The sequence below is a fragment of the Moschus berezovskii genome, chromosome 22 (assembly GCF_049115385.1).
Source record: "Moschus berezovskii isolate FMDL1 chromosome 22, NW_MosBer_1.0, whole genome shotgun sequence".
NCBI classification, from domain to species: domain Eukaryota; kingdom Metazoa; phylum Chordata; class Mammalia; order Artiodactyla; family Moschidae; genus Moschus; species Moschus berezovskii.
In genome coordinates this window covers 16,381,055-16,488,610 of record NC_142481.1, presented here as the reverse complement: position 1 = coordinate 16,488,610, position 107,556 = coordinate 16,381,055, and the positions used below count along the sequence as shown (strand labels likewise).

Below are 107,556 nucleotides of genomic sequence, written 5' to 3'. Positions count from 1 at the left end.
CCTCGATCAGTTCTTTACAGTTCTAACCATGGACCATGTAAGTTGCTATTTCTCTCCTTTGTGAACATTTCATTTATCTGAATCTTCTAAGAAAACAGCTTTAAGAGCCTACCCCCCACATCCTCATGAAAATCCCCATTTTCACTTTCTAGTGAGAGTTGGAGTCAAATAGCACACTGTATCTTCTATGTGCCTATCTCTTTTCCAAATAATGTTCAGTATTCCTATGTGTAGATTTTTTGTTCAGAGCAGTTATAGGGTAGAAATGGAATCCCCAGAGGGAGGCATTTACCATCATTTTACATACTCTTGAGAAAAAAAGCAAATGGATCCATTTAATGACATATGAGCAAACTCTACTTCTGAACAGACCTGATTTTCCAGGTAGATTGGATTTGATGTTGACAAATGGCAACTCACTCCAGTACTCTTGCCTGGAAAATCCCATGGGAGGAGCCTGGTAGGCTGCAGTCCATGGAGTCTCAAATCGTCAGACACAACTGAGTGACTTCACTTCTTCAGTCTCAGACATAAACAGTAGATTATTATTGATTTCAGAATTGGAGAAGACCTTATCTAACCTATGTCTAAATATAATTAAGGCAGATATATTTTCACCAAACACACTACTCTGCAGTCACTAAAAAGCACTTAATAAATAATTTCTCATTAGAAGTTATAATTCTTATATAATGTGAAATGGTGATTAACAGTGATGAACTTGGGGTTGTAAGAAATTTTAAAATAGTGTTCATACCTATTTTCTAAGCTAGATATTTTTCCTGTACCAAGGAACAAGGATGTAGAAATTCATTATCATTGGTAATTCATGCCACAGGCATGTGTGACATACAATGTTCATTGACAATGTTGTGTTAATTTCTGCTATACAGCAAAGTGATTCAGTTATACAAATATATATTCTTTTTCATATTCTTTTCATTATGGTTTATTACAGGATAGTGAATAGTTCCCTGTGCTATACAGTAGGCTCTTGTTGTTTATCCATTCTATATATAATAGTTTAATTCAATTCTTTTTTATCTTTTAGTCAAAAATGTTTCCTTCAATTTTACATGTAATATGTGGTTTCTTGTTTTAGGAATTGGTGACATTCAGAGATGTGGTCATCAGCTTCTCTCAGGAGGAGTGGGAATATCTGGATTCTGCTCAGAGGGACTTATATTGGGATGTGATGACGGAAGATTACAGCAACTTGGTCTCACTGGGTAAATTTGGCTGTTCACATAATTTAGAATATGTTCTATAGACCATCAGTTGACATTCAGTTAACTCAATGCTATTTTTTAAGACACTAGATGAATTTCTTCTCCAAGTTTCCAAATGCATGGATTGAACATGGTTTTGGAGATGACACCTCCTTTTAGAACCTTCATCATTCTTCATATAATTTGTATGAATTCCCTTCTTAGTTTCTTCATATAATTTCTGCCTTCCTTGATACCCAGAGAGCTAAATCTGATTATGGGATACATAGAGTATATCCTTTAAGGTATCTATTGTATTTTGTTTGAGCCCAGAATTGCTTTAAATTCTTTATATTATTTCCTTACCTACCTCTAGGAGAACAGCTAAAATACTGTCTTGATTTGATATGATTATCAAAAGAATATGTGTAATTTATGTTGTTAGATTGGCAAACAGAATTCATATTCATTGCCTGATAAAAGTATTGTCTTACACCTGCTATGAGGTTAAAAAACTCTGCATTTAACATTAAGTCAGAATTCCAGCAAGGACCTCTTAATGTTTTAGAAAGCTACTTGTTTTCCTCTCAACTCATGTAGCTCTTATCTTGTACCAGGCCCTGTTTTAAGCCCTTTTAATATACTGAGTTACCTAATTCTGCAACCCTATGACATAAATACTACTTGCATCATTTTCCTTTGAAGAGATTGCTAAGACAAATATTTAGGCTACCTCTCCAAGGTTACATGGCTAATTAGTGTCAGAAGCAGGTTTTATTATGTTACATTTGTTTCTTATAAGCAGGGTGTTCCATTTCTAAATGAGTTGTGACTACCTTATTGATGGAAAGGAAGTTGCTCTGGAGGGTTGTATGGGATGTGACAAGTAAACAGGGCCAGGAGAGTAAAGACTTGATAAAACAAGGAAAGTCATCACCAGAATAAAAAGCCTAGCCTGACCAAGAGGAGGCAAGTCCCTGTGATGTTTTGGGGAAACTCCATTCGACTGACCTCTTCTTTATGTGTCATTATGGATTTGTTGATTTTCATTAGTTTAGAATACTTTAGCCAATCACAGCCTTTGATTGTTGATACCTAGCTTTATAAATACTGAGGAATTCCTTATGGATTTTGTGTACCATTGACTTGATTCTTTATTCCTTGAATATATTATTGCTGTCTGAAGTTTTCCCAGGCTCACTCTATATCTTCCCTATCCCAGACCATACACCTGAATTGGTTAAAAGTGAGTTTTTCTGGTCTTCCACGTTTTATGTGTTTTGCTTCTTCTTTAAAAATTAATACTAGCTATAAATTTTATTTAGTTGATTACTTAACATATTTTAGTACACAAAGTATTTTTCCCCCCCTTTCGATTCTTACATTGTCAAAATGGTGGTCTCTTTCAGATAATTTTTGTGTCTTTTGTCATGACTCATTAATATTATAACATTCTTGCTTCTGTCACAACTGTCAAGGGCATATCTTCTACCTTCCCTGCTCCAGGTTATGGCTCAGATCTTTATTTTAGGAGCCCTGGCTCATTATCTGGCTTACTGCCACAACTTAGGCAATAGGCATGCTTATGGCTTTTTGTTTCATGGGAGGTTAGTCTTTGACAATTTTATCTCTTTCTAGCAAATTGTTCTTTTTTCCCCAACTTTTATGGCATCTAGGGTTTCCACTATTTATTTACCTACAAAGTAATTTATGTCAACATTTTCAAATTGACTTAGCAGAGGAATCTTATATCATTTTAAAAAATATCCTCTGTGATGGTTCTTTCCCTTGTTTGTCATTTACATTTTATATTTGTTAATTATATTCTTTATATGTTTCTAACTCATCACATTCTGATTCTATATTTATTCAGTTCTCCCCTCACCTTTTCTTTAGGTCACTTTGTTCTCTTCTATCTTCTTGAATGGGATGTATACATTGGTTATTTTCATTCTTTCATTTTTATTAATAGAAACATTTAAATCCTTTCTTTGTGACTAATGTTGTTTTATGGATTTTCAATATGTAATATTTTCAGTGCCACTATTCTCAGAAATTTCAATACATTTCCACAACAACCGAACAGTTGTTTGATAGAAACCTTCTTCATTTCTAAAAGGAAGTACTTTTAATTTACTGATACTGGCATTCATTTATGATTTTATTGTTGCAGTCAAATAAGATTTTTGCATTATTTCACCTTAATTATACATAACATAATTCAGTCACAGGAAATTATTTTTGTTCTTTATCACACAATGTGTATCAGTCACTTTGGATTTTCCTCAGGTTGTTCCCTCATTGATTGCCAATCTCCAGCTAGGTCCAACAGATTGTTACAAAGTTCCTTACACTATTTCCCACCTCCACCTCCCTTTTTTCCCACCTCCTACCTCTACTTTTAAATATCATTTCAGCCACAGCTTTACTCAGAACTGCATAAGCCTTAAAATATGGTATATACCTATTATAATATCTAAAGCACTGATATTTTGGGGAAAATATAGCAATGGTTCAGTTCAGTTCAGTTCAGTCGCTCAGTCGCGTCCGACTCTCCGTGACCCCATGAATCACAGCACGCCAGGCCTCCCTGTCCATCACCAAATCCTGGAGTTCACTCAAACTCATGTCCACAGAGTCGGTGATGGTTAGCTTTGAGTATAAGAAAATGGAGTATTTGGAAAGAGCATGAAGGAAAACATGTAAATATAAACTAGGATTTCAGTAGGACAGATGAATAATAGTGACAGTACTACTGAAGAGAAGTAAATAAAACATCATCTTTATTGACATATGGGATAAAGAAACTCATGAGTATGCATAGGAGGAAATTAATAGCAGTGATGGAGACAATATGTGTAAGTAGAGAGGCAATTAGAAAACAATCATTTATAAACACTATTATATATACATTTATCTTACTATATTAGAAATTTCATATGTATATAAATTTGTGTATATAAAATCACTGTAGTGTATTATGATATTTTTAAAAGCATGGAGGCATGCTATAATTATTGAACTATTCTTATAGTTACTTTGATAGTTGTATTCTCCAGTGATATATTTGTAATATTTGTTTTTATTCTTAGATTCCTTTCAATCAGTGATTTACTTTTCTTGTAACTGTCAACTACTATGACCTTGAGCCTTGATATTCAATGGCACATAAAATAATGATTTTGACTTTTTGAAGTTTAAGGAATAAGGAAATAAACAGTATGACAACAGAGAAAATTTCGGAATACAAAATTGAGAAAAAAATGGGTATGAGGGCAAGGAACTAGATATTGGAATAGAGATGGATATATGAACTTACTTAGAGTCATCTAGTAGTACCTCATTTCTGAGGGTACTAACTTTTAGACCTGGACAATGAAAAGGAGATGGTATATAAGGAGTCAGTTTCTGAGAAATGAAACATCTTGTGGGTATCTCTAAATGACAGGAAATGTGGTTTGATGTAGGAGTTGAAAAAAGATTAGGTAAAAGGGGATAATGGATTAAAGTACTGTCTTACAAGCAGAACCTTGTTATCCACGTTATCCTTGTTATCCCTTGTATTGGGATTGTATTATAAAAGAAAAATCTCAGAAAACTGTTAGAATGTATACATTATCAAATTTTCATCTGTATTCACAGTATCTCTACAAGATAGCCAATAACTAAATTCCACACTTGTAAATGTTGATTCAGTTTATCTGTGATTATGGATTAGTTCATGCACATCAGTGTTTGACAAGCTTACTAGGTGAAATCCAACACCAAAATTTCAGACCCACCGCCAATCCATATCTCTTATCACAAACTTCACATCCTTATGTTATGCTCCGATCCCTCTCTGAGCTCTCTTTATCTTTCTTCAAACTTTATAACAATATTTTAATCATTCATTTATGCTGTGAATTATTTTCAGTTTTTCTACTATGCATTTTATAACTTTTATTTTTGTGACACATGAAAAAAGAAATTTTTTGTTCCCCTTTCTTTCAGACTTGGAATCCAAGTACGACACAAAGACTTTATCTGTAGAGAAGGACATTCATGAAAAAAATAATTCTCAGTGGGAAGTAATAGAAAACAGTAAATTAGTTGGCCTTCAGAACTCCATTTTTAGAAATGATTGGCAAAGCAAAAGGAAGACTGAAGTACAAAGACCTGAAGTGGGATGTTTCAGTCAAATAAAAATCATCTCTGAAAAGGTGCCCAGTTACAAAAATCACAGATTTCTTACATTACATCAGAGATATCATGATAACAAGAAGTCCTTTGAATATAAGCAGTGTGGGAAGGTCCTTAGTTGTGAATTAAGTGTTGATGAATATGAGAAAATACATAGTGGTAAAAAAACCTCTGAATATAGTAAATATTGGGAAACCTTTGGAGTAGATGACCCCCATACCCTACAACTGAATACTCATACTGGTGTGAAACCTTGTAAATGTATGGAATGTGGGAATGTATTTAGTTTTTATGAAGACCTTATTGTACACCGTGGTGATCAGAAGTGCTATAAGTGTAAGGAATATGGAAGGACTTTTAGAAGAAATGAAGAAATCACTTCATTTCAAAGAATTCATGATTGTGAAAAACCCTATGAATGCACTTTCTGTGGGAAATCTTTTAGAGTGCATGCACAACTTACTAGACATCAGAAAATCCATACTGATGAGAAACCTCACAAATGTATGGAATGTGGCAAGGATTTTCGATTTCATTCACAGCTAACCGAACATCAGAGAATTCATACTGGTGAAAAACCTTATGCATGTAAACAATGTGGGAAGACTTTTGGAGTCTGCAGAGAACTTGCTCGACATCAAAGAATTCATACTGGTAAGAAACCCTATGAATGCAAGGCATGTGGAAAGGTCTTTAGAAACTGTTCATCCCTGACCAGACATCAGAGAATTCATACTGGCGAGAAACCATATAAATGTAAGGAATGTGGGAAAGCTTTTGGAGTAGGTAGTGAACTTACTCGACATCAGAGAATTCACAGTGGTCAGAAACCTTATGAATGTAAAGAGTGTGGAAAGTTCTTTAGACTTACTTCAGCTCTTATTCAACATCAAAGAATTCATAGTGGTGAGAAACCATATGAATGTAAGGTATGTGAGAAGGCTTTTAGACACAGTTCAGCCCTTACTGAACATCAGAGAATTCATACTGGAGAGAAACCTTATGAATGTAAAGCATGTGGGAAACACTTTAGACATAGTTCATCCTTTACAAAACATCAGAGAACTCACAATGATAAGAAACCCTATGAATGTAAGGAATGTGGTAATGCTTTTAGTATGGGCAGGCACCTTACTTGATACTGAACAAGTTATACTAGGGAGGAGTTTTTTGAATGAAAGACGTGTATAAAGCCTATTTGTTTCTGAGTTTCACTGAAAAAAACCTGTGTATTTATTGACAAGATTCACTCTCTTTTAAATCTGTTTTCAGAATTTATGGCCATTCTAGAAGCAGAGTTGTTCATTCACAAGTGATAAATACTTTCAGCTTTGTTCAATATTGCCAAATATTTCTCATAGTTATATCAATCAACATTCTGAATATCCATTCACATAGGATGGTCCCTGTTAATCCATTTTTTACATGTGTGAGAAATGTATTCCCCTAATCATCAATTATTTGAGTTATTTTCATATGAGTTTATCCATGGATGTTTTGCTTACAGTTACTTTTGGTGTTTGTGTTTTTGTTTTTTTGGTTATTTATTGTTTTTGGCTTACTGTTCTGTAATATTGTTCAGATATATCTTTTGCATTCTAATTTTTTGCTTATTATATATGGTATACTTATCTTCTCCAAAGAGCCAGAACTCTCAGATACTATGTGGTTTTAAAGTATTCTGGTCCTGCAAGGTGTTTGTGTAGATTTGTTTTCTGTTGATTTTGTTTTAATGGTAAATGTTTAAACTTTCCATTATCATCAAATGTTTGAGTTCTTTTTGAGTTTCTATGTTCTTTTGACACAACAGATTTCCCTAAATACCTCCTGCAACACAATTCCTTTAAGGAAACTTTTCACCTCTAGGCAGTACCAGTCAGGATCCAAATGACATGGCATTTTAAATATTTCATAAAATATTCTAAGCCAATCTTAGCAGTCTCTTAGTAGCTTAAATGGAGGGGAAACTTTACAGCTATATTGCAAGGATTATAAACTGATCACTAAACTTAAATAAAGAGGGTTTATAAACACTACTATTGCATGGCTTTGATTGGGTTTTATAACTATAATTTTCCCTGTTATTTCCACTCAGTGTTGCCTTACTGTGGTTGGCAGCTGGACTATCAGTAGACCTTTGATTTTAGCAGTCTCAGCTGACTCAGAAAAAAAAAAAGACAGAAAAGAAAATAAGTCAGCTAATAAGTTTGCAAATCATCTCTTTCTTAGGAAAGTTGACCTGGTTGTTAATCAGTGATCAAAAGCCACACTGGTTATTAGATTTTTTTATAAGAATATCTACCTGTTATATTTACATATATTTACATCACTATCATTCATTAGTTTCTAATTTTTGAGATTGGTGTCCTGCCTAGTTTTGCATGATCAGCAGTAGTAAGTAAGCTGTTTTCTAATTGGGTATTATTGAGCTATGCTTCCCTTACATATTCCTTATTAGTATTTTATTTAAGCTAGCAGTTAATAAAAGCATATAACTGATAGGTAGTTCATGTCCTCCAGAGTAAAAGAATGAGTCTCTGTTACTACCCTTATTAGGATACTTACTATTTCATATCTTTGAAATAGTTCAATTATAATTATTAATATTGTTATTAATACCTACTTACTGAGCTATCATGTCACCACACTGGTGAGTTACTGGTGAGTTACTCTTCTATCCTACTCTACCTGGTTATTCTAAGTTACCATCAGTGCTGATTAATTTCCCTCTTCTTGGGTAGTACTCCAGAACTACTTGCCCCACAATTCTTCACGTGGTTTAATATTTTTTGCTTGCTTGAACAAATTAAAACAGTGAGCTATCTAAACGTTATATACAGACTTAAAATTAATGACAAGTAAAATAAACATGTGTCTTGACAGTTATTTTTTGAAATGCTAATGAATAAATTAAAAAATTAATACAACATTCTTATTGTCTCCCTTATTTCTAATTATAGCTACATTTTGGTCATATATCATTAATATTTTTCTTTGAACTTTGTTATAAGCTCGTGTCACTTCACAGTCTGCTAATCTGATAAACCAGAATATAATTATTGTTGTAAACTGTTGTTTTTGATTCTTGTTCATGGTGCTCAAATTGACAAAACTTTACTTGTTTCCATTTTCTTTTTTTTTTAATTTCCTCTTTATCCTTTCCACATGTTCCCTACACTACTTGGAAGCTTTTTTTTCCCCCAAATACAAGGAGATGTTCCTGACCTATCCTGTTTATTGCTGCCATGAATCATGAAATTAGCTACCACAAAGAAGGAATTCTGGTTCAATTTAATGATGAAGAATTCAACTTTATAAAGAGAATGAGGAATATAGAAAATCACCATAATTTTATGATTATAAAAAAAATCCATTGATGGATGGTAAATATGAAGGTGAAAGTATAAGGGAAAAATGGGATATTAGAATTATCTCATAATATCCCTCCCAAGTATTTAATTACAAAGATGAAACATTGCATACAGCCCCTTTACCCAAATAATCACCAGCAGTGACACTGGCATCAAGGTGATTCACTAACAAGGGCAAATACCTGGGTAGTTTTCTCACCAAAACATGCATGTGCTATGTGCTAAGTCGCTTCAGTCATGTCTGACTCTTTGTGACCCTATTGACCATAGCCCACCAGGCTCCTTTGTTCATGGGATTCTCCAGGCAAGAATACTAGAGTGGGTTGCCATGCTTTCCTCCAAGGGATCTTCCCAATCCAGGGATTGAACCGTGTCTCTTACGTTTCCTGCACTGGCAGGCAGGTTCTTTACCACTAGTGCCACCTGGGAAGACCAAAACATGCATAACTATGTCCTAATAATGAGGGAACTGCAGGCAGATCCAAAATGCAGAACCTTTTTGTAAAATAATTTGCCCAGTTCTCCAAAAGTTCATAACCTTTCCAGGTTATAAAAGGCAAGGGAACAAAATACAACATAGTATTGTGAGTTCAATTTTTGGGAAATTAGTGGAGAAAACTTGATGGAAGTCAATCAAGGCCTGTCATTTGTTTGCTAGTATTGTGCCCAATGTTAATATCCTGGTTTCCATCATTATATTATGGTAATGTAAAATGTTAGTATTAGGCAAATTGGGAGAGTGGTATACAGAAGCTCTGTTTTCTTGCAATTTTTAAGCACAGAATTTTTTTTCTTTTAACATTGTTTGTAGCCAAAAATGGGAATATTATAGGCTGGATTTACCTTCTGGCCTAAAATAACAAAACACTAGATAAAATATGAGATATACATGATTTCAGACATTGGACACCAGACAACAGAATGGTCATGCCTAACAAAGTATAAACAAACAAATGTGGTCCATACATTTTGACCCAGTGTACTGCTTAGAGAGCATTTCCACATCTCAGCACTAGGAGAGGTAATATAAAGAAGCTTTGTAACCCCCTTAAGTAGAAAAGATGGAGCTGAGAGTCCAGGAAGGCAGTGATGGTTCAAGTTTCCAGGGCAGAGTATTTAGTCAAGTTCTAATCACTGCAAGGGATCAAGAAGACCACCCATGACCAGCAAAAGAAATGCTTAAGAGCAAAGGCAATCCTTGGAGCTCACAAAGGGTCAGGAATTATTTGTGTCCCCAAGAACAAGAATGGTAAACTTCATAATTCACAGGGCACTGGTTAGATTACTCAAAAAGCTATTGCCTCAGTAAAGGCAAGTTAGCACTAGACTAAGGATTTCCTGGTCCCACCCAGCACAGCTTAAAGCAAATCTTGAACGAACTGTTCTCAAGTATCATAAGTATACTCCAGAACAAAACTTGAGTATATTTATAGAAATGATATTGAAGGTAAATTTCATACTGCCTGGTAGTAAATAAGTTTTATAAGTAGGCACACATGACTATAAGTAGAAAAATCAATAGAAACACATCCAGACGTGACAAACATAGATTTTATATTCGATTTACAAGATTTTGTATTTGTTAATAGATACTAGCAGTACAAAACTATATCCTGCATGTCCAAAAAGGAACAAGAGAGGTTGATCTTGGTAAGTACTAATATGGAAAATATTTAAGACTCAAACAAATCTAGAGGTTAAAAACAACAGTGTCTGAGAATACAGTTAATAGGATTAAACATTCCAAAAGCAAGCATTAGTAAACTTGAAGACATAGCAATAAAAACTATATAATTGAAACAGAAAAACAGAATGAGACGAGAGTTGTGGGTCAACCTCATCTTGCCTAATTATGTGTAGTAGAGATCCCTGAAAGACAGGAAGAATGGGCAGGGGACAAAAAATAATTGAAGAAATAATTGCTGAAAACTTTCCAAATTTGATAAAAACTGTAAACCCACAGATCTAAGTTCAACCCATTCCAAGCACAAGAAACAAGGCAGAGGAGGTGGAGGTGGGGTCAGGGAGGCAAGTATTCCCAAGGACTCATAACTACATTGATTAAAATCCATGATAAAGAGAGAATCTTAGAAGCAGGAAAAAAAAAATCTCATATGTGCAAAGAGCAAAGATGAGAAAGAAACTGCAAGTTGGAAAAATGAAGGTCAACTGGATTGACCTTGGGATTTGAGGAAATACCCAGCCCAGTGGTGAGTTCCCTGATGGAGAATTGGGTGTTTTGTTGTTTTGTCTTCCCATATATTCCAACCTGAGCACCTGAGAAGCTTGAAATTAGAAATACCACCAAGTGCAAATAACCACCAAAACACCTTAAACAATATCAAAAAAATAAAATGTCCAAAGTATACTTGCTTTTCCTATCCAAAGGGCTGAAAAGGTTGCTGACCTGCAGAACAAAACCCTATTGACAATGCCAACTCTACATTGGCTAAACAGTTTAAAAATGCCAATCTTTCACACTATTATGCATGACACCTAGCAGCACCATCCTCCCTTTTTGCCAGTAAGTATCTGCAGAGGCACATGTAGATGCTATGTGTGTGAACAGAGACCTGACAGCCATCCCTGCCCATTAATAATGGGCATCTATAAAGACTGTATATGTGAGTGGAACACTGACTGCCATCCTAGCCCAAGGATCGTGAAGCACACCTCATTTCCTGGCTGGCAGGTCCACTGAGAGGGTGTAAGTATGACTGGGGCATTGACTGTTGTGACACGGCACTTACTAGGTGGTATTCCTCCCCTTATTATCTGGTAGGCATTTACAGAGGCAATATGTAAACTATCACTCCAAATGCAGCAGTAACATGCACCCCAATGTTCATAGCAGCACTATAGTGTTTATAACAACTAAGATACCGAAGCAACCTAAGTAAGTGTCCAGATGAATGGATAAAGAATGGAAAAAGGAGATGTGGGGTATACACACACACACACACATATATATAACTAATACTGTAAATCAACTATATATCAATAAGACATACACACACATATATAACTAATATTGTAAATCAACTATAAATCAATAAGACATTCACACACACAGACATACATATACACAATGGAACACTACTCAGCCATAGAAAAGAATGAAATTTTGCCATTTGGACCAACATGGATGGACCTAGAGGGGATTACACTTAGTGAAATAAATCAGACAGAGAAAGATAAGTACTGTAGGATATCACTTATTAAATAAAACAAATGAATAAATATAACAAACTCACAGATACAAAGGAGTAGTGGTTACCAATGAGAAGAGGGAAGGGGGAGGAACAAGGCAAGGGTAGGGGATAAAGAGATACAAATTACTATGTATAAAATAAATAAATTGCAAGGATATATTGTGCAGCACAGGCAATATAACGAATATTTTATAATAACTTTAAATGGAATATATAAAAATTTTGAATCTCTATATAATATACCTATAACTAATATAATATTGTAAATCACTATAGATCAATAAAACAGTATTTTTAAAAAATGAAATACCTAGGAATAAAGTTAACCAAGGAGGTTAAAGACCTGTACACTGAAAACTATGACTTTGACAAAACAAACTGAAGGAGACACAAATAAATGGAAAAATATTCTGTGCTTATGGGTTGTAAGAATTAATATTTTTCAATATCCGTATTACAAAGCCTTAGGAATCAAAACAGTAAGGTATTGGCATAAAAACTGACATGTAAATCAGTGGAACAGAATAGACAAACCAGAAACAAATCTATACATTGTTATAATTAATGAGAAAGAAGCCAAGAATATACAATGGGAAAAGGATATTCACTTCCCTAAGTGGTGCTGGGAAAACTGGACACAAGGATATTCTCTTCCATAAAAAGTGTTGAGAAAATTGGACACCACGTGTAAATGAATGAAATTGAGCCACTGTCTTACACTGTACACAAAATCAACTCAAATGGATCAAGGAATTGAACATAAGACCTGAAATCACAAAATTCCTTAATGAAAAGGGGGATAAGCTTTCAAACTTCAGTCTTAGCAATCGTTTTTTGGATCTGACAACAAAAGCAAAAATAAACAAGTGGGACTACATCAAACTAAAAAGTTTCTGTACAGCAAAGGAAACAACAAAATGAAAAGGCAACCTATGGAACAGCAGATTACATATCATATGGGGGTTAAATGGAAAATATATAAAGTTCATACAACTCAATAGCAAAATAATAATCCAAATTAAAAATGTGTAGATGATCTTAATGGACATTTTCCAAAGAATTCTAACAAATGACCCACACGTACATGAAAAGATGTTCAACCTCACTAATCATCAGGGAAATACAACTCAAAACCAGAATGAGATACTATCTTACATCTGTTAAAATAGCTATTATCAAAACAACAAGAAATAACAAGTGTTGGTGAAGGTGTAGAGAAAAGGGAACCCTTGTGCACTGTTGGTAGGGATGTAAACTAGCACAGCCACTAAGGAAAACAGAAGTTTCTCAAAAGTTTAAAAATGCAATTATCATAGAATTGAGTAATTTCACTTCTGGGTATTTCTTGAAGGAAACAAAATCACTATTTCAAAATGATATCTAGGACTCTAGAGCACATGAGCCCTAACTACTAGATGAAGCCTGCACTCTGCAATAAGAGAAGCCACATGCATTGCAATGAGAAGCTCATGCACTGTAACTAGAGAGTAGCCCCCACTTGCCACAACAAGAGAAAGCCCATACAGCAGGTAAGACCCAGTGCAGTCAAAAATAAAATTTTAAAATAAATCATTTTAAAAATAAAAAAAAAAGAACTCAAACTACTTGATGGGCAGCAAAAATGAAGGAACTGACTCTTGGAATATTTCCCACTTAAAATGGGCCCCTGCATTATACTGATCTATATAGCAGACTGCTGAATCAAACTCACTTTAAAACAGTGCTCAGAGAGAAAATGACACTCACACCAGGACAAGAAGACACCATCAGAAATAAAAAGCTATCCCAAGATTCAGACCTGACTTATATGGTTACTTATAGTGTTCTCTTGATATACTGGACTTTTGCATATGAATCAAATGTTTTCTATCACAGGCAAAATCCTATGCATAATTTAAAAATTAATCCAACTGTTGGGCTTATGGTCAATCACCTATGTCGAGTACTTCTGAGTTACCTTGGTGGAATTCTCCTCTCCAAGGCAATGACTTGACAGCCCTTAGGAAATTTATTGTAGAATAAAGAAGTTATAGTTCTGTTTGGGCCACTATTGATATTACTAGATGGGACCCCCTCAGTTGGCCAGTCAATCATACTTGCTCTGACCCTAGCCATAAATATGAATTTTCTAAGTTACTCAAGCTCAGGGCAATGAGCTAAATTTCAGTGAAAGAATATAAATTCCCAATTATTAGGAGGGTCCCTCCTTCTGTTACATGATGGTTTTACATAGCTAACAGGCTATGGTCATTTAAATTTAACAGAACAATGTGTTTGTTGGGAACAATTAAATCATACTGAAGATAATCAGTTTAATAACACTAGGAAATTAGGTTGAGTGCCTTATGAACAATGCTTATATATCATTACCTTTAAAGACAGCAATTGGTAAGGAACAGACTGGGTCAGAGGACTAAGAATATACTGAGCTATGATGAATGGAAGTTCTTGGTTTAAATTCTTAGTTATGACCTTATGTTACTGGTTGTTCTACTTATACTCTGCCTATTTTACAAAATTATTGTTTTTTGCATTACCAAATGTGTGACTGAGGCTCCAATAAAGATAATGATGACTATGCAACTTGAACAATTAACCAAATATAGTTTTACATATATATGTGATCAAAATAATTGTAGTAGTGTAACTCTAGATATGGGAATAAGCAGCAAGAGGGAATCAATTCCTAGACGATAACTGACTAGTATGACAGATGATGGTACAGTGAGTTTTATGACTATAACTAACATTGCTTAGTCCAGTAATTCCACACTGGGGAAAGATTGAAGGCGGGAGGAAAAGGGGGTGACAGAGGTTGAGATGGTTGGATGGCATCACCAACTCTGCGGACATGAGTTTGAGTAAGCTCCAGGAGTTGGTGAAGGACAGGGAAGCCTGGCGTGCTGCAGTCCATGGGGTCGCAAATAGTCAGACATGACTAAGCGACTGAACAATGAAGTTCTCACCTGATCTAGGAATGAGTCTTCCTAGCATTGTGGGACAAATTGGTCACAAACGTCTCCCAAACGTTAGTTGAATTTATTACCAAAAAGGGAGAATTGTAAATCACCATCCAGTTCTACAAGAATCAAGTCATTAGCCTCTATAGTTGCTGACCACTATAAAACATCCTAAGATCATGAAATCCTTATTGTCAAATTCAGACTTAAATTGAAGAAAGTAGAGAAAACCACTAGACCATTCGTGTATGACCTAACTCAAATCCCTTACGATTATACAGTGGAAGTGAGAAACAGATTTAAGGGACCAGATCTGATAGACAGAGTGCCTGATGAACTATGGACAGAGGTTCGTGACATTGTACAGGAGACAGGGATCAAGACCATCCCCAAGAAAAAGAAATGCAAAAAAGCAAAACGGCTGTCTGGGGAGCCCTTACAAATAGCTGTGAAAAGAAGAGAACTGAAAAGCAAAGGAGAAAAGGAAAGATATACCCATTTGAATGCAGAGTTCCAAAGAATAGCAAGGAGAGATAAGAAAACCTTCCTCAGTGATCAGTGCAATGAAATAAAGGAAAACAATAGAATGGGAAAGACTAGAGATTTCTTCAAGAAAATTAGAGATACCAAGGGAACATTTAATGTAAAGATGGGCTCAATAAAGGACAGAAATGGTATGGACCTAACAGAAGCAGAAGATATTAAGAAGAGGTGGCAAGAATACACAGAAGAACTGTACAAATAAGATCTTCATGACCCAGATAATCACAATGGTGTAATCACTCACCTAGAGCCAGACATCTTGGAATGAAAAGTCAAGTGGGCCTTAGGAAGCATCACTACGAACAAAGCTAGGAGAGGTGATAGAATTCCAGTGGAGCTATTTCAAATCCTGAAAGATGATGCTGTGAAAGTGCTGCACTCAATATGCCAGCAAATTTGGAAAACTCAGCAGTGGCCACAGGACAGGAAAAGGTTAGTTTTCATTCCAATCCCAAAGAAAGGCAATGCCAAAGAATGCTCAAACTATCGCACAATTGTACTCATCTCACATGCTAGCAAAGTAATGCTCAAAATTCTCCAAGCCAGACTTCAGCAATACGTAAACTGAGAACTTCCAGAGGTTCAAGTTTGTTTTAGAAAAGGCAGGGGAACCAGAGATCAAATTGCCAATATCTGCTGGATCATCAAAAAAGCAAGAGTTCCAGAAAAACATCTATTTCTGTTTTACTGACTATGCGGATCACAATAAACTGTGGAAAATTTGGAAGAGATGGGAATACCATACCACCTGACCTGCCTCTTGAGAAATCTGTATGCAGATCAGGAAGCAACAGTTAGTACTGGACATGGAACAACAGACTGGTTCCAAATAGGAAAAGGAGTATGTCAAGGCTGTATATTGTCACCCTGCTTATTTAACTCATATGCAGAGTACATCATGAGAAACGCTGGGCTGGAAGAAGCACAAGCTGGAATCAAGCTTGCTGGGAGAAATATCAAAAACCTCAGATATGCACATGACACCACCCTTATGGCAGAAAGTGAAGAACTAAAGAGCCTCTTGATGAAAGTGAAAGAGGAGAGTGAAAAAGTTGGCTTAAAGCTCAACATTCAGAAAACAAAGATCATGGCATCCGGTCCCATCATTTCATGGCAATTAGATGGGGAACCAGTGGAAACAGTGGCAGACTTTATTTTTGGGGGCTCCAAAATCACGGCAGATGGTGACTGCAGCCATGAAATTAAAAGATGCTTATTCCTTGGAAGGAAAGTTACGACCAACCTAGACAGCATATTAAAACGCAGAGATGTTACATTGCCAATGAAGGTCCATCTAGTCAAGGCTATGGTTTTTCCCGTGGTCATGTATGGATGTGAGAGTTGAACTATAAAGAAAGCTGAGCACTGAAGAACTGATGCTTTTGAACTGTGGTGTTGGAGAAGACTCTTGAGAGTCCCTTGGACTGCAAGGAGAGCCAACCAGTCCATTCTAAAGGAGATCAGTCCTGAGTGTTCATTGGAAGGGTTGATGTTGAAGCTGAAACTCCAATACTTTGGCCACCTGATGCGAAGAGCTGACTCATTGGAAAAGACCCTGATGCTGGGAAAGATTGAAAGCAGGAGGAGAAGAGGACAACAGAGGATGAGATGGTTGGATGGCATCACTGACTCAATGGACATGAGTTTGGGTAAACTCCGGGAGTTGGTGATGGACCAGGAAGCCTGGTGTGCTGTGGTCCATGGGGTCACAAAGAGTCAGTCACAACTGAGCGACTGAACTGAACTGAACGGAACAGAAATTCAGGATCAGTCATTTTGTGTTCTGTGAAAATGAGCCTTTATTTAGAACTCTTTCAGGAGAATTTTTTAATAAACTTGGATTTTTGCAATTTCTCATACTTAGGAAAGCACTAAAATCATTAACCAAGATATCTATTCCTAGTGACTGACAATAACCGTCTACCAAGATGTATCTTTAATCGCATGCACACTCAGAGTAATTTCTCAGAGCTGTCTGAGAGGCTATCTCCCAGACTATAGTGCTGAGTAAGTACTCAAATAAAACTGAAACTCATGGCTGTCACATTGTGTGTTTTTCAGTCAACATTACCATGAAGAGAATTGAAATGCTACTATATATTTCATACACCTATAGGTAAATTTTGTTTTGTTTACCAAATAACTTTCATACAATATACACTATTTAAAGTCCTCTACTCTTGTTTAGTATAATACTTTAACTCTTACCCTTCCTTTCCTAGTGGATGCATGGTTATATGATGGCTGCTCCATGAACAGTACTATATCCAATTTCCAGGCAGGAAGGAGAAAAGGAAGAAGGCTAAAAGAATACATGTCCACTGAGCCTTCCCCACGTTCCCCCCTTTAAAGAACTGTCTAGGAAATCCAATCTAACAGCTTTTGTTTACATCTGAAACATGTAAGGTGGGTTTTTTTTTTTCCTATTTGTTGTTTGGCACAGTGCCCCCTCAAACAAAATCAGCATTTTTATACCAATAAAGGAAACAATGACTATTGCATTAATCACACATGACAAAACAACACTGTATAATATTAAAAATATTCTCAAATAACTTTCAATTATGTGGAAAGTTACAACATCACTTAAATCAAAATATTTAAAATGCATGTATATACACGTGTATATGTATCTGCATGATTGCATATGCGTACATATGTAAAAAATACTCAGCATACATATTAATTTTAAAAATTAGTAAGTGCAAAGAAAAATAGTAGGCTTTAGTTTACTTCATGGGTCTCTGTAAGAAGTCTGCCAGAAAGAAAAAAAAAAAAACTCATGAAAAAATAAAGCATTTTAGAAATAAAGGGAAAATACCAAGCCATCTTATATATAACTTATAGATGTCATAACCACTATTTTCTCCTCCTTGGAGATCTCTCTTGTTGAAGGATATATTAGCTAGGCAGCAGTAGGGAAAGGATGGGGTTAAACCAAAGTATGATTGCTTTACAGAAATTGTTAAATTACAGAAAGTTCCAAACACTAGATGTTTCAAAAAGGTTACAGTGCTCACAAACAACCAAGACACTTTGCTTGCAGTTTTTTGCAACTTAGAGCAGCTTTTGTCTTTTTACCATGCCTGCCCTTTCAGTTCTATCCATGCGCTCCAGGTTTAAAACTTCCCCATCCAGCTTTGCACAGACAGTGCTTTGAGAGCTGGCTCCCAGTCTTCTTACTATCACAGCTAATAAATGCTTCTGCTTTAATCAAAAGTACTTGATGTGGGACTTCCCTGGTGGCTCAATGGTAGAAGAATCCGCCTGCCAATACGACAGGGGTTCACTCCCTGATCTGGGAAGATTCTCACATACCTCCAAGTAACTAAGCCTGTGGCCAACAACTACCGAGCCTGCGCTCTAGAGCCCCGGAACTAACCACTGAGTCTTCCGGTCGTAACTGCTGAAGCCAGCGGGCCCTAGAGCCCGGTGCTCTGCAACAAAAGGAGCCACCGCAGTGAGAAAACTTCCCTGCAACTAGAGAAAAGCTCAAGCAACAAGGAAGATGCAGCACAGCCAATAAATAAATATATTATTTTTTTAAGTATTTGGTGTGTTCACTGGCTATGAACCACAAGGGACAGATTCATTAAGCCTGGTTAATAGCCACAGGTGAGTCAAGGGGATAACAAACCTTTCCTGAGGTCCAGATGACAAGGCTATCTAGCTCACCTGCCCCTCCCTGACCAGGGCTTCTCAGGGGAGATCCCAGGCTTCCACCTCAACTACAATGCCATACAGAAGAGTCAGGGTCTTAACTGTCAAACGGCAGAGCTATCCTGTGTCTTATAAATATGACTATATGTGACACACGGTCACCGATACAGTCTCTCCAGATTTACCAATCAGAAGACACAAAGGTGTAACAGTCTCAGTCACAGACTCCCCCTCCCTTCTGCACACAGTGCCGCACAGCCACAATCCCCACCAGGGCGCAGTCACAGAAGCACAAGAACAAAGCTCCCTATGCATGCACACAAACAGGAATATATACGGTCACACAGACACAATCCACACACCCACCACTGGGGCACAGAGTCACAGGATAACCCACACTAGCACACAGTATTACACACGATCGCACATTAACAATCATACCTCGCAGACTCACCCGCATAAAGCTACACACACGGTACCACACACTGTCATAACACACCCATCAGAAGGACATACTGTCATACATAATAACCGACACTTCCCTCTCCAACCTCGCCCGTTCAGCCTGAACAGACAATACTCAGTCTCCATCCCCGCCCAGACCTTTGGCTGTTTCACCTCCAATCTCCCTTGCAAGGTGTCAGTCGTCAGGAACAGCACAGAGACTAACACCCGGCTCCCGTACGGCTCCGCGCAGAGCCGCCGGCCTGAGAACGCGGCGACTCTGGGAAAGGTAGTTCAGCACAGCCTTCGCGAGGGACAAGATGGCCTCGGGCTGGAGCCTAGCCAGAGATCCCCACAATCACTCCCTCCCTCACCGCTTCTCCACACCCCCGCACCCCCCAGCCTCAGACCGTGCTCTGGAATTTTCTGGCGCTGCCTTGCACCGCGGTTCCTAGTTAGAGTCACCCCCAACTAGGGGTGAGCTTGAACTGAGCTTATTACCACTGCCTTCTCCCAGAGGTAGCTGGCACAGGTAGAGTATTACCTAAGTCATGAGTCTCGGGCTCCTCCCCCAATCAGGGAGACAGTCCCACAAGCTCGGGTGGAGTTGACAAAGCGCGAATGCTGACTCGAACCACCGAAACTTCTGGGAAATGTAGTCCACAATCAGAAAAGTGGACGCCCGACCAATATCGACCGATTCCGCCCGGTATTGAGCCCGGGCTCGGTGGAGCCCAGGAGACCTCTGGGAATGCTAACCAGCCGGCAGTGCGCAGGCGCAGGCTGTCTGGCTCGCCATCGTCGTCTTTGTTTGCTGGTGAGTTTGGTTTTGGTTCTGCGAAGCGTAGATCTGGGTTGCTAGACCTAGGTTTCTGGGCTTGGAGTCCGGTCGGGTAGGTTGTAGGGGAGATTTCGCGGAGCCTACGACCGGGCTGGGGAAGCTGAAGGAGAGGAATCGCCTCCTGTGACGTACAGCAGTGTTCAAAGCTTCTGTGGATGGGGGCAGGGGTACAGAAGGAAACTGGGGCGGGTTCGTCGGTGGGTGACCTAGGGTGTGAGGGAAAGTGAAAGGGTTGCAGAGTTGCAGCCTGTGTGGTTCCAACTTCGTGAGAGTGAGTGGCGTTAGGAACTTACTGGGATAGTACCATTTAAACCTCACTTTTCTAGTTTCTAAAATAATGATAAAAGTGCATTTCTCTGCAACATCCTTTTCTGTGAAAGATGAGAACGGGAAAAGGCTAAGCAGTTGAGCGATGTTATTTTTGTATAAAAGCAGACCCACTGTGGAGTAGAAAACAAAATCAGCATTTTTTTTTTTTAATAAGAGGAAATATTTCCGGGAAACTTGTTATTGGATGTCTAGACTCCCCAGAGGTATTGACTTTTCTTAATTCTTTGGAGGACTTCCGGTGAGGCTGCTTTGAGAAGTCCTGGGCTAAGGAACAGCTTTAAGAGGTAGTTTCCACTGGTGCTGATAGCGCAGAATTGGGAAGCAAGTTGTCCTGTCTTGGGCTCACAAGTCAGAAAACCAATTTAAGACTCCCTGATTTGTCACTGAGCATGGCAATCTGACTCCTAATTTTACCAGGTTTTCCCCAAACCAAATGACCTTTGTAAATGTGGTGAAACAAATTTTTCTTTTTTCTGTAAAAAGAATTTCTTCCAGTATTTTAATAACACATATTTTTCAATAAAATGAGAAAGTACTACAGTACAAAAGTTCATATATAGAAATAATATTTTTGATATATACAGAAAATAATCAGTAATAGTTACAAAGAAGACTACTTTCTTTACAATAGCAACAAATCAGATAAAACACCTAGGGATAAACAGTAAAAGTATAAAAGCTTTATGAAGATATTTTTAAATGTTAATGAAAGACCCAAAAAAAAACTTGAGCAAGTGGAAATATATACCATATGTTAGTTTTTAAAAATGTGATGTATTTTGTGATATGAAGAAAGTAAAGTGTATGTTTGGTATAACATACTACCTTTTTTTTTAGTAAGTGGGGGTAGCAGTGTATATTTGTAGTTGTATGAAGAAACTTTGAAAGTTTACACAGAAAATAAAAATGGTTGTGAGGGGATGTAGCAGCTAGGGCAGGAATAAAAATCACATTTTTGCTTGCCTGTTTTGTACATTTCCATTTTTAACTGGGATGGAGTAATTAGATTTCTCTGTTCAATCCATTCCTTTTCAGGTGTTTATCACTGACATTCTTGAATGTTTCCTTGGCTTCCATAATACTTCTGTCATTTTTACAATTCCAGTGAAAACCAAGGAACTAGGTCCCCTCTCCCCAAAAAAATCTCTATTAGTGAGTGATGTTTGTTTGTCCCTCAAATATTAGTGTTCCTGAGTTTCCAACTTTGATCTTTTTCATTTCTAAGAACTCTTAGGAGCAACAAAATTCCACTATGGCTTCAGCTGTGACACAGGACTAATGAATGACCATTCCCTATTTGAGGCTTGTCCTGAGCTTCTCAGGCATATATCCAGCTGTCTAATGGATAACTCCATCTGGAGGTTGCATACGAACTTCAAACTCTTAATGTCCAGAATGTCATACTTACCTCTTCCCTCCTGTGTGTTGCCTCCATCCTTTCTGCCATCTGTGTTACCTGGTTTCATCAATTCATGGCACTATCCAGCCAGACTAAGCATCCTATGTTGGAGTAAGGGAAGAGCTTCTGAGCAAGTTTGACCCTTTTATCTGTCACACCCCATTACAAATTGAAGACTATGGTCTTTTCAATACACATAATAAATGAGAAATATGTTTGCTGAACCAATGAATTGAATGACCATTTAATTATAGGACTCTTAATTTCTCTTAGAGTAATATAACCTGGATAAAATATTAGGCTTCTAAAAATTTTAAGAACCCTGAGCCACGAATAATTTCAGAGTCACTTCCTTTACATTTTATCCATATCACTCAAGGTTGGTGACTTCACATTTATGAGAAATGTGTTGTTATGGGGGAAAATGATATTCAAAACTGTGACTCTTCAATCAGGAACAAGCTGTCACTTGTAAGTGACACCTGCTCAAAGGTACTCATGCAGGTTGTGATTCTAGAGAACTCTAGCAACTCACTGATAGTTTCTCTGTATAACCTAAATTCTGAAAATAAGATACCTTCTGTTTCCCATTTTTTGAAATGTGTGCAGCCTTTAAATGACATAATGAGTTTGACCTGAGATGCAAATTACAAATACTCTTTTTCCATGTGCTCACATGTATGTGTATGTGTGTGCTCCGGCTTCTAAGCCAAAGGGTCATCATTCCTTTGTTCTTTTTCACAAGTCAGCTTCTTTGTGCATCCCCAGGAGCTTCACTTTCCTTATCCTTCAACTCCACTGAGGGTCCTAAAGGCTCAACCTGAATTCTGAGATGCTGCTTTAACCTTCATCCAAGTCCTACGTCAGTATTTCAAAATTTAAAGTAACCAGTTCAAATAAGAAGAGCAATTGATGATAGAGGAAGAAATGTAAAGGAGGTATTCTCTGGGTAAGAGAGAACCCAGAAGGTATGAATGGAATAAAGTGGCTCATTACAGTGGCTCAGTGAGTTTGCAATATCTGAAATTTTTTGAAATTTTCTTACCAGCTCTTGTCTTTTGGAGTGAAAATTGCTAGGCATCCTTTAGATACCTAGGTAACATTTCTAAATTCTCTTCCTGGTTTTATGTTCTTCTTTTCTCAGATTCTGGACGACTAGTTCTCTCTCTAACCTTGATTCTGAATGCTAGCCTCTTTGCAGCCTCAATTTTATAACTTCTACAGTCTAAATTTCATGCTTTCTTCCTCTCACTATCATTCTCCATTTTTCACTTCTCCCTATATGCCTACACTCCTTTCCTTCAGCATTCAATCCTTCTTGCCAAAGAGATCTGTAATCTTTCAAATCTACAAATGTAGATTATTTTCTTTAACATTTTACTATCATATTTCTCCCTCCTTCTATTGTAATATACCTCAAAGTTGAATTTTACCCTTTTATCCTTGTTTTTTTATTGTCTTACTTCCAGATATCATAGTATATTTTGTATATCTATAGTATACAGATATACAAGATATAAGTACATATATCTATATACTATATACACGAATATACAAGTATATCTATATACTATATCTGTATACTCTCTGTATATATATCTGTACTATACAGTATATGTATACTGTATACTATACATAGTGTGTCTCCAGATATCATCTCCACCTGCTTTTTAACAATAATGCAGGCCTGGAAATGAGTGCTGTATTGTACTGTTATTTTTAAAATCTAATACATATACATGATAGACATTAAAACAATAGATATATCTCCTATTCCTGGCTCTCAGTTCTCTTATTTCTGCTCCTCGGAAGCAGCCGCAATAAACATTGCATGCTTCTAAATATTTTTATGATTATATAGGGAGACTTATCAGGGAGAGCATGACATGATTTGCCTGTGACAAGATTACTATGGTTGCTGTGTAGAGAAGAGTGTTAACATATATCAAAATGTTCAAATGTCAGGCAAGCTCAGTATATTTTTTTTTTAATTTTATTTGTTTTTGGTTGTCCTGGGTCTTCATTGCTATGTGGGCTTTTCTCTAGTTATGGTGAGTGGGAGCTACTCTTCATTGTGTTGTGAGGGCCTCTCATTGCAGTAGCTTCCCGTGTTGTGGAGCACAAGTTCTAGGCACATGGGCTTCAGTAGTTGGGACACGTGGGCTCAGTAGCTGTGGCACATGGGACTGGTTGCACTGCAGTATGTGGAATCTTCCTAGACCAGGGACTGAACCTGTGTCTTCTGCATTGGCAGGCAGATTCTTTGTCATTGAGCCACCAGGGAAACCCAGTGTATTCTTTTTAAATGGTGATCTGTTAAGAGCAGAGGTTGGCAAACTACCCTACTATGTGTTTTTGTAAAAAGTCATTTTCTTGTCCATTCACTTTCTTATGATCTGAAAATACTTTTAATGCCTGAATTGAATTGGTATCTGCAGATACATAATATGTAAGGCAATGAAACAGGACTAAAAAGTGTTAATCAATCATGGTCAAGCTAAGTGAAAGTCACTCAGTCATGTCCAACTCTTTGTGATCCCATGGACTTATACAGTCCATGGAATTCTCCAGGCCAGAAAGAATACTGGAGAGGTAGACTTTCCCTTCTCCAGGAGATCTTCCCAACCCAGGGATTGAACCCAGGTCTCCCACATGGCAGGCGGATTCTTTACCAACTGAGCCATAAAGAAAGATCAAGAATACTGGAGTGGGTAGCCTATCCCTTCTCCAGTGGATCTTCCCAACCCAGGAATTGAACCAGGGTCTCCTGCATTGCAGGCAGATTCTTTACCAACTGAACTATCAGGGAAGCCCCTATAGTAAAGCTAAGTGGTAAACCAAAGCTAAATGGTAAACTAGCACATTTGGGAGTTTAAAGCTAAGTGACTATAATAAACGCCCAAATGTGCTGGTTGAAGGAATGTAAGAATTCGTTTATTGGCTTATATCAGTTATGTGATAAGTAGTCAAAAAATCTGCATGGTACCTTTGGTCTTTGTAGTACTTTAAGATCCAGAGTTCTTCCAGGTTGTCTCTTTATCGTTTAGTTGTGGTTAAAGCTGGATTAACAATGTATCCTGGTTCCAGCCTGGTAGAGGAGAGAGGAATCACCGCTCTAGGGTAGAAAAGTGTCAATAAATTTTTTTTTAAAGGGCCAGATAGAAAGTTTTTTAGGCTTTGTAATCCATAGTATCTCTGTTGCAACTACTCAGCTCAGGCATTATAGCACAAAGTTAGTACACTTTGGCATTAGAGCATTTTGATTTATATTTAAAAACACTTTTTAAAGCACAAGATAAATGCTGTTGAAGGGACCGGTTTGCCTGGTATTCAGATAATGTTGCCTAGTTCAGCTCAGGACTGTCATTTTACAGTATAAAAAATTCAGTTCTGGTTAAGTATCTGTGAAGAATGTTGATATAATCCCTGTAAAAATACAAGGGGGGCTTTAATAACCAAGAGAATGTAATTTCTGTGTTTTCTTTTGACCTACTAGCTATACAGAACTTAGTTCTAATCTGTTGTACATCATACTTTTGCAAATTTAATGAATTTAAGAACTGGAAATTTTTAAATAAATAGTATTATTGTACTTTGTTAAAAATTTAGTAAAATTCACACCTTAAACCACACATACTTTGGACTTTGGGGTGATAAAATGAGAGAATAATTGCCTCTATTTTTTTCTGTTTATTTTTTTTCTGTTTATTTTTCTGTTTAAATTTTCTTTTCTAGTCTAAGTTTTCAGAGGTTATATTTGCTAGATTTACAAGTTTATTTGCATAGAATTGAACAAAATAGTCTCTATAATTCCTGTTTTCAAATAATCATTTTTTTATTTTTTAATTGTGCTTTTATTCTTACTCATGAATCTATTATTACTTGTATCTTTGTTTGTAATAATTTCTCTTCCTATCTTTTCTAATTTTTGTTTTTCTTTTGTTTACTTTTCCTTATTGTAATTCCTTAGTTTGAATATTTATTATTATTATTTCTTTTAAAAATGATGTAACCATTTATGCTAAAACTCTCCAAGCATTTTTTCAAGTGGGTTCTGATATCCGTTGTGTCCTGAATAATATTCTGAATATTATGCAATATATTTTAATTTCCTCTTTGACCAAATAGTTTGATCAAGCCAATAGATTTTGAAATTTACAAGTGGAAATTTTTAATTTGTTTAATTTATGACTTTTTTTTAAAGGCTATTTTATCTGTCCTTTTCTACTTTCTGGAATATTTGAAGTTTTATAGGCCTACTATGTGGACTTATTTTGAGAATGTTCTCTGAGCATTTTAAAAGATGTTTCATTATTTTCAAGATATAGAATAAACTAGTTAGTTCTATATTATAAATTAGTACATATTTTTATTTCATGTTCCCATTTCATATATATTCTCATATTTCATGGATTTGATCTCCTAGGTTGAGAGAGGTAGTCTTCTCAGTTGCTAATGTTTTTGTATCTTGGATTTCTATAGTTTATATATTCATGATTATCATTTTTTTATTTTTAATATTTATTTTCAGCATTTCTCATATATTATTTTAGAAGCATATCTTATGTACAGTTTAGGGGGGATTTGCTTATCAGTTGTTAAACTTTAGCATGCATCAAAATCACCTGGAGAAGGCTTCCCTGGTGGTCCAGTAGTTAAGAATCTGCCTACCAATGCAGGGGACATGGGTTCGATCCCTGCTCGGGGAAGATCCCATATGCCACAGAGCAACTAAGCCTGTGAGCCACAACTACTGAGCCTGAAAGCCTAGAGCCTGTGCTCTGCAACAAGAGAAATCACCACAATAGAAGCTCATGCACTGTGACTAGAGAGTAGCCCCCACTCACCCCAACCAGAGGAAGCCTGGGCAAAGCGATCAAGACTCAGCTCAGCCAAAGAATAAAATAGTTAAGTATATAATAAATCTTAAAAAAAAAAATCACTTGAAGGACTTGTTAAATACAGACTGCTGGGCCCTACCCACAGCTTTTTTAGATTCAGGTCTGGCTTGAGGCCTGAGAATTATCTATATGAGCCTATCATACTTCTTTTAATGGTTATTAATATTTTATTTGCATTTGTTGACAGGAACAGTATGGTTGGTATTGATTCTGATTTAATATTCTGTACTGTTTTAAATTCTTTTTTGGTTTTTAGCCACATATCATGGCTTGTGGGATCTTGGTTCCCTGACAAGGAGTTGAACCCATGTCCTCAATAGTGAAAAGCACAGAGTCCTAACCACTGGACCACTAGGGAATTCCCTAGTTTTAAATTCTGCCTCATCTTTTATCTTTTGCTGTAGGATCTTTATTTGTTGTGAATATATATCTTCTTGAACATTTGGGAAGTTCTTTTTCTTTTTTGTGTTTGCCTTTATATTCATAATTTTCTTAGTCTTCATCCTTGATTTTAGACAATATCTATTTACTATCACCAGGAGTGATGTATATTTTATACACTTTACAGTGTATATATTTTCAGTCTCCCTCTTCCCTTCATCAATTTGTGATTATTATTCCAGCTTTAAATAGTAACAGTTGTATCCTTCTTATTGCCCCTGTCATGTGTATGAAATTGTCATCTTTGCCTTTGATTGTGCAGTGATCCATTTATCAAAATCTTATCCACTGTTCAATCTTGAACTTCATTTTTATTGAACTGTCTCTTACTTCCAGTCCAATCTCTCTAATCCTTGTATCTCCCATCTCAGATACAGAGTAACTTGGATCTTAAGTATTAACATATATTCTCTTAGGTTTGTATTTTCACTACATTGAAATGTAAATTCATTACATTGTAAATTTGAGGGTGCATGCTAAGTTGCTTCAGTCATGTCCAACTCTGTGTGACCCTATGGAGTGCAGCCTGCCAGGCTCCTCTGTCCATGGATTCTCTAGCCATTCATATGTTATATTTTGTGAAATGTCTATTCTAGTCTTTCTCCCATTTTAAAAACTAAATTGTTTTTATCTTTTTATTATTGAGTTTCAGCAGTTCTATATATTTTGGAGAGAAACCCTTTATTAGTTCCTCCCAGTCTATGGGTTTTGTTTTTGTTTTCTTAACTGTGTTTTTTGATTAGTTTTAATTAGTTTTTAGTTTTGATGAAGTCTACCATTTTTTTCTTTTATATTTCTTATTAATGGTTTTAACGCTCATGCTGTGGTCTGTGATTCATTTTGAGTGAATTTTTGCTTATGGTATGCAGTGAGTGTGAAGTTATTTTTTTATAATGATGGAAATTACAGCATTGATAAGAGTGGCAGCATATTACTAGTCAGTTCTTAAAATGATTTGTATGAAAATGAGGATAAATTTTTGAGATGGATAAATCAGGATAATGTCAAAGATTTCCAGACAGTGGGTGGAAAACAGTTATAAAAGGGCTTAGGGAGGCCAAGAAAAGAGTTCTTGACAAAAAAGAGCATGGTTGCCAGAATATCAGGCATAATGAAAGAAGAAAAATAAGTGAAAACTGAAATTTGATGGCAGTGACAGTTTCAGTATCCAGAAATGATAGTATCAGTAATCAAAATGGAAATCAAAATCAGATTTGGAAGCAAAGATGGCTGTTTTCTGGCATTTTTTTTTCCCTTTCCTATTAAATGTGTATGTACTTTGCTGTTTAGTCCATGTGAAACTCAGTTGTAAGTAGGTAAAAAAGCACTGTCTATAGTTATTATGTAATTATTTATAGATTGATTCAAGTTAAAAGGCCCAAGTCTTCAAGGAAATCTCTGTAGGTATAACAAATTGGAGCTTTTAGAAGTCAAATAGGATTATAGCTGTGTTTACTCCATTCTTCCTTACCCACCGTTCTTGCTAATTGTAGACAGCCACTTTAAACTCATTTGACTGTGTCTATTGGTGTTTAATCTTGCATTTCATATAGCTGTTTTATCTATTTTAAATGCAGTCAATTTTAATCATTCAGTTCAGTTCAGTCACTCAGTTGTGTCTGACTCTTTGTGACTCTTTGCGACCCCATGAATCACAGCACGCCAGGCCTCCCTGTCCATCACCAACTCCAGGAGTTCACTCAAACTCATGTCCACAGAGTCGGTGATGCCATCCAGCCATCCCATTCTCTGTCGTCCCCTTCTCCTCCTGCCCCCAACCTTTCCCAGCATCAGAGTCTTTTCCAGTGAGTCAACTCGTCGCATGAGGTGGCCAAAGTATTGCAGTTTCAGCTTTAGCATCAGTCCTTCCAATGAACACCCAGGATTGATCTCCTTTAGAATGGACTGGTTGGATCTCCTTGCAGTCCAAGGGACTCTCAAGAGTCTTCTCCAACACCACAGTTCAAAAACATCAATTCTTCGGCGATCAGCTTTCTTCACAGTCCAACTCTCACATCCATACATGACCATGGGAAAAACCATAGCCTTGACTAGACGGACCTTTGTTGGCAAAGTAATGTCTCTGCTTTTTAATATACTATCAAGGTTGGTCATAACTTGCCTTCCAAGGAGTAATCGTCTTTTAATTTCATGGCTGCAGTCAGCATCCGCAGTGATTTTTGGAGCCCCAAAAAATAAAGTCTGACACTGTTTCCACTGTTTTTCCATCTATTTCCCATGAAGTGATGGGACCAGATGCCATGATCTTTGTTTTCTGAATGTTGAGCTTCAAGCCAAACTTTTCACTCTCCTCTTTCACTTTCATCAAGAGGCTTTTGAGTTCCTCTTCACTTTCTGCCCTAAGGGTGGTGTCATCTGCATATCTGAGGTTATTGATATTTCTCCCAGCAATCTTGATTCCAGCTTGTGCTTCTTCCAGCCCAGCGTTCCTCATGATGTACTCTGCATATAAGCAAGGTGACAATATACAGCCTTGACGTACTCCTTTTCCTATTTGGAACCAGTCTGTTGTTCCATGTACAGTTCTGACTGTTGCTTCCTGACCTGCATACAGGTTTCTCAAGAGGTAGGTCAGGTGGTCTGGGATTCCCATCTCTTTCAGAATTTTCCACAGTTTATTGTGATCCACACAGTCAAAGGCTTTGGCATAGTCAATGAAGCAGAAATAGATGTTTTTCTGGAACTCTCTTGCTTTCTCCATGATCCAGCGGATGTTGGCAATTTGATCTCTGGTGCCTCTGCCTTTTCTAAAACCTGCTTGAACATCTGGGAGTTCATGGTTCACATATTGCTGAAGCCTGGCTTGGAGAATTTTGAGCATGACTTTACTAGCATGTGAGATGAGTGCAATTGTGCGGTAGTTTGAGCATTCTTTGGCATTGCCTTTCTTTGGGATTGGAATGAAGACTGACCTTTTCCAGTCCTGTGGCCATTGCTGAGTTTTCCAAATTTGCTGGCATATTGAGTGCAGCACTTCACAGCATCATCTTTCAAGATTTGAAATAGCTCAACTGGAATTCCATCACCTCCACTAGCTTTGTTCGTAGTGATGCTTTCTAAGGCCCACTTGACTTCACATTCCAAGATGTCTGGCTCTAGGTCAGTGATCATGTTATCGTGACTATTTTGGTCATGAAGATCTTTTTTGTACAGTTCTTTGTGTATTCTTGCCACCTCTTCTTAATATCTTCTGCTTCTGTTAGGTCCATACCATTTCTGTCCTTTATCGAGCCCATCTTTGCATGAAATGTTCCCTTGGAATCTCTAATTTTCTTGAAGAGATCTCTTGTTTTTCGTATTCTGTTATTTTCCTCTATTTCTTTGCATTGATCACTGAGGCAGACTTTCTTATCTCTCCTTGCTATTCTTTGGAACGCTGCATTCAGATGCTTATATCTTTCCTTTTCTCCTTTGCTTTTCGCTTCTCTTCTTTTCACAGCTATTTGTAAGGCCTCCTCAGACAGCCATTTTGCTTTTTTGCATTTCTTTTCTATGGGGATGGTCTTGGTCCCTGTCTCCTGTACAATGTCACAAACCTCTGTCCAGAGTTCATCAGGCACTCTGTCTATCAGATCTAGTCCCTTAAATTTGATTTAGGTCATATCTGAATGGTCTAGTGGTTTTCCCTACTTTCTTCAATTTAAGTCTGAATTTGGCAATAAGGAGTTCATGATCTGAGCCACAGTCAGCTCCTGGTCTTGTTTTTGCTAACTGTATACAGCTTCTCCATCTTTGGCTGCATCATTATCAACATGCTAATAAGAAAGATGGAGCTCAGAAAATTTCCTGCATTCATTTTTCATATTTTCTGTGATGATTATAATCAGTGTCTATGAGTAGGTCTGTTAAAATGGTGGGCTTCACTGTACACATTCAGTTGGATATATAAGTCTTTTCTATGACTCCAAATGTCAGGATCTATCAGGGTTCTCATGATTTCCTCATTTTTAAGACAAGAATCCTTCCATATCTAACACCTGGCAACTACCAGCATTCCTGTAGTCTAGCAGTAGAAAGAAGTTGGGATTCTATACTATATATATAAACTTTTAGTTATCACCCTCTTTCAGTATTGAACTCTCATCTACTTTCTCTGTCAAAACTAAATTTGGAATTTCTCAGTTAGTTACACTTTTCTAGATAATAAATTTCTATTTCCTTCCAGTTAGGAGAGTTGGGTGCATCAGCTTCTCCTTATATAATAATTGTATAAGCCACTTTCAATTCTTACCCAATCTGTCCATAAAGTTATAGAGCCTTTTTGTCAATAGCTGTGTCACAAATTACCTTGCATCTAAGTGGCATCCTCATCTACTAGCATTTTATTTAAGCCTCTCAGTTTTGTGGTTAATTTAGTCCTTTATTCGTTTTCCTTTCAAAATTTAATACTTTCATCCATTGTTGTTTCCTCAGGCTTTCAGTTTTTGAGTAATGCCCTTCATCCCCTTGTTGTCATTTTAACAGAGCTTCAGGAAGATGTAGAAATAAATATCTTATTTAACCACACATCCCTTTAATAATACTCCGATTCATTTTTTATCCCTTCAACCTACACTTTCCAGTGTTATGTTTGTCTTTCATCCTGTCACCTGTTCTTTTTTTTTTTTCTGTCACCTGTTCTTTATGTTTTACCTTATTTTACTGATTTATAAAGTATACATTGTTTCACTTAAAACTAGTTTAAGCTAATGCACCCATTTGTATTTGAGCTTTCTTTTATACTGTTAGGTTTGAAATTAAAAGTCTATTTTTAAATTGCACTGTTTTTTATTCTTTTGGCTGTGCTGGGTCTTTGTTGCTGCGCTGAGGCTTTCTCTAGTTGCAGTGAGTGGGGGACACTCTTCATTTGCAATGAGTAGGCCTTTTACTGCAGTGGCCTCTCCTGCTGCAGAGCATGGACTTTAGGCACTCGGGCTTCAGTAGTAGCAGCATGCAGGCTCAGTAGTTGTGGCTTATGGGCCTAGTTGCTCCATGGCATGTGGGACCAGGCATCGAACCCATGTCCCCTGCGTTGGCAGGTGGACTCTTAACAACTGAACCACAAGAGAAGTCCTTAAATTGCACATTTCTGAAATTTTATTAAACATAGTGGAGAAGTTCACAAGTGTGATACTGATGATGATGATACCTACCTTATTAGATGTTCACTACATGCCAGGTATTAAATATTTTACAGTTAGTTACATCTCTTCTCAATGATTTTTTTTTTGTACTCCCTTTCAGAAAAGGCCTGGGAAATTTATAAATAAATTAAGATACAACAGGAAAGACCTTTGAGTTAAGTTGCATCCTTATTTGTGAAAATACAGCTAAAGAAAAACTCAGAAAATACAACTAAAGAAAAACTCTGACAACTTCATAAAATACAGATAAAGAAAAACTCAGAAAAGTATTTCCTCTGAGTACAGACATTGATTCTTTAAGAATGCTACTCTATGTATGGGACTCAGTTAAAAAATTTGGACATAACTTACACTTAAATATGAGAGAAGCTATCTAAGAAAGAACCATTAAGAATATAATGAGGATGCTACATTTCATCCCAGTTTATAATCATCTGACCTCAGGATAACCAGTGTGAAAAGTCTTTCATCAGAAATTCAACTTTCTTAGATATCTGAGAATTTTATTGGAGAGAAACCATCTGCATATATTGAATGTGGGACAGCTTTCATCCATGTCACATGTCAAGAGATACTAAGGAGTTCTTGTTGGAGAAAATACCTGTGCATGATAAGAATGCTGGAAAGCCTTCGGCCTGAATCAGATCTCCTTCAGCATGATCAAATTCTTACTGGAGAGAAACTTTATGAATGTAATGAATGTGGAAAAACGTTTAGCCTGAAGCAAAACCTCACAGAGCATAAGAAAATGCATACTTCAGAGAAATCACATGAATGTACTGAATGTGGTAAAGTGTTCTCTCGAGTCTCATCCCTTACTCTACATTTGAGAAGTCATACAGGAAAGAAATCATATCAACGTAATAAATGTGGAAAAGCCTTTAGCCAGAAAGGAAACTTGCTTACTCATCAAAAACATCATACTGGAGAGAAACCTTATGAATGTGGGAAAGCTTCTATTCAGATGTCAAGCCTTATTAAACACCAGAGAAATCATATTGGAAACAAACCCTATGCATGTAAGGAATGTGGCAAAGCCTTCAGTGGAAAATCATATCTTTCTGAGCATGAGAAAATTCATACAGGAGAGAAACCCTTTGAATGTAACCAATGTGGAAGAGCCTTCAGCCAGAAGCAATACCTCGTCAAACATCAGAATATCCATAGTGGAAAGAAACCCTTTAAATGTAATGAGTGTGGAAAAGCCTTTAGCCAGAAAGAAAACCTCATTATCCATCAAAGAATTCATACTGGAGAGAAACCTTATGAATGTAAAGGGTGTGGGAAAGCTTTCATTCAGAAGTCAAGCCTCATTAGACACCAGAGAAGTCATACAGGAGAGAAACCTTATATATGTAAGGAATGTGGAAAAGCCTTCAGTGGCAAATCAAACCTCACTGAGCATGAGAAAATTCATATTGGAGAGAAACCCTATAAGTGTAATGAATGTGGAACAATCTTTAGGCAGAAGCAGTACCTCATTAAACATCACAACATTCATACAGGAGAGAAACCCTATGAATGTAATAAATGTGGAAAAGCCTTCTCTCGAATCACATCACTTATTGTACATGTGAGAATTCATACAGGTGATAAGCCTTATGAATGTAAAATATGTGGGAAAGCCTTCTGTCAAAGCTCATCTCTTACTGTGCATATGAGAAGCCATACAGGTGAGAAACCCTATGGTTGCAATGAATGTGGGAAAGCCTTCTCTCAGTTCTCAACTCTTGCTCTGCATATGAGAATCCATACTGGAGAAAAACCTTATCAGTGTAATGAATGTGGGAAAGCTTTTAGCCAGAAGTCACATCATATTAGACACCAGAGAATTCATACTCATTAAAGCTCTATGAACGTCTTGAATTTAGGAAAACCTTCAACAGAAGTCATACTAAACAGTATATCAGAAAATTCATTTTACAGAAATGTGATATGAATATGGAAAAACCTACAGCAACAACTCAAAATGTAATACACTGAGAATTACTAACTATTATACTATCATGAAAACCTATACCCCCAATACCCCCACAACAAACATGTTCATACTGGACTTTTAGGAGCATTCTCATTAAGGATCCAGTCATGGACACTAATCAATATGGTTCTAGAAGACCTACCTGATATATTCAGACAAAGATATGCAAGGTGTAAAGATGTGAAACAAAGACAAAATTGTCATTTTTTTGTTACATGTTTTACTACATGTATAACCGTCAAAATTACTTGCTCTTGATATAGTAACAGAAAACAAAGATTGTGACAGGATGTTATATCCAGAAATATATGCATGTTTGTAAGGGGAATTGGCAATTCAAAGAGGTGGTAATCTCAAATTGGTAGAAAAATCTGGATAATTAAAAAAATGGTCTCAGGGTAATTGATTCTTCATGTGGAAAAATTAGATCTTTGCTGTTGTCATACATTAGAAAGTATTTATTAAAAAATTCAAAAGTATTAAAGACTAGAACTCAAAGAGCAAAACTTAATAATAATTATTAAGAGTTTTGTAGGAGAATTTTTTTTCAAACTTTGGAGTAGGAAAGAATTTTGAAAACACATTCCAGAATACCCACTCTTGAGTATATATACATATACTGAAGAAACTGATACGTGTACCCAGGGAGTTCTGTATCTTTAATGTTCATTGCAGCATGAGTTATATTAATATAACAAAAAATTGGAAACAAATGTCTGTCACTTTGGAAATGGTTGATAAAATGTGATGTAGTCGCCCTGTAGAATATTCTCTAGCAGTTAAGTATAACAAATTAAATCTATATGTATTAACAGAAAGATCTGAAAGGCATGTAGAGTGAAAATGAAGTGATGAATATATTATAACTATACCTGTGTGAATTTGAATTAAATCAACACTAACCAACACTAGTATTAAAGCATTGGTTATGGGTAAACATTTTTATGTAAAACTATGAAGAATGGATTGGAAGGATACACACTCAATTCCCAAAAGTGGTTGTCTCTCTAGAAAGAAAGGGAGTTGAAGGAAAATGGGACCAATCATGGTAGTTGAACAATACTTCAGTTTTGTATCTAAAGATCTATCTCATTAAAAAAATAAAGATTCCAAATAAATATAAGAAAACATTAGTTGATTCTGGATTGTAATAATATATGAGTTTATTCTGTTTATGCTATTTCTTTTAAACTTTTGAAAATTAAAAAAGATAAGGATAGGAGTAGAGAGACTACATGGAATACATGTTATAATGGACTTACATTTCCAATTAGATGCAGATATTTTGCAAAAAATATTTCTGAAATCATATCTTTAAAATATGAAATAAAATTTAAAATTTTAATGGTAACTTAACAAATTCATTTATTTAAATTTACTCTCAAATGTCGTATCAGTAATCTCTGTGGTCTCTGAGATCATGATTTTGCAACAGGTGATTGAAGCACATTAAGGATCATATTACTTTATAATACATGCACAGACTTCTTAGAAATAAATTAGTTTTTCAGAAACATTTATCAGAAATTTTAATAGGCCACATAACCAGTTCTGGTATTAGAAATTAGACATTTTACAAATGAAGAAAACATGTTACTTTTTTTTTTTTTGTATGACACCAAGTAAAACAACTGTTGTATTTCAGCTTCAGTTTTCAACTCAGACTAGTTATTTTCTCTGATTTGCCAGACACAGTCAACTGCCCCACCCCACCTCTAGTTTGTCCTTGCGGAAAATGGAACTGAAAAGGGAGATCTCAGACCTAAATAGAATTCTCTTATTAAAAGCAAATCTTTTTGAGGATTTTTTATTCTTTCCCACAATAGTGTGATACATAGAAACAGTTAATGCTCTTTTTGAATAGTGATAAAAGTGAGTATGTAACATTTAAACCTTAGGCTCCTTTCAAATACATCAATTTCTCTTAAACTCAGAAAAATGCTAGGCTAATATAACTATAGCACTGCACTGCTTGTTACTGGCATTTTTGAAATTTGGCTTTAAGATTATAAATGCCATAGGTTGACTTTGTGAGGTAATGTATCCAAGTAACATATATGTGTATCTACGTGAATCTAAATTATCCTCTTTTCTTCCATTTTTCATTAAACATTCTCTGATATTCCTTAAGTATTACACCCTTGTGCTGGTACATCTTTGAAGTCACAGAGCAACTAGGAACTCTAATCCAGACCAAACCAGGATTACCATTTGGTGCATATAGTTGGCCAGTGCCACGGCCCAGCAACAAGAATGATAATAATGGTCAGGTAGAGTAAGATAAGCAGATGCTGCATGGTATTCTGTGATAGTGTGTACTGCGTATTTATTCAGCCATCCTTCCTGCTGAGTCAACTTGTTATCTAGTTATTTACCATGACAGACAACACAAGTAAACACCCTTACAAGTGGTCCTTACATTTTAGGTATTCTTATTTCCAGGGGATAGATTATAGGCAAGAGACTGCTAGATCAAAGGATATGTGCTATTTTAAAATTTTAGGAAATGTTATCAGTTATTTTCAAAAGAAGTTTCCTCTAGCTATACAATAGGTTGTATTATACTAAAATTCATGTTTGTCTGATAAGTATAAACCTCACCTGTTCCTAGATTTGCTTCTTTGTAAACTTTCATATTGTTAGCCTATATTCCTATAGGATTATTTATCTTTTTGTCAGTTTTGAAGACCTCATTCCATATTAGATATTAGGAAATGTATGGGTCAGTTGTAAAGATATTTTAATCTCTACATTATATATGTTATTTCTGAGGATTTCTTTCAAGTTGTCTTATTTCCTTTTTGTAAAATATTAATGTTTAACCCATTAAGAATTGAATTTTTTATTTTTATAATTGAATTTTTAATGTCATTTATGAGGGTTCATTTTTTTTCCTTCCAGATGAGTTGCCAGTTGTACAAGCACAGTTTCTTAAAATAATTCAGCAGTCAGTTTAGGGTCAAACAGCTCTGACACCTGCATGTCCACCAGAAGCAATCACAGATTTGAACTGGCAATCAGAAAGAAGAAGAAAGGTAACAGAATAAGCTTTAAGCTAGCATTAGGTTTATTATTAGCTTTGTCCTAACAAGAAAATATCTTTACAGCATGTTCATCAGAAAGTCTTGCAAGTGCTCAAGCAAGCACAGCTTCCACTGCCCCAGCACTGCATAGAGAAGACAAGGTCAGAATGGGTGTGGTTCACCTCAGCACTGGGAGACTAACATTCTCATCCAGCAGGGCATCTGCATGGTGTGCCACCATCAAATGGGGTGCACTCACTTGTAACAGGGATAACCTCTTAAGCACAGGGAAGCTACTACCTTGGTTTCCCAAGACTTATGATGCCTTAGTTATATAGGCAATCAGTGTCTACATGCCAGTTCACAGTTCATCCCATCCAGGTATAGGCCACAAATGAGAGATTTCCAGTATTTTCTTCAAGGAAACTAGTAGAAAAACAAATCTAAAGTCATCTTTCCAGGGATGGGTCAGTGGGAACAGCCTCTTATTACTTTGATACCATACTTTTCCTATTCAACTAAAACTTTGCTATATAATTCTTTACCCAAATGATCTTTTCTTTATTCTACTTTAACTGGCTTACATTTTGATTTACACCAAGGCTTATTTATATTCTCTTGCTTCATTCATCTATTTTTCTATTCCTATACATTAATGGATAATGTTATTAGCCTTACTGTATTTTGTTACTGTAAGTCCCCAACTCCTCACTGTTTTTCAGTTTTATTGGCTAATCTTCATTTTCTTTATAAATGAAGGTAGGTCTTCTCAAATTATAAAAACCCTTTGATATTCTAATTAGAATTGCCTTAAGTGTATACATTTATTTATTTGGGGAGAAATTACATTTATGATACTATCTTCCTGTCCCTAAACATAGTAAGCCTTTGCAGAGGTTCAAATTGCGATTCCCATCCTTCAGCATGAGAATTCAGAACAGAGTAAAGTCCATCCCTGCGTAATACCATTAAAGATTTTTGTTAGTTGAGTTAAATAAGGAACCCAGCCCAGAATTCATGTGCTGAAGCCCTAGTGCCTAGTGAGATGGTATTTGGAGATAGGGCCTTAGGAAATTAATTATGTTTATATGAGGTCAAGAGGATGGTACAGTCCTGGTGGGAGTAATGCCTTCATAAGGAATGGGGCATTGTGTGTGCACCAAGAAAGGCCATGTGAGCAGAGTGAGACAGCAGCTGTCTACAATCCAGGAAATGGACCTTTTCCAAATCTGCCAGCACTTGATATTGGGGCTTCTCAGCCACTACATCTGTGAGAAATAAATTGTTTAAGCCACTCGGTCTATGGTATTGTGTTATAGGAGCCCAAACTAAGACAGTCCCCTTCCTGCTTATTTCTACCCTAGCCAGTTAAACGTGAGGTAACCTTGTCAGATGTTTAACTGTGAGCTCCCAGACACAGTAAGGCAAGTGGAAGTGCAAGTCGCTCAGTTGTGTCCCGCTGTGTGACCCCATGGACGATATAGTCTGAGGAATTCTCCAGGTCAGAATGCTGGAGTGGGTAGCTCTTCCCTTCTCCAGGGGATCTTCCCAACCCAGGGATTGAACCCAGGTCTCCCACATTGCAGGCGGATTCTTTACCAGCTGAGCCACAAGGGGAGCCCAACAATACTGGAGTGATTAGCCTGTCCCTTCTCCAGGGGATCTTCGTGACCCAGTGATGAAACTGGGGTCTCACATTGCAGTAAGACAAAACCACTTCCATTAGAACAGTGTAAAAATAGAAAAAGCCATAGAAGAGGAAACTAGATGGACAACAAACATTTGAAAAGCTCATCCTCACAAATAACCAAGGAAATGCCAAATGTTTGTTGTCCAGCTGGTTTCCTTTTCTGTGGATTTTCTGTTTATATACCGTTCACCTACTTTTTCTATATGTTTTTTGAATTTACAAGAGTTCTAGTTCAAATGAAGAAATGGCAACCCACTCCAATATTCTTACCTGAAGAATCCCATGGACAGGAGCCTGGTGGGCTACAGTCCATAGGGTCGAAAAGAGTCAGACATGATTGAAGTGACTTAGCAGCAGCAGCTAGTTCAACTGACTTTAGCAGAGTTCCTACTAAATCTAGAGTTCATAATAAGTGCACAAGATAGAACTAGAAGAAGTTTCAAATCTGACTAAAGTTTGGTCAAGTAAAGACACAGAATTATCATAGAACTCTTGGCATTGGGGCAAAGCAAGACCTTGAGGTTAATTAAACTAATATGGTATTAATGACCCAATTCAGAGACTCCTGCATGCAAACTGTACATTTTTATTAGCAGTCCAAAAGGATGCCCCAAGTAGCAAGGGTTGGTAGTAGAGCAGTGGTCTCATGAAGATGCAAGCAAGGCGATGTTAATAAATTATTGACTCCACAGAGTTTTGGCCATATCCATTGAGTTAACAGAATAAAAACCTGGGGAATGGCAGTGAGTAATGCTTCCTGTTCACTCATCTATTTTTTAAAATTATACCCTCTAAAGCCCTTCACATGCACACTGGGGGCCTCATACAGCCAGTCATCTAGCAAGACAGTACCCTGACCTTTGTCCCACACAACTACCAGGAGCTGTTAGGAACAGCTGTTAGGCCCAAGCCCTTCATGGATATATGCTAGATTCCTGCAGAGGGGGCCCTCCATAGCTCCACATTCCACTAGTGTTCACAGTGGTGTCCTGACTCCCTTTAAATGTCTGTCATCTAATGGTCATAACTGGGGAGTGGGCAACCCAGCAAACTTCTCTGCCATCCAGTGGTCTTTCATGAAGTATGAACCCCTTAGGTACACTGCCTCAGTGCTCAGTTCAGTTCAGTTCAGTTGCTCAGTCGTGTCCGACTCTTTGCGACCCCATGAATCACAGCACGCCAGGACTCCCTGTCCATCACCAACTCCCGGAGTTCACTCAAACTCATGTCCATAGAGCCGGTGATGCCATCCAGCCATCTCATTCTCTGTCGTCCACATCTCCTCCCGCCCCCAATCCCTCCCAGCATCAGTCTTTTCCAGTAAGTCAACTCTTCGCATGAGGTGGCCAAAGTATGGGAGTTTCAGCTTTAGCATCAGTCCTTCCAATGAACACCCAGGACTGATCTCAGAGATCAAATTGCCAACATCTGCTGGATCATGGAGAAAGCCTCAGTGCTAGAGACCACTAAAAATCCCTTTTCATCTTAATAGTATAGCTCTATATACGGTAACCCACTCCAGTATTCTTGCCTGGAGAATCCCATGGACGGAGAAGCCTGGTAGGCTACAGTCCACGGGGTCGCATAGAGTCGGACACGACTGAGCGACGGAATGGAATGGAATGATATAGTTACTACCACTGCTTAGTAATTCTTTATATTAAGCTTCCCTGTTTAAATTACTGTGTAGTTTCCTGTCTTCTGGTTAAACACAGACTGCCTGGCCTTGCTTCTTTCCTCTTCTGCTGTGGACTCTGCCTGTCTGTATAGAGGGTACAGCATGCATTGCCTAGGCCACGCCATGGGAGTGGGGATAAGGAGTCTGTTTTTGCCACTGTCAAGGTTCACCAGGTCAGTCTCTTTATTTCTGGAATCCAGTCAGAAATACCACTGGACTCCCACACAGACTAGCCTCCAGTTTGCATTTATCTATAATAAAGGTAATATTTAGCCTCCATGTGTCTAAACTCCTTGTCCTAAATTTCAGTTGAATAACAATTCATGGGAGGAAATGGGGTGATATAGACTTGGCCTCTTCAGAAGCCCCACCACACAATGTCACATGCACACTGATATATAAATATTTCAGACTATCCTATGCTTTTATGATCTTGTCTTATAGCAATTTCCATAAATAAATAGCTTTTGGAAGGAGAAAAATCCAAACTTGCCACAACACGATTTATAAGAATAAATAAGAAAACAATGCTCAGTCTCCAGACTAAGGGGACTTAATACCTCAACCCAAGACAGCTGGAACTTGGAAGAAGTTTCTGTTAGGCAGTAATGAGGTGGGCAGAATTGGAAGTGTCATGAGAGAGGGCTGCAAATGATTAGTAAGCACTTCCTGCTGTAGTAAAGCCACCATCCCAGTGGTCATACCCACATTTTACTCACTCACTGAGCCCCCTTCGGAGAAGGCAATGGCACCCCACTCCAGTACTCTTGCCTGGAAAATCCCATGGACGGAGGAGCCTGGTAGGCTGCAGTCCATGGGGTCGCTAAGAGTTGGACACGACTGAGCGACTTCAGTTTTACTTTTCACTTTCATGCATTGGAGAAGGAAATGGCAACCCACTCCAGTGTTCTTGCCTGGAGAATCCCAGGGATGGCGGAGCCTGGTGGGCTGCCGTCTATGGGGTCGCACAGAGTCGGACACGACTGAAGTGACTTAGCAGCAGCAGCAGCAGAGCCCCCTTGGAGATTAAGAACTCAGTGATTAAGACAGATTAAGAAGCCAGTGGAGGACTTCCCTGGTGGTACAGTGGAAAAGAATCTGCTGCCAATACAGGGGACATGGGTTCGATCCCGGGTCCTGGAAGGTTACACATGCCTCAGAGCAACTAAGCCCCCGTGCACCACAACTAGCCAGCCTGTGTGCCTAGAGCCTTGCTTCACAAGAGAATACACCACAATGAGAAAGCTATGCACCACAATGAAGAGTAGCCCCTGCTCACTGCAAGTAGAGAGTAAAGCCGCACAGAGCAATGAAGATCCAAAATAATTTTATTTTATATACCAAAAATAATTAATTTTTTAAAAAAGAAGCTAGTGGAGGTTTGGGTTCAAGATATTAACACAAGAGGCTCTTCAATATACCACCTCCCACAGACACTCCAAATCTACAGCTACCTGTGGAATAAATACTTCTGAAAGAAATCCAGAAATTAGCTGAGAGACTTTTCTGAAAGAAATATAGAAAGTAGCTGAGTGACCCCTACTTATCAGGAAAAAGAAAAAATCCACAGTGAAACAGGTAGTAAAGTCTGAGACAAACTTGCCATAAACCCCAACCCTGGCACTGCGACTCATCAATCAGGAGAGAACCCGACTCCCAGCTTTTCCCCGAGGAGTAAAGGATTTGGACCATGTATTTGGCACCTAACTTTTAAGAATCCTAGCTGGGAGACAGGCCCCCAAAATATCTATCTCTGAAAGACAATGTCCACGAGATCCACAAGGTTATAGTGAGCTAAGAAACTTCTTAACTGTCTCGTGAAGAATCACTGTGGCTGTTCTCCCAGGGCTTGGCAGCAGACTAATTTTGTCTTTTAACCTTCATGCTAGATTTATAAGTGATCAACCCACCACCATTATAACACCATTCTGAATTTAACTAAATATTTACCTTTACCAGTGAGATTTATACTTTCATATGTTTTCCTGTTACTAATTAGCACCCTTTCTATCATCTTAAAGAAGTCAGTCAGACAGCAGATTTTAAAGGATACAAATACACCTCTTTTGGGGGAAGACTAGGAAAGATGGGTGTTTCTGTCTGCTCCCTCTGTACTAATAACCCCTGAAGTAACAGCCAGTTAAGAACTGTTGTTTTTGCTACTGTGCCATTGAACCCATGAACACAAGCCCCACTGGCCACCAGAGTCAGGCTATAAGGACTGTGTCCTCTGGTCAGCAGCCCCCATCCCAGGCTGTCAGACTTTTGCACAAGCTCCTTTCATGAAGACTCCAGCAAACCGTGCAGAGGCAGAGGGAGAGCATAAAGATGGGGCCACCTGGTGACTAGTCTCTAGGGAGAGTTGCAGTTACCCTCTGGATATGTGTTAAATGTGAAGCATGCCCCTGAGGCCACAGCTTTTTTTTTTTCCTTAGGCCGCACTGTGCAACATGTGGGATCTTTTAGTTTTTCTTAAAATAACTTTATCCTATCTTTATATTTTAAAAGATGAAAAAGGTAGGGATATTACAATGATATTCTCTTACTCTTTTTCCCTTCATGTGGGATCTTAATTCCCTGACCAGGACCCGCACCCCATGCATTGGGACTGCAAAGTCTTAACCACTGGACTACTAGGGAAGTCCCAGGCCACAGCTTTTAAGATGAGCAAATAGGTGTCTTTCACAGAAAGACAGGAGTTTCAAATAAATAACTTCACAACTCCAGAAATTAGAAGAACAAATTAAGCCCTGGAAGAAGGAAATTATAATAAAGGCAGAGTAAATAGAGAACCCCCCTCAAAACAAAGGAGAGGGGGAAATCAACAAAATCAAGAGCTGGTTTTTCAAAAAAAAAAGCAAAATTGATAAAACTTGAGCTAGATAAAGAAAAATAGAGAAAAGATTCCTGGCAAATTCTATCAAACATTTAAAGAAATAATGCCGATATTTCTCAAACTCCTCCCAAAAATTGAGAATACTTTGAGCAAATTCCAGGAGATGGTGAAAGAGAGAGGAGGCTAGTGTGCTGCAGTCCATGAGGTCGCAGAGCCGAACAGGACTTAGCCACTGAACAACAGTTCACTGCACTGCTGTTTTCAATGGCCGATACGGCCCATCAAATTTTATTTCTTAGTCCAACACTTCACAAATCAGCTCTTTAAAAATGCATCTCTCCCAGAGGACATTAAAAGAACACAAGATTGAACGGCTATGACCCCAGGGTCTGGGCTGTAAGCGAGAAGAAACACCCTACTTAAAAAGAAGAAAGGAAAAAGTCCCTTTCAAACCGACTTTCTAAAGAAAGCGCTTTTATTTCTTACCCATAATCGATACTTCTGGTTTTACAAGAAAGTCAAGCTTTAAATCATTTATTAGCTCAGTAATGTAACCTTTGTTCCATCAAACCTTAACAAAAATACTTCAAGGAAAATTTACCCTTCTTGTTACCGTTATTGCAATTGAGGCTCAGAGATTATTTTCCAAGATACAATCATACATACGGTGATACTCAATGAAATTATCAGTTACATAGACACACAAAATCCTGAATCCAGTTCTCCCTCTCCCGACTATCACCACACACTGTCATACACCCCCGAGTTTTCATTACTTGCCTCCTGAAGAGCTGGCTTCACCGCCTCCCCTTCTCCTCACTCCCGAACCACACAGAAATCAGTTAAGTAGCACAGAATACGGAGAAGGCAATGGCAAGCCACTCCAGTACTCTTGCCTAGAAAACCCCATGGATGGAGCAGCCTGGTAGGCTGCAGTCCGTGGGGTCGCTAAGGATCGGACACGACTGAGCTACTTCACTTTCACACATTGGAGAAGGAAATGGCAACCCACTCCAGTGTTCTTGCCTGGAGAATCCCAGGGACGGGGGAGCCTGGTGGGCTTCCGTCTATGGGGTCACACAGAGTCGGACACGACTGAAGTGACTTAGCAGCAGCACAGAATAACATCAGCCCTCTTCCCAGCAGCAGAAATACCTCCCCATTTCACGTTTAGGATTCCTCCGCCTTCAGCCTCCCCAATCGCGTTGCAGATTCCCGGTACCCCTTCCCTTCGGCCTCCCAGACTAGTTTTGAGTCCACAAGTTCAGGTCCCACAATTCCTCTACACTGCTGCTAAGTCACTTCAGTCGTGTCCGACTCTGTGTGACCCCATAGATGGAAGCCCACCAGGCTCCCCTTTCCCTGGGATTCTCCAGGCAAGAACACTGAAGTGGGTTGCCATTTCCTTCTCCAATGGGTGAAAGGGAAGTCGCTCAGTCGTGTCCGACCCTTAGCGACCCCACGGACTGCAGCCTACCAGGCTCCTCTATCCATGGGATTTTCTAGGCAAGAGTACTGGAGTGGCTTGCCATTGCCTTCTCCGCCTCTACACTGAGGAACCCCTAAACCAAACTCACGGCCGAACAAAGGCCAAAACGGCGACCCAGGAAGCCTACGCACGCCTTGGGGTAGTGACACTCCCAGAAGTCTCCGCGGTGCGGCCAGGCTTAGGCTAAGACCAATTTCAAACGGTCCATCCACCGCTCGCTTTTCCTGCTCCCTAACTACATTTCCCAGAAGGCTCGGCTGTGCGATTTCTCCCCGCTTGCGGTCTAGTTCTTTTCTTCCAAAGCCTGTTCAACTCCCGGGAATAATAGGAAAGTCCATTTTTAAACGTTTCACAGTCGGCTTTCTTGGGAGTCACGGCCCGAGGCTGAGCCAGGCTCTGTGAGGCCTCCGGTGGGCGGTTTGATGAGGGGGATGCAACCCTATAGGCGAGGCGGCAGCTGATCTCTGATAGAAGTCAGGTTGACCGGTAGCCATCTTGTTAACCACAGGGATGTCTCTGACTACACTTCCCAGAGGACTCCTCGGCAAGAACGTGATTCTCGCGTGAGTTCAGCCTCAAAGTCACGCGCTGGCGGGACCCTCAGGTCCGCACCAGCTAGTGTTACCTTGTTGTAGAAGGTTCAGCGTCTTAGAAAGCTTGGGCGACCTGAGGTGGGGAACCAGAGAAGAGGGCGGAGCGGAGCTTAGGCCTTGTACCGCTCGCTGAAGAGGTGAGTTGAAAATTGTGTGATTGTGTTTGCGTTAGTGTATGTGATGAATGACCACGTGATGGTGTCTGGCTCTTCCGGTAGTGAGCGTGTGTGAGGTTCCAGTGATAACCGTTTGCTTAACTGTCTGAGAACCTGTGACTGTGCCGATGTGACGGGATGCGTCCTGGTGATGTGCGTTGTATGTGGGGGTGTGAGTAGCGTTTGACTCGGTTAATGTGATAGCGTTTGTCCCTCTAGAGGAGTGTGATTGTGCGACTGTGGGCTGCAGAGTATACGTGGGGGTATCTGTGGATACTGTGTGATTTTATCTGTGGTAAGTGTGATTGTGACTGTATGGCCATGTGCAGGTATGCAGTGCCCGTGACAGTGCCGGTGTGTGACCCTGGGTATGCGGCCCTGTGTTTGGGTTGTGGGTTATCTCTAGCTGTATGACACCCTGATGGTTTAAATTTGTGTGATTATGTTTGTGTGGCTGGAAAATTGTATGAAGTTTTTTCACTTATGTATATATATATCTCTTTAAGCTTTATACAGTAGTTTTCCCTGTTTTTAAACTTTATATGAATTCCCCATACTGTCTTTTATCTCTTACTTTATTTGTACAACTGTGTTTTTTAGAATTATCCATATTATATTTTAATAGTTGTTCATTTGTTTTCTTTGCTATATTCCATCAATTAAAGTAAACTACTATTATTCATCGCTTCTAGTAATGATGGACATCTGCGCTATTTCTAGTTTTTTTACTTTATAGACTGCTGCCATGAACATTCTTTTACATAGGTTACCATGCATGAGTGTACCTACCAATGGAGTTCTAGGAGTGCTAGGTCATGTATCTTCCACTTTCCCAACAGTGCCAAGATATTTCCCAGTAGTGCCAAGTAGGTGCCATGTTTATACTTTACATCAATGTTTCAGACATCTCATTGCTCCATGTCCCTACCAAAAGATGGTTCTGATAGTTTTTTAAAACCATTTTTATGATATATAGCATATATACAGTAAAGTGCACAAATCTTAAGTATATGGCCGTAAAATAGTTTCCTAGATCATCATAAAGAATTTTGCCAGCACCCCAGAAGATTCCCTCATGCCCTTCTCAGATATTCCTCTCCCAACATCAGTATTCAGAATTCTATAACCATTAATTAATTTGATCCATTCATGAATTTCACATATAAATGGAATTACATACCATGTATTTCTTTGTGTCTGGTTTCTTTTGTTCCACATTATGTCTATGAAACTCATCTATGTTGTTGAGTGTAATTGTGCTTAGTTCTCATTACATTTGGGGGTATATTACAATTTATTGAATCCACTGTTCAGTTCAGTTACTCAGTCGTGTCTGACTCTTTGTGACCCCATGGACTGCAGGACGCCAGGCTTCCCTGTCTGTGACCAACTCCCAGAGCCTGCTCAAACTCTTGTCCATCGAGTCGGTGATGCCATCCAACCATCTCATCCCTTGTCATCCCCTTCTCCTCCTGCCTTCAGTCTTTCCCAGCATCAGGGTCTTTTCCAGTGAGTCAGTTTTTCACATCAGGTGGCCAAAGTATTGGAGCTTCAGCTTCAGCATCAGTCCTTCCAATGAATATTCAGGACTGATTTCCTTTAGAATTGACTGGTTTGATCTCGTTGCAGTCCAAGGGATTCTCAAGAGTCTTTTCTTCAACACCACAGTTCAAAAACATCAATTCTTCGGCACTCAGCTTTCTTTATGGTCCAACTCTCATATCCATACATGACTACTGGAAACATCATAGCTTTGGTTAGACGGACCTTTGTCAGCAAAGTAATGTATCTGCTTTTTAAAATGCTGTCTAGGTTTGTTATAGCTTTTCTTCCAAGGAGCAAAAGTCTTTTAATTTCATGGCTGCAGTCACCATCTGCAGTGATTTGGAGCTGAAGAAAAGAAAGTCTGTCACTGTTTCTGTTGTTTCCCCATCTATTTGCCATGAATTGATGGGACCAGATGCCATGATCTTAGTATTTTGAATGTTGAGTTTTAAGCCAGCTTTTTCACTCTCTTCTTTCACTTTGATCAAGAGGCTCTTTAGTTCCTCTTCACTTTCTGCCATAAGAGTGATGTCATCTGTATATATAAGGTTATTGATATTTCTTCTGGCAGTCTTGATTCTAGCTTGTGCTTCATCCAGCCTGGCATTTTGCATGATGTACTCTACATATAAGTTAAATAAGCAGGGTGACAATATACAGCCTTGATGAACCCCTTTCCCAATTTGGAACCAGTCCGTTGTTCCATGTCTGGTTCTAACTGTTCCTTCTTGACTTGCATACAGATTTCTCAGGAGGCAGGTAAGGTGGTCTGGTATTCCCATCTCATGAAGAATTTTCCACAGTTTGTTGTTATCCACACAGTCAACGACTTTGGTATAGTCAATAAAGCAGAGATAGATGTTTTTCTGGAACTCTCTTGCTTTTTTTTGTGATCCAGTGGGTGTTGGCAATTTGATCTCTGGTTCCTCTGCCTTTTCGAAATCCAGCTTGAGCATCTGGAAGTTCTCAATTTACGTACTGTTGAATCCTCGCTTGGAGAATTTTGAGCATTAATATGCTAGCATATGAGATGAGTGAAATTATGCAGTAGTTTGAACTTTATTTGGCATTGCCTTTCTTTGGGGTTGGAATGAAAACTGACCTTTTCCAGTCCTGGGGCCACTGCTGAGTTTTCCCAATTTGCTGGCATATTGAGTTCACAGAATCATCTTTTAGGATTTGCAACAGCTCAGCTGGAATTCCATCACCTCCACTAGCTTTGTTCGTAGTGATGGTTCCTAAGGCCCATTTGACGTCACACTCTAGGATGTCTGGCTCTAGGTGAGTGAACACACCATCGTGGTTATCTGGGTTGTTAAGATCTTTTTTTATATGGTTCTTCTGTGTATTCTTGTTACCTCTTCTTAATATCTTCTACTTCTGTTAGGTCCATACCTTTTCTGTCCTTTAGTACCATCTTTGCATGAAATGTCCCCTTGGTATCTCTGATTTTCTTGAAGAGATCTCTAATCTTTCCCATTCTATTGTTTTTCTCTATTTCTTTGCATTGATCACTGAGGAAGCAGATAAGTTCCTGCTGTTCTTTAGAACTCTGCATTCAGATGGGTATATTTTTTCTTTTCTCCTTTGCTTTTTGCTTCTCTTCTTTTCTCAGCTATTTGTAAGGCCTCCTCCAACAGCCATTTTGCCTTTTTGCATTTCTTTTTTTGGGGGGATGGTTGATCACTGCCTCCTGTATGATGTCATGAACCTCCGTCCATAGTTCTTCAAGCACTCTGTCAAATCTAATCCTTTGAATCTATTTGTCACTTCCACTGTATTATTGTAAGGGATTTGATTTAGGTCATACCTGAATGGTCTAGTGGTTTTCCCTAATTTCTTCAATTTAAGTCTGAATTTTGCAATAAGGAGTTCATGATCTGAGCCACAGTCAGCTCCTGGTCTTGTTTTTGCTAACTGTATAGAACTTCTCCATCTTTGGCTGCAAAGAAAATAATCAGTCTGATTTCGGTATTGACCATCTGGTGATATCCATGTGTAGAGTCGTCTTACGTGTTGTTGGAAGAGGGTGTTTCCTATGACCAGGGCATTCTCTTGGCAAAACTCTTAGCCTTTGCCCTGCTTCATTTTGCACTTCAAGGCCAAATTTGCCTGTACTCCCGGTATTTCTTGACTTCCTATTTTTGTCCCTGATTACACTGTTCAGGGACATTTAATAGTTTCCAGTATGTGACTATTACAAATTGTGTTACTGCTATGACCATTCTTCTGTGGTTTTGATGAACATAAATGCTGTTCTCAGGGCTTCCCTGTTGGCCCAGTGGTAAAGAATTTGCCTGCAATGCAGGAGATCAGTTTCAACCCCTGGGTGGAAAGATCCCCTGGAGAAGGAAATGGCAACCTACTTCAATATTCTTGTCTTGGGAAATCCCATGGACAGAGGAGCCTAGAGGGCTACAGTCCATGGAGTCACAAAGAGTCAGACATGACTGAATAACTAAAGAACAACCAGGAGGATCCCACATGCCAGAGGGCTACGAAGCCACAAGTATAGAGCCTGTGCTCTAGACCGTGGCACACAACTACTGACCCTATGTACTGCAAATACTGAAGCCCAAGCACCCTAGAGCTGTGCTCAGCAGCAAGGAAAGCCATTGCTATAAGACTGTGCGCTGCAACTAGACTGTAGCTCCCACTTGCTGCAAATAGAGAAAAGCCTGCGTAGAAGCAAAGATCCAGCACAAACCAAGCTAACTAGATAATCATTAAAATAAATAAATGCACTCTTGGGCTCAGATCTAGGTTGCGTTAACATGGTGAAACGCACCAAGAAGGTCGGAATCGTGGGCAAATACGGGACCCGTTATGGTGCCTCCCTCAGGAAAATGGTGAAGAAAATTGAAATCAGCCAGCACGCCAAGTATACGTGCTCCTTCTGTGGCAAAACCAAGATGAAGAGAAGAGCTGTGGGCATTTGGCACTGTGGTTCCTGCATGAAAACAGTAGCTGGTGGTGCCGGGACCTACAACACCACTTCTGCTGTCACAGTAAAGTCTGCCATCAGAAGACTGAAGGAATTGAAGGACCAGTAGAAGCACCACCATTTGGTAATGTTTCTGCTGTTGCTGCTGCTAAGTCACTTCAGTCGTGTCCGACTCTGTGTGACCCCATAGACGGAAGCCCACCTGGCTCCCCCGTCCCTGGGATTCTCCGGGCAAGAACACTGGAGTGGGTTGCCATTTCCTTCTCCAAAGTGTGAAAGTGAAAAGTGAAAGTGAAGTTGCTCAGTCGTGTCCGACCCATAGCAACCCCATGGACTGCAGCCTACCAGGCTCCTCCATCCATGGGATTTTCTAGGCAAGAGTACTGGAGTGACTTGCCATTGCCTTCTCCGTAGATAATGTTGCTAGCCTATACTAAATGGGTTAATTTACGTAGCAAAATTTTAAAAATAAATAAATAAATGCTCTTCTCTTGAGTAAATATTTAGGAGTGGAATTAGGAGCTAAATTATTGAGCGACCCCCATGGACTGTAGCCCTCCAGCCTCCTCTGTGCATGGAATATCTTCAGGCAAGAATAATGGTGTGGGTAGCCATTCCCTTCTCCAAGGGAATCTCCCTGACCCAAGTCTCCCACATTGCAGGCAGATTATTTACCCTCTGAGCCATCAGGGAAATCCTAGATTATTAGGCAGGCATATGTTTAATTGATACTACCAGTATCTTATATTGTACCAATTTACACTCCATCCAGTAATGTATGAGAGTTTCAGTTGCTCTACGTCATGTCTGTTATTTGAAATTATCGATCTTTTATTTTAACTATTTTGGTGGATATATAGCAGCGTTTCATCACAGTTTTTCATTTGCATTTCCCTGATGTGTTACGCTGTTTAGCACCTTTTCCTATTTTTATTAGCCATTCAGATATCCAGTTTTTAAAAGTGTCCTCTTGTCCTTTTAATTTTTTTCACTTTTAAGAAACTTTTTATTTTTATATTGTAAGCATAAGGCAAAGGATTCCAGTACACTCTTCACTCAAGTGTTCACAGTACAATTAGGAGAACCAGGAGATTTACCCTGGTACACGACTTTTGCTAATTTACAGACTTTATTTAAATTTTGCTAATTGTATTATCAGTGCCCTGCTCTGTTAAAGAATCCTATCTAAATGCCCAGATTGATTTAGTTGTCTCGTTTTATTAGTATTCCTCCCGTCTGACAAAGTTCTTTAGTCCTTTTTATCTTTTATGACCGTGACACTTTTGAAGAACACTGGCTATTTTGTTGAATGTCTTTTTTTTTAATTATTTATTTTAATTGGAGGCTAATTACTTTACAATATTGTAGTGTTTTTTGTCAAACATCAACATGAATCAGCCACAGGCGCACATGTGTTCCCCATCCAGAACCCCCCTCCCACCTCCCTTCCCATCCCATCCCATCCCTCTGGGTCATCCCAGTGCACCAGCCCTGAGCACCCTGTATCATGCATCGAACCTGGACTGGCGATCTGCTTCACATATGATAATATACATGTCTCAACGCTACCCTCTCAAATCATCCCACCCTCACCTTCTCCCACAGAGTCCAAAAGACTGTTCTTTACATCTGTGTCTTTTTTGCTGTCTCGCATACAGGGTCATCATTACCATCTTTCTAAATTCCATATATATGCGTTAGTATACTGTATTGGTGTTTTTCTTTCTGACTTACTTCACTTTGTATAATAGGCTCCAGTTTCATCCACCTCATTAGAACTGATTCAAATTCATTCTTTTTAATGGCTGAGTAATATTCCATTGTGTATATGTACCACAACTTTCTTATCCATTTGTCTGCCGATGGATATTTAGGTTGCTTCCATGTCCTGGCTGTTGTAAACAGTGCTGCAATGACTTTGGGGTACACGTGTCTCGAATTTCAATTCTGGTTTCCTCGGTGTGTATGCCCAGCAGTGGGATTGAGGGTCACATGGCAGTTCTATTTCCAGGTTTTTAAGGACTCTCCACACTGTTCTCCATAGTGGATGTACTAGTTTGCATTCCCACCCTCAGTGTAAGAGGGTTCCTTTTTCTCCACACCCTCTCCAGAATTTATTATTTGTAGACTTTTGGATGGTAGCCATTCTGACTGGCGTGAGATGGTACCTCATTGTGGTTTTGATTTGCATTTTTCTGATGATGAGTGATGTTGAGCATCTTTTCATGTATTTGTTAGCCATCTGTGTGTTTCTTTGCAGAAGTGTCTGTTTAGTACTTTGGCCTATTTTTTGAATGTCTTTAAATTTGAATTTGTCCGCTGTTTCCTCTTGGCTAAATTTAGACTATGCCTTTTTGGCAAAAAGATCACAGAAATAATTTCTTCTCAATGTGTCATATCAAGCTATATGATAGCTCATTACTAGTAGTGTTAGGTTACTTGGTTAGAGTGATCTCTCCCTTGTAAAATTACTGTTTTCCCCCTTTTAATTAGTAAGTAACAGATAGTTTTTTAAAAAAATATTTGATTGTGCCAGGTCTTAGTTATGGCATGTGGGATCTAGTTCTCTGACCAGGGATTGGACCTGGGCCCCCTGCATTGGGCAGATAGTCTAAGCCACTAGACCATCAGAGAAGTCCCTCAAATGGTTTTTCTTTTTGATCCAGGGAACAGGAAGATCCCCTGGAGAAGGGAATGGCAACTCACTCCAGTATTCTTGCCTGGAGAATTCCATGGAGAGGAGCCTGGCGGGCTGCAGTCCATGAAATCACAGAGACAGACATGACTTAGGACTAAACAAAAATAACAAATTATCTTTTTAATGTCAATGGCATCTGTAAACATATTCCCTTTTCATTATGGATTTTGTTCATTTGTATTATCCCTCTCTTATTCATCGTGCTGTTGGTAATAGGTCTTTTGTTCCTCTGAGTACTGAGAAGAATTATTTTCCTTTCTCTTTGGTTTTCAACAGTTGACTCTAACAGTTTGTTTAGTTGTGGTTTTGCTTTTGTGTGTTTGTTTTGTTTATCTTCTTGTATATTATTCTTCTGTTTGTTGAGCTTCTTAAAACTCTTTTTAGGATTTTTAATTTATTCAAATTAATATTTGAATATTCCTGTCCAGTCTCTTTTCTCCTCTGAGACTCCACTTACATGTGTGGTGATCTTTTAACTGTCTTATATATCTTTTACACTCATTTCTGTTATTTTTTTTTTCTCTCTTATATTTCATGTGGATATTTTTTGTTGGCTTGTCTGAGTTCAGTAATCCTGGTTTCTCAAAACCATGCAGTAACTTATTTATTTCTTAATTGGTTGAAATAGATAGTCTATTTGAATCTTTTATATGGATTTCAGTTGTGTTTAGTTTCTTCATCCTATCCATCCATTTGCCTGTCTTTTCCTTCGTTGTCTTCAACATTTTAGTTGTAGCTATTAATATTTTAAATGGTTTGCCTACTGCAGTATCTAAATTGTCTTTGGTTGTGCTTGTTTTCTGCTTTTATCTCCTTGCATGTCTGGTAATCTTTAATTGTATGAGAGATATTGTGTCTAAAACAATCATGGGGGCCAAAGCCAGTCACTATTTCTGCTTTCTTATTATATAAGAAAAATTAAACTGCTTTTCGGGTCCCTATTACTAACAGACAAGTACAGTTCCTAGCATACAGGAAATTTTCAGGATAATGCTGGAAATAATTTAAAACATTACATTTATTAAAAGATAGGTTTATTATTTAGATGAGTGCAGAATTCTCAAAAATTTTAAGCTACTTATTAGAGTGTGAGACTCTTCTCTATAGTGTTATCCTTTGACAGTGCTCTTTGCCTCAGTGTGGTTGTGTTGCAAGCATACTGTGGTCTTGGCTACAGAGATCGTTGGCTTTAAAAGAGAGGAGCAGATCCTCCAGATGGAAGAATTCAGCCGGGGAGGGTACCACCTAGGGGAAAAGATGAAGAGCGTTGGGAATGTGACAAGCATTGTATGAAGCTATTGAGATGAGATGTTTCCTGCCCATTCTGCTTGACAGGTACAACACCTGAGGAAGTCCCTTTATAATCAGGGAAAGGCCAGGAAGACAGACTAGAAAAGGGGACTTAAAAGTGAGGAGTATAGGAGAAGGACTGAGGAGTATAGGAGAAGGAATACTTTTCAAATCTTTCTGGATAACTGTTGATTCTTTAGTGTCTAGCACAGTACCTGGTACATGATAGGCTGTACAGTTGAGAAAAATCCTAAGAACTTAGTAAATAATAATACTTAGGTTAAAGGAATGCTTTCAGGTTTTAAGGAAGAGGCATTTATTGATTACTTTGGTTTTCATGTCTGAAATTTGTTTACCTGTGGGGGAGTGCAGTGAGTAACTAGGGGTAGTGGTAAAAGTAGCTATTAAATAATCAATACCATGATACAATGAAATTATTTCCTGAGTGGTCAGTTTTACATGAAATTATTGACAATTGATGATCAAGGAGCTTGTTGCATAGTGGAATGCTCACTGCCGCTTATACTTTTATAATGTTCACTTTATTACATTCTTATAGCCTATAAACAGACACAAATTTTCTTAAACATTTAGACATTGATCACAAATTCAGTTATCCCCCTAAAACAGTTTAGGCTTCTATTAGTAAAGGAAATAGACAGAATATACAGTTTTCACAAATTTTATTACTATACTTATAGTCAAAAGCTATTGTAAAGCAACAGTGATACGGATTTATCCATTTCTATGTTATTTCTGTGATTTTACTTCCTTTCTGTTGTTATGCTGATTTTAATATCTTCCCCAAATTACTGTAAATTCTGTAAAATTACTTTGTTTTCTTTTTTTGGATTACAGTTTTCTTAAGTCAAGATTCATTAACCCTGAAAGTTTTCTCAAACTAGACAAGATTAGAGGATCTAGTTTATCAATCAAATGTTTCTTGGTCAGGACTTGGGACCTGATTGTACAATCCAAGATCACTGAAAATTGGTTTGACTGATGTATATCCAAATTAAAATGCATATGACCAGCTTAATTAATCATTCAGAATTCATATACAGGTAAAATGATATATGTATAAGGATATTTACTATAGCATTGTTTGTTATAGTGAAAGACAGGAAACAACCCAAATGATAATTGGCAGCAGATTGGTTGAATAAATTAAAGTGTATCTATTTAATAGAATCCAATGTAGGCTAAGAGAAGTAATTATGTATCTTTGAATGTACTAGTTGGGATCTGGTCCAAGATACCTTAAGTAAAAATAGCAATGTGTTTAACATTGTGTATGGGCTTCCTTGCTGGCTCAATGGTAAAGAATCCTCCTGCCAATGCAAGAGATGCAGATTCAATCCCTGGGTCAAGAAGATCCCCTAGAGAAGTAAATGGCAACCCACTCTAATATTCTTCCCTGGGAAATCCCGTTGGCAGAGGAGGCTGGAGGGGTACAATCCATGTGGACACAAAAGAATCAGACATGACTTAGTGACTAAACAACAACAATATAACCGTGTATATAATATGCTGCAATTTGTAATGTTTTAAAAGTATATCTTTGTGTGTATATGAGTATACATACAGGGCTTCCCTGGTGGCTCACCTGGTAAAGAATCTGCTGAGTATATATACAAGCTATATTCTCTAAGCCATATCAAGTGGTCCATATCTGTCCTATTGTAGTCAAGGCCTGAGGTTTCTGGAGTAGGGGGTAATTAGAGATTTGCCCATTCTTTTCACTAATCCCTCCACTGTTTGTGTGAAGTAAGCAGAGGGGAAATGATCATACTGGGAACTGTGAGGCAAGTGGCATCTTGTATAACTTCTTTTTGTCTTCTCCAGCTCTGCCTTTTTCCAAAAAAGGAGCCCAGAGAAGAACTGGTCCTTTTCTGCAAATATCAAAGCTATGGCTCAGGTGAGATGCTGTTTCTTTTTGCTCAGATAGAGTCATTTTTACCCCTAGTACATGTAAATATTTGCTTTCCTTATCACGATGCTTTTTGCTGTTGAAAAACAACAGCAGCCTTCAGACAATTCAGTTATACACAGTGCCAAAGTTATCTTACTCTTGCTCTAAAGAAAAGGTCTCTAGTAAGCCAATTCAAAAATTTCTCTCTTGGTGGAGATATTTATAGAAAAATATAAGTGGTTAGATAATCATTAAGAAAAGGAAAGAATATCTGGTTAAAGAACTTCATACTCTTAGTTACAGGTAACTGTTCAAGGGCTAAGGGATTAGATACCAAGTTTCTCTGAAGAAGTCTTAATCAAATTAAAATCCATTAGAAAATTGCTTATGGATTTCATCATAAATCCTGATTTGTTCCCACATACTGTGAATTGCATAATATAAAAACAATCTGACTGAGACCAGGTTTGGAAAAAAATATTTTGCACTGCTTAACATGGTCCCCCTTCAGGAACCTGACCCCTATTTCCTCCTAAAACAACCCAGTGCCCTCCACAGTTCCTTCTTCTAAATAACTTTTACAATCTCATTTAATAAGTCTTTCACCATCTTCTGTCAGATTTGTGTCAGAAATCTTGGCAGAACAGAAATGTGTTTTCCATTAGTTAATCTAATTTGCGTTGACAGTGATTGATGGGATGGAGATAAGTAGGGTAATTAGGGCACCTCATAGGGAAAAGCCCTGATCATCTCCATAGGCCTAGATTTTCCAGGAAGAAAATTTGTGGGATGGTTTTGTTTGATGTCATTCTTAATACACAGAAAGGTCTCTTAATGTATGAGCCCTTCAGGTTTGGGGGTATGACTGGTGGTTGGTACAAAGCTCTGACACCCCGCGAGACCATCCATGATAAATAGACTTCGATAATGCCATTGTGTGAAGCTGGATCATGCTCTGTCAGTTTCCTGTAGCTTAGGAACAAAGGGTATTTACATTAAGCAATGGATGGTTTTAGGTAAAATTGGACCAACATTGGGAAGGTCTTTAAAGATCACCTCCAGCCTCAATGTCCGAAAGCAAAGGAGAAGTCATTTATTTCCATATTACAGAACATTAAGTGAAAAAAAAAATGCTTATAAAAAGAATTTGTTTAACAAGAAATAACTCTTATTATATAGTTTATAATAGTGTGACATTGGAATGGATCAGTCTTGAATTATATGCAAATTTAATTTTCTAAGATAAAATATTTTTTAAAGTTATTTTGTTTATGTTCATGAGTAAAGTAGGGCTAGTTCATTCTGGCCCCACTACCAGTTCCACTCCCAAAAGGTAGCTGCCTTCAGTTCTTGAATATTGATTATCAGTTTTACTCATTATCTTTTGACTTACTGCAGAGTGGAAAGGACATTATACTCATATATTGCACCCTTCATTTCCTCTGATCCTGTTATTAGATCACAATTTTTGGTTAAATTGATAGTGTACACATTGTCACAACTGCAAATATCCCTCACTGCTGAGCCAGATCATGGCTTTATTCTGTTACAACCTTTCATTTTTCCTGGGGTTAATTGCTTTTTCCCCTCATTTGCTTAGTTGCCCATGTATTTATATCCAAAATCTCCAGAATCACTGCCACGTACAAGTCAGTATGTTTTCTGCCTGATCAAACACATCAATTCCTTTTGAACAGGGAAACTTCCATCCCTGTTCCCTTTTTCACCGTGCTCCCATTTTGTCTAGTTGCTCTCTAGGCCTGTTTCTCAAAGACTTGCCCTTTTTTCCTTGGGATTTTCCTTTTCTGTTTTCCTGTGTTAATTCACATATTTATTGAATCTCATGTCTTCCTCTTCTCTGGTTTACTCTCTGATTTTGGTAGAGCACAACCTCTGATAGTTTCCTGAGAAATTGTGCTTGAGTCTTTTCATGTCTGGGAGTTTGTTTTTTCAGTTGTCATGACAGAATGACAATTTGGTTATAGAATTCTAGGTCAGAATTTCTTTTCTTTTGGGTGGAGGGGCATGCCATGGCAGCCTGTGAGATTTAGTGCCCCGACCAAGGATCGAACCTGTGCTTCCTGGTTCTGGGGGGCATTGGGAGCATGGAGTCTTAACCATTCGACTGCCAGGGAACTCCCCAGAATTTCTTTATCAGCATGTTGAAGAATTGTTCTTACCATTTCTTATTTTTAGTGGTTTTCTTAAGAACCCCATTGCCTCTGTGATTCTTGATGGCTTTTATGCAGCCTGCTCTCCTCTGGATGCTTTTAATGTCTTCTCTTTTCCCTTATTCTGAAATTATAGTCTTAGCTGTTTTAGAAAAGAAACTCACATGTGTTCATAACATAGCATTTGCAAAGTGTTTGTATATACTACTTCATTGAATTGGGAAACTCATCTTGGCTGGATTTTATACCTTCCCAGACTTATCTGGATAACAGAAGTGCCCAACTATCCACAGGTGGTTTTGCCTGGAGGAAACAGAATGACTTGGTAGCATAATGATTCAGTCCTGTTTATTTGTTTACAGTCCTCCAGAGGCATCCCATTCAGTTCCACTCTGTCTGCTTGCTATTTTCAATTCTTCTTTTTTTTTTTTCTTCTCTCTTTCTTTCACAAAAACACATGTTTTTATTAATCAAACCTAATTTTTAAAAATTTAACATGGTTGTTGTTCCAGGAGTCAGTGATGTTCAGTGATGTGTCCATAGACTTCTCTCAGGAGGAGTGGGAATTCCTGAATGATGATCAGAGAGATTTATACAGAGATGTGATGTTGGAGAATTACAGCAACCTGGTTTCAATGGGTAAGGACATCCGTAATAATTTAGATTCTGCCCTGAGAAGGTCTACTTCCTCTGTACTCACCTACTTTTCAAGTAACCATTTGCGTTTCTATCTACATCCTGTTCCCAGAGGAATGTTTTTAATCTTGTAGAGCTAGAAAGAGGAAGCTGCACTGAGCTGTGAGGAAAGTTTCAAGTGCTCTATTATGTTTCCTAAATCTGATGTATCTTCCTTTGACTCTTTCTTAATAATGAAAGGACTGGATTTGAATTCTGGGACATTCTCAACATAAACCTCTCCTTACTTCTTTTGTAAGCAGGACATTCTATTTCTAAACCAGATGTGATCTCCTTCTTGGAGCAAGGGAAGGAGCCCTGGTTGGTTGACAGAGAACTAACAAGAGACCAGTGGCCAGGTAAGTGAGGCATGGCAGGTGATGACCCCATCAGTCAATGGAGAGATTGCACCTTTGAAACACAGTCTGGGAAGTTTCCCTTAAAAACTTTAGGCCTGTTGTGCAAAAAGTAAGCCTTTTCAGCCTGACCTTTCAAATAACCTTACCTTTTCCCCTTACTTAACACACTCCACCTGCTTGTCTCCTCTTATGTTTCTGTCCCAATTCTAACGAGCCGGTGCCCTCCTCCACCTTCTCTAATAATACTTCTTTCTATGCATAATTTGAATCTACTTCCTTATCAGCTTCTCATCCTCTTTTGTATTTATTCTTCAAAGAGTATCACTGTCTCCTCAAATACTATTTTTTCTACATTACCAAAGACTCACTTCCTCTAAAGCTTATAAGATACAGTAGATACACTCATTGGTTCATTCATACTTTTAATGAACATTTGCTGATTTTCTAATGTGTGTGAAGTACTCTCTGCTAGTTACAGAAAGATTAAAAAACACTTAAGTGGGAATTCTCTGGCAATCCAGTGGTTAGGACTCTGTACTTCCACTGTAGGGGGCACAGGTTCAATCCTTAGGGAACTAAGATCCCACAAGCCACTGGCACTGCCAGAAAAAAAAGAATAAGTATTTTCAGAGTTTATAGCTTACTGTTTGTAACTCGTAAAATGTAGAAGCACGAGAGAGGTTAAAATAGGGAGCTCTGCAGAAAGAGGGGGCTCAAGAGGTAGAAGAGGAGTTGATCCATATAACTGTCATAAGAGGGAGATTTGAGCTTACATGTCATTGAGTTTAGAGTGCTTGACAAAAGAATCTGTGCCTCCATTGAGATCTTAGGGCTAACAAAGATAAAGAAAAAAAGAAAAAAAAAAACAAGACAGCATATTCCTTCATTCAGTATATGTTTTATGTGATTTTGTTTTAAGTTTTATTTTACATTGAAGCATAGTTGATTAACAATGTTGTGTTAGTTTCAGGTGTATAGCAGAGTGATTCAGTTATACATTTACGTGTATCTAGTCTTTTTCAAATTCTTTTCCCATTTAGGTTATTACAGAATATTGAGCAGAGTTCCCTGTGCTGTGTAGTAGGTCCTTGTTGGTTATCTATTTAAAATATAGCAGTGTGTACATGTCAATCCCAAACTCCCAGTCTATCGCCCCTCCCTATCCTTTCCCCTGGTAATCATAAGTCATTCTCTAAGCCTGTGAGTCTGTTTCTGTTTTGTATCTAAGTTCATTTGTATCATTTTTTTTTTTTAGATTCCACATATAAGCAATATCATGGGAAATTTTGTCTTTCTCTGTCTGACTTACTTCACTTGGTATGATAATCCTCAGGTCCATCCATGATACTACAAATAGCATTATTTTGTTCTCTTTAATGGCTGAGTAATATTCTATTGTATGCATGTATCATATCTTTATCCATTTATCTGTCGGTAGATCAGTATATGTATACTGAATACCTATTGCACATAATATTCCATTGTATGTCTGTATCATATCTTTATCCATTTATGTGTCAATAGATCAGTATATGTATATTGAATACCTATTGCATGCCCAGCACTACTCTCAACACTTGAAATTAGAGCAGTGAGTAGAATATGCAGAATGTCTATTCCCAGAGTTTACCTTCAGCTGCAGAGAGAGATACACAAATAAATGAGTACATAATGGTAAGTGCTGAAAAGAATAAGTGGAGAAGTGGAGATGCTATTTTATGTGACAGGGTACAAGAAACTTTAAGGTGACATTGGGTCAGAGACCTGAAGAAGTATAGCTGTAAATCATTGTATGTGATTACTAGGAAGGACATTCCAGAGGAAGCCAAACATTGAAGGGCCTCAGGCAGGTATGCATTGGCTGTGTGTGGGGAGTAGCCAGGAGGCCCATGCTTCTTCTACCCCAGTTGTTATTCAAGTATTTTCAAATGCAAGACCTCTTGTCACTTCACCTTTGCATAACCTCAATATATAATTCTAAAAAACATGGACATTGTCTCCCTTACATAACTTGACTGCTTTGTCATCCCCAATAACTTTTACACTGATTTCTTGGTACATCAGATTGGTCTAGTGTCATTCTACTGAGTACTAGTGAGAGGGGACATTTTCACCTTTATGGTGCTATTGTCTTTAACATGTTCATTACTGCTCTAATTCTCCTCAGTCAATTTTTATGGACTTTATAAAATAAAAACATTATATACCCATTTCCATGGGGTGTTTTGTACTTCATAAATTTTAATTTGGATTGGCATCTTTAAAAAAAATATTTATTTATTTATTGGGCTGCATCCAGTCTTAATTGCTGCACTCAGAATCTTGTTGCATCCTGTGGAATCTTCCATTATGGCACACCAGCTCAGTAGTTCTGGCATGTGGGCTTAGTTGCTCTGTGGCATGTGGGATCTTAGCTCCCCAGTTCAGTTCAGTTCAGTCACTCAGTCGTGTCCGACTCTCTGCGACCCCATGAATCACAGCACGCCAGGCCTACCTGTCCATCACCAACTCCCGGAGTTCACTCAAAATCATGTCCACAGAGTCGGTGATGCCATCCAGCCAGCTCATTCTCGGTCGTCCCCTTCTCCTCCCACCCCCAACCCTTCCCAGCATCAGAGTCTTTTCCAGTGAGTCAACTCATCACATGAGGTGGTCAAAGTATTGGAGTTTCAGCTTTAGCATCAGTCCTTCCAATGAACACCCAGGATTGATCTCCTTTAGAATGGACTGGTTGGATCTCCTTGCAGTCCAAGGGACTCTCAAGAGTCTTCTCCAGTACCACAGTTCAAAAGCATCAGTTCTTCGGCGATCAGCTTTCTTCACACAGGGATCAAATCTGGCTTCCCCTGTACTGCAAGGTGGATGTTTAACCCCTGGACCGTCAGGGAAATCCCTGGATTAGCATCTTTAAGTGTATGCTCTAATGTGTTTGCAGTCATCTCTTTTGTGGTTATTACTGTTTCTGATTTTAGAAAATTAACTGACCTCTACAAATGTCATAGATACCTTGTTCTTTTTAAAAAAAAAATTGTTTTGCTATATTTTTAAATAATTTTATTTATTTATTTATTTTTGGCTATGCTGGGTCTTCATTGCTGCTCGGGCTTTTCTCTAGTTGTGGCTAGGGGGGCTGCCCACTGGTTGCGGTGCTCAGGCTTCTCATTGCAGTGGCTTTTCTTGTTGCAGAGCACAGGCTCCAGGGCTTGTAGGTTTCAGTGGTTGTGGCATACAGGCTTCGTTGCTCTGCAGCATTGTGGGATCTTCCAGGGCCAGGGATCAGACCTGTGTCTCCTGCTTTGGCAGACAGATTCTTTACCACTGAGCCACCAGGGAAGCCTCTCTGCTGTTTTTAATAGCATCTAAATCCATTTTAAAGTTCTTTTACAATAAACTATAAATTGAGAGTGCAACTCAATCCCCTCTCCCCTGCCCCTAATGGCTTATTTTAGCACCATTTATTCAACACCTGCTTATGTCATGTTGTTTGGTCTGCCTGTTCATTGGAAGTCCTGGTTTATGTGAATACTTTGTATTTCAGGGCCTCTTTCTGTTTCTTTGCTCCAACTATCCACTTGTACCTTCAGAGATAGATATGCCTAGCAGACAGTTTAATATATTTTAATTTTTTATATTTTAATATCTTTAGTTGTCCAGTGTTCAACTTTTTTTTAAGTTCTCAGGTTTGGTTTGAATACTCTTATTTATTTTTGCCTATACTGGGTCTTCATTGCTTTGTGCAGGCTTTCTCCAGTTATGGTGAGCAGGGACTACTTTTCATTGTGTTATATGGGCTTCTCATTGCAGTGGCTTCTAGAAAGCATGGACTTAAGTAGCTGCAGCTCCTGGGCCCCTCGAGCGCAGGCTCAGTAGTTGTGACGCATGGGCTTAGCTTTTCCACAGCATGTGGAATCTTCCGTGACCAGGGATTAAACCCATGTCCCCTGCATTGGCAGGTGGATTCCTATCCACTGTGCCACCAGGGAAGTTCTCCACTTTTCTTTAATGCCTATACTAGATTACAGTCCCACCAGCAGTATATAGGAGCTCCCGTTGTTGCACATGCTTCCTAATGTATTGTCAAACTTAGATTTTTATCAGTTGCTGAGCATATATCCTGATACTTCAGTGTGGTTTTAGTTTGCATTTCCCTTTTTACTGATGAGCTTGAAGACATTTTCATATCATTATTGGTTTTTTGAAATTCTTCTTTAGCTAATTGCCTGTTCAAGTCTTTCTTACATGTTTTTCTATTGGATTGCCTGTATTTTTAATGATGTGTAAGCGTTCTTTATATATTTTGGTTATTGAGTATATTCCATGTTCTCAAAATTGCTAATGTCTTCTTCCACTCTAAGTTATCTTTTAGTACTCTTTATGGTTTCTTTTTGTGAACAGAAGTTCTTAATTTTGGTCAGATTTATCAGTCTTCTGTTTTGGGCTTCACACTTATTTGGTCTTATGTAGGAAATTCTTCCTTGGCCTATTTTTGAATCTGATTTTATAATATGTAAACAGAATCACACTATCTGTACTTTTTGTTCTGTTTAAGAAAATTTTGATTATTGTGAAGATCCTCTTTTATGTTTCCTTCTTAATGTCTGATTGTTTTTCCTTTATAAACTTTTCCTCTAAGGGGCTAAATTTTTCCTGTAATACATTCAGGTGTGGTTACCTTTATTTCTCCATATTTTGTTTCAGGTTGTATTTTTAAATCCAAGAATTTATATCTTTTTCTGGTGAGAGGAAATCCTTGGCAGTCATCTCTTTAAACATTACCTTGCTACTATTTCCTCTTTTCTCTCTTGAGCGCCTGTTAAACAGACAATAAAACATCTGGATCATCTCTGATGTTTTAAATTCTTCCTCTCTTTTTCTATTTATGCGGCCTTTACATAGAATTCCTTACTTTGATTCTACTCTACATAAGATAGATAACCAACAAGGACCTACTGTGTAGCGCAGGGAATTCTACTGGGTATTATGTGACAACCTATATAAGAAAAGAATCTAAAAAAGAATGAATACATACATCTATGTATACATTTTGCTGAGTCACTTTGCTGTACACCTGAAATTAACATTGTAAATCAACTATACAATAAAATCAAAATGTAAAAAAATGCAAAGATGAGCACACAAAAAAAGAATTCCTTGCATCGATTCACTAATATATTCTTCAGTTATGACCTTTTGACTCTTCAATTTATCCACTAAGTTTTTTATTAAAAAATAGTATATTTATAAGATATAGTACATGTACAACAGGATATATGTATCACATAATTAACATAAAATTCTAAGATAATAATATGTAAATACCTAAATTTGCATACATAAGATATTGGCTAGGAAGTATGCCTAAGAATATATATAATTGCTGGGTCTCAGCTTACTCTTTTTTTTTTTTTCAGTCTATCAATTGTCACTTTACTTTGAACATTTTAGGGGAAGATTTATTGCGAAAGGTATTTTTTTTTCAGAGATCACAGTCAGGTTTATTTTTTTTTAACTTTTTTTTATTTGGAGGATAACTGCTTTACAAATATACCATGGGCAAAAGGACTGTCTCTTCAGTAAGTACTGTTGAAAAAACTGGACTACTGTGTTACACCTTACACAGAAATAACTAAATATGTATTAAAGACTTGAATACGAGACCTGAAGCCATAAAACTTCTAGAAAACAGAGGGAAAGCTCCTTGACATCAATCTTGTAGTTTTTGGATATGACACCAATGCCAAGACAACAAAAGCAAAAATAAATAGGATGACATCAAATTAAAAATCTGTATGGAAAAGGAAGCAATAAGCAAAATGAAAAGGCAGCCTACTGAATGAGAGAAAATATTTGCAAATCATGCATCTAACAAGGAGTTAATATCTAAAATATATAGAGAGAATCCATATAACTCAATAGCAAAAAAAAAAAAAAAAAAAGATAACATTTAAGGAAATATAGGGCTTCCTGGCTGTGGAGGTTAAGAATCTACCTTGCAGTATATGTGACACCAGTTAGATCCGTGATCCAGGAAGATCCCACATGCCTCGGGACAACTGAGCCCATGTGCCACAACTGATAAGCCTGCCCTCTGGAGGCCACGCGCCTTTGTGCTGCAACAGGAGAAGCCATCGCAATGAGAAGCCCTCACAACCGCAACTAGAGAAAGCTCATGAGCAACAACAAAGAGCCAGCACAGCCAAAAATAAATATAATGAAAAATAAAATGAATGAATAAATAAATAATAAAGATTAAATAAAATGAAAATTTTACAACTGAAAAATACAGTGGCCTAAAATTTTGAAATTTACTGGATAGACTCAGGGAGAATGGAGATAACAGAGGAAAATTAGTGAACTTGAAGGAAGACCAATATGAATAACAGAAAAAAAGATCAAAAACTTAAAAAGAATGACTCAAGGGGAATTCCTTGGCAATCCAGTAGCTGGGAATAGGTGCTCTCACTGCTGAGGGCCCAGGTTCAATCCCTGGTTAGGGAACTACCATTCCACAAGCAGCACAGTGCTGCCAGAAAAAAAGGAAAAAGAATGACTCAGGGACATGTGGGATAACAGCAGAGTTTTCATATTTATATGACTGAAGTCCCAAAAGGACCATAGAAAATGAAAGAACCGTAAGAATAATGCATTGCTTTTAGGGAAACAGAGTGGAACAACTGGATTTCTTTTTATAAACCATGGACATTGGCAAAAGTGCAACAGTATTTTGTTTGCTAAAGAACTGTCAACCCAGACTTCCATAGCCAGCAAAAACGTTTCAGGAATGAAAGAAAAATTAAGAAAAGCAATGTTGCAGGTGTACAGGGAAACTGAAACTGGCCTAGCATCCATGTGGAACTAGGAGATAATGAGAGGGAGTCCGTACCCTGTCTCAAAGGAGTGAGCACTTGTTAAGTCTAGGAGACAGCCGTCATATAAGAATGAGGCCTAATGCTGCCCGATAATCTGGTCCTTCAAGAAAAGCCAGAAATCCAGATTTCTGTATTAAATCTGATAACATCAACACTGGTAACTGTAAGGTCGCAGAAATGGGCGTCTCAAGCTGTAAGGAAATAACCCAGACACCAAGGGAAAGTAACAGGCTTTATTGACAGTGCACTCCCGGACAGAACCCACTGACTGCAAGAATGGCCACGAGGAGTTCTGCCCCGAACAAAGGCAGGGTGCGGATTTTTATGCCTTCGGGGCAGGAAGTGGTATCATATAACCTGGACAGGCCTAAGATAAGGTAAAGCTCGGGAATGTGAGATTGTGAGTGGTCAGCTAGACCCGGTTAGTCACTCTGGAGGTCAGGAAGCGGGGGATAGATCTCCGCAGAGGGTTATTAGAGGGTTATTACGTCAGAAATTCCTCAGCAGTTTGGCGGGACTTTTTCCTTCCGGCGGGGGATGGAGAGGGGAACAAGGAGCCAAGATAGCCACCGGGAAGGGGAATCCAAGAAGGCCACCAGGGTCCGACCTTACAGTAACTCATTTAAAACTTTATAGAACTGTTGGGACAACACCAAACACAAACACGTGAGTAGAATACAACCTGATTCATTGGGTTATTACTTATATGGAGTTTTCTTTTTCTTTGAACCTTGGAAATTCTACCAAGATATATCTAGATAAAACTCTTTCCTCCTAAATTCTGCTCAGTGCAGAAAGGAACCATCTGATTACTAAGTTTTCTTCAACTCTGGGAATCTGTCTTAACTGTTGTTTCTGCATCATCACCATATTCTCCTTCTAGAACTCATATCTTACATTTATTTTATTTCGTATATAATTTTCTTACGCCATGATCCTATCATCTTTTTTTTTTCTTTCAGTTACCATTTCTATCCTTTCTCTTCTGAAAATCTTTTTTTCAAGAGTTCATTCTAGTTTTAGTAATGATTGACTTTTCACTGGGGAATTTGAAGATTTGTCCTAATTTAAACCATCTTCCCTTATTCTCTATACACAGTATATCACAATTTAATTATTCAGTTTGCTTAATAACTATGTAAATTTTTTGTTGCCAAGCTCTGTAGTCACATTTCACTCCTTGTACAACTTTTCTTTTCCATGAAGTTAAACTGTCTTAAGTGAGAACTGGTTAGTTTTCTGTTTATCTGACACATCAGGTAGCTATGGTTTGTTTTTTAACTGAGACATCCCTCCTGTAACCCTCTGTTCTTCTTCCCCAGGTGTAGCATAACACAGCTGTTATTTTAGAGTTTCCCTTTATTGTCATTCAGTGGATTCCCTTAGGATCATCCCATTGATTCCTTTAACTCTTCCCCTTTGAATTCATTTTAATTATCTTCTGTATTTGCATACCTTGGATTCTTGTCTATACCTAGTCTGTTGGATCTCCTGCCTTCCTTTTTCTTGATTTGTTTTCTTACTATTTTTTTTTAAGATTTATTTTATTTTTTGACTGTTGTAGTTCTTTGTTCCTGTGCACAGGCTTTCTCTGGTTGCTAAGAGTGGGGGCTACTCTTCGTTGCAGTGCAGGGGCTTCTCATTGCAGCAGCTTCTCTTGTTTTAATTATACTTTTATTTTTATTTTGAGGTATTTGTAGATTCACATGCAGCTTATAAGGAATAATACAGAGAAATTTCATTGTGCCCTTTATCCAGTTTCCTCCAGTAGTAACATCTTGCAAAATTTCAAAACCAAGATACTGACACTAATATAGTCATGATACAGAACATTTCCATCCTCCAAAGGATCTCTCATGTTGACCTTGTACGGTCACAAACACAATTCTCTCCCCCATCACCAATCTCCTCCTTAACCCCTGGAAACCACTCATCTGTTCTCCATTTCTATAATTCTGTCATTTCAAGAATGTTAAGTTGAATCATATGGTACACAACCTTTTGGGATTACTTTTTCATTCAGCATAATTATCCGGAGTTTATCCAGGCCGTTGCATGTATTCATATTTTGTTCTTTTTCATCACTGAGTAGTATTCCATGCTATGGATATACTGATGCTGCTGCTGCTAAGTCGCTTCAGTAGTGTCTGACTCATGCGACCCCATAGACGGCAGCCCACCAGGCTCCTCTGTCCAAGGGATTTTTCAGGCAAGAGTACTGGAGTGGGTTGCCATTGCCTTCTCCAAGCTTCTCTTGTTTTAGAACACAGGCTCTAGCGGACAGGCTTCAGTAATTGCAGCACATGGGCTCAATAGTTGCAGTGCACTGGCTTAGTTGCTCTGGGACTTGTGGTATCTTCCCAAACCAGGGATCTAACTTGTGTCCCTTGCATTGCAAGGCAGTTTGTTAACCACTAGACCACCAGAGAAGCCCTGTTTTCTTACTATTCTGAAGCAAAAAGCAACCAAGGAAAGAATGCAAAAGAAGTAAATAGTATATTTTCTGAATCCCTGCACGAATAAAAATGTTTTCATTTCACCCTCATAATTTGATCAATAATTTGACAAGAAATATCAATTTAGGTTGAAAAAGTGACTTCAACTTTTTTAAGGCAAGGATTTCTAAAATCTTCTAGTATCTAGTGTTATTGAGAATTCCAAAACCAGTTCAGGTTCTTAATTCTTTTAAGTGGTGTATTTAAACTTTTTGGAAGCTTTTTGTATTTATTACTTATTTGTGATGTTCTAATATTTCATGTTGAGGTATCATGATACTGATTTTATTTTATTTTTTCATTTGGCTAGACACTCACTTCCTCTGGAAACTAAAACTCTGTGAAATTTTCTACTATTATTTTGTTGAAGGTTTGTTCCCTATTCTTTTCTCTTTTCCTCTATTTGATAGATCACTTTTCAGGTCCAGTGCTTGCCATCATGTCTGACACATAATAAGAACTCATTAAATTTTTTGAATGACTGAACACTCATAATTCAGATCTTAAATTTCTTGTGCTACCCCTAGAATTTTTTTTTTTTTTATTGAAGTACAGTTGATTCACAATGTTGTGTTAGTTTCTGGTAAACAGTGAAGTGACTCAGTTGTACACATATATACACATATTCTTTTTCATATTCTTGTCATTATGCTTTACTACAGGATATTGAATATAGTTCCCTAGGCTATACCTTGTTGTTTATTTCCTTTATATATAGTAGTTTGTATCTGCTCTTCCCCCACCCCTAGTTCCCATCTCTCTTTTTATGTTATACTTTCTGTGAGGTTTTATTAAGTTCTCATCTTTGTGTTTTTATAAAATAGAAAGAAATTCTTCTTTCAGTATTTCTGTTCCTGGCATCACTCTCTTATGGGATTGTCATATAATATTGTTTTTAGAAGCATAGGTTTTCTGAATTTTGGGATTTTGTTTCCCTTTGTTGTCTCTCCTGAGTTCTTATTTTCTGTTTATTTTAAGCTCTGATGATCAATGTTTTCCTGAAATAGCTCATGACTCAAGGCCTATTTGGGCTTCTCAATGCAAGAGACGTAGGTTTGATCCCTGGGTCAGGAAGATCCCCTGGAAAAGGAAATACCAACCCACTCCAGTATTCTTTCCTGGAGAATCCTATGGATAGAAGAGCCTGGTGGGCTACAAATAGTCCACAGGGTCACATAGAGTCGGACACAACAACTAAACAACAATGTAATTTGATCAGAGGATCATAGGGGGCCTCAGAAAGTATGACCTTTAAGTAGAGATTTGGAAAATGAATAAAGTTATCAAGGCCAAGAGTAAAAGAAAATACCTCTAAACATAAGAAAAAGGACTTAGAAAGGTCTAAATAGAGACTAATAGCTAGGAGCACTTGAAGAACTACTATATAGGGCCAGTGTGAATGAAGCTTAGAAACCAAAATGGAACATAGGGTGAGTGAGATTTGGTTGAAAGGCAGGCAGGAGACAGATCATTCAAAGCTTTGTAAACCATATTCAGGAATTTGGCTTTTATTGTGAGAGCAATGTAACCATCAAACAATTTTAAGCAGAAAAGTGCAGGATAATGCTATTCTAGTGACATGGATTCAAGATTACAAAATCAGATTATAAAGCTCAAGTGGGAGAAGTAGGTAAGAGGCTATTCTAGTAGTCCAAGAAAGAGCTATTTCATATTACTTCTTATATTGTATATAAAGGGAAGAGTTTAGCATATACATGGGGAAAAATTAGATAGTATTTGCTAAATAATTACATGAGAGGAAGAAGATGGTATTAGAATGATCTTCACTTTTTTGACTAGAAATTTTCTCTCTGGATCCATAGTGTGGTCTTCAAAACATTTCACTTGCCAACATCTCCATTTTTGTATGGAAATCCTTCCATAATACTACCTCCCAAATGCTTAATATGTATTTTATACCAAATATTTTTTCATATAGTATTCCTAGTTCTCAAAATCATCATAAGAGTTAGTTATTTCTATCATCAGTTCAGTTCAGTCGCTCAGTCGTGTCCGACTCTCCGCGACCCCATGAATCACAGCACGCCAGGCCTACCTGTCCATCACCAACTCCCGAAGTTCACTCAAACTCATGTCCACAGAGTCGTTGATGCCATCCAGCCAGCTCATTCTCTGTCGTCCCCTTCTCCTCCCGCCCCCAACCTTTCCTAGCATCAGAGTCTTTTCCAGTGAGTCAACTCGTCGCATGAGGTGGCCAAAGTATTGCAGTTTCAGCTTTAGCATTAGTCCCTCCAATGAACACCCAGGATTGATCTCCTTTAGAATGGACTGGTTGGATCTCCTTGCAGTCCAAGGGACTCTCAAGAGTCTTCTCCAGCACCACAATTCAAAAGCATCAGTTCTTCGGCGATCAGCTTTCTTCACAGTCCAACTCTCACATCCATACATGACCATGGGAAAAACCATAGCCTTGACTAGACGGACCTTTGTTGGCAAAGTGATGTCTCTGCTTTTTAATATACTATCAAGGTTGGTTGGGGGCTCAGAAAGATGAACTAACGTGTCCCAGAAATCAAAGCGGGTAATTGAGTTTGAGTTCAAAATTCATCTTATACCTCTATTCTTTCAGTAGCAATACACTGCCTCCTATTATATTCTTTTCCCTTATCTTTGAACCTACAAATACCCTTCTTGTCAGTTGGTCGTCACTACTAAGTGCTTGTGCACTTGTTAAGTCCTCTCCTTTTTTTCCCCCACAGTTCAGAATCACAGAATTCCAAGGCATAGTATTGTCATCAGACCCCAAACATATACCATGTCCAGCTATAAAAAAATCCTCCCTATAGTATATATGAACTCATATATACTCATATAGTATAATGAACTCACGCTAGGTTCATTCAATACTTGACTTTTCTTAAGGTATTCTCCTGTCTGGATTGGTACTTTCTATCTCCCTATCATTGATTTAAAAGAAACTAAGCCTCTAGTTACTTAATCTAGAATTTTTCAGTGATGGTAGAAGTGTCTTATGTTTCTGATTTCCAGTATGGTAGACACTAGACATATGTGGCTATTGAACACTTGATATGTGGGTAGTGCTATTGAGGAACTAAATTAGAATTTTTAATTTTAATTATATTAAATAGACGTGCTAGTGGCTACTGCAGTGGACAACACAGAACTAAGCAGGGTCTGGCAAACTTTTTCTTAAAGGGCTAGATAGTAAATATTTTAGATTTGCAGTCAGTGTGGTCTCTGTTGCAACCAGAACTCATGAACAGTCATAGATAATACATAAGTAAGTGTGACTGTGTTCCAGTTAGAAAAATTATTGCAGGGCTGCAGTCCATAGTTTGCCAGCCCCTGGACATTTTTCCTTAGACATGTTCATTTAATCCTGACAACAGGACTTCCCTGGTGGTCCAGTGATTAAGCCTAGAGTTCCATCTTTGGGCGGGAATCTAGGATCCCACATGCCATGCAGTGTGGCCAAAAAAAATATATATATATAATATATATAAAATATAAAAAAAATATATATATATATGCTGACAACTCTATTAAGTAGATATGATCCCACTCCAGTATTCTTGCCTAGGAAGCTCCATGTTCAGAGGAGCCTGGCAGGCTACAGTCTCTGGGGTTGCAAGAGTTGGACCCCAGACTGAGCAACTGAACAGCAACATGGATGTGTTTTCTTTTAACCTCTGGCTGTAATCTTAACTCACTCAACCTAAGCTGCTGGCCATTATTCTTGACAATTTTTTGAGTGATAAGGCAACAGTCTCTGATCCAAGCATCCAGGGGCAGGAAGAATATAGAGAGAAGTAGAGGGATGAGGCAGTTTTGTTATTTTTGTGGTAACTTTATAGCCTTTTAAAGTTATATACTGTATGCTTAAACATCTCCCTGCAAAAGACTGACCTATATAACAATCTAAATGTGACTGAATTTTTCTTCTACTACAAAGTGGGAGAGAATTCCCTTTGTAAAACTATGAATCCAAATAAATGACTGTTTACCAAAAAAAAATAGGTATGATCATTTCCTTTATTTTACAGTTCATGCTGTGGGATGTTCTTATATGAGTGTTTGTGTATGCTGTGAGATTTTGTGCATGTGTATGTATGAGTAGAGTCATCCTATAACAAGGAAGTTTAAGGCATCTGTGTATTTAGAAACCTCCTCTAAATAATTCTGATATATAGCAACATTTAGAAACCATGGACTTACTTCCTACCTTTATCTTACTATGTCATCTCTCCTCACTCTTCTCATCCAGTTTTTAAAAATTCAGTTTAGTTTCTTTCATTTTAATTGAATTTTATTTCTCCAAACAAGGAAAATGTGAGTGATTGCTTTCATATTTTCTTTCAGTCCTGGAGTCAAGATGTGAGACCAAGAAATTATTTCTGAAGAAGGAAATTTATGAAATAGAGTCAGCCCAGTGGGAGATAATGGACAGACTTACAAGACATGACCTTCAGTGCTCCAGTTTCAGAGATGAATGGGAATGTAATCGCCAGTTTGAGAAACAACATGGCTCTCAGGAGGGACATTTCAGTCAACTGATATTCACCCATGAAGGCATGCCTGCTTTTAGTCAACATCCATCCTTTACATTACAGCAAATCATGAATAATAATAAAGAGAAATACTATTCAACAAAGGAATATAGGAAAACCTTCAGACATGACTCACAGCTTACGACACATCAGATCATCCATACTGTTGAGAAACCCTATGAGTGTAAGGAATGTGGAAAGGCCTTTAGACATCCCTCAAGACTCAGTCATCATCAGAAAATTCATTCTGGCAAGAAACCCTTTGAATGTAAGGAATGTGGAAAAACATTTATTTGTGGCTCAGACCTTACCCGACATCACAGAATTCACACTGGTGAGAAACCCTATGAATGTAAAGAGTGTGGGAAGGCCTTCAGCAGTGGCTCCAACTTCGCTCGACATCAGAGAATTCACACTGGTGAGAAGCCCTATGAATGTAAAGAATGTGGGAAGGCCTTCAGTAGTGGCTCAAACTTTACTCAACATCAGAGAATTCATACAGGGGAGAAACCCTATGAATGTAAGATATGTGGGAATGCCTTTAGTCAAAGCTCGCAACTTATTAAACATCAGAGAATCCACACGGGTGAGAAACCCTACGAATGTAAGGAATGTGAAAAGGCTTTTCGTTCTGGCTCAGACCTTACTCGACATCAGAGAATTCATACTGGTGAGAAGCCCTATGAATGTAAGATATGTGGGAAAGCCTATTCTCAGAGTTCACAACTTACTAGTCATCACAGAATTCATACTAGTGAGAAGGCCTATGAATATAGGGAATGTGCAAAGACCTTTAATTATGACTCACAACTGGTTCAACATCAAAATTTGTACTGGTGATAAAACACAGAATATACAAAATGTGTGCAAAGGCTTCTGTTTACAGCTCAAAACTATTTAACATCAACTACTCAACAAAAGAGAATTTATCTTAATATTAATCCCTTGAAATAGAATAAAATAGAAACATTTGTTGACTACAGCTTGTTCAGCCCAAGAAAAATCATGTAGGAGAAATACCCTATGAGTAGAATACATTTTGGAAGCCCTTTTAATAAAACCTCCTACTTCTCAGTCTAGTAAATATTCAAAATGACAAGAGCACTTTGTGCATCTTTCTAACCTTATCTTAAACATCAGAGAATACATACAGAAATGTAATCCTGTAAGTTTCATATCCCCCCCATTTTTCCTATAGTTGTTATATTCTCAATTTTAATCCATTAAAATTTACATGACTGTAAAGTCCATCTGTTTACAGCATAGTTTGTAAAATACCTTTTATTTTTAAGATACTTTTAATACCCAAGAGAAGTGACCTGTTTATTTTTGAAGATGGCTTACTCTTTTTACTTTTTACAAAACTTGGACTTTTCTTGTAAAACATTCATGAATGACTTACCACTCAGTAAATGGAGATCCTTTACTATCCTTTTGGTATTTCCTTGTGTTGCTATAATATCATTTCATCAAGTCCCTATTGATAGACATTATCATTTCCTTCAGTTTTTGCCATTAATACACAGTGCCCTGGTGAGTACTCTCCCTGGACATATTTTTGTGTCATGTCTTATTTTAATTGCTGAAATAATGTATCAGTATATTTTCCCTATAATAGATTGAAACATTACAAATAAGACCTTTGACCACTATCCTTGTTCCCATATCGCTTCCTAAAGGATCAGATCAGATCAGATCAGTCGCTCAGTCGTGTCCAGTCTTTATTTGTTTAGTATTTATTCTTCCTGAGCATTTTCCTATGTTTCTATACATATATTTCTTGGTAGAAATGATAAAAATGGGGATAGTTATAATACCTACCTCAGAATTCTGTGTGAGGATCAAATAAAGACACACAAAATGCTTAGAATTGTGCCTCTCCTATAATACAGACTGTTTGTTGTTAATTGTATTCATCATTATCACTTTATTAGTATTATTTGTTGAAAAGCAACAGTTTCTACAGACCATACTCAACATCAGACAGGATATATAATTGAAGACCCATTGAGGGTAATGAATTAAGAAATTTTCTATCATTTACTTCCTGTGGAACATGAATTAATCCTGGGTGTGGGTGCAGAAAGTAATATGTGTAATGAGTAGGAAAGGCTGTGTATTCAAACTGGTATCCTTTCTATTACATTATAAAATACCTAATGTAAAGACAGGCAATATAGACAAACATTGCTGACGCTAGTGAAAAAGTATGAAAACACAAACAGCACCATGTTTGAAAATAGATATGCATACAAACAAAGAGAAATTTACAGTTACCAATTTTAAATGTTATACTGAATACAGTGCTTCCAATACATTTGAAAACCTAAACCAAATTTTTTATAAAAATTACCAGTATTGACACAGAGAATTAGAACTCTTGGGAAACTCTTATAAAGAGGTAAAAGGGGAAATTTAGTGTGAATTATAGTAGTTTCCCTGGTGGCTCAGTAGTGAAGAATCTGCTTGTAGTACAGGAGACGAAGTTTCAGCCCCCAGGTTGAGAAGATCCCTTGGAGAAGGAAACTCCAACCCACTCTGGTATCCTTGCCTGGGAAATCCGTGAACAGAGGAGTCTGGCAGGCTACAGTCTGTGGTGTCACAAAGAGTTGGACACGACCGAGCAACTAAACAACAGCATAGTAGCCATTACTAATGAATCACCAAACCTAGTTTCTTTTCAGGTGCAACTTTTTGTAAAAAATTGGGGTATAAATGACATCAATATTACATTAGTTTCAGGTGCACAACATAGTGCTCTGATATTTGTATATATTGGGAAAAGTGTGTTAGTTGCTCAGACATGTCCTACTCTTTGTAATCCCATGGGCTGTAGGCCTCCAGGCTCCTCTATCCACATGATTCCCCAGGCAAGAATACTGGAATGAGTAACTATTCCCTTTTCCAGGGGATCTTCCTGACCCAGAGATTGAACCTTCGTCTCACATGTTGCAGGCGAATTCTTTACTGTCTAAGCCACCTGGGAAGCCTATATATTGGAAAATGCCCACCATAATAAGTCTAGTTAATATCCATCACCATCTGTACTTACAGAATGTTTTTTCTTGAGAAGAGGTAAAACTTGAGCAAGGAACTATTTGTTATATAGAAGTAGACATAACATACTTTAACATAATTCTAATGTTAGCAATGTATTAGAAGGACACAAGGAAGCTATTTTATCAGGGTGATCCGTGAAGATGTATACAAGCATCAGTTCAGTTCAGTCGCTCAGTCGTGTCTGACTCTTTGCAACCCCATGAATCACAGCACGCCAGGCCTCCCTGTCCATCACCAACTCCTGGAGTTCACTCAAACTCATGTCCATCAAGTCGGTGATGGCATCCAGCCATCTCATTCTCTGTCGTCCCCGTCTCCTCCTGCCCCCAATCCCTCCCAGCATCAGACTCTTTACCAGTGAGTCAACTCGTCGCATGAGGTGGCCAAAGTATTGGGAGTTTCAGCTTTAGCATCAGTCCTTCCAATGAACACCCAGGATTGATCTTTAGAATGGACTGGTTGGATCTCCTTGCAGTCCAAGGGTCTCTCAAGAGTCTTCTCCAGCACCACAGTTCAAAAGCATCAATTCTTCGGCGATCAGCTTTCTTCACAGTCCAACTCTCACATCCATACATGACCACGGGAAAAACCATAGCCTTGACTAGGAGGACCTTGGTTGGCAAAGTAATGTCTCTGCTTTTTAATATGCTATCTAGGTTGGTCATAACTCTTACAAGGAGTAAGAGTCTTTTAATTTCCTGGCTGCTATCAGCATCTGCAGTGATTTTGGAGCCCCAAAAAATAAAGCCTGACACTGTTTCCACTGTTTTTCCATTTATTTCCCATGAAGTGATGGGACCAGATGCCATGATCTTTGTTTTCTGAATGTTGAGCTTCAAGCCAACCTTTTCACTCTCCTCTTTCACTTTCATCAAGAGGCTTTTGAGTTCCTCTTCACTTTCTGCCATAAGGGTGGTGTCATCTGCATATCTGAGGTTATTGATATTTCTCCCAGCAATCTTGATTCCAGCTTTTGCTTCTTCCAGCCCAGCGTTCCTCATGATGTACTCTGCATATAAGTTAAATAAGCAGGGTGACAATATACAACCTTGACATACTCCTTTTCCTGTTTGGAACCGGTCTGTTTTTCCATGTCCAGTTCTAACTGTTGCTTCCTGACCTGCATATGGGTTTCTCAAGAGGCAGGTCAGGTGGTCTGGTATTCCCATGTCTTTCAGATTGTTCCACAGTTTATTGTGATCCACACAGTCAAAGGCTTTGGCATAGTCAATAAAGCAGATGTTTTTCTGGAACTCTCTTGCTTTCTCCATGATCCAGCGGATGTTGGCAATTTGATCTCTGGTGCCTCTGCCTTTTCTAAAACCTGCTTGAACATCTGGGAGTTCACGGTTTACATACTGCTGAAGCCTGGCTTGGAGAATTTTGAGCATGACTTTACTAGCGTGTGAGATGAGTGCAATTGTGCGGTAGTTTGAGCATTCTTTGGCATTGCCTTTCTTTGGGATTGGAATGAAGACTGACCTTTTCCAGTCCTGTGGCCACTGCTGAGTTTTCCAAATTTGCTGGCATATTGAGTGCAGCACTTTCACAGCATCATCTTTCAGGATTTGAAATAGCTCAACTGGAATTCCATCACCTCCACTAGCTTTGTTAGTAGTGATGCTCTCTAAGGCCCACTTGACTTCACATTCCAAGATGTCTGGCTCCAGGTGAGTGATCACGCCATTGTGATTATCTTCGTCGTGAAGCTCTTTTTTGTACAGTTTTTCTGTGTATTCTTGCCACCTCTTCTTAATATCTTCTGCTTCGGTTAGGTCCATACCTTTTCTGTCCTTTATCGAGCCCATCTTTGCATGAAATGTTCCCTTGGAATCTCTAATTTTCTTGAAAAGATCTCGTTTTTCCTATTCTGTTGTTTTCCTCTATTTCTTTGCATTGATTGCTGAGGAAGGCTTTCTTATCTCTCCTTGCTATTCTTTGGAACTCTGCATTCAGATGCTTATATCTTTCCTTTTCTCCTTTGCTTTTCCCTTCTCTTCTTTTCACAGCTATTTGTAAGGCCTCCTCAGACAGCCATTTTGCTTTTTGCATTTCTTTTCCATGGAGATGTCTTGGTCCCTGTCTCCTGTACAATGTCACGAACCTCCATCCATAGTTCATCAGGCACTCTATCTATCAGATCTAGTCCCTTAAATCTGTTTCTTACTTCCACTGTATAATCATAAGGGATTTGATTGAGGTCATATCTGAATTGTCTAGTGGTTTTCCCTACTTTCTTCAATTTAAGTCTGAATTTGGCAATAAGGAGTTCATGATCTGAGCCACAGTCAGCTCCTGGTCTTGTTTTTGCTAACTGTATAGTATACAAGCATACTAAGAAAAAATAAACTTTTGTCTTCAGTCTCTAGGTCGTATCCAACTGTGACCCCATGGACTGTAGCCCGCCAGGCTCCTCTGTCCATGGGATTTCCCAGCCAAGAATACTGGAGTGGATTGCCATTTGCTTCTTCAGGGGTCTTCCTGACCAAGGGATTGAACCCGTGTCTCCTGCATTGGCAGGCTGATTCTTTACCACTGGTATCTATTAAATGAATAACAGGAATGAACTTTGAATGGGACAGTAACTGAAGAGGCTCCGCAGTGTCCAGATCTAGCTAAAAAGTGCTGTAAGAAAATGCAGCCCATTTTTTGCCAGCTCTTCTGTCTTTTGGGGACAATCCAGAAATATACCTTTTTTTCAGTGTGTGATAGTCCTTGATTTTTTAAATGGCAGCTGAGGGGTTTTTTGTTTTTTAAAACATGGTGTGGACCAAAGAAGATACATTGACTCTCCAAGTAGCAAGTGACTCACAGGTTACTTTTATTCTGGACACTAGAACAGTGACTGTAAAAGGCTCACAAGAGGAGTTTTTTATAGTGCAAATCTCTTATCCCCAAGGAAATTTAGTGGAGGGAGGGCAAGGGAATAGTAAAATATAAGATAATTTACCCATCATTTCTTAGATGTGGAAAATATTTCAAGAGATAAAACTGATAAGCTCCAGATGTAAAGATTTTTTAAGGACTTGATTCAGTCCCATATTTTCCACGTGCAGTTTTTTTGATTCTCGGCATCATGTCAGTTAAAAAATAGGATATATTTTATACATTGTAATCCTATTCTCATATATATATATACACACACACATATATATACACATACATATATACATACACACACAATTAAAGAGTTAACCTATTCAGAAAAAAAATAGCCAGTTCATCACTATTTTGCACTAGCTTAACAAATATGTCACTAGAATTTTGTATTGTGTTTTAGACCAAGAGTCAGCAAACTTTATGTAAAGAGCCAGAAAGTAAATATTTTACCTTTTGTAGGTCATACTGTTTCTGTTGCAACTACTCACCTCTGCCACTATAGTGTGGAAGCCTACTAAATTTTCTTAAGAAATTCTGAAGTTTAAAAAAAGTGTCCCATAATTTATTTTGTTTATGGTTAGGTTGAAGGCTTTCCCAGTGGCTCAGTGGTAAAGAATCTGCCTGCAATGCAGGAGACAGTAGACATGGGTTCAATCCCTGGGTCAGGCAGATTCCCCTGGAGGAGGAAATGGCAACCCACTCCAGTATTCTTGCCTGGAAAATCCCATGGATGGAGGAGCCTAGAGGGCAAGAGTCCAAAGGATCCCAAAGAGTCAGCCACAATACCCACCCCAAGGTTAGGTTAGTGTTTTGGGATGAGTCTTTGCTGTGCTTCAATTTTTACACTCAGCAAGCAGCTTCCTACATTTGGATGGTACCATTCTGTGGAAGGAAAATCCATATGTCCAAAGTTACTACAGGTCTGTCCCTTCATGCCCCTTTCTCTTTTTTTCTTAGGTCCCACGTTAGAGGACAAAACGTTGAGCTACTTTATTTTTACCAGGCATGAAGAAGTAAAATATTTCATAATCAATTTGAGATGTTAGAATGAGCAACATACATGCAGATGGGAGAATTAGTAAAGATGAGGCTATTTTGTTCTAATGTTTTGCATTACACTAAAATGAGAACTGGGGCTTGCTTCTTGGTAGCTCACTGGTAAAGAATCTACCTGCCAAGCAGGAGACTCAGGTTTGATCCCTAGGTCAGGAATATCCCCTGGAGAAGGAAATGGCAACCCACTCTAGTATTCCTGCCTGGGAAATCCCATGGACCGAGGAGCCTGGGGCTACAATCCAAAAGTTGGTCAAGAGTCTGACACAACGGAGTGACTATAAACAACAACAAAAAATGAAAAGTAAGTGAAATTTTATATTCTTTAGTGTGCGTATTTTAAGTCATTTATTGAGTTCTTCTTCTATTAGTAAAATTACAGAAGTAATGCATTTGCACCAAAACCAATGAAACAGTGCTAATTAAAAAAAAAAACTTAGTATCTGCTTCTCTCCATTCCTCACTCCCTCCTGTTTCCATTTCCTTCTGAGTAATGTCTGCACCTCATGTATCTCCCCCATGTATTTCTTCATGCTTAAACAGTAACACAAATTAGTATATTTTTTGCCCAGAAAGTGGATGATATTTTATACATTTCTCTGTAATTTTCTTTCTTATATTCAGCTGTACATTTTGGATTTTCTTTTGAGTCAGTAAATAATGACTGAACTTAGTTGTTTAAATGGTTGGAGTATATTCCATACTCTGCTTGTACTGATACCTATTCAACTACAGTATTTCCCCAGTTGTGATATTTTAGATTGTCTCTTCTTTTCCATTTAAAATTAGTGCTGCAATAAACAGTCACATATTATATTCTTGTCTATTTATTTTATTTCTGTAAAGTAGGTTTCCAAAAATATTTCCAAATATGTTTCTTAGAAAAGTATTACTTAGAGAAAATTTCAGAGGGCAAGGGGATAAAGGAAAAAAGTGAAGTTTTTCATATGTTTTATGTAGGTATGTACACACACAGTGGACATGAATTTGAGCAAACTCTGGAAAACAGTGAAAGACAGGGAAGCCTGGCAGGCTGCAGTCTCCATGGGGTCACAAAGAGTCAGACACAACTTAGCAACTAAACACACACACAGATTTAATTGACCCATCTGGATTGATTACTATATATGTTATGACATAGTATGTCACCTTTGTTTACATGCATAAATAAAACCAGTTATACCAGAAACAATTATTAAACTATTCATCTTCTGAATTAAAATATCATATGTTAAATGCTCATAACCTCAGATCTGTTTACCAGCAACCTTTGAATTATACTTTTCAGTAACATTATTTGTAAATAAAAATACATATAAACACATAGTTTTTATTTAAAAATACAAATAGTTCTTCATTAGAATTTAGAAATTTTTTAAATCCAGTAAAAATCTCACTGGGATTATTAAGTTTAAATACAGAATATGCCTGGGACTTCCCTGGTGGTCTAGTCGCTAAGACTCTGTGCTCCCAGTGCGTAAGACCAGGGTTCAATCCCTGGTCAGGGAACTAGATCCCACATACTGCAACTAAAGGCCCCCTGTGCTACAACTAAGACCTGGTGCAGCCAAATAAATATAAATACAGATAGCCCAAACGAGTGAACAATTGACACTGAGTGGATATTAATTAATATATGTATGTCTTGAAATTTCTTTGACAGCTGTTCATCCTTCTATAATATTTTTATAATGTACATAAAATATATATTCCTTAAAATATGCTAGTAACATCTGAAAGTCTGACATTTTAAATTTTTATTTATTTTTGGCTGTTCTGGGTCTTTGCTGTTGCCTGTGGGCTTTCTCTAGTTGCAGCAAGCAGGGGCTACTCTCTGGTTGTGGTGCTTGGACTTCTCACTGTGGTGACTTCGCTTGTTGAGGAGAACATGTTCTAGAGTGCAGGTTTAATAGTTGTGGCACACAGGCTTAACTGCTCTGAGGCATGTGGAATCTTTCCAGATCAGGGATCGAACCTGGGTCCCCGGAATTGGCAGGCAGATTCTTAACCACTGGACCACCAGGGAAGTCCAAGTCTTGACATATTTTATTCAGGTATTGATTATAAAGTGTTAGACTCTTTTGACCTTCTACAATGTGCAGATAAAGTATATACCCATCTCACACTATTACACCTTTTTATTTTCTTATTTTATGATGCAGACCTGATCATGGTGGATTTTGAGCAGGACTTTTTAACCAGATTTCCCCATTATTATAGATTGAACAGTTGGATTTTGAGGATTATTTCTGCTTCCTGTTTTCATCCCAGTGCTTGTGTGTTATAAAAGAAAGATTTATTACCTTGGTGAAATGTGTTAAAGCACATAAATTGCCTCCCTTTATTTGACTCTGAATTTCTCATATTTCCTGGGGCAGGCTGTGATTCCTTATGCAGACTCTGCAGACCCATTCCTTTGCTGGTATATGTCCCAGTATTTAGGGTTTGAATGAAGTATTAGAATGTGCATTTTAACTCCTAATTCAGGCTGCCACTTTCAATAAAGCATTACCAACAAAAATGCTATATTACTCAGTCTGTCCAGAAATCAGGAGGAGAAAGTTATAGTCAATTGTCACCCACAAAAAATTTTTCCATAGCCATCTTTGTTTTATTTCTATAATGTTAATGAAAACATACCATTTACAGTAAATATGTTCTACATTTTATTAACTGGAATAGAGAAGGAATTCATTCAGATGACATTGAGTTACTCATGGAAAATCTTAGAATGCTGAAGAACAGAGATACAGAGCCAGAAACAATGCTCCAAATGATAACACAGAACTTGTGTAGTGAGGTTGCCACTGGTGCTGCTGTATATAGAATCTTCAGCATACACTACAGACACCATGGATGCTGGGCTCTGGGTGTTCCTGATACTGCCACCTGGGTACCACAGGTTACCCATCACCCAGATAGAATTTTCACAGCCCTTGTTCCTCTGTACCAAGAGCTTGCTGTTTTGAGGGGGATGTGTTTAAATGTCGAATCCTAGGTTCCTTCCCTGTGCATTAGCTGCTGTGGAGGCTGAGACACATTTTCAGTTTGTGAGAGTCAGCCCCTACTTGGTAAAGATGGATGTTTCCCATCAGAGCAAGTGTGCACATGAACTGGGCAGCCAAACAAGTGGCCAGTGTTTACAAGATGGCATCCTGTTAATCATGCATAATTCTTCCCACAGCTGAAAATGAAAATTTCACTTAATATAGCCATTTCCCATTCAACCGAAAATGTGCTGGGTAATGTCTGTACTGCCTATATATCTGTCAGGATCTCTTTGTAGACATTCTGTAAATTTTGTGGAAGTTGTAACAACTTACACAGAAGAAAAAGAGTAAAAAAGAAATGTAATCATAATATATTGTTGTTGTTTGGTCGCTAAGTTTTGTCAAACTCTTTTGCAACTCCTCCATGCACTGTAGCCCATGTAGCTCCTCTGTCCATGGAATTTCCCAGGGAAAAATACTGGAGTAGGTAACCATTTCCTTCTCCAGGGGATCTCCCTGACCCATGGATCTAACCCAAGTCTCCTGCATTGGCAGGTGGATTCTTTACCGCCGAGTCACCACAATTATGTGCTGTGCTTAGTTGCTCATTCCTGTCCGACTCTTTGTGACCCCATGGACTATAGCCCACAGGCTCCTCTGTCCATGGGGCTTCTCCAGGCAAGAATACTGGAGTGGGTTGCCATGCTCTCCTCCAAGGGCTCTTCCCAACCCAGGAATCAAGCCCAGGTCTCCCACATTACAGGCGGATTCTTTACGAGCTAAGCTACCAGGGAAGCCCTTCCCACAGTTATAGTAGATAGCTATATATAAATTAGATAGATGCTCCAGTCTTCTCTGTAAATGATAATTGTGACACATTCCCTTTTTTAAAATGTATTCATTTAATTATTTATTTGGCTGCGCCAGGTCTTAGGATCTTTGATCTTTGTTGCAGCATGCAGGATCTTTTGTTGTGGCAGGTGAACTCTTAGTTGTGGCATGTAGGATCTAGTTCCCTGACCAAGGATGGAACCCCATCCCCCTGCATTGGGACTGAGGAGTCTTAGCCACTGGACCACCAGGGAAATTCCCACACTCAAACCTTTCATAAAGGATCTGAATCCTTATTGATTATTATAGTCTTCTATTAACTTTTACTACTGGAAACAATAGGAGTTGACCCAGAGGAATCTTTGGGGTCTATCCATGTTCCATTTGGAAATTTCAAATCTGTCTTTCCCTTCAGAAGGATCAACCAGCCTGGCAAACACCAACCTACACCCTTCCTTTCCCACCCCTGTCTTTGGCCTGTTGTCCAGGGTCATGAGGAGCTCTAAATAGCCAAGTTATAGTCTTACTTTGGGCTTCCTTGGCAGCTCCGTGGTAAAGAATCTGCTTGCCAGTGCAGGAGACATGGGTTTGAACCCTGGGTAGAAAAGATCCCCTGGAAAAGGAAATGGCAACCCACTCCAGTATTCTTGCCTGGGAAATCCCATGCACAGAGGACTCTGGCAGGCACAGTCCATGGGGTTGCAAAAGAGTCAGACACAACTTAGTGATTAAACAATAGCAACAAGTCCCACTTTGCATTGTATTGGAATCACTGTTGTGTCCACTGGTGAAAGTATTTCCTCATGTATTCTCTACATTATCCTTAGACAATGTTTTTGATATTAGGTTTGACTTTCAGAATATGCTGAGATTTGATTATAATTTATGGTCTGCATATTAGAGGAGGGGAGCATGAGAAAAAATAACACTCTTGCAAGATAACTACATCAGACAAGATCTTCAAACAGGTACCTCTAATAATGCATCTTGTCTTAAAGTTTAGGTTGTCTGCTAGTAGTATTGTTACATGAACTTATGTGTTTATTGTTTGCATTATACAATTTAATTTTTTGTGCCCTTAAGTTATAGATGTGTTTATAAACACAATATAGTTGCATTCTTTAAATTCAATGTGACTTTGTATTTTTTTAATGTATTTATTTATTTATTTTTTCCAACTTGCTCTCATTATCAATGTTAATAAAATCATAACATAATCATCACCGGCATTTACATTCTTTTTTTTTTTTTGAACAGAGGAAAATTTATGCGTCGAACCTGGACTGGTCACTTATGATAATATACATGCTACAATTCCATTCTCTCCAATCATTCCACCTTCACCCTCTCCCACAGAGTCCCAAAGACTGTTCTAAATGCCTATGTCTCTTTTGCAGTCTCTTATACAGGGTTCAGGTATTTATTTTTAAGGAAATGTATTTATTTTTAAGGAAAGGATAATTGCATTACAGAATTTTATTGTTTTCTGTCAAACATCAAAGTGATCTTTGTCTTTTAAATAGAGTATTAGATCCAGTTTATTCAGTATAATTACTGATATATTTATCTTTAAATCTGCCATCTTAACTTTGTTCTTTTCTGTTTATCTTGATGATTCTATATTCTTTTTTTCTCTGTTTTCTTCATGATTTTAAAAATTATCATTGTTTTTTATCTCTATTATTGGAAATTCTACGTACTATTTCTGTACTTTAAGGGCTACTTAAAATAACATGAATACTTAAACCTATCAAAGTCTAAAACCATTCATATCTTTATTCATTCATGTGACAACAGACCATACATAGAGTACTTTAGCTACATTTATCTACCCATATCCCAATGCAGATTATTGCTATCTTGCATTTTATTATCTTTTTTTAACCTTCTAGACATAACAGTTTTTTATAGTCAATATTCATCTACATTTGCCCCTGTAATTCCTAAATTGCTTTTCATTCATTCTTGTTTCTCAGCATTACCATCTGGGATCATTTTCCCTATATCTCATTATTATTTTATTTCAGCCATCATTCCACTCTCCCAACTTTCTTTGCTGCTGTGAAAAGTCAGCTATTAGTCTATTGGCTAATACGAATGTAATTTATCTTTTTGTTTGCTTTTTTTAAAAAAGATTTTCTCATTGTCTTTGATTTTATACAGTTTTTCCATAATATATCTAGGTTAGACGATTTGAGTCGGTAGGTTAAAGACTGTCATCATCTTTGATTCATGAATTGTTCATTCATTGTTTCTTCTAATATTGAAATTTAATTGCAACTCCAGTTCTATCTGTTCTTGTTCTTCAGTCCCTCAGTTATGTCCAACTCTTTGGGACCCCATGGACTACAGCACTCCAGGCTCTCCGTCCTTCTATCTCCTGGAGTTTGCTCAAGTTCATGTCCATTGACTCTGTGATGTTATCTAACCATTTCATCCTCTGTCACCCCCTTCTTCTTTTGCCCTGTCTTTCCCAGAATCAGAGTCCTTCCCAATGAGTCAGTTACGGTTCACATCAGGTAGCCAAAGTATTGGAGCTTCAGCATCAGTCCTTCCAGTGAATATTCAGGGTTGATTTCCTTTAGGATTGACTGGTTTGATCTCCTTGCAGTCCAAGGGACTCGCAAGAGTCTTCTCCAGAACCACAGTTTGAAAGCATCAGTTCTTTGACACTCAGCCTTCTTTATGGTCCAGCTCTCACAACTGTACATGACTACTGGTAAAACCACAGCTTTGACTATAAGGACCTTTGGCAGCAAAGTAATGTCTCTGTTTTTTAATACACTGTCTGGGTATGTCATAGCTTTCCTTCCAAGGAGCAAGTGTCTTTTAATTTCATGGCCACAGTCACCGTCTGCAGTGATTCTGGAGCTCAGGAAAATAAAATCTGTCACAGCTTCCACTTTTTCCCATTCTATTTGTATGAAGTGGTAAGACCAGATGCCATGATCTTAGTTTTTTGAATACTGAGTTTTAAGCTAGCTTTTCCCACTTTCTTCTTTTACGGCTCTCTAGTTCCTCTTCACTTTCTGCCATTAGAGTGGTATCATTTGCATATCTGAGATTGTTGATATTTCTCCTGGGCCATACTTTGGTCACCTGATGTGAAGAGCCAACTCATTGGAAAAGACCTTGATTCGGGAAAGATTGAGGGCAGGAGAAAGGAACGGCCAAGGATGAGATGGTTAGATGGAATCACCAATTCAATGGACATGAATTTGAGCAAACTGGGAGATACTGGAGAACAGGGAAGCCTGGTGTGCTACAGTTCATGGAGTCACAAAGAGTTGGACATGACTTAGTGACTAAACAACAACATATGATATATACATACACACATATATGTTTACATACACACACACATAATGGCTTTCTGACACTTATGATTCCATTCTTGTGTTTTTTCCTCAGGGAGGAACTTTCTCCTGGAAAAAAAATTTGGGCTGTCTACTTTGAGATCTCTCACAGACAGGACTTCACAAGCCCCTTCAGAGCTTCCTTCACGGACCACTTGCACTTCACTCCCATTGGTGTGGGCAAAGCTGCATCCTGTTTCAGATTTTGTTGTCAGCTTGGCCCACTGTGCTTTCCGGTGAATATCTGCTTTGGTGTTCTCTTGTTTTCATATTACTTCAGATGTCTGGTTACTTTGATTGGCTTCCTTCTTCACAGATACACAGATTCACCATACAGGTATTGCAATGTGATTTTTTTCCCACTTGCTTTTTAAAAAATATTTATTTATTTTTGGTAGTCTTAGCCTCGAGGAATCTTCATTGCAACTTGTGGCTTAGTTTCCCCATGGCATGTGGGATCTAGTTCCCTGACCAGAGATTGGACCCTGTGTTGGAAGTTAAATTGTCAACCACTGTACCACCAAGGAAGTCCCTCCCCACCTGCTCTTTTTTGGGGTTCATGAGGGTACCATCTGTATTAGTTTGCTAGGGCTGTCATAACAAATTACCACAGACTGGGTGGCTTAAGCAACAGAAATTTATTTTCTCACAGTTCTGGTTGCTAATAGGCCAAGATCAAGATGTCAGCAAGTGTTTCCTGCTTCTCTCCTTGGTTTGCAGATGGCCACCTTCTCACTGTGTCCTCACATGGCCTTTCTTGTGCCAGCACTTCCCTAGTGTTTCTCAGAGCACTTTGTACTCAGAATCCATCTGCTCATGGCAACAATGATGATGGAGAATAAGTGTGATATTGTGATTTATAATAAATATATGTTTGGTCTTCTTCCTGTTTCTGGTACAGATCTCTAAAACCCTTGGAATATCCTGTAATGAGGGTGATCAGGACATCTCTTGCTGTGTTAATGAGGGTAACTTATGGACTACGCCTAAGGCTGGAGGCTGGTTTCCAGAGCCAACCATATGATTAGAGGGTTGGAACTTTCAGTCCCACAACCCTGACCTCCAGGGAGGGGAGGAGGGCTGGAGGTTGGATAAATCACCAGTGGCCAATGATTTAATAAACCATGCCCATGTAATGAGACTTTCATAAAAACCCAAAACGATGGGGTTCAGAGAGCTTCCGATTGTGTGAAAATGTAGAAACTCAGGGATAGTGGTAGGCAAGAACATGTGGGAGTTCAGCGAGGGAGTTCTGCCTTTTCCCTATGTCTTGCCCTGTTCATCTCTTCCACCTGGCTGTTCGAGTTATATCATTTTATAATAAACCAATAATCCAGTAAGTAAAATGTTCCTATGAGTTTTGTTAGCCCCTCTAGTAAGTGAACCAAACCCAGGGAGTGGGTTGCTGGAACCTCCAATCTATAACAAGTTGGTCCAAGGCACAGGTGATAACCTGGATTTGCAACTGGCATCTGAAGTTGGGGGTTCCCCTGGTGGATCAGTGGTTAAGAATCCACCTGCCAATGCAGGAGCTGTGGATATGATCTCTGGGTTAGGAAGATCCCCTGGAGAAGGAAATGGGAACCCACTCCAGTAGAAATCTCATGGACAGAGAAATCTGTCCTAGAAATCTCATGGACAGAGGAGCCTGGTGGACTACAGTCCATGGGGTCACAAAAGGGTCAGACACAACTAAGCAGCTAAACAACATCTTGAAGTTGGGGGTGGGGAGGTATAGGACTGAGTCCTTAACCTCTGAAATCTGACACTATCTCCAGGTACAAAGAGTCAGAATTCAGTCAAATTGCAGACACCCAGCCAGTGTCTGAAAACTGCTTGGTGGTGTGGGGAACTCAACCCACACATACACCCAGACATGGGAATTGGGAGCAGAACTCTTTAGTAAGCAAATATAAGGTTGGACTGGGCAATCTATACATAAGGAATGATCAGTGCCTCCCTCCCTAGACACCTACCGACCTGGGAAGCTCATCTTCCAGTGTCATATCTTTTTGCCTTTTCATACTGTTCATGGGGTTCTCAAAGCAAGAATACCAAAGTGGTTTGCCATCCCCTTCTCCAGTGGACCACATTTTGTCAGAACTCTCCACCATGACCCATCCATCTTAGGTGGCCCTGCAAGGCATGGCTTGGCTTATAGTTTCATTGAGTTACACAAGGTTGTGATCCATGTCATCATTTTGGTTACTTTTCTGTGATTGTGGTTTTCTTTCTGGAGACCATGGGATTGTAGTTCTTACTTTTTCTGTCTGCCCTCTGATGGATGAGGATAACAAGGAAGCCTGGCGTGCTGTAGTCCATGGCGTCACAAAGAGTCGGACACAACTTAGCTACTGAACAACAACAACTCCCTGGATAAGGACCCAGAAACCACATAGGTTTTAAGCCCTCACCCCAGTAAAAATGCATTTGAGGATGCATACAAGCTGCCAGCACGTCTTTTGTAATTAGACTCATCCATCCACCTATTGCCCTGCTTTGGAAAACCTATTCCCTGGGTACCTTTTTTCCACCAACGCAAGTGACACGGTGAGTGTAAAGGCTCTTTAAAGAGAGGCTCTGCTAGCTGGTCACCATCAGGCAAGGCAAACATTAAGCCTTGGGAAAAAAAATCAGAGACTGATTTAAAAGAAAACTCAGTATTGCCTGATAAACTGTGTTAAAATATTACCCCACCAATAGCAAGCCTTCATGTCATGAAGATGTGTTCATTTTAACAATGTCACTATCTTCCCTAACTGCAGGTGATAGGTGACATGAGAGAAGGCAATAAAATGAACTTGAACTTAAAGGAAGACACCATACTAATACAAAATCCTCATCAAAACCAAATATTTTAAATGTGTTTGAAGCAGAGTTCACAGTCCTGTAAAACACACTTATTAGCTGGCATCCTCCTATAATGTGGAGCTTTCCTTTTTCACTCCTTTTTCTCTTGCTTATGGATTTTTATATATTTGCTGGGTTATACTTAATTACAGAATTTATTGATGGCACAGGAATAGAATTATTTCAAGTTAACCTTTTAAACACCCTGTGTAAGCGGGATAAACTGTAAAAAAGGTAATGCTTATTTGCATTTTTCTCCCTAATAAACCTGATTAAATATAATTTCCCAGAAAAATCCTTCAGTGAAGCTGATGCTCCTTGAAGATGCGACATTTATTTCAGAGTTGAGAAGAATAAGGCTGTTGGTCACATCCAATCATGCAGACAGACACCTCACAATCCTGCAGGAACATACCAGAAGCACACACACTGACCACATAATTAGGTATGTCGTTTCTCAGACACACATTGAATGACTCACATCCACGGTCTGTAGAAAAGGCCCAAGAGAAAAAAATTTATCAAAACCGAGTCACATTACAGACACGTTCACAAAAATGCAACCTCAGGCACTCTCACAGTAAGTCTCACTATCTCACAGGTCCCCACATTCTCAGTCCCACACCACCCGACACAATTCCAGTCCTAAAATCTTCTTTAAGCCGCATTCCAATCCCCCCAGTCGCTCCATCTCAAACACAAGTCACATTCAATGAAAAAATCGCATCCAGAACTACTCCAAAGATAGACACACAAGCGCGCTCCTCGGTCACAGACCTTCTTGGTTTGCCCCACGGAGAGTTCTATTTATGCAAGCACATCATCCCCCTTTATTGTGCCAGTCGTTCGTCCCCGCCCAGCTCCAGGCCCAGGCGCGACTTCCTCAGGACAAAGAGCTGAGAATCCCACCCTCGCTGGGTACCAACCGGCTCTCCGGCTCCTTCGACACGACACCTCTCACTCAAATCAGCTCCCTCACTGAGACTCCGCCCTCTGGGGCTCCACCGCGCCTGCGCACTCAGTGCGTGCTGCCGGAGCTCCCAACAACCCCTGCGCGCGGCCCGTTAGGCCCCGGGGCCGTGTACTGACCTGAGCTGTCTCGCCCTCTCTTCCACTAGCATCACCGTGAGAGGGGTTCGGCGTCCCAGGTGACCAGTTCTGGCTCAGAACGTTTGTTCCGGCCATCGGTAGGAAAGCCGTTGCGGCCCGGGAATGAGGATAGGGAAGGTAAGCGCGCGAAGCGTCTGGAGCCCTGCACCTCAGTGTGCGTGAGAACCGCGGTGGTATAACGCTGTGCTGTTGTCTGTGGGCGTGACTGAACCGGGATGTGTCATCGGGACTGTGTGCGGCTGTGAGGCCGGAACTAGTGGGTTTGAGTTTGTGTGACTTAATCGGGTTCAGAGCCTCTTGTGTGACCAGAGGTTGAGGTGGACTGTGTGACTCCGACCCTAGAGTCACAGCTGAAATTTTCTATCATCCTTAGACTAGTGATCCCCCGAGTCAGATATCTGAGATCCAGAGAAAAGACTCCCCAGCGAAAAGGCTCTAATCAGTTTTGGGATAAGAATGTTAGAACTGAACGTGCCCCCAGGTTGGCTCCTGGGAGTATCCCCACCGCACTACATCCTGGGGAGGGTGCGCGCGGACACACGGACACACTCACACGCACACACTCACATACCCCGCCACGCTGCATCCTCGGGCGGGCGCGCCCAGACGGACACTCACTCACCCACCCACCCACCTACGCTTTCGCAGACAGCTCCAGACCTTCCAGCTGTGGGTTTCAGAACTGCCGAATTCCCTCTCTGAAGTTCGATTCCAGTCCAGCACAGCCGTGACCCTGTCTTTTCTCTAATCCTGGGAAGAGTCAGTACTTTTACGCTTACTTACTCCGGGTACGGTGGGTGGTGGGTGCTGGGGACACGTGTAGTCGTGGCTTGCCCTATTCATCCTGGATGAGCTGGGCTCTGAAAAAGGCCTGTCTTAAGATTCCCTTCTTTCCCTGTCTTGTCAAACTAAGAAAAGGGCTGTGTTGAGGAGGAGAAACGAATTGCTGTTGCCCACCTAGAAGTCAAGGTCGAGGCAAATGGGTGTTTCCTTTTGTTCTGTGAAATGCATTTTTATTTTTTAGGACCTGGGAACATTTGCTTCCTTCTCCTCAGTATGACCTGTCCCTTAACTTGATATAGTGCTTGTGGGTGCTCCCCTAGTTACTCAGACGGTAAAGAGTCTGCCTGCAATGCAGGAGACCCAGGTTCATTCCCTGGGCCGAGAAGATCGCCTAGCGAAGCAAAAGGCAACCCACTCCAGTATTCTTGCCTGGACAATCACATGGACAGAGGAGCCTGGCAGGGCTACAGTCCATGGGGTCGCAAAGAGTCGGCCACAACTGAGTGACTTAGTGCCTGTGTGCATATATATCCATGTGGCAGATACTTCCCCTTGTGAGAATTTACACGTTTTAGGTTGTTGAGACATCCATGTTTGCTAATACTGTTACTTAAGAAAAATAACATTCTTAAACCTATTTCTAAACTTTACTGATACTCTAAGAAAAAGCAGTTGTGAAAAATCTCAAAATATTTACTAGTAAGGAAAAACAGGTATTCTGGTATTAGATTATTAAAGTTGATCAAAATTTTTAAATTGTAATGAAAAGTATTAAAGATGATTTTATTAAATAGAATGGACGTCACGTTTTTCATTTTATTCAGTGTTTATAATAAGCCATTTTAAGTTCTTTATTATATTGACAATTAACAACAACCCTATAAGATAGATACTGTTATTATTCTCCAGTTTGTCTGTGAGGAAGCAGAGGCACTGAAAATTAAGTAATATGTCCAAAGCCTCCTTCCTGGTTGATAAGTGTCAGAGATTAGATTCACATCCTGGATCCTGTCAATAAAACCTGTGAGAGTCAGTCACCTCCCAACATTGTATATGTTCTTTTTAGTCTGCTTAGTGTACTTGGCAGTTTATCATGGATAACTTTCTTCATTAATTAATATGAACCAGTATCATCATTATTAATAATTGTATAGTATGCCATCATATAGTGGAACATAATGTATTTAGCTTGTTGACTGTTATTTGGTATTCTTTTTATTATAAATTATTCTTTGAAGAACTTCCTTGCATATATTTCTTTATGTATTTCTGAGTTCTCTATTCTGTTCCATCAACCTATATGTCTAGTTTTGGGGGGCTAATATTGTTTTGATTACTATTGCTTTGTAATATATTTTAAAATCAGGAAGCATGCTACCTCCAGCTTTGTTCTTTCTCAAGATTGCTTTGGCTGTTTTGGGGCTTTTGTTGTTCCATGTAGATTTTAGGATTGTTTGTTCTTGTTCCACAGAATAGTCCAGTGGAATTTTGATAGAGGTTGCATTTAATCTATAGATTATTCTGGGTAGTATGGACATTTTAACAATGTTCTTATAATCCGTGAGCGTAGAATATCTATTTGTGTCATCTTCAGTTTCTTTTATCGGTGTTTTAGAGTTTTTAGTGTATAGGTCTCTAACCTCCGTGGTTAAATATATTCCTAGTTATTTTATCTTTTAATGAAATTATAAATGTGATTATTTCTTAGTTTCTCTTTCTTGTAGTTCATTATTAGTAGATACACACAACAGATTTTTTTTAAATTTATTTATTTTTGACTGTGCTGGGTCTTCATTGCTGTGTGCAGGCTTTCTCTAGTTGTGGCGAGTGGGGGCTACTCTCTAGTTGTGGTGCACAGGCTTCTTATTGGACTGATTTCTCTTGTTGTGGAACATGGGCTTTGGTAGCTGTGGGCTTTGGTAGCTGTGGCACACAGGCTTAGTTGCCCCATGGCAAGTGCAATCTTCCTGGACCAGGGATTGAACCGCCCCTGCATTGGCAGGTGGATTCTTAAACACTGGACCACCAAGGAAGTCTCACAACTGACTTTTGTATGTTAATTTTGTAGCCTGCAGCTTTACTGAATTCTTTTATTAGTTCTAGCAGTATTTGGTAGAGTCTTTAGGATTTTCTGTATATAATATTTTGTCAGCAAATAGAGGTAGTTTTATTCTTCCTTTCCAATTTTGATGCCTTTATTTCATTTTCTGTCAGGAAGCATCTAACAGGAGGCTTCCTGTGTGCTGTTTTGGATCTGTCAGGAGTTCTCTGTTCCTTATTAATTCCTGAATATTCAGGAATTAAGAGGAGAGGCAAACCCCCGCCTCCAAGGGGCTGAGGAATCCAGGCATTTCCTTCATTAGTTTTTCTATATGGTGATAATACCCTCTTCCTTTTTATGAACTATATGGTAAAAGTGACTATTTACAACTCTCTCTCTTTCATATGGATGACCTCATGTTTCCTTGATAACTTGTAAGTTTTGATTTTATCTCTGCTGAAAGTAGCTATCTTGTAAGACAATATAAATACTTACACAATGTTGAATAAAACGCCTTTGCTCCATCAGAGCTTTGGTCCCCGTGTCTTGCTCACGCTCTCTCTCTCTCTCTTTCTCTCTTTCTCTCTCTCTCTTTCTCTATCTCTGTATCTCTCTTTTTCAGGCTAATTCCTGGAGTGTAGAGGCTCTCTGGGTTCACTTTCCTGCCCGGGCTTCTAAGACCCTCTCGAGAAGGCGCTCTGTGCCTTCACCCCATCGAGAAGGCACCTGAGGCCTTCGTGAACAGAGCAAGCCCCGTGCCAGAGGCTTTATTGGCTTTCTATGTAAACCAAGGAAGATTAGCCTCTTTCTCTATCCTTTACTTTCTCATCGGTTGACTCCGGACCACCAAGTTCCGGTCCATTAAAGGACCAACAATTTTCTTGTGAAAAGTCTTGATACATAGATATGTTATTACCTAACTGCTGAGAAAATGAATCTACACCTTTTCACCGTAAGTTGTAAGAAAGAGAATGACAAATGAAGCCATACAGGAAGCAATGTAGATGATTCTGATTGAAAATAATGATGAGCCCAGTGGATTCTGGAAGTTATTCTGATAGCAGGCAGGCAGGGCTGCCAGTGCAGTAGTTTGTCAGTTGGAAAAGACCCTGATGCTGGGAAAGATTGAAGGCGGGAGGAGAAGGGGACGACAGAGGATGAGATGGTTGGATGGCATCACCGACATGATGGACGTGAATTTTAGTAGGCTCTGGGAGTTGGTGATGGACAGGGAAACCTGGTGTACTACAGTCCGTGGGGTCATAAAGAGTTGGACATGACTGAGCGACTGAACTGAACTGAATGGCTGCTAGAGATGATCCTATGAATTTCTCTTTTTGTATCTATTTAAGCAGGTTTGTGAAACTTTGGAAGGGATTTGGGTTTAGATGATGTGGTCCCTTGAAATGTACAAGTTGGGATTAGATTTGTCCGTACTTTCTTAAATCTCCCTCTGTATGTGTGTGTATTGTGATGGGGAGGTCCAGAGAAGAAAAAGAATGTATTAAATTGAGTCATTTTGAGAGTTCTGAGGCCTATCTTATCTCATGGCCTCCTTTTTCTCCCCTCCCCTTAGCTCTGGCCTCTGTGAACTCTGCTTCTCCAGGCAAGTAAACCCCAAAGAGGACTGACCAGTTCTTGAATTTCTAAACCATGGCCCATGTAAGTGCGGTTTCTTTCACCTTCTGGAAATTAAGGTCCTATGAACTTTTATTTATCCTGAAACTTCTTACTTATTAGAGCCCCATCTAAGGACCCATTTCCTCCAAATCCAATGAGAGATGAGGCCAAATAAATAGTACAGTGCCCTTCTTGTGAGTCCTCTTTTTTCCAGTTATTGTTCATGTATTCATAGAACAAATCATTCAGCATCTCTCTTTTTTTAAAGTATTTATTTCTTTGACTGCGCTGGGTCTTAGTTGTAGCACATGAGACTTTTAGTTGCAGCATGTGGGATCTAATTCTCTGACCAGGGATCAAACCCAGGCCCCCTGCATTGGGAACATGGAATCTAAGCTCCTGGACCACCAGGAAAGTCCCTCAGCATCTCTTGTATGTGCTCAGTCTTCTGCTAAAAACTGCAATGAAGCAGAAATGAAGTCCCTTTAGGGAGATGTTTGGCCATCTCTTTTGAGTAGTTGAGAGAGCATGGGCTGATTTGATTGCTCATAGGAAAACTAAATTTTTCCAAACTTGAGTTTTGTAATTAGGTAAGATTTGCCATTGGTTGACCTTAACCTAGGGCTTCCCTGATGGTTCAGTGGTAAAGAATCTGCCTGCAATTCAATCCCTGGGTCAGTAAGATCCCCTGAAGGAGGTAATGGCAACCCACTCCAGTATTCTTGCCTGGGAAGATCCCATGGACAGAGGAGTCTGGTGGGCTACATTCCCAAGGATCGCAAAGAGTCAGACACAAATGAGCGACTGAGCATGCACATATGACCTCAGCCTCAGTATATGCTGAGATCTCTTCTTGTTTTGTGTGGCTTTTAGGACTAGGTAGGGTTATGGTTGGGTCTAGTATGCAGAGACATCAAGTATCTTCTCTGGAAATCCCTAAGAGCTGTACATCATTTGTATTCGAACAGGATGAGCTAGTCTAGAATGACATCTTTGTATTTCTGCATTGTTGATATCCAGAATCTACATTATCCTCTAACTCAGGAACACGGAATGCATACAATGAAGGATGGAAAATGACAGAAAAGAAGATCATGCAGGCACATGCAGGCCTCAGTTCCCCCTCAGAATTGAGGAGGACCTTAAAAATTTTGCATAGACAAAAATATTGAAGTATATAAGAATAGTTAGGTCTCACATATCCATTGCATACAACCAGTTTTAATTTCATTAAAGAATTTGTCATAACTGGGTAAATGCATATGATCTGATTCAACAATGAACTTGGAGGAAATTCTTTAATTGTATTCAGATCCTTTTCTAACCAGAATTACCAGGAAAGCTTAAAAAAAATCTTTTCTTAGGGCTTCTCTGGTGGTCCATTGGTTAAGAATCTGCCTTGTGATGCAGGGGACCGTGGTTTGATCCCTGGTATTGGAAGATCCCACATGCTGTAGGGCAGCAAAGCTAGTGCACCACAGCTACTGAGCCCATGTGCTGTAAAGCCCGTGCTGTGCACCAAGAGAAACCACCACAAAGAGAAGCCCTTGCACCACAACTAGAAAAAGCCCATGTGCAGTACTGAAGACCCAGTGTAGCCAAAAATAAATATATAATTTTTTTAAAAAACGGATAAAACCATCTATTTTTTTTTTAAAGCGACAATCTGTTCTTTAGGAGGAAAGGGTATAAGAACATATTTCTTGAGAATTTGTGAGGGAGACATAGAACAGGCAGAAGGCTTATATACAGTATTTCATTTAATTAGAAAACATTTTTTTCTTTTCCCACATGTGTTTGGGTAGTTAAGATGTGCCAGAGTATATAAAAGGCTTTATCTGTAGAAACACAGTTGGTTAGGGACCCATAGGCATTATGCTGCAGGCACTCTAATTTCCTAACTCAGTGTTACAGGTTTCTAGCCCAAACCTGTTTGCTTGATTGGTTTCCAGCAGTATCTCTTTCATTTTTTTCCCTCTTTCCATCTTAAAACAAATTTTCTTTAATTTCAGTTGTATTATATGGTTTGTCATTTCAGGGATCAGTGATGTTCAGTGATGTGTCCATCGACTTCTCTCTGGAGGAGTGGGAATTCCTGAATTTGGAACAGAGGGATTTGTATAGAGATGTAATGTTGGAGAATTACAGCAACTTGGTCTCATTGGGTAAAGTTATCTGCCTTTAGAAATTTAGTCTCTGTTTTCTGTACTATCAGCTTTCTTTTCTGGAAATTTTAGACATACTTTTTAAGAAACTAAATATCTGCTCCCTTTTCTCAAGGGAACAGTTTGAGCTTTTTGTTTGAAAATGAGCACACTCATTAAGCATATTCATCTTCCCCATCCTTTTGTGACCTTCTGGTGTTGTTTAGTCACTAAGTCTCTGTCCGACTCTTTTGTGACCCCATGGACTGCAGCCCAGCAGGCTCCTCTATTCATGGGATTTCCCAGGCAAGAATACTGGAGTGGGTTGCCATTTCCTTCTGCAGGGAAGAACCCACGTCTCCTGCACATCTCCTGCTTGACAGGTGGATTCTTTACCACTGAGCCATGTGGGAAGCCCCAAATAGCTAGAACTAGTATCTTAGCTTTTCTCTGGCTATCAAAAGAACATATACTTTTTTAAACAGTAAGTTGTATCAACTGGATTTATTTATAGTTCAAGACTTTTCTTTTTGTTAATAAACATATTTGCTTCTACCCACTTGTATGATTGAAAGTTAAAAATCCAAGAACTTTGCGTTTAACGCTGTATGGATATCCCAAGAGAAAAAAGATAGTAAATGCCTCAGGAAACTTCTTTTTTCTCTCATTAAAATAACAATGATAAATAACAACTAATAAAATAGATATACCACTTAGTATATATTCCAGGCAATGCTAACATTCATGTAAATAGGTACTATAATTATCCCTATTTTATAGGTGAGGAAAATAAAGCATAGAAATAACTTGTCCAAGGTCACACTACGGGGATATGGCAGAGGCAAGATTGAACCAGGACAGTCTCTCAACCACTATTGCTTTCAAGAAAAGGAGTACTTGTGTGAATATAAATTAAAATAAGACCTCTTTCTTTCCTCTATAATCTCCATTTCTTATGTAATTTTAACATGATATTTTAAAGTCATCTTATTTTTCTGTGTTCTAAAGGCTTTATCAATTACAATTTGACCTATAGTTTATTAAAAATTTAACCAAGACTGAATCAAACTAATTTTGAATTTATTATTATTCCATGTCACCTTGTATTTCTTACCTTCTGTCCAGGATGCTTCATTTCTAAACCAGATGTGATTTCCTTATTAGAGCAAGGAAAAGAGCCCTGGAAAGTAGTGAGGAAAGGAAGAAGACAATATCCAGGTGAGTAAGAGCCAAAAGATCTAGGTTGATATATACGTATGAACAACCCAAGGTTTAGGATATTGACCCCCAGCATAGGCAAAAATCTAAATATAACTTTTGACTACCCCCACACTGAACTACTAATAGCCTATTGTTGACCAAAAGCCTTACCAATAATATAGTTGATTAACACATATTTTATATGTTATGTATATTATATACTATATTCTTATAATAATATTAGCTTGAGAAAATATTAAGGAAATCATAAAGGAAAATACATTTATAGTGCTGTACTATATTTATTGATACCATAGGTTTATGTTTGTTTATAAGATAAATTGTCTGTCAGAACCTACATCAGTATTGTCTTATATGATATAAAACACAGTAGGTATTAATGTATTACTAACAATGGACATCTAAAATGAAAAGATAATGTGAAAAAATTAATATTTTTTACAAATATAGTAACTCATGCATTGATAATGAAGAAGCAGCAATATGATTGCTTTATGGTAGCCTAGTATAATTGATATGAGTGCTTAATGGTGGCCTAGCCTATACAGAAATGAATGAATCTGCATAAACGTTATGGCGTATAGTAGTACAGTCATATTCATAAAATGTATTGAAAACATTTTTTACAAAACCACTTACCTGTGATGACAGGCTAATATACGGTTTCTCTAATTACAAGGGAGAGAAGCAGTGTGTACAGTAATGTGATTCTTTGAAAGCAAAGTTATAAAACAAACTTTCTTTTCTTATAAAAGAAAGCTAATTAATTTTGTATTAAATATCACTCACCTTATGCCTACGTACTTCAATACAAGTCTTGTACACAATATTCTACTACACATATATGTTTGTATATTTATTGGAAAAAGTTCATGTATAAGTGGACCTGCGCAGTTCAAACCCATGTTTTTCAAGGGTCAACTGTATAATAAGGACATAGCTTTAGATGCTGTCAGTAGAGTCAGCCTTAGAGTGACTTTAAGACCTCAGAGTGAGAAGGGGTCAGCCATGCAAATAGCCCAAACAGAAGATTTTGGGAAATAGAGCAGACTGAAAAGTACAATGAAAGTAAGTGGGAATATGTTCTGAGATCTGAAAAGTTGCCTCTCTGTGTGTGCATGTGTGCTCAGTCGCTTAAGTCATGTCCAAGTTTTTGCAACCCCATGGACTGTAGCTTGTCAGGCTCCTCTGTCCATGGGATTCTCCAGGCAAGAATATTGAAGTGGGTTGTGGCTTCTCCTGGTAGCAGTAAAGAGAACAGTGGTTTGAGGTGATGTATTATAGGTTAGCAGAGGTCTTTTAACAAGTTTGATTTTATTCTAAGAATAAAGACTAATTGTTGAAAAAATTTAAGTATGAATTTTTAATCATTCTCCATCAGAATAATCCTGAGGGGAATATTAAATATATTACTGTCTAAGACTGTAGAATCTGATCCATGTGGTTTAGGTGGTATCTAAATCATAATATTTGTAAAAAACTCCCTTGTGATTCTGATTCATGGTCTCAATATGAGAACCACAGATTTAAAATGTTTACTTAATTACCAATCTTACTTTCCTACATGAACTTTGATTTTCCTGGTGTTGCCTTTTGTTGTTTTTTTTTTCCAAATTGTATAGCTATTTTTAGAATTTCATTGGGTAGTGCTCTGGTTGTCTTTTATTTCTACAACAGAAATTTAAAAATATTACCTGCTACAGTTTATGTATTTTTTAAAATTAATTAATTAATTTTTTGGCTGTGCTGGGTCTTTGTTGCTGTGTGCGGAATTTCTCTAGTTCCAGTGAGTAGGGGGCTGTTCTTCATTGAATTGAGTGGGCTACAGTTGTGGTGGCTTCTCTTATTGCACAGCACAGGCTCTAGGCGCATGGGCTTTAGTAGCTGCAATGCACAGGCTCAGTAGTTGCAACTTGCAGGCCCTAGAGCATAGGTTGAGTAGTTGTGGCACATGGGCTTAGTGGCCCTGTGACTTGCGGGATCTTAGTTCCCAGACCAGTGATTGTACCCATGTCCCCTGCAGTGGCAGGTGGATTCTTAACCACTGGACCACCAGGGAAGTCCAGATTTACTTCTTTTAGAAAAAGAAAAACCATGTGTTTGCTCTCTTTTTTTCTTTCAGATTTAGAGACCAACTATGAGATCAAGAAGTTATCTTCAGAAAATGACATTTATGAAATAAACTTATCCCAGTGGAAAATAATGGAAAGAATTAAAAATCATGGCCTTAAAAGCTTCATTTTAAAAAATGATTGGGAGTCCAAAAGAAGATTTGAAGGACAAGAGGAATATTTCAACCAAGTGAAACTCACATCTCAAAAAATGTCCCCTTACCAAAAACGCTCATCTCTTTCTTCACGTCAGAGAATTCATTATGTCGAGAGACCCTATGAATGTAAGGAATGTGGGAAGGCCTTTAGAGTACGCCAACAACTTACATTTCATCATCGAATTCATACTGGTGAGAAACCTTATGAATGTAAGGAATGTGGGATGGCATTTAGACAGACTGCACATCTTACTCGACATCAGAGACTTCATTCTGGTGAAAAACTCTATGAATGTAAGGAATGTGGGGAATCTTTCATGTGTGGCCCAGAACTTAGAGTACATCAGAAAATTCATATTGGTGAGAAACCCTATGTATGTAAAGAATGTGGAAAGGCCTTCAGAGTTCGTGGACAACTTACTCTCCATCAGAGGATTCATACTGGTGAGAAACCCTATGTATGTACAGAATGTGGGAAAGCCTTTAGGCAGTATGCACATCTTACTCGACATCAGAAGCTTAATATTGCTGACAAACTCTATGAATGTAAAGAATGTGGGAAGGCCTTTTTGTGTGGGTCCGGCCTTAGAGTACACCACAAACTTCATACTGGGGAGAAACCCTATGAGTGTAAAGAATGTGGGAAGGCCTTTAGAGTACGACAACAACTGACACTCCACCAGAGAATTCATACTGGTGAGAAGCCCTATGAATGTAAGGAATGTGGAAAGACTTTTAGTCGTGGTTATCATCTGATTCTTCATCACAGAATTCATACTGGTGAGAAACCTTATGAATGTAAGGAATGCTGGAAGGCCTTTAGTCGTTACTCACAACTTATTTCACACCAGAGTATTCATATTGGTGTTAAACCCTATGACTGTAAGGAATGCGGGAAGGCCTTTAGACTACTTTCACAGCTTACGCAACATCAGAGTATTCATATTGGTGAGAAACCCTATAAATGTAAGGAATGTGGGAAGGCCTTTAGATTGCGCCAAAAACTTACTCTACATCAGAGCATTCATACTGGTGAAAAACCTTTTGAATGTAAGGAATGTAGGAAAGCCTTTAGACTTAATTCATCTCTTATTCAACATCTGAGAATTCATTCTGGTGAGAAACCCTATGAATGTAAGGAATGTAAGAAGGCCTTTAGACAACATTCACACCTTACCCATCATCTGAAAATTCATAATGTAAAAATATGAGAATGCCTTGTCAGTCCTGTGTTGTAGAACAGTCTGTGAATGTAGTAATTGGTCCCTTTTGCTTCATTCATGCACCTGACTTGGCATAAGGGGGTTTATATATCATTAACAGAATGTGTTAATTTAATGTATTCCACCATCACTCAGATCTGAGAATCTTCCCATTCATTTTTACAAACTCATTAATATAACAAATGTGGGGAAGACATTTATCATCCTCTCTAGCCCATCACTTTCCTACTTGTGTTATACTGAACAAGATGCTTAACTGCTCCATACTATAATTTCTTCATTTGTAAAATTATAATACTGTGGCAGAGTAAAAATTGCTGCAAATTCTTTGACACTCCACCCGTCAAGAGGTAAAATCCACATGCTTTCCCTGTGAATCTGGGTTAATTGACTGCTTTGAGCAGTAGAATAGTAGAAGTACTGCTGTGCTAGTTTCTGGGCCCAGATTTTACTGGTAGATTTTACCTCTTGGTTTCATCTTGATTTTCATCTCTTGGAATTCTCTCTAAAGTTGAGACCTTAAACTGTTAGGTTAAAAAGTCTGGCTACTCTGCTGAAGACAGCACATGCAAAGACCCTGAGACTGCATAGAGAAGGAGAGGCACTCTGCTGTGCCGTCTTCCAGATATGCCTGAGTAAACACCAGATATTTGAGTAAACAGTTTTGGATGCTCCAGACCAGACATCAGCTGAGTTCCTACAGGTGACCTCAGTTGATGCCATGTAGAACAAAAAAATTGACCAGCTGAGCCCCTACCCAAATTCCTGACCTACAGAATCATGAGATACAATGGTTGTTATTTTAAGCCACTAAATTTTGTTTTATTATGTTACTGTCTTGAAAATCCATATGAAAGACTATGAGCACAATGAATATAGAAATGCCTTCTACCAACACTCATCAGTTATTGAATGTCAGATAACTTATTCGTTTTTTAAATATTTTTTATTTTTATTTATTTCTTTGGCTACCCCAATTCTTAGTTGCAGCATGTGAGCTTTTATTGTGGCATGTGGGATCTAGTTCCCTGACCAGGGATCGAACCTGGGCCACTTGCATTGGGAGTGTAGAGTCTTAGCCACTCGACCACCAGGGATGTCCCAATTTATTCTTGCTAAAATACTTAAAAGTAAGAAGTTCTTTTTCAATTTGTTCATAAAAAAGAAGATATTCTAGGGACTCACCTGGTTGTCCAGTGGTTAAGACTCTGCACTTTCCCTGCAGGGGAAACAGGTTCCATCTGTAGTCAGGGAACTACATGCTGTGTGGCATGGCCGAAAAAACCCAAACAAGCAAAAAAGAGAAGATATTCTATAATCGTACGTTCTCTGCCTCAGTATAAATTCGATTTAAAATTTAACGAAGGATGGATGGACCTAGAGATCATCATACTAAGTGAAGTAAGTCAGACAAAGAAAAACAAATATTGTATCATTTATATGTGGAAACTAAAAATAGTACAAATAAACTTACTTACAAAACAGAGACTCACAGACATAGAAAACAAGCATGGTTATCAAAAGGGAAATGAAGGGATAAACCAGAAGTATGGGTTTAACAGATACACACTACCATATATAAAATAGATGAACAACAAGGATTTACTGTATAGCAGTGGGAACTGCATTCAATATCTTATAATAACCTATAATGGAAAATAATTTTTAAAAAATATATATATATTCACTATATATGTGAATATAATACAGTGTGTACATATATATATACATATGTGTGTGTATATATATGTACATATATATAAAACTGAATCACTGTGCTGTACACCTAAAACTAACAGTATTATAAATCAACTATACTTCAATTAAATAAAGTATTAAAGGATAAGATAAAAATAAACTATTTGGAAATCAAAAAGAACCTCTAAGTCCTGTATCACTTTTTAAAAATCCATTGTAGCCTTTTTAAAAAATGCTCAAATTAATCCTATCTTCAGCCTGTGGAGATTCCCTCAGCTTGGATCCTGTGTCCTTTTGTTGTGATTGCTATAGTCTTTGGTAGCTTCTTTTTTTTCTGATCAAATGCGTTGATCAGTTACAGAGCACATTAGGGCATTTATTAATAAATAAGGAAAATGGAGCACTTACCTTGTGAACTATGTATTTCCTTTATGGACTAGATAAGACAACCAGAAGTTGGTGAAGGAAGTTTCTTTATTATTAGAGAATTCTAGCTAATAAAGGTCAAAAGAATGATAGAATCCAAGCAATCACACTTTTTACTTATGAATTAGTGGATATTGATGATATCAGTGGGTATGAAAACCATTAGGTGAAAGATTATAGGAAGATTTTAATGGATGGGGCAGAATGACAACCCAGTAATCAATAGTAACATCTCTAAATCAGCAGAACTAATTGCTTCTTGATGCAATGCAATGGATGCAGTACTGCTGCTGCTGCTGCTAAGTCGCTTCAGTCATGTCTGACTCTGTGCGACCCCATAGACGGCAGCCCACCAGGCTCCCCCATCCCTGGGATTCTCCAGGCAAGAACACTGGAGTGGGTTGCCATTCCTACCTGTGGCATATTCTTGTCCAAAATATTGATTGAGAAGTGTAATTTGGTCTCAACCTACCAGTTTTCAAGAAACTTGGGAAATGAACAAATTAATGACACAAAGCTAAGAGCCAAATCCACAATGTGGGACATTCAACAAAATAAAAGGCCTACTTTCTTAACCAATATATGGTAAGACAATAAAAACAGAATTTTACAAATTAAAAGAGACTTAAGAGAGAAATGGCAACCCACTCCAGTGTTCTTGCCTGGAGAATCCCAGGGACAGCAGAGCCTGGTCGGCTGCCGTCTATGGGATCGCACAGAGTCGGACACGACTGAAGCAACTTAGCAGCAGCAGCAGCAAGAGATATGTTAATTGAATACAGTGTATGCAATGTATTGAGATGCTTGTGTTAAAATGTACCCAGGAGTTGCTTTAACCTGGTGTGGTAAGATATGAAGACATGGAAATGATTATCATGAAGGAAGAAGCTTATTGGCAGAGATTTCTACTAACAGGAAGCACCGCATGCATATAGGACCACATGGAAGAAGCACCTAGTCCTGTTAGGAGGCAGAAGGCCGGAAAGGGCAGAGCATGATTCAGAAATTTTACTTGAGTTTTCCCAGGAAGGAATGGGTGATGTGATGCCAGGTAGGTACATTGAGCAAGTTTAGGACTAGATAGATTGAGTAATTTTGTGGACTCAAAGCTACTGCGGTGGTCCTCAGCTGTCCAGTACTTGGCTCTGGGGTGATTCAGGACAGGAAGAATATTGGCTTGGTGTCTGAGAGTTTGCTAAAGGAAATGTTTGGTAAAGGGGTTTCAACTTTGGTTTGGTTGGTTTGTATATCAAAGCATGCTCACAGGGGAGCCATTTGTCAAGGAATTTGCTATCTCTAGAAGGGATAGTTGCTCCAGGATCAAGTCTCTAAATGCCAGAACATTGAGAATACAGAAAATAAGAAAATATATTCAATACCATCCTGATTCTGACAAGTAAATTTTTAAAAAACTTAAATTATTGTGAAAAGGTAAACCTAGGATTGGTATGAAATTATATTAAATGATTATTATTCATTTGTTGGGCTTCCCAGGTGGCTCTGTAGTAAAGAATCCTCCTGCAGTGTAGGAGACATGGGTTTAATCCTTGGGTCAGGAAGATCCCCTGGAGAAGGAAATGGCAACCTATTCCAATATTCTTGCTGGAAAATCCCATGTACAGAGGAGCCTAGCAAGCTACAGTCCATGGGGTTGGAAAAGAGTCAGATATGACTTAGCAACTAAACAACAACAAGAATTCATTTGTCAGGCATGATGATGGCATTGGTTTGGGTGTGTGTACAAATCCTTATGCATTAGAGATCCATACTGAAGTATTCAAAGATAAAATTATGTCATGTGTATGATTTGCTTTTAATACTGAAGAAAAGTGAAAAGTAGAAAGGATAGATGAAATAAGATCAGCAAAATGTTGCTAATTGTTGAAGCTTGAATAATGGGAACATAGGGTTCGTTGGGATATTCTTACTACCTTTGCATATATTTTAAAATTTCCATAATAAAGTGTTTGTTTAAGTAGAAAATCTGAAATTTTAAACTATTCATGATAAATGATAATTTGATACCTCCAGGTAAGAATTTTTGGGAAGTCAGTAAAGCTCTACTTGGTAAAAAAAATAGTAACCTTGATGCATTTAGAAAACCTGCCTTGAGAATTAGTTCAGCACTCTTGTTACCATACATACTGTGCTTGTCACACAGCAGGAAGTTGATAAATGTACTGGAAAAAAAAAGCATTTAGCTGAAGCCAGAAATTTTTTTTTTGCCACACTGCATGGGTTGTGCAATCTTAGTTCCCCAACCAGGGATTGAACCCAGGCCCTCTGCAGTGAAAGCAAGAAGTCCTAAAACTGGACTGCTGGGGAATTCCCAGAAAACAAATTTTTTTTTTAAATTAAGGTAAATAGCAGGAAGTAATTTATACAATAAAGGTAAAAATACAAATTTTTAAAAGTGTAAGTAGAATAAGAAAC

General features: G+C 38.5%; 3 protein-coding genes and 1 pseudogene across 5 annotated transcripts in view; all 4 read left to right on the top strand.

Annotated features, from left to right (window-relative positions):
* Positions 1–6,529, top strand: part of ZNF529 (zinc finger protein 529) — a 16,775-nt gene extending 10,246 nt beyond the window's left edge. For both annotated transcript variants that reach the window (XM_088830870.1, XM_088830871.1), the window contains 3 exons: positions 1–37; positions 1,103–1,229; positions 5,202–6,529. The exon at positions 1–37 is cut by the window's left edge and continues 57 nt beyond it. In XM_088830870.1, the coding sequence (XP_088686996.1) occupies positions 1–37; positions 1,103–1,229; positions 5,202–6,529 (1,492 nt within the window). The remainder of the gene's footprint in view (positions 38–1,102; positions 1,230–5,201) is intronic.
* A 13,622-nt stretch (positions 6,530–20,151) lies between these two features.
* ZNF260 (zinc finger protein 260) lies at positions 20,152–35,750 on the top strand. Its single transcript, XM_055410900.2, has 2 exons — positions 20,152–20,397; positions 32,737–35,750. The coding sequence occupies exon 2, from the start codon at positions 33,244–33,246 to the stop codon at positions 34,480–34,482; it is 1,239 nt and encodes a 412-aa protein (XP_055266875.1). The 5' UTR covers positions 20,152–20,397; positions 32,737–33,243; the 3' UTR covers positions 34,483–35,750.
* Positions 35,751–45,880: 10,130 nt separating this feature from the next.
* On the top strand, positions 45,881–102,987 carry LOC129546102 (uncharacterized). Its single transcript, XM_088829973.1, has 10 exons — positions 45,881–46,063; positions 56,404–56,476; positions 59,154–59,280; positions 59,580–59,675; positions 73,381–74,405; positions 91,431–91,667; positions 91,780–91,815; positions 98,181–98,307; positions 99,412–99,504; positions 101,630–102,987. Exons 2-10 carry the CDS (start codon positions 56,468–56,470, stop codon positions 102,985–102,987), a joined length of 3,108 nt encoding a protein of 1,035 aa, XP_088686099.1. The 5' UTR covers positions 45,881–46,063; positions 56,404–56,467.
* On the top strand, positions 50,367–51,009 carry LOC148774361 (large ribosomal subunit protein eL43 pseudogene; annotated as a pseudogene). The gene is made up of 2 exons (XR_016035971.1): positions 50,367–50,694; positions 50,985–51,009. The product of XR_016035971.1 is annotated as a large ribosomal subunit protein eL43 pseudogene (transcript).
* Positions 102,988–107,556: the final 4,569 nt, after the last annotated feature.

Bases quoted from the DNA above. Each gene is read 5' to 3' on its own strand.
- ZNF260 (XM_055410900.2), top strand. From the start codon at position 33,244: ATGATAAGAATGCTGGAAAGCCTTCGGCCTGAATCAGATCTCCTTCAG.
- LOC129546102 (XM_088829973.1), top strand. The intron at 59,281-59,579 runs GTAAGGACATCC...TTTTGTAAGCAG, and splicing joins CAGCAACCTGGTTTCAATGG to GACATTCTATTTCTAAACCA. The intron at 91,668-91,779 runs GTGTACTGACCT...GGCCATCGGTAG, and splicing joins GCCCGTTAGGCCCCGGGGCC to GAAAGCCGTTGCGGCCCGGG.